The sequence below is a fragment of the Pungitius pungitius genome, chromosome 11 (assembly GCF_949316345.1).
Source record: "Pungitius pungitius chromosome 11, fPunPun2.1, whole genome shotgun sequence".
Taxonomy (NCBI): Eukaryota; Metazoa; Chordata; class Actinopteri; order Perciformes; family Gasterosteidae; genus Pungitius; species Pungitius pungitius.
The window spans coordinates 12,282,160-12,426,338 of record NC_084910.1 but is presented as its reverse complement, the minus strand read 5'-3'; the positions used below and the strand labels follow the sequence as shown (position 1 = coordinate 12,426,338).

Here is a 144,179-nt window from a genome sequence, read left to right as displayed (position 1 = left end):
TCTGTCACTGCACATCCAATCAATGGGTTTCATTTTTGGGATATCAGAAACTTGCCATTCAAACGCCTTTGCATCCATCTCTGAAGAATCAACCTCATTCGTACAACAAGATAAGATCATAAATAAAATAAATAAATAAATAACTAGTTATCAAATTGGCTGTTAAAGCAAAAAAAACCCTAAAATGTCAGACAGTTGCTGGGTAATCATTTCTAAACCCGTCTGGGCCCTTAATAAAATAAAATCTTTTTACAATGAATCTCGGGTGAATTTCAGCACCAACTCTACACTACAACTAACAGGCTAGTGTTTAAATTTAGTTCACAATGAGTGGGAGTGAGAGCAGAGGAACATATTGACGTTAAGTAATATACAGTAAGTTGCAGATAAATATATTCTTTTATCGGGTGAAGATGGACGCTTTCTGTTTTCACTGTTAATTGTATACTCACTAGTTCCTTTATAAAGCTATTCTAGTCTTCTGGTCACTCAAAGCGCTTCCCCACTTACATGTTTGATCACCACACATGGCCCATCAGGACTAACACACAACAATCTGGGGTTAATAGTCTTGCCCAAGGACACAGTGTCATCGACTCGCTGAGCCGGGGGTCCAACAGTCGGCCCTGTGATTGAAGGGCGACCCCTGCGCTCTCCACCGCCCCACAGTCAAGATGTGTCGCCTGGCTGCAAGCAGAGCTTTGTGCATATTATCTTGACGCGAGGACGATTGATACATTCATACGTGCTGAAGGTTGTAAATAGTCGCGGTTAGATTTTGGCAACGTGAAAAACGCTCTGCCCCCTCCCTACCCCCCCCCCCCACATGCGCTGGTGTCATGCGCACTTTGTGTCTCGTGCGATAGAAGATTTCCTGGGTCACTACTCAAGCATCGGTATATCACCTCCTCGAGGGGGTTGGGTCAAAAGCGCAGACGAAAAGCTGGTAAGTGAACCTTTGGTTTAGGATATCTGAACACAAATGTGCTCCTAAAAGGTAAGACTGACACATTCTATCCTTCAGAAAAAAGAAAAAGAAAAAAACTATTCAGTTATCACATTCTGGAAGCTGGAATGTTCTGCATTGTTGTTTGATACATTATGTTTTGCACAAATTATTACCAAATGTATTATTTGCTGTACGATCTATTGATTACATGTTAGTCTTCCTGTATTTGTTACTGTCTTGTATATAAAAACATTTGCCACATATTAAATAAACCACTGGCTGATAGAAATGGTTTTATTTTATGTAAAGCAGTTATCCACAAAAACAGTAATTCTGTAGCTGTCGATACTGCAGATTAATTCAGTTTGTTTACAAATCAATCTGTCAAAATGCACAAGAGGAAGTTGAATTCTTCAAGTACTAATTTTGTGCAATTTTACCATAACACCTCAACAGCAGATCGGGATCATTTCATTTAATCTTTTAAGAACCCTCATACAATCAGATAAGCATTTAACATTTGTGAATAAAGTCAGATAGTAATAAATCAGCCAAGTAAAGCGGAAACCTTTGAGCTAATTACCTTTGAGATACAGATGAAAGGAGCAGCCATGTGCAGATCAGGTGTCAAGAAGCTTAGTAACTAGATAGTGAACTAGAAGTGATTCACTAAAAGATTTGCCAGTCTTAGTTTTCCACATCCTGGTATATTATTAACAAAACCAAATCTAAACAGGCCCTTGATATTGGAATGAAAACCTAGTTGTGTTAAAACTGTATGAAAGATAAGTTAAGCGGTCAAAGACTATGTCCCACTGCTATGTCCCACTATTAATCATCCAGCAGAGTAAAAGGTGTTGCATCATAAGAGTTGGAAAGGAGCAATTTGATGCTTTATCGATCTTTGTAGGGAGGATCTTCGCTGCCACGTTAGAGCTAAGGTCAGTTGAATAAAAACGATGGATGTCAGTAGATTAAAAAAATAAACTAATTAATCTCACATTGTGAATTTCCTTCATCTAGATTAATCGTGAAAAATGTATTTTAGCCAGGATGTTTTCCAAACTGAATGATTGCGCACAAGCATGCGCACACACACACACACACACACACACACACATACACACAGCACAGAACATTGGTTAAGAGGAGGCAGACAGACACAGGACATCTATAATTCACCCATTGCATATTTTGGCCTTGTGTTCCTCCTTCAATGATTCTATTCCACATGTGGAATTATTCACTGAAAACATAAAGCGTTTGACTTGATGTTCTCTATGTAACAGAATGAATAGTTGCACGTTCCCCACAGCAGTGAAATAAAAACTCTAGAAGTAAACATCTTTTGCTTTAGGGCCAGAACTGTGGCTGCAAAAAGATTTTAACTTCAGATAACAATGGAAGTGTTGTAAAGTACTGCTGGTTAAAATGGGTTGAACTGACACACAAACACACGCACACACAGGACCTAGCCACAGGAATATGAAGCTGAAAATGGGATCTTAGCAAACACTATTGTGGTACTATATAAGACATTTCTTTATTTTATAGCACGCAACGTGGCAGTGAAAGACAAAAACAGTTAAGCTAATTTGTCTGTGCACCTCATTGCTCTGTGGTTTAATCTGAATACATCATATTTAATGCCTGAGTGAGAGTGATATTAGCAGGACTTGTAAATCCAGAATCAGTTGTAACATTTTATTGGCAATTACACTTATTTGCAAAAGCACGCTCCAAGCACGCTCAAGCAAGTTCCCTTTGTTTTGGGATGTATGTAGCTATGCTGGTGACATCCTCAGGTGCCTGGACTGTGCAGAGCTACTGTCAGTGCTGAGAAGCCAGACAAATGAGCACTTATACACACATCCTTTATTGTATTTTATCTACTGTACTTTAACCCGTGTGAGTCAGCTGAGGCTCTGAACACCAGCCAAAAATATATGATGTCTAACATGCGGTGCATGAGGCTTTTACATGAATGTGTTTCTCATACAGTGTGTCTCTATCCTCCTCAAAGCCCAAAACCAATCAATCAGTCCTCTGATGACTGAGGCTCATCTTGCTCTTTCCTGATTGGCTCTGGGGGCCTGAAAAGAGCTGGAATTGCACCAGTGGGAGGTTGGAAATTGGAGTTTTGAAGTTCTCTTCCAAAACTCTTTAATGTTTGTATCTAATATGTGTGTGTGTGTGTGTGTGTGTGCAGGCTAATTACACTAAGTGTGTATGAAGTTGAATGAGTAGGATTGTGTAATCAAGCGTGTTTGTATGAAAGCTCGTATGTGTATGGGAGTTTTTAATTAGCTAATGCTGCCACACATTGGGGCAATATGTGCTACACAGAAAACCAGATGTTTATTGTTTTTAATAGCCTGACGACGGTGATCTGAGCCAGTGCTGCGTGGTGGAAAGGGTTGCCTACTGTGTCTGCAGTCAGAGGAAGAGAAAAGTCAAATTACTTAGTTTCAACTTTTGCCAGCGACTGTGGAGATGAAGACACACTGATTCATGTCTTGTTTTCACCTCTATGAGAAGCACTTTAAATATGAAAGAAAAACATATTGTCAGCTGCAGGACACCACAGACAACACCTGCAAACAACCTCCTCCTCATGTTTATTCTTTCAACAAAAAAAAAGATGTATTTTGAGCAGACTTTTCACGCCATCCGAATAGTTAACACTATTTGAATAGTTTACATAACATTACTAAAGGTCCACTCGACGTCTCTTGGGGGACATACACTGACTCAGGTGAGGAGACAAAGTTTGAGGTTGGAGAAAAAGTGAAAAGTAACGAGACTCTGATCGAACGTTTCCTGCAGGTGCTTCATTCCTGTATGGACTGGCAACCATGCAGGACAATAAGTGCACTGACATTTAACGGTTCTTAATATCTCAAAGAGACAGTAAGAGAAAACTGATACAAGTTCAACAAAAAATGAGTAAGTAAACTGGGTCATTGGTCTCCTGCCTGAATCCCTCTCTGTCTTTATAGGATGCATTGGACATTCTGGGGACATACATCAGCATCTAGGAGACTAGATGAGAATAGTGGGCATAGAATAGGAAAGAAAAACACAAAACACACAGAAAGGGATGAGAAAGACCAGCAATGCAAACAAGCAGCAGGTTTGAAAAACTAACAATACAGTTCCTCTCTAGAAGTTTAAATAATTCAAAACGCACAGTTGCCAGCGGAGCAAACAGTTTCCATCAGGCACAAGGACATTAAATATTAAACTGAACACGATTCCACTTTTAATTGTATCAAGGTATGTGTTGACTAAAGTTACCATGGTAACATAAAAAGCATGTTGTTAAAGCTGAGAAACATCCAATCCTGCTCGGCAGGAAGTGAGGATGAGACAGAGGAGGATGAGGGGTTTGATTCCCAGCCCCACTATTAAAACAAAACTATAATCCAACATGACAGTGTTGCACTTCCATAAAGCCTGGGGACTCGCTAAAGAACAGGAGTAATGTTCAAAATAAAAGCAGAGGAAGAGACTGAGATACCCCCACGTTAATATATTATATGGGTCTAAAAATACCGAGTCCTGGAATTCCTACAATGCAACTCGACAAAACATCTTACATCAGACCATTGTTGAAGTCTAACGTCTTACCAGTTAAATCCCAGTTTGCCGCTGAAGGCGTTACACTGTCCAAACCAAAGCTGAGAGAATGAGGGAGTTCCCTCTCATTCCCCAGGAACAAACTATTTGTACAGTGGTATTTGTCACGCAATGTTAGCTGGTACGTGAAACGTAATTTACAGCTTAGGGTAGATTAGTACAAGTGCATATCGTCAAGGTGATGGAGTGTAAATGGATGCACAGTGCAGGCTTCATCTTTGCTCTCGCTCTCTCTGTCCAGTCTCCACATCCTTTGCTTTGGCGTATTCTTCTCTGGTCTCCTTTGTCTCAATCCGTCAGCTCAGATTTTTTTGAGGTAACAAGGTCTGAGCTCTCATTCACAATGGGAGAGATGCGCCACTATACTACAGTGCTCCACAAATCACATATTTATTGTATTCTTTTTAGTTTTACCAGGCAACCATCTCTTTCTCTGTCTCTCACTCTCACACACATTCCTACACACCTTTGGGACAGCAGGAGACTAGGAATCCGCAGGCCCTGGCCAATCAGAATCTAGCGCACGTAAGGAAAATCCCTGTAGTACTTCCCATTAAACGCACACACACACACACACACACACACACAATCTCCTATACGTTGGCCTGCTATAGTGTATGGGGAGCACAACCAGTACGGAGAGGACACTGGGAAGGACTGACTGCACACACACACACAGGCTCTCTGACACACACAGTTGTACAAAGGGGAGCAGGATAAAAATACTGTGCTGACAAGTCAATTAATCAGATGTGAAGGTGCCGAGCAGAACAATCCTTTACAAGGCTGGAGTTCAAAAACACTCTGTGTGTGTGTGTGTGTGTGTGTGTGTGTGTGAGTGAGAGAGACATTTCTCTGCTTAATAACCTGTGTCATAAGTTGTTGATCAGAACATTGGTTTTGTTGTGTTGGGTGAGAGCTAAATTATTTTTGATTCTGTCTTTCTTTATTTGGGTCCCAGTTTACGTTTTGAAGTGAAAAAGTCACTTTAGTTTTCAACACCGTGGCTGTGTAAAAAACATGCATTGAATATAACGCGCACAATAAAGGGTGTGTGGGGACATAAAATGATTAAATGAAAACAAGCTGCACATCTCTATAATATTTACAGACACTATGAATCCATCAGATAGCTGCACAGGCAAGAATTCCTCTAACTGACATTTCTAATTTCATCAAAAGGAAAAATATTTAACTAAAGTTGAAGTAAGCTATTTTTCTGCTCTCAGTTGAGTCTTCAAGATTCAACATATTCTTTGTAATGTGTACAGTGTACAAAGAACTTCTTATTTTGCTCTGCCTTCCTTCCACATAGCAACAGATAACAAAAATTAAAATCTTGCCTGTGTCAGTTTAAATTAACAAATTAAAAATCCCAATGAGGTTCTCTTCTTTAAACAATGTCTGAATGCCTATCAGACATAATGACTTCCATTGTGTGGAAAGGAGGTGTGTAACAAAGACGCATTTGTAGTATGAATAAGATTGTTATGGTCGTTAAAGCATATTTGGTATTGGGCCATTAGTTGTTATTATACTATTCATTATTTGTTAAAAATCAATAACCAAATAGAACTTGAATAGAAAACACTTGATAAATGCTGAAGTAAAGATATTCTATTACATATTTCAGGTTTATTAATGGAGGAAATTCCTTAAATGTAATAATTAGAAAATGTGATGACTTTAAAGTGCAGGATCCAGAAAAACATAAAGGGGATTGAAATAACTACGTTTCGGATGTCAAGACCTCAACGTCACCACGACACCATAGTTCGAAATTCTCATTCTACAGGTAGGCCGATAACTTTCTGGAGTCTAACTGTGGTAATAAAACAGACTTCATAAATCATCGATGGCCAGTCGGTACTGTCAGCACCAGTCAAGTGTGTTGACTTTGGCTTGAAATCAACAGTGTGACGGACTGACGACTCCTGAGTGGTGCTGAAAGCAGTCAATCAGCTGTGGGTACTGCGGTAATGACAGGGATGTGTGCACTCCCCCAGGAAGAGCTGTCAGGTCAATGGATCACTGCCACTCTGACACGCACAGATACACGCACACAGACACACACACAAGTGAAACAATACATCACCCTCTTAAATATGCCGCAATTTGGCCTGTGCACACACGGAGTAAAACTCTCAGACATGCAAACAGCTCAGTGTTGACAGACTCTTGTGCTGCTCATGGATTTCTTCTGAGGTGTGTTGACACGCACGCACAAACACAAACAACATGTAAGTTCTTTCTTTGCGTTCACTGAATTGGATTTACACTGGCATTGTGTTTAAATAACACAAGTTCAATGTTGAGGCTACCTGAGGCTACAGAGTGCCCTGTCTGCGCTACAGCTGCAGAGAATGGACTGGATTCTGCTGGTTGATGGTTGCCTCCTAATTCCGGTTGGTTCCGGGATATTTTCATGTGTTTCAGGATTAGCAACTGCATTCTCTCAGTGTTGGTCCCCACACGACAAGAGCACTAATATGTTTTAAATTGGCTTGAGGTAAGAAAATACATCCCCTCTGTTTGAGTTCCTGTGTGACCAAAGAACGGTTACATCATTGCGGAGCTGGGTCACCGACTTGTTTTCTCATCAGCGGCACGGATCCAACAGTTTATTTTAGTTTTGGTTTTGTTAGTAAAAATTGTGTACACTTTCTACAAATTCAAATCAAGAAATATTCTCTGTTCAGTAACAGCAAAGTTTCATGTTATATTCCAGGCCCTTTTTTGGTTTATTCATCAATTACCTGTTTATTATGTAGAATTCTATTACAATTTCCACATTTAACATCAGGATTAATGTCATTCTTTTTCAACACTGAACTCATAAATATAAAAATGTAAAAGTGAACTTTCTTCTCTTTAGATTATCTATTGCGACTATCAAATTTTCGCTCCAAATTTCTATCTACTTTCTAATCACATTTTGAGCCGGCTGACCAACCTTTGAAAGTCATTTTGACCGCTTCGGTTTCTGTCGCACTATTTGAGGAAAACATTATATCAAACAGTAAATCGGTTTCCATTAATGTGACATGTGTGTAGGATACTTGTTGAATCATTTTCCACATCCCTCAATCCCCGACACCTCCTGCTGTTCTCTGCTGACCTGCTTCTTCCCTGCCACACGACGGCCATTCATCCACCCAGCCCCGATAACGCTCACTTTTGGAATAACTTTTCGACTTTCCGGCCTAGACAGCAGAAATAATTTGTGGCTCCCGTCACATAAGCTCAAAATCCAGCTCCTCGCGACCCCGTCTCTCTGCTAAATCACATCAGCGTCCGCTACTTTGTCCTCTTCTACTTCCTCCAAAAATCCTCCCTCCCTCCCCAAAGCGCTTGTCTCGAAGGTCAAATCACTGCGCTCCGTACGTGACGGAGTTTGTTTCACCGCAAATGACAGGCGGTGTGACTACGGTCCTGTAATTTAAATGTAAATGAAACAACACAGCGGTGCATATGGCGCAGACAGAGAGGTTGACGGCTTGTTTTAATGACCTTTCATATCATGCAGGGACATGGCTGTTTACAAACCAACAGAGAGCGGTCAGACTTGTTTACCAATTAAACACCAGTGACAGATGTGTTTACAATTCACAAACACTGCCAGCCACTGGTGATTTTAATATTCATACCTGGCCTCTCATGGAAACCTCAGTAATGCCAGACGGGAATGCATTTAGAATACTTCAAATGGCTTCAACGCATTTTTAACACTTATTCAGAGTACTTGGAGAAACTGGGAGGACTTTGCTATTAACTTTATCCTGTCCTGAAGTTCCCTCAAATGTAATTAAAGCAACACATTTTCATGAAAAATGTGTGTATTTACTTCAATAGTCTCAATAGATCTCAGTCACTTGACTTCTCACAATTACTTGAAAATGGTGTCTTATTTCACAAATCCTTGATATTACAAGACTGGGAGTTTCGTAATTAAAAAATTTTTGTGTACCAAGTTCCATTATTGAACCAGTCTTGCTGGTTTGCATCAGGCTGTTGAACCTGAGGGATCAGGGTTGTTTCCCCAGAGAGACGGCAATATTTCTACATGTTTTTTGCCTCCGACTTGTGGATTTGTGTTGATTTATTGCTTTGGTTTTAATCACTCTCTGCTGTATAGTTTACTACAGGTGTAGCTGCCTATAGCACTGATTCATCATTTATTGCACGGAACAACAACGTACAGTAGAAAGTCCAATAGACACTAAATAGATGGGATAAGAAAGGCCGAAAGAAGGTTAGACGAGAGCCCAGAGAAAAGTAAAGGGGTAAAGAGAAGAAGAGACTTTAGTAAAGAGATTACTACCTGGATTTATCATTTATATTCCCTCTATACTCTTCTAGAATTTGTGGTGATGTCCCTTAAGTAGTAAATGTCACATTCATTTATGGTCTATCATTTCATATCGCAAGAGAAAAATGCTACTGAACTAAATGCACTCAACCGCAACTTCAATTAAACAGTGCATGCTGCCACACTGTGATAGATATAGTGTAGATGTACTGCAGTAGTAGTCTAGTACTATGTTTAGGAGATTTTTATTTTTAAACTGAACATTAAAAAACAGGGGCAGTGAAGCAGCAGATAGCAGATATCAATGTTACGATCGTTGCAGCTGTAAAATAGCGACACCAAAAGTTTATTTTAGGTTATTGGGAAGCAAACACTGTTGACTAAAACCTGATGTTAAGTGTCTCACTGCTTCATCCCAGAGAAGCAGAACTTATGCAACAAACATATTCACATCGGCAATGTGCATTAGGCCTCTGTTATGGCTTTCATGCACCTCTTCTTTCCAGCAGCTACATTGAAAGAACGGAATGAACTTTGGCCTTCAAATTCCACCATCTGCCTCGGTATGTTTCTTGGGGAAAGAAGGCAAATCCTTGTTACTTCTTAGTAAAAAAAATTTTAAAAAAAGATTAGATTTTACTCTGCTACCATACACAAAATTACACAACACACAGTTGTGATGCATGGCTTCACATGACCTCAGACGCCCTCCTGGACTCTCTCACAGCACCATCTTGAGCAGACAGAAGAACCGTATCTATGGCTACTTCCTCAGACTCGACTTGGATGGAATCGCACAAGAGCAGCTCGCAGACTGCCGCGTGGGAAGAGACCGTCTCTCATCCAGCGCTGCATTGATCGCTACTTTGAATCAACAACTGAGAGACAAAGTCAAGTGACAATACTGCACAGAAGAAGTACATTGAGTACATAAAGTAAACCATATCTTCGATTTAAATGCAAAACGTCAGCCCTCCATCCCGGAGTGTGTGTTCACGCGCTGACTAAAGTATGTTTGTCAGTTGGAGTTGTTATTTTTCTCTGCAGCGTACGCCTCAATGGGCTGTCTGTCTTTTTTTGATGGAGCTGGGCAAGACAAATTGACAGCTTTGCTAAAAACACACGCATGCATATACATACACACAGGCAGAGTGTGCACGCCCCAAATGTGCACACACTACTCCAAAAAACCCTAACGCATGGACACACACCCACCCACATACGGGCAGACATACATCGCCTGATGGACAGAGTGACAGTTTATTTTCAGGACTTAAATGAACAGAGGAATCGACTTTGTGCTCTGAGGCAAAGGAGAGCAGAGTAAGCAGAAGAAAATGAGCCGCACTCTGCTGCTGGAGGGCGGATAGGTTCCAGATAAGATGACACACGCAGCGGCCTTTGTCGCTGTCCTGCAACTGTCCGTCCACGTTGGACTCGATGACCACGACTGACAGAGTTGCCGAGGGAGCGACGGAACAAAAAGAGAATAAATTATGCGTAGAAACCGTCCTTTTTGACTTCGATCCTGCAGCGAAGTGCAACAGATTTTGCGGAGGATTCATCTTGAAAGCCACACTATAATAGAGTACTGTGCGTAATTGGATCCATTGTTATGGAAAAGTCCTTTCTGTCAGACAATTGGATGTCAGACCCTTCCTGGATCAAAATGTGAAGAAAAAAAAAACACTTTACCAATTTCCACTCAGCGTGGATCAACAGCGCAGCAAAAAAGAAAGCACTTTGATCATGGCTTTAGTTTAAAAGGAGATAGTTTGAATAGAATCTGTTGCAGAAATGGGATTAATTAGGATGAGTAGGGTCTGAAGCATTTTCCATTTTGTCTGCAGGAATAACATGACACAATGCTAAAAGAGAGAGAACAGGAAAAGCCTTGAGAAGAGCTGACTTTGGAGATTTTCCCTAACACAGATGGAGGATGGATCATCATCTGCCCTTCACCTCCTTCCCATGTCTGTCTCACCTTGTTTGAAGGTTTCTAACAGCTACATTTACCCCCCACTCTCTCTTTTCTGCATCCTTCCTCCTTTTTTTCTCCTTCTACGACTCCCCTCTTCATTTCATCCCTTTTTCTCTTGTCCTCAGGCTACACCTCACATACATCACGTGTGATTGTTTGTCCTCTATACTCCCTCTCCTCTTCCTCTTTTTATTTCTTCTGACAGAATTCCATTCCCTTTCTCATCTCCCCCCTCACTCTTCCTACTTCTCCCTTCTTCTCTCCCTACATCCTGTGTATCCTTCGCTAACCCCTTTCCTGCTGCCGCTGTCCTCTACTCTACGACTCCCCCTCCTCTCTCCTTTTGTCCCATCCCTCCCCCTCCCCCTCCCCCTTCTTTCCAGGTCCCAGGGCTCGTTAAACAATGTCCACGTTCACCTGACATCATCTGCAGAGAGACGCCTATAGGGGTGACAGTGTGTGTGTGTGTGTGTGTGTGTGTGTGTGTGTGTGTGTGTGTGTGTAAGAGAAAGTATCTCTATGCGTAAAATCTAAATTAAAAGACTGCAAATGCACATTTACTGCTTCGGAGAGGAAAGTACAGGCAAAGTTTGCACAAACACACGCGCACACACACACACACACACACGCTGATGTGTAATAGTTTGAGTTGACACTGTACTGAAAGTGCAAGGTAGACAAAGACAGAGAGAGAGGCAGAGATAAAGAAACATATTTCATTCTGGGTTTTGTAGTAGACCGGAATCAGTCCGGAACAATTGGTATTCAACAGAGTTAAGCACACAAGCTGTTGGTCTAGAGCCGAGCAGCAAACCCTCTCACACACCCAGCCGCCCCCCAACAGCCCCAACAACCACCGCACAAAGATTTCCAATTTCCTCTTCTTTCTCTCATTCTAATTCTTTGTATTGCACACACAATTACCTCGCCTCTGTCTCCTCCCGCGTTTCACATTCTGTCCTTTTCTTTTTTCCACATTATACATTTTTCTCTTGCACCTCCTCAGTCTGCAGTCGTGGATGTCAGCCCATACCTGCTGTCAAATGCCACCTGTTCAGTTCACCAGCAGGGCCGCATTAAACTAAACCACAGGGCGGAGGACGGGACTGATGGAGCCTGGACCCACCTGAGCGAGAACCGATCCAGAAGGCTGAGATTTAAGGGTGTGGGAGATGTGATGGCAAATAGGTAAATACTGTTTCCTTCTCCTTCTCTGAATCCCTGAGGGGATCAAAGATTAAGGTACCTTTATTATTTGTGTTTAAAAGGGATCTTAACTGTGACTTCATCCATCCATGTTAATTGTGTCTTCAGCGTGTCATCTACGCACCTCAAAAGTCTCTGACCTGACTGAAGGTTTGCTTTGTCTTTAAATTTGATTCAGAAGTTTCAAGGCAATTTCTCCAGGGCTTTAAACATTTGCTTGATTTTCTTTTTCACTCCGACTTGGCTCTGATCTTTATCATGCTCATTTCACTTCAATTCCGTGAAACTCTTTTTCTTTTATAATCTGTCCTGTCTGACATTGTTCCGCTTTGCTCTTTTTGTTTCTGGGCTTTTCCTCTCTTCTTTGATCCAAAGCAATAGGTGAGTTGAAGGGGTTAGCTCGTTCTTTGACCATGACTGCTTTAACAAATCCTCAACCGAAACATGAGCACAGCTACAAACCAAAGGAGAAAGGCCAGAACGAGTGCAAATGTGTGTGTGTGTGTGTGTGTGTGTGTGTGTTCTCCCAGGTGACGGAGCATGGACGAGAGAGATACTCGTTTGATCCCTGGAACAAAGAGAGAGGGGAGGGCAAAGGAGGGAGGGAGGGAAAGGAACGGGAATGGAGAGAGATGTGGGAGAGAGACAGGTAACTAAAGGGTGGAAGAGAGACAGGAGGGAGAGTGTGGAGTGTGAGACGGGGGGGGGGGGTGGGAGGGATCAGGCCTCATGAGGAACAGGGCTTCGTTGAAGGGGGTTTGAAGATCACCAGCAGCTTCGTCAGACAGAACGAGGAGGGCAGGAGAGATGTTGTGTCCAAACATTGTTCAGAGCACAAACTGATGATCGGTACCGGCGAGCTGCGCCGTGGACTGATGCCCGACACGCGGAGGGAGCTCTTCATGCAGCGTCTCCGATGTTTGCCTACGTGTATCTCTGAAGCCTGAAGGTGTTTTCCAAAATGTTGTCCTAGCATCAGCAGTAGCACCCAATGCAACGGTAGCAAATAGAACGTTGTGGGTGGTTAACGACAATAAATGTAAATCACATTTAACTATTCGCACATCTATTTTCAGAAATGCTACCTCCCATTAAGCTGGATGATCACAGACCTCACTCGAAAGAGTTCTGTGACATTTTAAACGTGAATCTGTCCTGCTTTGAAATATAAAATGTCTGCATGTGTTTTTGCAACTAGTTTGTTTAAAGAGAAACTTTTTCCTCAACAGAGAAACTAAATGGGGTAATAAATGTTAACTTACAATAATGTTGGGTGATGTTTTTGTGGCGGCATGGGAAATCTGTGAAAATATAACTATTGATATTGTTTTGAACAGTTTAGACAGGGGAACATGTTTTGAAATGTTTTTTAATCACAGTGCTTTTAAAAAGCAGGATTAGCATTTCAAAGTTTGCATTTGCAGATCACAGTGCAGTCGTTTTTCTGCCACTGGACAGTTTCACCATCAGTGTTGCTGTATGCACAGTGCTGTGAATTCTATTTCCTTGCCTATGCAATCGGTCCCAGAAAACAGCCTACGCTACCATCATGGCATTTTACTGATGTTGTAGAAAAAAATGCAAGGGAAATCATTTTACATCCAGTACGGTCATCAACGCTCCTGATCAGCAGGTACTGGAGCGAAAATGTTTCGACGTGCTGAAACGACTAAAAAAAGAGAGGCAGATGGAGGAAAGGAGGAGGTGGGAGAAGAAGAAGGAGAAGAAAACAGAGGTCAAAGCAGCGAACATTTCACACTACAGTTATTATCATGCCGGCTAACATAAACACAGCATCTAAAATGGTTTTGAAATATATTCTTTCATCTCTACACACATAAAAACGTAGTGTGATTAGCATTTTGTTAATGTTCTATTTGTCTCCTGTCCAAGGCCAGTGCTCGCATTACAATATGACTGGATCACCTTCATGCACATATGCACACGCGCTATTATATACACGGTAAACCACCAGCCCCCTCGGACCCTCTCTCCTTCAACCCTGCAGTTCTTTACCTCCAACAAAGACATTTGACTGCACCGTTAACTGCAGTTTATTGAAAGCGTTCATTCATCTTGTGTTTTAGAATGCTGCTGTTCGGGAAGACATTGCTCTAAAACATTTTTTCCTCAGTTAATCTGGGATTTAATAGCAATCAGCACAACATGAAAAGGGGAAACTCTCAACAGCAGCATGTTCAGGGCGTCCTTAAGCGATGCATTTGGCTTCTGGAACGGACCACATTTTGAAAAGCTAAACTTCGCACAGTCAGTCGAGACAACATTAAATGACCGTTTAAACTGTGAACAGTCTATTTATGTGTGAGTGATCACTGAGGCACTTCCCCTGCCTCGCTTCTCCCGATGCACCGTTGTATGTTGTGAACGGCTTTCATCAAAAGAGCCTGCAAACAGCAGGCGAGCGTACTGTACATCTCTTGTGTGCACGTGTCCACTGGGAATTGATCTGAACATGTTTTTATTAAACCAAGTTTTATGGCAGAACAGACGTTCAACAGAGCCCCCCCCCCCCTCCCTCCAAAGCACAGCTACCTTTCAGCGGACTGACTCACTCAGAGAAATAGACTAGTTATTCACTTTAATCGGTATATTAGTTGGACTTAGTCGGTATCGAAATGGTTGGACCTGAACGAACAGCCGGTAAATAACCTTTAAAGAGAAATTCTTGTGTAAGGCGCTGTTAAAAGAAGGAGCCCGTTGGGGTCCTTTACTCGGGGGGCCTCTCTTTTATCTCCCCCTCTGTCGTTGAGACGGAGCGTGTTGAATAGGAGCTGGTGGCCGTTCTCTCTCCCTCTGTCTCTGTCAGACGCGAGCAGCGGAGAGTGCTGACTATGAGCTGGTAGCGTGGTGAGTCAGCCAGCAGCTTTACATTTAACACATGCCAACGCTAGCAGGGCTGAAAAGGAGCGCAGTGGGGGTGCTTTCTCTCCCTCTGTCTTAGTCTCTGTCTGTGGCTCCCTCCCTCCCTCCCCCCCTCTCTTCCTCTTTAGCGTTTCCTCTCCCCTCTCTCCTTCCATCGCATCTTTTTCGATCCCTTTCTCCTTCTCGCCACCCAGTGCCCATTGTCTCCCCAGCACCCCTCCCTCCACCCCCTCTCTATTTTTGCTCTCCCTTCTCGCTCTCAACCCCCCTTCTTCTCCCCCCCCCCTCCCTCTTTCTCTCTCTCTGCAGCCTCCCAGTGGTCTTGCTGAGGGGCATATGCTGTAGGAGGGAGAAGGGGATGTCAGCTTGGATTTCAACACTGTCTCAACAGGGGAACACACACACATAAAGTACATGCCCAAATGCGCACACACACACACACACACACACACACACACACACACACAGGTGTACGGGCACAGGAAGCAAATGGCCACTTGCTAAATATGCAGCATTTCTGTCTCGCAGACACACACGTACTTGCACAGGCGCAGCCATAAATAAAAACATGAATCAAATGGCCACTTGTACAGTGTGTGTGTGTGTGTGTGTGTGTGTGCAGACAGACACATACACTGAAAAGAGTCTCACCAGGGTACAAAAACGTGCTTGTCTGCAAACTGCCTGACAGGCAGAAAATAGCCCCGTCTAAGGAGGTGTGAGAGGAGTGGAGAGGAGAGGAGAGGAGAGAGGAGGAGTTGGACGAGGACAGAAGCCAAGAAGAGAAAGAGTGTGAAAGAAGGAAGTGTAGGGGAAGAGAATCGGGAGAGGATAGGAGTTGAATAGATGAGAAAAAAGAGAGAGAGAATAAAACAGAGGAGTAAAGAGACAAAAAAAGAAAATGTCCGTAATGGATGACACCCAACAGTTGCAGTGTTTTATCTATGAAAACCAGAGAGCACCAGAAACACAACACCTGCTAACTGCCAAATGACAATTTGTTGAAAACAATCCATTCTTTCTGTCTTTTCTGTCAATCATCCTTCCCAGTCGTCCTCTGTGAATTCCTTTGTTTTGCTCTCTCCCCTTAACTTCTCTCTCTCTCTCTCTCTCTCTCTCTCTTTCTGAGCTCCTGATATAGCATCAATGACCTTAGCTCAGTACAAGCATGGTCACACTGGCCTGACCAGAATCCCATTACTGGCATCCTTCATGTGTAACATTACTGCACTGTGTGTGTGTGTGTGTGTGTGTGTGTGTGTGTGTGCCTGTGAACATGCGTGACATTGCCCTTTCCATAGCAACAACAATATTAAGGGTGGCGCGTAGCAGCCACACAAAAACTGACACACACCCTTACACGGGCAGATAGAGACATAGATGAATACCAAACATTTACTATATGCTTTTAGTAAAACATTTGAACACCCACACACACAAATCCTTCAAATTGTATTATTACAGCCTCCTCTATAGTTATTAATCCGCTACACAGATTTCCGTCTGGGAACCAAGATCATTTAAACAGTTCTCAAGGGGGCAAAAAAAGCCCCGCGAAACAACAACGTTGCTTGACACTTAGTTTAAAGCTGCAAAAAAGTTTACACGCAACGTTTATTTTTCATCTCATATCGCAAATGAGGTTTTAACGCTCCACCATGATTTTTATGTTTGAATAACATCATTTTCTGTGGTTAAACACATTTGATGTAGATGAGCAACATCTGCTGTACTGCCTCTGAGGGATGAGGTGGGCGGGCTCTGCTATCATTATGTAAATCAATAGCAAATGTGCCAATACAAACCCTCACACAGAGGGGCAGCTGCACCGGGCCATAAATCAAGGCGGGGAAAAATAGCCTTTATGATGACCTTAAGGATTCAGCATTGATGTAGAACGTAACACTTCTTAAACTGTTTATATCCAACTACCAGCTACAAGTCTGAAGATACCTCACATCAGGTTTTTGAAATAATATAGTTGCGTTAAGATAATAGGTTTTCTTAGTGTTAACAAATGAAGAGAATGTTGCGGAATTGAGAATATTGTCTAACAAGCAGAGCCACCAGCAATATGCATTTCTAAATAAAGTAAAACAGATAAAGGTTCCTGTATGAACAAATACCTGAGGAAGGAAACTAGAGGGTTGGCTAGAATTGCGTTTAATTGGAGAACGGATTTGATTTTAGAAGCTGCTGATAAAATTGCTGCATCAGCCTTTTTGAGGCCATATGGTTTGTTTGATAAGGATGAGAAGAGTTTGGGCTTAGAGAGTACATTTATATATACACCTTGGATAAGATCTAAACACTTTTGGAACATGCAATATAATGTGATTTTCTTCCTAAACAAAGCTTGTGTCAATGCACACCCTGGAAATAGGGCAAACGGTCTTGAAAAAGAGCCAGAAATGCATGGAATTGAAGAAAATAACACTGAAAGATGCGGACAAAATCTCTTAAATGTACAGAACACCTCTAAAAACACACTTTGATGGGTCACACGCATAGTGTCAATCTACCTATGTTCCAAATATACAGATCCAATGGGGTGGATGTCAAACTCAACATGGTTGAGTGATTTTTCTGCGAATTATTCTCAATGATTAATGGCCTTACTTATTTCCTACAGCTGCCCCTCCCTCCTCCTCAAACATGGGCGCGATATACAAGTATATGATTAGAGGAGTAATGCAAAATAATAGAGAGAAACAGAAGATAGAAACACCAAAAGAGAAGACTGTGAGTAGCTGACAATACAGTGAATGTGGGAATCTTTACACTGTTTAAAATCAGATTACTTTATATCAAATGAATGGGAAACACGTTTTTCAGCCAAAATGTTACTTAAAATCAAACAATGAGAAAATTAACTGTTGCCAGGATTTAAAAAAAAATGTAAATAGAGGGTTTGAAAAAAGACAAATTAAACGTGGGGGAAAAAATACATAATCTACATAATGCATTATTATGAAATTAGCAGTGACAACAACAATTGCATACGCATAGTTTAGCCCTCATTCCTTTGTTTTATAAGCTGGCCATAAATAACTCCCACACAAACCACTGACAATAAGAAATAAATATATTAATTAGTAAAAACAAGAACAAGCATGTACTCAGCTGTAGTCATTGCTGAACTATAATTAGATACAAAAGCATGCTTGTTTTTTTGTTGTTGTTTTTGCAAATCTGTATGCTATACGACATGTTGTCGAAAAACACCTGTACTGCAGGAAGAACCTCCGCTCTGTATTCCTGAGTGGAATCATGTGGACGCTGCCTCGAGTCCACAGACTTGTTAGAACACGTATTGCGTTATAAAGGTCAACGCTGTAAGTTACTCTCATTCGAAGCTCCCAAAAGAAGCAGTTTATTTAGGGTAACATAACATCTGTTCCTTCTGCTTGCATGATGTGAGGTGGCATTTGCATGGTTTGCTGAGCACAAACTTCCTTGTAATTGCTTTGCTTTCCTCTTTGCAAATGCAATGACCCCTGTTGGAGGTGATTAAGGGAATAGGTGTGTGGAGGGGGGACGCCGCTATTTGTTAAACAGTTTATCTACATTTGACCAAGACCTGGGAACAATGAAGTGGATGAGTCTCCATAAGACAACAACAAGTCTGAAATGAATATACACACATTCTCAACACACCATCATATTATCATTATACTAACTGCCTGTGCCCATCATCACGCTAACTCTGCAGCAGCATGAACACCTTTGGTAAGATGATCATTCATACCCCTTGTTTCATGTTCACAGCTTATTGTAGCAATTTCTTGTGTGATTAACATTGTTTCCCTATGAAATTCCTTCTGATACAATCTGGGATAATTAGGAATAATTAGGAATCAAAAGCTTACAGCGCCCCTGCAAGTACTTCATGTAACTAGTTGTGAAAGCGAGTGCAGAGTGAAACATTATTCCTGCAGTACTGAACAGATGCTCAGAGGACAGGCATCAGCAAGCCAAGAAGGAGACCCATCAGGACAAGAGAAAGGGGAAGAAAGTGGCCTGACTAATGCTAGATTAGAAATCTAAATAATTAGACTAACTAAACAAAGAGAACAGAAAAGAAAACTTTTCCTGTTTCACTGCGGCAGTGCACAGAGAAGAACTGAAACAAACTCAAATACAATGTGAGTAAACTGTCATGTCTCAGTTCAGTCCTTTATAACCTGCATGTCTTTTAAATGCTCAATCATAGTCCTGTAACACCTCTCTAGAAACAAGTTCTCTATCAAATCTGTTAAGAATGGGACACTCTGACTCAGAAACTATATATTTGGTGGTTCTTCAGACTACCTTCCAATTCTTTTCGGTTATTTGTTCTATGATGACTCATGCAGACTGACAAAGGAAAGCTCTCAAAGGCCAGCCACTACCCAAGAACAGTTTATTTCTGTTTCTCTTTAAACTGAGGAGAGAAAACTACTGCTAATGTGACTTGGGATACATTCTCCAAAAATATCAATCTACATGAATGCAATGTTTAAAAAACACTCTGATACTATTACATCTCTTTAGTGAGTCTTCACTCCAGTAAACATTATAAACTAAACACCATAACTTCTGAATTTCCACGGCAGGACTTTGGTTTAAAACTTATAGCACTGAAATTGAAATTCAAAAACAATTAAGGACCATGAACAGATTGTCAGGCAACAGCATGAGCAACAACATCAGCCCATCAAAACAGCTGGAATATGCACACATCGGTTTGGATTCTATTAATGGGGACACAGCGGTAGGAGGTATCAATTTGGGAAGAATTCAAATGAGACATGATAAAAGGGAAAAGAAGGATAGATGAGAGGGGCAGTATTAGAAAGGGGAGGTAAAGTGTGGTGTAGCCAGTAAGGGATATATAGAGGGTTAGAAGCAAGTGGTAAGAAGAGAGGGGGGGGAGGGGGGGTTGAGGCAGAGGAATGCATGGGAGAGACACGGCTGTGACAAGAAAGGTGTGATGCAAGCGCCAGGATGAGTCTCTAATTAGCTTTTTTAGCTCAAACTTTAATCTCTGACTGTGACCTTAATAAACAGATGATACAAAGACACACACATACATACATACATGCATGGCCTCAAACAGACACACACACACAGACACAAACACTTGCACGAACACATAACACACACACACACAGAGGGTGATGAAAGTGTTACCTCAGCATTTTCCAGCTAAATGTACTCATTAGCCTAGTTGCACATGGCTGCCTGGGAAAACAACAAAGTCAGCTCCAGAAAGCAGAAAGCATTCATCTAAGAGGCTGTCAGAGTGGGAGACGGAGAGCAGAGGTCTCAGCACAAGCAGAAACTCATTGCAGCATTATTTTCTCAAGGACCGACTCCACGTGGATGCAATTACATACGTCTCTACCGGGTGTCTATTGAGGCAGATGTCAGCTTGTCCTCACAAGCAGTCCCAAAATTGAGTCTTCATAATGAACTCGGGCATTTAAATACCTCACCATCTCGTTCCTCGCAACATTTACCAATCAAGGTACAAATCAACTCAATGTACGGTCAGACAAAAGATGAAACAAGATATTATGCAGCTAAGCCCTTGTTCCCTCTTTTTTTAAGCACCTGTTGCTACGGGGATAAAAACGTAATGCAGAGGTTTAAGTGTATCATTTAAACCAGAATCGCATAGAGCACTTAAGCCAGTGACCATAAGTAATGTGTAGGGATGAGAGTCTCCAATCCACTTGACATGCATGTCAGAAATGCCCGGTGGGGGACTTGAGGTGAATGAGGTTAACCTGCCGACCCCCCCCCCCCCCCCCCCACACTGGTAGCAAACATCGTCCAGGGGATGAAGGGTTGTCTGATGATTTGAATAAGTGTAGCATCATTGCATCATTCATTCACCATTCATCAGACTTGCCCGTTAGAATTCTATGGTCTCAATGAATCCATCTCGCTGTCCATGGTGCTGAAGTGGCAGATGGATTTATAAATGCAACTTTTTTCTCTGAGCCTTCTGTCCTTTTCTACTTTCTCGTTGTGAGGCACAAGTGCTTTCCACTGATCCGCCATGTCCTCTATCACATCAATACCAGCCTACATGTGTGACCAACTTGTAAGGCAAATGAACATACTCCAACTAGAAGGAGGGATCAGTTGCTACCAGATTGCAGAGTTAATTGATTTTTAATTTTAGAACTTGGTCTCCTTTCACTGATGGCGCAAAATGTAAAACACCTTTTTGTTGACGAGTCACAGGTTGTTTTTTTTAAGACTAGGGAATATCTGCATTATACATGTTTACTAACTGGTCACCAGATACAATAGTTGAGTGTTTTGCTCCGGGGGAAGGTACTAAGGCGTGGATCTTTTTTGTCAACATGAAAAGGAATCCACACTGTGGGATGGCAGAGCTTCTGGTAGAATCTCCTGGATGAGAAGAGTTCAAGAGTATTTCTGGCTGCTTTTGTGCATCTTACAACCTCCCCCAAAGCTCCAAGCTCATGTTTGGAGTCATGAAACTTGAGTTTGCCAAAGGGACAGTGGCGGACAGGGGTGAAGACACACACACTGAACACTTGGGAGAGAGGCAGGCAGACCGACAGTTTGCAGAGGACTTTAGCTTTGCATTTGTCAACTTTTTAAATTAGGTCCTCTGAGACTTGTTGCCCTGCGATTCCTGAACTAAAGTCTGTTGGTGAGGTGGGGCGGGCAACACGAGTGTTTCTCATCCCGCTAGTGCATTGTTTAGCTTGTTAGAATGACTAAGGGAACTCACAATGTGGAGCGCAGCCTGGTCGAACACAAGTAAGCTGGAAATGAAGCAGCGTTTACTCTTTGCTCCTTCGGCTTCTCTCTCGGCTCCACCCAGGCACAGTGATCGATCCCCACGTGTGCAAGACGCCAACCGACCCCAGCTGGTTCCAGTTCCACTTCCACAATCACATCTTCAGAGGATGTAGCATAGGTGCGCAGGTATTATTTACTATACAATAGCAAACGGTACCAATCTTACACATCTTTGGCAGACTTGTGCTGGATCAGATCAGATCCACCTTGAAGAGCATGTCCAGCTTTTACAATACTTAAGCAGCAACTTGTTGTTGGTTACAGTATTGTCAAGTATAGGAATATTAAGGAAATCTGAGGTTACGGTCATTATTTATATTCACCACCAGGCATTAATGATTTAAAGTGTGTTTTAACACAAATAGCTAAGGACTTCTAGGAATGTAGGAAATGTACGTACCCCTCCCATTGCATTTTTTCTCACAAGATCCATTTGTTTACGTTACCATTGACAAGCCGACAGTAGATTTTGTACTTGTATGAGGATAAACAGAGCACGACTGGTTTTCAGCCTCGGTATGATGTCATATGAAGGGGAATGCTGTTAATCACGAGCGAGCCATATATTCATTTACATTCTAGTTGAGAAATGTAGTGTATTAATTGAGACCCAGTGGCGCCGTGATAATTGAGGAGTTCATTGTATACATATTCATTACTTCATAATGTGCTGTATATATAATCTGTGTGAGCTGAGCTGGAGATGCAAACAAGCTCCCAATGAGATGTTTTAATTGGCCTGTTCCATTTCCATTTCAATAAGGTGTCTCTTCCCCTCCTCTTATCTCCCCCCCCCTCCGCTTCTCTTTTGTCCCCACCACTTCTCTCAAGCTGCCCTGTCTGATATTTGACATGTTGGCTGCCTCTCGTCTTCCTGTTAATGGATCGCTTAACTCTATAATTTGGAGCTGTGTGTGAAGAGATAAAGCTGAGTGTATGTGGATGAGTGAGCCTTTGCGAGATTGGATGCAGCAGGACAAGAGTAACACAGGAAGTTGAAAGAGGAGAAGATGGGAAGATGAAAGGAGAGAGTTGAAAGGAGGAGAGAAAAGTTGAGATTTCACAAACACTACAAGTGGAGCTCTGGCAACTGAAATGCGATTCACTTCTGATCACAAGCCATTAAGCACTGACACCACCAAAACTCTCATCCAAAGTTATCTGGAACGAGGCCATCTTGTCACCACTCGAATTCAAATATCAAGACAGCTTTGAATTCTGAGAGTTTCATAACATTCTTGTAATCTAAATATATTTCAGACTACGTTGATAGAAATATGTGATGGCATGATAAAGGTATCAGATAAGTCCAAAATGATCTAAATTAAAGAGGTTTACAAAGCAGACTCGTACCCCGCACCACACACACACACACAAACACACAATTTAAAGAGACAAATATTTTTTTGAAAGCAGCTAGGCAGGTTTTCAACATTATTATGAAGATAATATTATCCCATTTAAGGATATTTACAATTAACATAACCTAAAACATTTATTTAAAAAAAACTAAAGAGAAGAAGATATCTATAATTCAAAAACACAATATTTTGAAATAATAAAAGGTTAATGAAAACAAAGTGTAATTCTGTTACAAATTCTTACAAAGTTTGTTTAAATGTTCTCTATCTCCCCTCTGTCCTTTGGCTTTCCCCTCTGAGCCCCTTTCTCCTTCCCTCAGTCTCCTCTTTCCTCCCCATGTCTCCTATCTGTCCAGGCCTTCTGCTCTCACCTCCAACCCTCCTTTCTCCCTTCTCCCCCCTGCCTTCGCTCCTCCTCTTTTCCTCCGAATCACACTAGAATCCCCATTTTCTTTTTTACATACGCAGCCTTTCTCGTTCCTACCCTTGCTTGGATATTAACCTTTCTTCATTGCCCCCCTGCCCCCCCCCCCCCCTCCCCCTCCCCCTCCATCTATGTTTTGTCTTTGTGTGCCTTGCCATTCTCCGTGCTGCCCCAGGCTCCGGCATATGGCGCTCTCCTCTCTGCTATTGTCATCCATTAACACAGTTGTCGGTGGGAATTACCGACACATAGCGCAACACGCGAGGCTGTGCTCTAGCTTCTGATGTGGGAGAACAAGACAGGGAAATCTGTTAGTTGTCTCAAAAGGACAAGAAAACCAATGCTGCATTTCAAACCGTACCCCGGAAAAGAAATGCAAATCTCACTAACATGAAAACTCACATCATTTTGATGTCAATACTGTCCACGGAGTGGTGGCTAATGTCTGAACACACAGATACAAACAGGTGCTCTCAGGGTCCTCATCACCTGAGATTCCTAGAAAACAGCAAACTTCAGCCCGTTCCTCCAACCTGTAGCTCCGCGTCGCTGCTTTAGCTTCTGAGAAGCAGCTTTGAGCTGAACTTCATCGGAGTTGTGGAAGTTATCATTTTCATGTACAATAAGCACGGAAGTGCTTCAAAATCAAAAATCCATGGATTCATGAATTAATTGGTGCAGGAAATTAAAAAGGAAACAAGACACAACACTTTTCACTGGTTATGAAACAGTCTCCGTCCCTCACTGTGTCTCCCTCTCTGGCCTCGAGCAACGCTTTGCCTTTCTCCTCCTCCTCGGGTGCCTGCTGGGAGCCAGATGACGGGGACATTTTTTAGCTGAACGGCAGGAGAACCAGAACCTGCACCATGGCTGGCAGACCCTGCTGCAGTACAAGAGGCTTTCATGAAGGTGAATCACCAGTAATTAATTGAGTTTGACACTCCTGACACCAACCCCCTCCTTGCAAAGCACTGCTGTACAAAAACGTTCTCACGCTGGCGTGGAGGCAAGAGACGCGTCACGTCATTGATGTGGAAAGACACGTGGATCGTCCCTGCATTCTTCTGCTGCACCAAACTGCAGCAACAGAAGACGTCGTATAATGCACCGGTCTGAAGATGAATACCGGAAAGAGCGCTCACATGATCCGTCTTTAACCGCGCTTCCCGCTGTGTTGCTGCCTATTAGCGCCCACCAGCTGTTGTTAGCTGTCGTACAATCAGTAAAAATCACGGCCTCGCGTAGCTTGTTGTTGGAATTCCCTCTTGAGTCGTCTAATGTACTGCGTATAACTATGGTATGTTCAATTGTTTGTTTATCTTTAGTTCATAATTAAATGTGTAATTAAAAGTGTAGCACCCACCGTGCGTTTCTCTCTCAGGTAAACTTAGCGCTTGGTCCTCTGCTATTGTTTGCACTGTTATCGCTGTTAGCTGAGAGCTGCTGGCTTAACAATGTTGAGAGCTGAGAGGCAATAAAACATGCTCCAAATCTCTTGTTTAGTAGATTTAAAAAACAAATTATGGGCATTTTGATTTAATGCCACTTTTGAATCCCTTATGTCAGCAACGGACAGCAAGTTTGATTAGTTTGATTAAATAACAGCAGGAACAAATACACGCGCACACGCATACTCCAAAATTCTAATTAAAGTGTTTGTGATGACAGAGCTTGGAGTGTGATGTAGAGTATTACACAGCAGTCCCTATCACATTCACAAAGCGATGTGTGCGCATGTGTTTCTGTGTGTGTGTATGAGACGCAGACGGCGAAGGAAGAAGATAACAGCTCTATAATAATCAGTCCACAGGAAACGGTAGAGCAGAAAGCGGTGACAGCTTGTCCGCCAGCTAAGTGTCTTTTACACAAACACACCTACGTGCATTGATACACACACACACACTGATGCTAATCAAACCAAACAGTTGCTACAGCTGACTTGATGTCAAAGTGCTATTTAAAGATGTTTTACCTTGTGTAATACACAATAGAGATATGTGAAATGCAGTGTTTTCTGGATAATCTGGAGCAGCTGAATTAGAAACAGCTTGTTGATGGTAAGATGACAGCAGATTTCTAATTTGCAACACGAGAGGCTGGAGTTGCTGCAGCAGCAGCGGTGCTGCAGGATGGATGCCACTTTCTAACACGGTAGAGTGAAAGCTACCGGATTGACAGACAGTCAGGTATGGAGGCACACAGACAGGCATGCGGGCAGGCAGAGACAGAGCCCCGAGGTGGTGGGTTTGCATCTCTCCTCTATCGTGTGCAGGTTTTGATTCTGTTTGAAGTTCTCCTTTTCTGTGATGGGTTTTGTTAAGTCTTGTCAGGCTGTCTCTCTCGAGTTGTCAGGACAAGACGTCTTTAATCTTCCTTATCCCCCGTATCAGCAAAGAAAAGACAAATACAGCTTTTTTTCCTTTTCTTGCTCATAATAAGTTGAAACCCACAAGCTGTATCCATGTTCCAATAATTCAAGGCTTACTTTGATATCATAGATGTTCGAGCACATGTCAAATAAATTGCCATTTCAGATCTTTAATAGTGTGAGCATACCAGAGGCAAGTGGACGAGCAGATTCAATGATTACAATTCCTTTCTGATTTTCTGCGACCCTCTCACTCTCATACACCTAGAAATGTCTTTAAATAAACACATTCAACAAAATAGTCTAATCACTCTCCTTAAGATGAAGATTGCACTTAATGACCAATATCAGTGATTAGGGCGATATTTCCCAGAAGTAACATATTACATACTCACATTAAAATGTGGGTGTCAGGTTTGGTTGTTAGGGATCAAAAATGTTAATAAATGATAAATGCTGTATTGCAGCCAGTCTGGACCAAATGAAGTGGTAATTGGGTTTTAGTTTCACATAAATAAGATGGACAAGAGAAGCAACACAACACCCCTGTCCAATCTGCTGGTTAGTGTAGAGTCACGTATGCTGCAGTTAATGCACATGCAGGTGCAGGTGTGATGTACTCCTGTTCTCTGAGACAGGACAAAGAGTTAAATATACAATATTCTTCTATACACAATAGCTTATCTGCCAGCGACAGTTACAAAAGGAGACCTACACAGAGGAGGAGAGAGGAGAATTTAACAGAGCAAACAAAACAGCAGAGGACTGAACTGAACTGAACAGAAAGCCGCACAAGTGCAGAGCAGAGGAAAGCGTCATTGAACGCCCTAATCTTCAGTGACTTTGTTGGAAAGATCTGGAATCCTTGACCGTTAAAGTTAATCTCATCATAATATGGGTCTATTTTCCAGCTCACAGTTTGCTGACAGAGGAAATCATCGTGCTGAGGAGAAACCAAGCGTTCACACTTCAAATTACCATTGACCCCAATGCATGCACACAGACGCACACGCATTGACTTTACAAAGACAACAGCACAATCGCATCACACACACTAACAGAGAGAGTAAATGCAGAGCACATGCTGACATACGCATGCACAAATGGACACACACACACACACGTGTCCTCACCTCTCTACAAAACACTAGCCAACATGCTACTGATGGTAACACTGAATATGTGCCATGTTCCAGGGATCACTGTCACATTTCTGTGGGATTTTGAGTTTGACCGTGTGCACTCGAGGAGTTCAGGATCATCTCATCTCTGGTCAACGTCTCCTTGATGGTTGGCCTTGTTGCATTCCCACTCTCCTCAAATCACTAGCACCGGTCATTCTTTCACCCTCATTTATCTTTACGGCCCAATAAATAAACATTTTTTCATTACAACCTAGATCGAGCACAAGACAACAACAAAATAATTGCAAACAGAAGTTTGTTCTGAGGGCAGCGACTTCTTAGTTGATCAGTCGACTACTGGTAAAGATACTGAAGCGTAGAGAGGCCATGCTTCTGAAGCAAATGCAGTGCAAAGTGAAGGAGCGCTCTAAAACTCACTTACAATTAGGAGAGCTACTTTTCCAAGGTCATTATTACTTAGTCTGCTTATGTGTGTGTTTGGGTATCTGTGTGTGTGTGACTTCCTTTACATTTGCATATCTGAGTGTCTGTCTAGTGAATACAATAATGCAGCTCTTTTCAGCCATACCACAGTGCAGTAAAACCATTACATGTCTGACAGAAGTGCTGACTGAAGATTGGAGTGGCTCTATATCTGATCCAGGCATTAGGAATCCTCTGTGCTCAGCACAAGTACGTGTCCTTTTCCACACCCATCAATGTAGAAATGCATACAATTAGCAACCTGTTGTGTTACTTTATTAATTAATCTGTTTAGTGGGACTCTTTATTATAATATATAGTGGACTTTTTATTATATACTTTGCTTTATTTGATACATATTTATACATTATACTCAATAATTTATTACTAAACTATTACTTTCTTCCCATAACGCCCGATTCTATATAAAGCTATGATAATAATATAATTTGTTTCATGGCATGTCATACTGTATAATCAAGTTGTTGTGGTAATGATTCTTTCCTTTAGAGTAGGCGCTGTGGCTGAAGTGTCTAGCGAGCCTCCACTAGCAGTATAAATCCATCATTTATTGCCAGCTGCAGTGCATGTGCAATAGAGGCAACCATGTCCCAGGTCCCCCGTCGAGGAGACTTAACAGACACAATGTTGCGTGCATTGTCATGGACAAGTCCTTCATCAATTAGTTTAGCTGTGAGCCGTGTGTCTACTGGCATACTGTCTTCGGGTTTATGGCAGTGTGAATTGCAAGCAGTTGCAAGGCCGGGGTTAGCGAGTGTTGGGAGTATCAAGTCAGCAGTAACGTTTAAAGCTGTGAACGTAGCAGTGCAGTGTGTACAGTTTATATGAATAAATGCATCTCCCTTCAGCCAAGCCGGCCACCTGCTGATAAGAGTGAAGGAGGTCAGCCTCAAAGTTAGCAACAGGTCGAGCACAGTGTGTTCCAGCTATTTTGTTTTGGCTTTTTCACGATGTTTCTGTTTCATTGATTGTAATAATCGCTCAAAATGTGTATGGTGGGTTAATGGTTAAGCATTATAAATTAACATCAATTGCCTCTGAGGAAATCGTTTATTAAACCTAAAAATAAAGTTGAAAAACAATTAAAAAATATTCTGTCAAAAATATGTGGTATTATAACAAGGTCTCGCAAGCATCGCTCCCACTAAAAATGTCCTATTTTTTACAAGTAGGAATTTTTACGATTTAAAAATGAACAAACGTAGCAAAGATAAAAAAAATATAAAAAATCACTATGCAGGAAGAGGCGGAAAGCCTGGGCTATAGATAAGCTATGATTACCTCAAATATTTTTACCAGAAATGATGGTTGATAACAAAAACTCTACAAACAACCAAAAATAAAAATAATATTTATATGTTGGAGTTTACATACGTGTGTGTAAGAATAAGCATGACTTGTGTATGAACATCTATGTGAACGAAAGCTATTTTTTCCATAATTGGGTTCCCCTAAATATTTTCCTAAATAGAAATATACATTTGAGAAGCATTGATTCAATAGTGTGAATCTGCGAATTCTGGGTTAATGGAGCAAATGAAAAATAGGGAAAGAATAAGGGGGCAGTTTGTAGAGAGACGGTGTCTCCATAAGCTGTCTATAATAACTCGTGTTACGAAAGCACCTGAGACGGGGATTCCTTGCAACCTGAATAAAGCAGTGGCCCCCGTGCTAACGGTTCAGCTGCACGGCCAGAGCATCCCGGCTGGCGATCTTCTGTCGGCGATCAAATATTTGAGAGATGATTGATCTCAAGTTCACTCCAACAGCTAAGCCGGGAGGAAGGGAGAAACTGCCAGGAAAAAAGATTGAGCGGAAAGAGAGTGAAAGTGAGAATGCGCTTAGTTGGGAGGAAAGAGAGAGAACGAGAGCGATAAGCAGCATGTGTGAGCCTCTAACCACCAGCTGACACTCTTCATCTGTTGTGTTGTGTCTGCGCGCCTGTTTCCCCATCGCAGCACTGTGGGTTTGTCTGAGCACATCAAAAGAGCCACGGAAGCCGAGTGAGAGGAAGACAGACGGAGGAAGAAATAGATATTTCTTAGAAAGACTGTTTCGGCTTTTTCCTCTTTCTTTCATTTCTCTCTGTGTAATATCATTTCCCCACTCTGTCCTGTTTTAATCCAGCACACCCCCTCCCCCTTTTCCCTCTCTGTCTCTCTCTTAGCGTCTCTGCTCAGAAGCAGAGGTGGGAGTTGGGAGCAAAAGGCGGGAGACAGACAAGATAAAAGCGGTTTCCTGATTCTCCAGCTCTCAGCTTCTACGCTGTCAGGCAAGAAGACAGCTCGTCGAGACAGAGAGTTTCCTGCTAGGTGTCTCCCTGCACAGCTGCTGTCACTAACCGGCAGACAGGGGAAAGAGGTGGAGAGAGACAGACAGGGGGACAGATGCAGAGACAGAACGACTGGTCGGCCAAGACACGGAGAGAGGGACAAAACCGAGGAAGACCTGCAGACATTCACCCCGACCACTTTGGTAGGACGCACACAAGTCTGTGTTTCACATAAAACATGTGATGCATGTTGTCAAGTCTCAGGGTGCGAAGGCAAGGAGGGAGGACTCAGTCGCGGAGATGATGAAAAATAAAAGGACTTTAATAGTCAAAGAACTCGAACTCAAAATCACTCCAACCAAAAAAACAGGAAGGAGGCGAAAACAAAAACCAAGAAACACAAACAAGGACCCGGACTTGAAACCACAGACTTGACTTACTTGAACACATGGACATTCGACATGTAATGACGCCACACAAGACAAGAGACTCACAGGGCTTAAATACACAAGGGAGGTGCAGGTGATTGAACACAGGTGGAAACGATCAAGCACGGCAGACAATCACAGGGGAAGACAGGAAGTGAAGTTACCCAGGAACACAAGAGACATGAAGACTACAAAATAAGACAAGAAGCAGACCCAAACCGTGACACATGTGATGGTGAGCGGGTTCTGGACATGCATTAAAGATTCTAATATTAAAGAGAATGGGTACAACGCACACACACAGACACACACACACACACACACACACACACACACACACACACAGACTGATTATTCCTGGATATTATCACAGCTAACAGATAGTAATGCTTCCTGTTATTGATGGGAGAGTCTGCCTTCTTCTCTTTCTGTCTCTGACTGCTTATCATATCGTGTTTACACTCAAAAGCATGTGCGCATAGACTGTCTGTCTCCCCCTCCCTCCCTCCCTCCCTCCCTCCCTTTCGTCTCTCCCTGTGCCCTCAAGCTTGTTGTCTTGTAATATGATTGTTTTGTCTGCGGGGGAAAGAGTCTCAAAAACTCCAAACAGATATTCAGGGGAGGAAATGGAGGGTGGTGGTCTGATGAAGGTCTTGGTCTAATACCACACAAGGTAACTTAATATCAGCAATATCAATATCGTAACAGAGGAAGTAGTGCTTCAATTTCCCCAGGAAAACAATATATTGCTTTACAAAAATATATATATAATAATAAAATATATGTTTTGTAAAAAGCTGGACATCGTTTAAGGAAACAGACTCACCATACTATGGTCCTGCACAGATCTACGTGCACAGGTTTTCTAACCGTATGTGTGAACACACCAGCAGTACATTTCTGCATATGCAGTGGAAAAATCTATGACAACATTCAGCTACTAAAGAGGAGGAGTCAACCGGTATTATTGAATTTAGGATTAGTTTAATGCTCAACACCCTACTTGTCACATGTGATCATAACTCTAGCCACTTGTCAGTTCAACACGTTTTACATTTATATCGTCTTTTTTCCCCTTACAGGAGCATGTATTTTAGCACTCAATGAGAACACACCTGTCAGACTCAAACAAACACGCTCTTGCCACACAAACAGACAGCCTCTCGCTTTTGGTGGCAGAGGCCAAAAGCGTATCAGTCACGCCGTTCAGTTCAATGGTAAATGTTCCACTTTAAGTATCCAGTGACAATTTCTCGGACAGGGACAGGGGTGGCGTTCATAAAGCACTGCCAAAAGCCACATTCTTACTAAGTGATTTATCTTGTATGCTCTGTCATGTGGAGACACTTCACACGCTATTATCACGATACATGTCGGCACATCCTCTACCAGATGTATTCTAAAATGGGGTTGGTCCCACTATGAATGATGCCGCATTGTTAAACTAAACAGTGTGAAACAGGTGTGTGCATGTCAGTTGTGGTGACAAACGTCACTGTTTAATAGAGAGATAACCAGCTTAGGCTGATTGCCAGTACTACTTATGCTTTGACCTTTTAACTGTCTGTCTCCTCACTTCATGAAATTTCAAATGCATTTTGACTTTCAGGTCTGTAACAGCCAGCCGCAGCTCCATAAACACAACCATGATATTTTATCGCTGCCACTGTTGATTTTTCTGCAAATAAGAGGCACGTTATTTTGTCAGTGCTAGGACCTAGACATGTCTTCCCTCAGCTTGTCTTGTCCTAAACTTCCAATCGGACAGGACGGCCAGACGTGTCCCATGAGAGTACAACGTGCCCTTCTTCCACGATATAATTCTGTTGACACCAATGGGGGTTTTTTCTGACACTGTCTGAGCTACAGGAACACGCAGGAAGAGCACTGTCCCATCACTGCTGCCCTCTCTCAAAGGAGCTCGTATCATTCTCTCATTCTTTTTTACCCACATCAACATCATCTTTGTCATCCTGTCTCTCGTGTCTTTCTCTTATATTGTGATACTCTGAATGTGGACGGTCCCTCTCTGGTTTTCCACTCTCTGCCTGCAGGATTTAGACTGAGGTGTGTGTGTGTGTGTGTGTGTGTGTACCCCCTCAAACCCCATAGGGGCTTATATACGCGGTGGGCCCTCTAACCCTGCCATTGTTATGCCAGCTTTGTGCCTTTGAGCAGCTGTGTGTTTATGTCCATGAATAAACGTGTAGGTGCATTATGCATGTACGGTATGTCTGAATGTGTGCGAGCATGGCTGACATATGTGTGTTTTATATACTCTAGGTGTGTACGTGTTAATCGTGTGTGTGTGTGTGTGTTACTCCTTTCTGCCAAGACCCGACTCCTCTCTGCGTCCATCCATTGTGCCCAGTGTTGTGCTTAGTGGCTCTGGGCATTTGGCCGCTATAGAGGACAATGCAGAAACGGTAAAGGTCGGACAATAGATGGAATACTCTGTGGAGCAGTGGGATGAGGCTCCTGTCACGTGCTTACAGCACCAGCAGCAGGGATGACTTCTTCAAACATTTGCCATTATCTATTGTGCAAAAGACATAATATCCTAATCAGGGCATGTAATAACATCTAATTCATTGAGCTGATTATTGCACCAATTTAAAAGCATCAGGTTGAAGTCTGACTGACAGCCAGCGATGTGTGTGTGTGTGTGTGTGTGTTGATTCTATTCAATATTTCTATACCCCCCTACTCCAATGACCTCCTTTGTCCAGCAGAAGCCAAATGGCAGCTTGACATCCTGTATCTAAAATCTATTAGTCATTCCTTCTTCGTTGCTCCATCCATCACTGTCTCAATAAGCCATCAGTGGTTTTGGTTCTGATCCAAATCAATCCAGTTCTGACACTGACCTGAATCATTCATCTCTCCCTGCTGTCTCTCTCTATCTTTCTGCCTCTCTAACAGTAGGAGTGTGTAGCCAGCTGCCAGCTAGCATCAGTCACGTTGTCAGGGTCTGGCCCCGGGGCTGCTTTTGGCTTTAAGGGCCAGGCCCTGCGAGGAGTTTCTCTTTGAGTCCATCCCCAAACAGCCTTGATGCACTAATGGCATTTAATGGTCATCGTCTTGTAGCCAAGATTTGATAGAAAAACCTGAGGACTATTATAAGTAAAGCGTAATTTTAAATAAAGAAGTTTGTGATTTTTAACATTATCTCGCCTTTTTAACTATGGATCATTTGTCCAATGGATCAGGCTCGTAACTTACAACAACGCCAGAGCCTGCCTGAGACCAGCTAAGTATGGACTGCTAACCTAAAGAGCCTGCAAAGCAACCGGAGCAACAAAACCATGAATGCTCGAGGCCAACTGGACTCAGCAAGGACAACAAAAGACTGAAGCGACTGATTCCTTCCATCTGAATCCACACTGCACAACTGAGACTGAATTGGACATGGAAAGCTACAAAGCCCTCTTTCCATGTGCTTATATTTTGTGGCCATGACCGTAGCGCAACAGCTATGCTAAGCACAGGACTGTCTAGCTTGCCATTGCACATGAATCGATTGGATTAATGTGTTCACTGAGCGCCATCGTTGTGCTATAGATGCAGGAGGTTTAGCTAGCTGGCTTTGCCACAGTCAACGTGTTAGTTGTATTGAACACAGGGGACGCTAGCAGCAGGACAGCAGCAAGGTACTCCAGGGTGTGTCAGCACGCCATGATAGCATTTGGTGGTTTGTCGTTATAGGTGCAACAAGAACAAATAACCACCCATTTGGCATTTCTTTTTGTCCTTTTTTTAATCACTGTATATTTCAGTCCATTGGGACTGAAGCTGTTTTTCTGATGTAATCCGTATGTAAATGCTCAGCATGAACAGCTGTTTTGGGTGATAAAGGCAGACATTGAATTCTCACTGAAAAAGTCTCTGCTACATTTTATTGTCTGGTTGGTGTATTATTTCGAGACGTCTGTGGTCTTAACATAATGCTCAACATAATGTAGAATCGCACAAGTTTATCGCCTTGACGTGTCCATCAACACTTTGTGTCTATCAAAAAGTTGGCAAGCTCTATGTATTAAGTGCCAGAGAAAAAAGCTTCTGCTTCAACTTTTGAACACAATGATAAATAGAAAAGTACTAAAACTAACATGTTTCCCACCCTTAAGATCTGAGTTAAACTCACTCAAACGAGTGTAAAAGCAGGTGCTTTGTGTGGTTAGTATGTTCTACGCTCCTTTTTTTGCTGTAGTTAATCTCCATCAAATATGCTGTACCTGATATCAACTTTCTAAGTACTTCAAGAAACTAAATTCTCTGTCTAAAGCCTCACCTTTTGACTTTTTCTCCCCATCCTGTTTCCTACACAATCCTTTTACCCAACATGACAGGCAGTTTACTGCTCTTATAGGCCTTCAAGATTATAAAATACAAAACTAGTCTGCCTTTTTTTAGAAGTATTTGCCACCAAAGTCCACAGAGTCTCCTCCCGATTTAATTGGCCCTATAAATAAATCATTCTGCTGCAAAAGTTGTTTGGAAGGAGAGAAAAAGAGGGGAACACTCAGAGAGACAGAGAATGGGGGATACAGATACAGAAAAAAACAGACAGAAGACTGAGAGTGTGAATTACCACAGCAGATGAAATGAATGTAATTCTCTAAGTCTTGCCTGAGCAGTGCTGAGACAACTGACTCAGGATGCAGACAGAAAGTGATGGCTTCATCAGAGCAGCTGAGAGTAGGAGGGGTGTGTATGCCTGACAAAAAGAGGATCTGTGTGTGCCTGACAAGGAGACTGAGGTGACAGGGAAAAACAGATGCAGAGTGAGGAAAGGACCAACTTGCAGGAAAAGAGAAAAAGCCAGATGGAGAAGAAGCAAGATTTTTTTTTGTCAAAATTTATGATCATTTTTGACACAAACTTGTGATTCTGCTAATGAAAATATTCTCTTGAATTCTTATTCTTATCCCTGATTTAAACATAACTCCTACTCAACTGTGTAAAAGTACTTGTTTCTTTATCCCCCCAAAAATCAAATGTTTCCACTTATTCACCCATTCACTCACGCAAGTGGTCATTGAGCCACAAGGTGCTGACATACACGTCAGAATCAATTAGGGTATTTGGACACTCTTATAGGATCAATCAATCAATTAGTGCGCCTTCCCCAAAATTCCACAGCCAACATGGAAGTAAATCTGATTGTTGGTGTCAAATTCTGCTCCATTAGGAGGTTGTAGTTATTGTCCAAGTCTCCTGAACTGGGAGAATTCCTCAGTGAAGGAGGTACAGTATATGTACAATTCCATGAGGGATTTAAATTAAGTAATTTCCTTTAGATTGGACCTCTACAAAGTAGGCAGGCTTAGCGCATTGTGAACTGTCTCTGCTATGAAGCAACAGAAGACATATGCATACATTAAATACTCTTTTACAGGAAGAAGTGATGATCAGATTTATATATAAAAATATGAGAAAAAATATTTTCGTATAAAAAAATAGTTGGGGGTGTGGGGGTTTATTTCATCCCCATATCAAAAAGGAAGCACTCCCATTATAGTGTCAATCACAGAAGACTCTGTACAGGTAGTGATCAGTACCCTGTGGAGTCGAGCCAATTTGTGTTTTTTTGCTGTTCTGGCTGAAATACCAGCTGAACCCCCAGGTTTGTTAAACAACGACAACAACATCGAAGCGCAAAAAGCAGTATGCATTCAAACTGTATTGCATTAATAATAAGCAATATATCAACGTCATTTCCCAAATTTAATTTTAGTTTAGCCTTCGTAGACAAAATTTTCATTATGTTCAATACCAATTAGTAGTAGGAGTGAGCTTTCATAGCGTTTGAAAGTCCAACATTTTTAAGAGCGGATTTTGAGCAAACAGCAACATGAGGTAAGTTAAAAGAATAAAGCCAAATACTTGCTGCCTGAACTGCTGATACATCGGTCAGTAATTATGCAATGTTGCCAGAGGAGAAGGCAAAAGAATCAGGATGACATATTCTGTACATAAGGGCCGGCCCTTCCTATAGGCGACCCCCTAGGGCGCCAAATTCGTGGGTGGCGCCCTCTAGCATAACACAACTTTCTCCCAACAACTTCGATTAACGAAATAAAACCCAGGTGAAATAAATGTTTTAATGTTATGTTAACTGCAGGAGCCTCCTCCGCCTGCATTTCACTGGCAGACACCTATAGTCCAAACCTCTACCCATAGTCTCTGGCAGTAGACTGCAGGTGCCCCTTCCACCTCGAGTGTGTGGTGGGCAGCTGCAGTTTAGACCGCTACATACAGCCTCTTTTCACAACTAAATCCTCCAGCCGTCAGCCCTCCAAAGCCACCTCCATCCCTGGCCTGCACCTGTCGTCCTGGAAGACAGCTTCTGAAACCTTCTCAACCCTTCTTCTTGTTCCAGCTCCTGGCCTGAGCCTTCACCCGACACTTCCATCCTTCTTCAAGCAGTCTGCAGGCTTCCTGAACCAGTCACTCAGGTTGTTAATGGTCAAGAAGCTACAGCTGTGTATTACTATTCTACCTCTTCCTCGAAAGGCCTATACAGATTAACTCTGGGTTTGTTGTCATACAGTCATCGAATGTTTAGTTTGTTATATCTATAAGATGCTAAAAAATGTTAATGATTATACATATAAGTATATTCAAATGTCTACATTTATTCATTTGACTGACAGATGGATAGCTAGAATTATCTTGGATTGGGAATAATATCTTAATTTCTTTGATTCTTTCAATAAAACCGTTGGTAAACAAAACCACATCGCCCTTATATGGATAAAATCTGTGTGCCTTTAAAATATTCAAAACACTAACTCAAGATCCTAAAGCCTCTATTTCCTGGGGCGCAATTTTCCAGATGGAATTGGGTTAATGTTTATTTCGTTTTGTACATCGTACATGGTATCTGTGGATGACAAATATTTCATTCAGAGAGTAGTAGCTGCTTACTGTTTCCTTTTAGTCCAGTGAAAGCAACACTCTGCATGATCACTCAAAAGAAGACCAGTAGTGGAACAAGCTGAGATCATTTAAGTAGTAATACTACAGTGAAGAAATACTACATGTAGAAATAGTGCCTACAAAATTAAGTAAAAGTCATTTGCATTATGAATAAAATAACTATTAAATACAGTGGAGTAAGAAGTACAACATATTCTTTTGGATTGTAGTAGAGGTATAAAGTAGCAGGAACTATAAGTAACACTGTCTTGAAGGGGATAAAACCCAAAACAAAATAATGTATATCAGAATGATGACATGTGTGCTATGAGTGCAAAAGTGCAATCAACAATGAATATAAACCACACTTATATACAAATAAAAAGTTAAAATAGGTTTTAAAAAAGTAGTAAGAGTGGAATCTAGATTGGTATGATATGGTCCTCTACTGACTAATTCAGGTCCCACTATGCCAGACACGGTTGGCCAGTCAGCAGGACCAATCGGTTCTCCCCTGACGGGCTCATGGACATCAGAACTTGTGGGGGAGAAAGTGTCTGCAGGCTGTAGTGCAGAATCAGGATGGGTTGTGTCTGTTGCTCCTTCACCTGAAGGCAAATACATACAATTGATTAATACAGACACATTATGGCAATAGGCAATACAATGACTGATTGTTTCTCTTGGTCATATGTTGACATTTATTACTGATCTTGTGGGTCATATACGACAGGCAGTAAATGCATCTAAATATTGTTTTTCCATTTTTTTAAATGGAATGGGGTTGAAAGTCGTTTACAATGAATGGAAGTGTGAGGTCATATTTTGAGTGAATTGAACTATTACAGATGATTATAGCTTTATTAATATGTATTTATACACTGCTACTTCTTCTACTAAAACTACCACCACCACTACCACCACCACTAACTATAATAAATAAAAACGTACAAGGTTCAGAGTGAGGTGAACCTGGGGGATCAGCTGAGCTTTCTTGGTGAGGGTCTCTGCCAACATATTGTGAGATGATAAAAAAAAACAATGGTCAGCAAAATCCTTTAGTAATAATATTAATACATTTAATTTAAATAGCGCTTTACATGTTACTCAAAGACACTTTAAAGTAAAACCAGTACAGATATAGCACAAACAGATAAACAATAAAACCAACAAACAAACCATGCATAAAAAAATGCAATTAAAACAATACGTTTTTAATTGCATTTATTATGCGTTATGTTTTTTTGTATATCTGTACTGGTTTTACTATCGGACAAAAAAACCTAATCTGAAGAGAATGGCTCGACATTAATGATTTGAGGCCTTTGACATTTGGACAAGTAACGTTAAGTTTCACTTGTCTATGAACTACAGTCCGGATACAGCTTAATCATTTTCATTTATTTAGGCACCTTTCCCTTTGACAACGAAGATGAGTTGTAATATTGTGCAAATAATATAGGTAACAATTAAGGTGTTTGTAAACATTTTTAAACATTTAGACAATTTCTTATATTTAAGTACCTAACGTTGAATTAAACCGTTATATATTATGCTAATAATAGCTCGCTTGCTAGGAAGCTGCCGACGCTAGCTAACGTGAGCTAACGTCACTTGGGAAAATGTATTCGTTTCAAATCGGTAAAATAAAATCGGCATGATGGAGGTAATGAGTGCCCCGGACAAGTCTTAATGTGGAGCACTGAAGAGGTGTATTTTGATTAGTGATTAAAATGTGTCACCATCACTATGCTAGCTGGAAGGCTCCTTAAGTCTTAAAGCAGTTTGGCTAACAAGGCCAATACCAGCTGTGTAAACGACCACAGTGTTAATCTAAAGCATCCATTGTGTGACATGAAATTACTTGTCTGAGATGGAAATACACAACGTTACCTCATTACGGGGCCTTCTTATCCTCCTGCTGCTTTTCTGCTGCTGGACTGATGTTACGTTAGCTTGATCCGAGTGTGCCCACTGCCTTGCAACGCACGCAACCATAAGCTCCGGTGCGCGTGACCGTCGCGCCCGCCTCCAAAAAAACACATATAACATTTAAACATATGGCGGGGGCGCCATTTTTATTTGTTTTAATCATGGTTTCATTTCACCTGGGTTTTATTTCGTTAATCGAAGTTGTTGGGAGAAAGATGTGTTATGCTAGAGGGCGCCACCCGAGAATTTGGCGCCCTAGGCGGTCGCCTTGGTCGCCTATAGGAAGGCATCATTGAACATTTTCCCACTTGGTCCTTAATGCAATCTATTTAATGATATTTATGGTCTGCTGCAGTGTTAATAATAACTATTTAAGCTGTGTTCACAACATAGCATGATAAACAACTACAATGTTGGCCAGAACGAAAGAACGTGGATAATACCGGAATGAATAAAAATCGCTATATATATTTAATAAAAACGACTGCACGTATAAAAACGCACGCACGCACGCGCGCCGTAAAATGCCATGGCAACCGAACGATGACCCGACCGAGGGTATTTAAGGTCAGCGGACTTTCTGAACGTTCCTTTTGCACTTTGACTTGAACACGAACTTTAAACCTCTTGGGAAATCAAACTGCTGAGAACGAAATATTTGAGTTTTTGACTGCTGGACGGAATCTACTAGATACGAATATTGTTGGAGAAGTGAACCACTACATAACATCTTTTGTGGAGCACAGACGAGGCTGAAACAGGCCCTCAGGAGCGGCGGAGCATCGAGGACGACCACCTGCTGAAGGAAGTTGGCTGATTGGAACCTTCGGTGTTCAAGTAAGACAACGTTTTGATCCACTTACATCCTTAGAAGGGTCCCCAGGTTACAAATGAGTAAGACATATTGAGTTTAAAGGTGAAAGAAATAAGATTTGATGGACAAAGACACTCAGTCGAGGATTTCTCCGTGTAAAATGATTATTGGAGGGGCGGGGTGTGTTTCATCTCGCGGGACATCTCTGGGGTGTGTCAACAATTAGTGTAGATGTTTTAAAACACTGTTATTTTGGTTTGAGGGTAACAAATCGTCGAAGATTAACATTCGAATTTGTGAAAAAAGATGGCGCGGAGAACGCCATGGAACGCTGAAAAAAATGTTTTTATTTGGAAACCACCGGGTCCATAGAGACGGTTGAGGTGTGACGTCACGACGTGCAGGTGTAGTCAACATACGTCAAGGCGGTTGAAACTTACTTATGAATGTATTATTACATGCTCCATACACTATTTCTCTGATATTTAACATCGAAATGCACTCTGCTCGTGGTTGATGCATTTCATAAGAGTGACCAGAGCGATTTGTTAAGTAACCGTATAGGACTGCATGTGCGCGTGCTGCACCTCCTCCTCGCGCTGCAATGTACAACTCATAGAATAAAGAGGTGATAAATTAAAGAAGTTCCTGTGGTCATATTGGATCACTGACGCACTGCAAATAAAACACGTCCACGCTGTTTATTGCAAGTCACTGACGTCCCGTGCAGAATGAACGTGAACAGTGGCTTAGTTGACCCGCTAACCCCCTCCAGTGCCAGACAAATGAGCCTTTTTTAACTGCTAAAATCAGTTTAGATAAAATATGTGAGCAGGCTTCTTGTAAGCAATTACAGTAATCCGCGTGGTGATGTGTCCTTCGGCAAGACACTTAACCCCAGCATTGCTCCTCTGTGACTACAGTGTGTGAATGTTAGTTACTGATGGGCAGGTGCCACTGTGTATGGTAGGTCCTGTTATTGGTGTATGAATGGGTGGATGATGTAATTTAGTGTTAAAGCGCTTTGAGTGGTCAGAAGACTATAAAAGCTCTGTACAAGTCCATTTAGTTTGAATGAAAAACATTCTCTTTCAGCAATGTTTAGAAGCAATTTAAGCTTTTATTAGTTCTTTATTTTTCTCAAATTGATAGAAGCTTCTCCCCCAATTCTGTTTGTTTTGCAATTCTTTCAAGTTCATTTCAGCTTTTCTCATTTCTGTATTATCAGCATATTTTAAATTAATTTCAGCTTCTCCTATTTCGATTCTTTCAGCAATGTTTAGAATTAATTTCAGCTTTAAGTACACCCATGACAATATGTTTATTGCGTATTTCAATGGGGACACAATTCACACGTTTCCTTCATACTTGTGATGTTTGTCATTTATTGGGAGGTTCTTTTACACCAATCCTCGTTACGAAACCTATCACTTTGATGAGCAGCAAAGAACAACAAGCACAACAGGATGTTTGTTATTCACAACGTGCCGACATGTTACCGACCTTTAGTCAATCAGAAAGACTTCAAATGGACCATTTAGTCTAGTCTGAATGTTGGATGTACTCTGTGTAGACTGTAATAAAGCTTCCTGACTGATTCATAATGTACACACATATAAATACCTGCACATATTCATATTTAGAATAAACAACTGATCTTCTCTCACATTTACCCCACCAAATCCTTCATTTGCTCATGAATTAGGGAAAGAAAATCGTGTTGCAATATCAGACCAGGGTAGGGGTCAATTTAATAATATGACTGTATCATTGGTGACATCTACTTTGAATCCACTTTTAATGCAATATGTGATGTGAGAAATGACCACGATGTGCATTGGTGATCTGAGGGTTGTGTTGTGTTGCTGTTTACTCTCAGATGGCCCAACGGTGCAGCTACACCAGCGTCCAGATCCCGGACCCTGATCGGCCCGGGATCCTGCGGACCATCCTCAGGCTCAGAGGTCTGCCTGACTGCTCCTCTGGATCTCCAGGTAAGTCTTTGAAGGTAAGTCCCCCAGAACCACCTCAGGGACCAGGTAAGTCTTTAAAGGTAAGTCCCCCAGAACCACCTCAGGGACCAGGTAAGTCTTTAAAGGTAAGTCCCCCAGAACCACCTCAGGGACCAGGTAAGTCTTTAAAGGTAAGTCCCCCAGAACCACCTCAGGGACCAGGTAAGTCTTTAAGGGTAAGTGTCAATGAACCATTATTGAAAAGGAGCTGTGTTAGAGTAGAGTGGGAAAACAAGTTAAACAGTTGGTGGTGTAACAGAGGTACTGGTACTGGTATTATTTCTTTGCAGGTAAGTCCGCCTACACCTCCTCAGGGACCCGGGGAACCATCGCAGGTAAGTCCCCCTACGCCTCCTCAGGGACCCGGGGAACCATCGCAGGTAAGTCCCCCTACACCTCCTCAGGGACCCGGGGAACCATCGCAGGTAAGTCCCCCTACGCCTCCTCGGGGACCCGGGGAACCATCGCAGGTAAGTCCCCCTACGCTTCCTCAGGGACCCGGGGAACCATCGCAGGTAAGTCCCCCTACGCCTCCTCAGGGACCCGGGGAACCATCGCAGGTAAGTCCCCCTACGCCTCCTCAGGGACCCGGGGAACCATCGCAGGTAAGTCCTGGTGAGTATCGGCCGTTATGGGACCAGCCTGAGCCAGATTGGGCAGTAGACATGAGGGTTTATTTAGGGTGGAGATACCAGTTTGACAGCTGGTGGTGCAATAGACGCACTGAAGCTCCAGGTCGTATTAGGAACCGTAATCCAAATAAGAATGTTTATTCATTTGAAAAGAATTTATCAGAGTTTGAAATTACTTACATGGATACAAAATTATTTACATGTTAATATTTAAGTTTCATCACGCTGTATTTTTTGTATTAAGTTGTATGTTTTTATTTGATAGTATTTCTGTATAAACACACCTTCAGTCCTGGAAGACAGCTCCGGAAACCTGCTCAACCTCCAGCTTGGTCCAGATCCAGGCCTGACACCTCCATCCTTCTTCAAGCAGTCTGCAACCTTCCTGAACCGCCATCTCTGGTCCGTGCCGTTGACCTGGAACTCATCTCCACTTGGCTTAACATCTACAATCCAGGTAAGCTGCAGGTGCCTCCCCCACCTGTATTTTACTTGCAGACGGCTTCAGTCCTAAGGTCCACCTCTAGGTTCTGGCAGTGAACTGCAGGAGCCTCCTCCGCCTGCATTTTACTGGCAGACACCTATAGTCCAAACCTCTACCCATAGTCTCAGGCAGTAGACTGCAGGTGCCCCTTCCACCTCGAGTGTGTGGTGGGCAGCTGCAGTTTAGACCGCTACATACAGCCTCTTTTCACAACTAAATCCTCCAGCCGTCAGCCCTCCAAAGCCACCTCCATCCCTGGCCTGCACCTGTCGTCCTGGAAGACAGCTTCTGAAACCTTCTCAACCCTTCTTCTTGTTCCAGCTCCTGGCCTGAGCCTTCACCCGACACTTCCATCCTTCAGTCTTCAAGCAGTCTGCAGGCTTCCTGAACCGCCATCTCTGGTCCGTTGACCTGAAACCCAAAGCCAAGAGATCATCCCTTCTACGACCGTCGGTCAACCTGCTGGACTTCGCCTCACCACACTTCGGGCCCCGTGACACGCCCGTATCTCTCGCGGGTCAAGGATTCTGTGAAGGGGCCACTCCTGGAACCAAAACGTTGCAAACTACTGGTGTTTTTCCATTATGTTGTTTTTGTTATCCGACTCAACAAAATAAACCTTTTTGTTTCACCCAAACTGATCTGGTCTGCGTCTGGGTCCTGTCCGAGGTAACCGTGACAGTTATGTTTCAGGAAGCTGTGGTGAAGGAGCTCAAATGAGGTTTTTATTAAGTAGAGCCTTAATGTTTGCGCTGGTGCCTTTGGACCAGATAATAAAAAGGCCCCTCATTTTAAAAATTAAATATCAGGTGTGTTTTTGTGAATCACAAATAACTAGTCATTTTATTGGACTATGCAGTGTTCCACCATTCCCTTCTATTCGTCAGCCTCATAAATGGATTGTTTTTCCCATGGACGGGGACCGCTTATGACCAACAGATGTCCCGTCTCTCATGTCCACCCAGTCACTCAGGTTGTTAATGGTCAAGAAGCTACAGCTGTGTATTACTATTCTACCTCTTCCTCGAAAGGCCTATACAGATTAACTCTGGGTTTGTTGTCATACAGTCATCGAATGTTTAGTTTGTTATATCTATAAGATGCTAAAAAAATGTTAATGATTATACATATAAGTATATTCAAATGTCTACATTTATTCATTTGACTGACAGATGGATAGCTAGAATTATCTTGGATTGGGAATTATTTCTTAATTTCTTTGATTCTTTCAATAAAACCGTTGGTAAACAAAACCACATCTCCCTTATATGGATAAAATCTGTGTGTCTTTAAAATATTCAAAACACTAACTCAAGATCCAAAAAGCCTCTATTTCCTGGGGCGCAATTTCCCAGATGGAATTGGGTTAATGTTTATTTCGTTTTGTACATCGTACATGGTATCTGTGGATGACAAATATTTCATTCAGAGAGTAGTAGCTGCTTACTGTTTCCTTTTAGTCCAGTGAAAGCAACACTGCATGATCACTCAAAAGAGGTCCAGTAGTGGAACAAGCTGAGATCATTTAAGTAGTAATACTACAGTGAAGAATCAGGAATCAGGAAACGTTTATTGCCATAATATGTTGGACATACATGGAAATTGTCTTGGCGGTTGGTGCATGACAGAAGACAGTACAAAAGAAGAAAATAAATACTACATGTAGAAATAGTGCCTACAAAATTAGGTAAAAGTCATTTGTATTATTAATTGAATAACTTAAATACGGTGGAGTAAGAAGTACAACATATTCCTTTGGATTGTAGTAGAGGTATAAAGTAGAAGGAACTATCAGTAACACTCGCCCTGCTGTACATAACCCCAGAAATGTTTGCAAGCGCAGAGGAACACTGGTTGAATTGGTTGTAGTCACCGGTCAGGAGGAATAGCTCTCACTTTGAAAGGGAGAGAGCAAGCTTTGAGATGTGTGTGTGTGTGTGTGTGTGTGTGTGTGGGGGGGGGGGGACAGGAACAGAGTGTAATCTTTGCTGTGCAGGGTGTTGACTCTACAGGGATGTGCAGAAACATGCCGTCTAATTAACAGTGTCCTGTTTGTCGGCGAGGCTGGTTCCCACAGCCCCAACAGCAATGATTAAAAGAGAAGCTCTCCAAGGACAGAAAGCTCTTCCAATTCACTCAAAATACTTTCTGGATGGCGTCCACGCACAATCAATCATCTCATCTTGACCAGAACGGACGCTCTTTTAACTCCCCGTCTCACTCTGTGACTCTGTCTCTAGGTCCTTCTCGAGTACCCGAACACTTTTATCCTGCTTTCTCTCTCGTTCCCTTCATCTGTGTGCCACTTCTCTTTTTTTTCTCTCTGCTCTTCTCTTTTCCCACTCAAACACTGGTTCCGTCTCCCCCCCCCCCTCTCGCTTCTCTCACCCTTGCTGTCTGCCAAGGCTTCACATCAAAGCTGATGATTGGTTTCTAACTGTTCAGTAGGCAGTATTTTAGCCCGCTTTGTGTGAAGAGACCAAAATAATCAGCATGAATATGGAAAAACTTGCTTCTGTGGTAGCATCCAGCGCAGTAATATCCATATCAGTCAAACTAACTTGGCTTAATTTGACTTACATACAAACGGATGGCAACACTTTACTCCAAAGTCCCCTTGGCTTAGAATCACATAGTAAACACTGACTTTGACTTATGTGTATAAATACACCAACTTGTCAAGGTTGTTGGCTCAGAGCTGAAATTGAGTCATGTACAGAAAGCAACAATTTACCTTGTTTCTGTTGTTTTTTTTGGCACTATCTCCACGTGCTGCAGGAAGAGGAAGAGGCTCACCTTGAATACTCTGCACACTACAGCTACTCAAGGTTGCTGGCTAAGTGTTGTGAGGCTGTTAAGAAGTTTCTTCAGCAAGGTCTTCAACTTATTTAATAGTGAATATGCATTCATTTAGTCTCTCGTCCTTGGGCTCATGTATTTATTTAAATGTACTTATGTAGGACACAATATCGGACGAGTAAGGGATTACAATGATTTGTATCGTAGTAGTAGTAGTCAGTAGAAACCGACGTTAGATGAGCCGCAAGTCAGATAACTATTTAACATATTCTTCATCAGCGTCTCATAGCTTGCTCAGTATTGGACTTCCTGGCTCTCGGTTCTCTCAAAACCATACTGTCATAACAGTTTTTAATCATTCAACATTGCATTTGAACTTTGTCTCGACGCTAATTCAACATAAGTAAACATATGACATTTACTTAGATGTCTGCTCTAAACTTAATTAAAAAAACAAAAACAACTACAAACCTTTATTCTCTAAGGCTTAGAGTCTATACAAGTTTTCTATACAACGTATTCAGAAAATCGTATGCTCTGACCTTTATGTGCAGCGTCTCCCAAAGCGTCCAGGTGATGATCTCAAAAAAGTTCAGAAAGACGCTGATGTCAGATGGAGCCTTCTAATACTCACAAATTAACACATTTTTTAGTGATTTCTTAAGCGTGAATTCAATCGTAATCATAATTAAAAAGATGACTACAAACACTTTCCCCACATTTAATTACCTTTCAAAAGCCCTAATGAAAGGGGTGAAATATCATAAATGATTATTAAATATAATGAAAGAAGAACCAGTTAAAATATCAAAAGTTTGTCTTAACCACAGACCTTATTTAAGGTATTTAACCAAAACCCCATTCAAAGGAAACTGTACAAATGAGGAGGGAGCCGAAAAGGCAAAGATGCAAACTCATTTCCAGGATTTAGGGACGGATTCCTGCAGCACTATATGATGCTGAAATGAAGAAGTGTCACTGCTGCTGACACTTCAAATCTGCCACCCGCAGTGTGTCAAACAAGCCTTTAGATTAGCAAATGACACATTTCAGTAAATGGTTTCCAGTGGGTTTGGGCTTTAACTTCAATCAGTGTCTTCTTGAAGCCCTCAGTGGTAGGCTATATATTCATCAATTCTGAGGCTGAGACCATGAACTACGAAAGTCTTTTTAACCTCCATTTAACCTCTTCTGGTCCGAGTAAACATATTTTCACACAACTACAATTAAGTTGTGGCATGATCTGAATTCTTAAAATCATTCTCACATTATCCTTTTTCCTGCTACTCAGAGAGATGAATTCAAAAGGACGCTTTCACGAGGCAGAGAAATACAGAAGGACTGTAACAGATTGGTGGGAAGGTGTATGTGTGTGTGGTGGAGAGGCTGCATTTCTCTTTCAAAGGTAGATGAAAGAGGGATATTTCTGTAACTCCAGGCTAATTCAATGAGTAGTGCCAGATCTCGCTCGGGATTTACAGAACTGGCTTCAAAACAATTAGCTGGAGAATGGGAGGCGTTTAAAAGACAAGGAGACGAGGAGATCTTAATACAGCTGTGGGTATTTCCCCATGGAGGAGTCATTTTAACAACCTCCTTACAGAGTCTCACTCTCACTAATACTGCTAGCCAATCTCCTCTCTGTCTCATTTCACAAAGAAGACCATTTTCTGAAAGCTGCTGCGGGGAAAAGAAAGGAGAGAGAAAGAGAAAACTGCATTGCTATCAGACAGTTAGGAGGAGTATAGAACATGTACATATTAGAGTGTGAGGTCTGTTCGAGAGAATGTCATGACTCTACGACGCGGAAGCAGATATGCAAGTGAATACAAAGTTTATTAAGTCAGTGACAGTAACCACAGTGCCGAACTCCCGCGATGATCCTCCAGGTGGTGGGTGGTACGCCGATTGGTGAGGGTGGTGACGACGACCCCCAAGGCAGTGCAGACAAACTCCGTGAACATAGATGTGAACCATATATCAGGCACGATACGGGAACGCTGGTGTGGCAAGCGTGAGGTGGGGTAGGAACTACCCCAATAATCTATGTTTTTAACTAGGGGAAAAAGAAAGAAACTAAAGGAAACCAGCAACGCCACCCTGGGAGAAATCACCCAGGGAAAAGAAAGAAATCTATGAATAAGGTAAATTACTAAATCTAAACAAAAGGACAACACAAGTTCGTTACACTGAGCAGGCGAGAGACGTGTTTCCAAAAGCATATACAAGTTTATTGGGCACAATTCAAATCTAAAAAAAGTTATCCTATTTGTATAAATTATCATGTATTCCAGGGCTGGGGCATTTGTGCTCAAGGTGAGTGAGGGGTGGGAGTATAAACTTAAAATGGGAGCACCACAATCCGAAATTAACACTCCAAACACACAAGGGCAAAGCAAAACAAAGGAGGGGAGTGAATAAGACACTACACACGAAGGGACACCATCACCAAACAGGATCACCAGTGAGGCCCTCAGCACCTGGAATCACAAAGATGGACAGTTAATGGGAGACTGAAAATAAATTCAACAACAATAGAGATCCAATACAAATCAAAAAGAAAGGAAAATATCAAAACAGGTTACAGTTTGAACTCAAAGAACTAAACCATCAAATAATCAAAAATAGCTACAAAAATAATAAAGAAAAATCTCCCTTGCCATCCACCTCCTATTTCAGGCAGCTAAACATGAAAACATAATACAATAGGCATAAAAATGCGGACAACGGGATTTCCACACCCGAACGCAGCAGCAGGCAATGTCCGTAAAAAGTGTGGGTTTTATCCCCACACAAAGCAGCAGCAGTCCAAAACGGGTCAGGGCAGTCGGGACCTCAGCGTGGCATAGCTCCGGGACGAAACGAGCAAACACGCAGTCCGACCTGTCAGCGCCTGCACATAAACGCAAGTTTATTACGGCGCAGACTAGATCGCCGACGCGCAATAGACTACAACATACCTGCACGGTGGAATAATTTGCGCAACACTGCAGAGAGTGCCGAGCGTCTGCGAACCTTCAGCCAGGTAAACCCGGAAGGGGGAGGTGCGTATCAGCTGTCAGAGAGCGAGCAGATCTACAGGTCCCTCCTTATATAATAAATTAAAGGGGGACAATACTGCGAGTGGGCGGAGCCACTGGAAAAGCAGTCATCCTGCTACAATCTACCCCCACTCTTTGTATCGCCGTCCCGACGATAAACTAAATGCGTGCTTAACTCCAGGGTCTAAAGAGTGCAGTGACTAAGTGTGATACGGGGCGTTCGGAAATTGCAGCCCCCGATGCCAAGTCCCCCACTGGCCTTGGAATGCGGTGGACATTAGGATGGTGGCCAGCAGTTGACCGCGTTGACCTCCGGGGTGGCAAGTTGATGGGGTCAGAGGAGCTGGTGAACGGAGCAACTGGGGATGCAGATGGCAGGTCTGGATTCAGAACAGGGGGCACTGATGGACCTGGCACAGTGGGATCCATGTTAGGTCGATGGTGTAGTTGTTGAGGAGCGGTTTCAGTCTCGGCCTGTGCCCGAGTGGCTGGAAAGGTGGGGAGGGGAGCAGTCCTAGGGACCAGGAACAACAAGTCACCATCACAGGAGGACTCAGAGACTGGGCTGTCAGGGGGCGGTGCATGACTGGCCACCGCATGGTCAGGGGGCTCTGCTCCAACCACCGCCTTCAACAAGGTACGGTGAACATGCTTTACTTTAGACAGATCATCCTTTGGGGCTATTGTGTAGACGGCGCCTCCTTCCTTTGGTGCTTTGAGGACTGAATACACTGTCGAGCTCCAGCGGTCTTTCATCTTGTGACGCCCCCTGGTACTCAAGTCGCGCAGGAAGACTGACTGACCTTCTTTCAGTGGTTCACCTCTGAGGTGCTGATCATGCGCCGTCTTTCTGCGCTCTGCTGCAGTCTTCATGCATTCTCTTGCACCATCAAACGCAATCTGCAACCGGGCCTGATGCTCTTGGATCCATTCATGAACACCTCCACTGACAGGGTCCTGGACTCTGGCCAACAGGAAATCGATGGGGAGTCTGGGCTCCTGACCAAACATTAAAAAGAATGGTGATTCGCCAGTGGTTTGATGGGGAGTGGTGTTGTAAGAATAAAGGACTTGTGGGAGGCAAGAGGTCCAGTCTCTTTTTCGGGATGGAGGCAGTGTGCGGAGGAGGTTATGGAGAGTTCGATTAAATCTTTCACACTGACCATTGCCGGCTGGGTGATATGGAGTGGTGCGAGATTTTTGGATGCCATAAAGACTGCAAAGTTGCTGGATTAGTGCACTCTCGAAGTTGCGTCCCTGATCCGAATGTATCCTTGCAGGAACCCCAAACTTTGAAAACCACTCCACCACCAAAACATGGGCTACAGTAGAAGCATGTTGATCACGGGTGGGGATGGCGAGCGTATATTTACTGAAGATGTCTGTCATCACCAAGACATTTTCCATGCCATTTTGAGCGGGCTCCAGCAGGGTGTAATCAATGGCGAGGATCTCATTTGGTCTTGCTGCAAAAAGGTGTCCCATGGGATTCCTGGCAGCAGGCTGACGGTCCTTGGCAACTTGACACCGCTCACAAGCTTGGCACCACTGTGCGACCTTTGTTGACATACCCGGCCAATAACACCTGGATCGTAGAAGAGCGAGGGTCCGTTCCACACCCTGATGGCCATGTTCTTGGTGAACCTGTGTCAACACTTCAGGAACTAAAACTGCAGGCAGGAGCAGCTGGAGGATGAGCTCAGCTCCATCAGGGCGCAAGGTCTGCCGATACAGGATGTCGCCCCGCTTAACCAGCCGGCCCCATTGACGCAGCAGGATCAATGCGGGAGGTGAGAGCTCTTGTCGCTCTGCATAACTGGGACGCCGTCCTTCCTCCCAGTACCTCTGGACTTCCCGAATGACCGAATCAGCCTGCTGCAGGTTGTGGATGTCGTCAGGGGTTCTCTCAGGTAAAACAGTCACAGTTGCTTGTGTCACGACCGTTTTATTCACTTTCAGGACCTGCTGGAGTGGTTCCGGGAGTGGTGTGCCAGGGAGCATGGCCGTCATATCTAATGGGCCAGGCGGATGCTGACGGGACAAAGCATCCGCATTTCGGTTGCTTCTGCCGGAACGGTACTTGATCTCGAAGTCGAAAGAGGCCAACTGAGCTGCCCAGCGCTGTTCCGTGGCGCCAAGCTTAGCAGTCGCCAAATGACTGAGTGGATTATTGTCCGTGTAGACTATGCAGCGGTGGCCCAACAGATACTCTCGGAACTTTTCGGTCATAGCCCACTTTAGGGCTAAAAACTCCAGCTTCATGGAACTATAGTTTGCCATATTACGCTCGGTGGGCTTCAGTCCGCGGCTGGCATAAGCTATGGGCCTCACCTTGCCGTTTTGCTCTTGTGATAACACTGCACCCAACCCACCATAACTGGCGTCAACCTCGAGGATGAAGGGCAGTGAAAAGTCTGCATAAGCAAGCACAGGGGCATTAGTGAGCTTGGTCTTAAGTGTCTCAAAACAGTCTTTAAGCTCCTCTTTCCAGTGCTCAGGGCTCAGCTGTGGGGACCGCTGGACCCGTCTAGACTTTGTGCCTCCAAGCTCAGCAATCAGTCGGTGGAGGGGGGCTGCCAGCGTTGCAAAGCCCTCCACGAAGCGGCGATAGTAGCTTGCGAAACCCAGGAAAGACCGAAGCTCAGAGACCGTCTGGGGAGGCTGCCACTTTGCCACGGCCTCTATTTTGGATGGGTCCGTGGCGACACCGTTGGCCGATATAATGTGGCCGAGATACCGCACCTCTGGCTGGAAAAAGGTGCATTTGGAGAGCTTGGCCTTGAGTCTCTCCTGTTTCAGACGGGCTAGTACCACGTCGAGTCGCTGAAGATGCTGCTCTACAGTAGAAGAGAAAACAACAATGTCATCTAGGTATAAAAGCAGAGACAGACCTTGTTCATCGCCAAAGATCCTCTGCATTAATCTTTGAAAAGTGCCAGGTGCATTACAGAGTCCGAATGGCATGCGGTTCCACTCAAACAGGCCGAATGGTGTACAAAACGCCGTCTTCGGTCGGTCCTTCTCCGTGACCTCAACCTGGTTGTACCCACTGGCCAGGTCCATGGTAGAGAACCAGCGTGCACCCGTCAAGGCATCCAATGATTCTTCAATGCGTGGCAGCGGGAACGCATCTTTCCTGGTCTTGGCATTTAGTTGCCGGTAATCGACACACATACGCAGGCTCCCATCCTTCTTCTTTACAAGCACAATGGGGGAGGCATAGGGGCTACAACTCTCTCTAATTACCTGAGCAGAAAGAAGCTGATTAATGTGGTCTTTGACAGCCTCATAATCAGAAGGGGATACACGCCTGTAGCGTTGCGTGACTGGGGTCTCGTCTAACAGAGGAATGTCGTGAGAGATGAGGTTAGTGCAGCCTAAATCACCGTCATGAGTAGAGAAAATAGGACTGTACTTTCTAAGGAGAGACCTCACCTGACCTTGCTCTTCAGGGGAAAGAGAAGACAGATCTAAACCCTCAATCTGGTCTGGCACGGTAGGTAAGGCGGTGTGAGAAGCTACAATGGCTACAGTGGATGGGACCTCTGCGATTCCTGCAGGGAGGCTGACAACACTCACTTTTTGTAAAGTGCCAAGAACAGTGCGTGGGTACAGCAGTACTTCTATAGAGCCAACGTTTACAATGGGTATGTATGCTGTACCTCTAACTACCCTCACCACAGATGGAGAAGCCAACAAACCTGCAGGTAAACCGGAGTCAAGGGGCTCAAACAACACTGTGCTATCGGTACCCTGCCCTGAGCAAGTAGCTGCGACTATCTGCATCACACCACCTGCAATACGACAGGCACGCCTACCTCTGACCTTTGCCTTCCCAGACAGCTCCTGGGAGGTCTGCGTGGTCACCTGATGGTACTCCTGTAATGCCTGCGTGACAGGTTGTGGGGCCTGCGTGACAGAGGGCAGATTAAACAGGGACAAACCGTGCTGCACAAAGAGCTCTTGATAACATTTCTGGATCACGTTCATTCCCAACACACCAGGGGCCTGAAGAGAAGCATTACCAGGGGGGTCTTTTACCACCAAGATACCACACAGTGAAACTAGTTTACCGCACAACTCAACATCGAGCTCCAAATAACCCAGGTATGGGATGCTCAAACCATTAGCTGCCCTTAGCTGTAACCAGCTACAGGCTTTGAGCCGCTCCTGACCCCAAGGTTCAAAATGTTTTTGAAAGAAGCTTTCTGTAACAGTAGAAACCATAGAGCCGGTGTCAATCAAACATGGCACCTTGACTCCTCCCATGAGAACCTCTAAATAGGGACAGGACGACACCAGTCTGGGGCCTTGAGCTAGCCCACCAGACACAGGGCGTGAGCCATGAGGGGCCCCACCTAAACTGTGGCTCTGCAGTTTGGTGGGTGGTAGTTTTCCGGAGCCGTGCTGGGTTCTGCCTGCCTAGCAGACGGCCTGGAATCTGGTGAAGAAAACTGGGGGCGGGAATTGCGCACACCGTCACAGTCTCTCGCAAAATGGCCTGGTCTCTGACAGCGATGACACACTCTGGGCCCACGATGCGCTGTATGACTACCAGCATGAGGGCGCTGCATATGAGCGAGGGTCTGGGTTAAATGGTTGAGCTGCTCTTGTTGCAGCCTCAACATTTCCTTCAACTCTACCATTTCTGAGGACGGAGGGACACATACAACAGAATGAGCACCCTGAACTCCATACTGAATGCCACTGATGGAAGGGACGGAGTTACTGCGGCCTCTGAAGGTGCTGGGCAGACCTTCACGCTCCCACCTAATGGCTTCCCCTCTGACGTCGAGCAAGGTAGCTGCAGGTTGATGACGAACAAACTGTTTAAGCTCTCGCCTCAGGGTGCTGTCTAAGACCTGCTCAACAAACTGATCCCGCAACAGACTATCTGTATTAAGCATTCCAGGCGGTGCACGCTGCTTCACCCTTTCCATAAGGCTCATGAGAGCGAGCGAAAATTCGAGTAGCGTTTCCCCTTCATGTTGCTTACGAGAGAAGAATGCTTCCTGCAAGGCCACATACGACTCAGAACAGCCATAGAGTTCTTGTAATATAGTGATTAGTCTAGCTGGATCCCCGCGCTCTGTGCTGGGGCGGTATTTAATTTCCTCCCGTGTTTCTCCCTCTAAATGGTCATACAGAAAGTAGGCCTGATCAGCTGGGGCTAAATGACGAGCCCGCATACACGACTGTAGCTCTTCAAGCCACTCGCTCAGAGCTATCCCTGACCTTCCTCTAAACATAGGGCACTTTCTGTCTCGGGGCACGAACACTAACCTCTCGGCTGCAGGGGCACTGGCAGAAGTAAGGGCAGTCGGCAGTACTGAGGAGGTTGAAGGTGTAGCACTAGAGGGCGGCACCAACGAAGCTTGACGCAACCTCTCATTGTCAGCCTTTAACTGCGCAACCAGAGCTCGCAACTCTTGCATTTCTTCCTCCATGGTTGCCAGGGGACTGCTGCTGCTTTGTCTTATTCAGAAAAACAAAAAAAACAAAAAACAAACAACAAAAAACAAAGGAACACACGTCTCTGCCTTTTTTTTTTTTCAGTATAAATCCTGCCAGCAACGCCAAGTTTGTGGCAAGCGTGAGGTGGGGTAGGAACTACCCCAATAATCTATGTTTTTAACTAGGGGAAAAAGAAAGAAACTAAAGGAAACCAGCAACGCCACCCTGGGAGAAATCACCCAGGGAAAAGAAAGAAATCTATGAATAAGGTAAATTACTAAATCTAAACAAAAGGACAACACAAGTTCGTTACACTGAGCAGGCGAGAGACGTGTTTCCAAAAGCATATACAACAGTTTATTGGGCACAATTCAAATCTAAAAAAAGTTATCCTATTTGTATAAATTATCATGTATTCCAGGGCTGGGGCATTTGTGCTCAAGGTGAGTGAGGGGTGGGAGTATAAACTTAAAATGGGAGCACCACAATCCGAAATTAACACTCCAAACACACAAGGGCAAAGCAAAACAAAGGAGGGGAGTGAATAAGACACTACACACGAAGGGACACCATCACCAAACAGGATCACCAGTGAGGCCCTCAGCACCTGGAATCACAAAGATGGACAGTTAATGGGAGACTGAAAATAAATTCAACAACAATAGAGATCCAATACAAATCAAAAAGAAAGGAAAATATCAAAACAGGTTACAGTTTGAACTCAAAGAACTAAACCATCAAATAATCAAAAATAGCTACAAAAATAATAAAGAAAAATCTCCCTTGCCATCCACCTCCTATTTCAGGCAGCTAAACATGAAAACATAATACAATAGGCATAAAAATGCGGACAACGGGATTTCCACACCCGAACGCAGCAGCAGGCAATGTCCGTAAAAAGTGTGGGTTTTATCCCCACACAAAGCAGCAGCAGTCCAAAACGGGTCAGGGCAGTCGGGACCTCAGCGTGGCATAGCTCCGGGACGAAACGAGCAAACACGCAGTCCGACCTGTCAGCGCCTGCACATAAACGCAAGTTTATTACGGCGCAGACTAGATCGCCGACGCGCAATAGACTACAACATACCTGCACGGTGGAATAATTTGCGCAACACTGCAGAGAGTGCCGAGCGTCTGCGAACCTTCAGCCAGGTAAACCCGGAAGGGGGAGGTGCGTATCAGCTGTCAGAGAGCGAGCAGATCTACAGGTCCCTCCTTATATAATAAATTAAAGGGGGACAATACTGCGAGTGGGCGGAGCCACTGGAAAAGCAGTCATCCTGCTACAATCTACCCCCACTCTTTGTATCGCCGTCCCGACGATAAACTAAATGCGTGCTTAACTCCAGGGTCTAAAGAGTGCAGTGACTAAGTGTGATACGGGGCGTTCGGAAATTGCAGCCCCCGATGCCAAGTCCCCCACTGGCCTTGGAATGCGGTGGACATTAGGATGGTGGCCAGCAGTTGACCGCGTTGACCTCCGGGGTGGCAAGTTGATGGGGTCAGAGGAGCTGGTGAACGGAGCAACTGGGGATGCAGATGGCAGGTCTGGATTCAGAACAGGGGGCACTGATGGACCTGGCACAGTGGGATCCATGTTAGGTCGATGGTGTAGTTGTTGAGGAGCGGTTTCAGTCTCGGCCTGTGCCCGAGTGGCTGGAAAGGTGGGGAGGGGAGCAGTCCTAGGGACCAGGAACAACAAGTCACCATCACAGGAGGACTCAGAGACTGGGCTGTCAGGGGGCGGTGCATGACTGGCCACCGCATGGTCAGGGGGCTCTGCTCCAACCACCGCCTTCAACAAGGTACGGTGAACATGCTTTACTTTAGACAGATCATCCTTTGGGGCTATTGTGTAGACGGCGCCTCCTTCCTTTGGTGCTTTGAGGACTGAATACACTGTCGAGCTCCAGCGGTCTTTCATCTTGTGACGCCCCCTGGTACTCAAGTCGCGCAGGAAGACTGACTGACCTTCTTTCAGTGGTTCACCTCTGAGGTGCTGATCATGCGCCGTCTTTCTGCGCTCTGCTGCAGTCTTCATGCATTCTCTTGCACCATCAAACGCAATCTGCAACCGGGCCTGATGCTCTTGGATCCATTCATGAACACCTCCACTGACAGGGTCCTGGACTCTGGCCAACAGGAAATCGATGGGGAGTCTGGGCTCCTGACCAAACATTAAAAAGAATGGTGATTCGCCAGTGGTTTGATGGGGAGTGGTGTTGTAAGAATAAAGGACTTGTGGGAGGCAAGAGGTCCAGTCTCTTTTTCGGGATGGAGGCAGTGTGCGGAGGAGGTTATGGAGAGTTCGATTAAATCTTTCACACTGACCATTGCCGGCTGGGTGATATGGAGTGGTGCGAGATTTTTGGATGCCATAAAGACTGCAAAGTTGCTGGATTAGTGCACTCTCGAAGTTGCGTCCCTGATCCGAATGTATCCTTGCAGGAACCCCAAACTTTGAAAACCACTCCACCACCAAAACATGGGCTACAGTAGAAGCATGTTGATCACGGGTGGGGATGGCGAGCGTATATTTACTGAAGATGTCTGTCATCACCAAGACATTTTCCATGCCATTTTGAGCGGGCTCCAGCAGGGTGTAATCAATGGCGAGGATCTCATTTGGTCTTGCTGCAAAAAGGTGTCCCATGGGATTCCTGGCAGCAGGCTGACGGTCCTTGGCAACTTGACACCGCTCACAAGCTTGGCACCACTGTGCGACCTTTGTTGACATACCCGGCCAATAACACCTGGATCGTAGAAGAGCGAGGGTCCGTTCCACACCCTGATGGCCATGTTCTTGGTGAACCTGTGTCAACACTTCAGGAACTAAAACTGCAGGCAGGAGCAGCTGGAGGATGAGCTCAGCTCCATCAGGGCGCAAGGTCTGCCGATACAGGATGTCGCCCCGCTTAACCAGCCGGCCCCATTGACGCAGCAGGATCAATGCGGGAGGTGAGAGCTCTTGTCGCTCTGCATAACTGGGACGCCGTCCTTCCTCCCAGTACCTCTGGACTTCCCGAATGACCGAATCAGCCTGCTGCAGGTTGTGGATGTCGTCAGGGGTTCTCTCAGGTAAAACAGTCACAGTTGCTTGTGTCACGACCGTTTTATTCACTTTCAGGACCTGCTGGAGTGGTTCCGGGAGTGGTGTGCCAGGGAGCATGGCCGTCATATCTAATGGGCCAGGCGGATGCTGACGGGACAAAGCATCCGCATTTCGGTTGCTTCTGCCGGAACGGTACTTGATCTCGAAGTCGAAAGAGGCCAACTGAGCTGCCCAGCGCTGTTCCGTGGCGCCAAGCTTAGCAGTCGCCAAATGACTGAGTGGATTATTGTCCGTGTAGACTATGCAGCGGTGGCCCAACAGATACTCTCGGAACTTTTCGGTCATAGCCCACTTTAGGGCTAAAAACTCCAGCTTCATGGAACTATAGTTTGCCATATTACGCTCGGTGGGCTTCAGTCCGCGGCTGGCATAAGCTATGGGCCTCACCTTGCCGTTTTGCTCTTGTGATAACACTGCACCCAACCCACCATAACTGGCGTCAACCTCGAGGATGAAGGGCAGTGAAAAGTCTGCATAAGCAAGCACAGGGGCATTAGTGAGCTTGGTCTTAAGTGTCTCAAAACAGTCTTTAAGCTCCTCTTTCCAGTGCTCAGGGCTCAGCTGTGGGGACCGCTGGACCCGTCTAGACTTTGTGCCTCCAAGCTCAGCAATCAGTCGGTGGAGGGGGGCTGCCAGCGTTGCAAAGCCCTCCACGAAGCGGCGATAGTAGCTTGCGAAACCCAGGAAAGACCGAAGCTCAGAGACCGTCTGGGGAGGCTGCCACTTTGCCACGGCCTCTATTTTGGATGGGTCCGTGGCGACACCGTTGGCCGATATAATGTGGCCGAGATACCGCACCTCTGGCTGGAAAAAGGTGCATTTGGAGAGCTTGGCCTTGAGTCTCTCCTGTTTCAGACGGGCTAGTACCACGTCGAGTCGCTGAAGATGCTGCTCTACAGTAGAAGAGAAAACAACAATGTCATCTAGGTATAAAAGCAGAGACAGACCTTGTTCATCGCCAAAGATCCTCTGCATTAATCTTTGAAAAGTGCCAGGTGCATTACAGAGTCCGAATGGCATGCGGTTCCACTCAAACAGGCCGAATGGTGTACAAAACGCCGTCTTCGGTCGGTCCTTCTCCGTGACCTCAACCTGGTTGTACCCACTGGCCAGGTCCATGGTAGAGAACCAGCGTGCACCCGTCAAGGCATCCAATGATTCTTCAATGCGTGGCAGCGGGAACGCATCTTTCCTGGTCTTGGCATTTAGTTGCCGGTAATCGACACACATACGCAGGCTCCCATCCTTCTTCTTTACAAGCACAATGGGGGAGGCATAGGGGCTACAACTCTCTCTAATTACCTGAGCAGAAAGAAGCTGATTAATGTGGTCTTTGACAGCCTCATAATCAGAAGGGGATACACGCCTGTAGCGTTGCGTGACTGGGGTCTCGTCTAACAGAGGAATGTCGTGAGAGATGAGGTTAGTGCAGCCTAAATCACCGTCATGAGTAGAGAAAATAGGACTGTACTTTCTAAGGAGAGACCTCACCTGACCTTGCTCTTCAGGGGAAAGAGAAGACAGATCTAAACCCTCAATCTGGTCTGGCACGGTAGGTAAGGCGGTGTGAGAAGCTACAATGGCTACAGTGGATGGGACCTCTGCGATTCCTGCAGGGAGGCTGACAACACTCACTTTTTGTAAAGTGCCAAGAACAGTGCGTGGGTACAGCAGTACTTCTATAGAGCCAACGTTTACAATGGGTATGTATGCTGTACCTCTAACTACCCTCACCACAGATGGAGAAGCCAACAAACCTGCAGGTAAACCGGAGTCAAGGGGCTCAAACAACACTGTGCTATCGGTACCCTGCCCTGAGCAAGTAGCTGCGACTATCTGCATCACACCACCTGCAATACGACAGGCACGCCTACCTCTGACCTTTGCCTTCCCAGACAGCTCCTGGGAGGTCTGCGTGGTCACCTGATGGTACTCCTGTAATGCCTGCGTGACAGGTTGTGGGGCCTGCGTGACAGAGGGCAGATTAAACAGGGACAAACCGTGCTGCACAAAGAGCTCTTGATAACATTTCTGGATCACGTTCATTCCCAACACACCAGGGGCCTGAAGAGAAGCATTACCAGGGGGGTCTTTTACCACCAAGATACCACACAGTGAAACTAGTTTACCGCACAACTCAACATCGAGCTCCAAATAACCCAGGTATGGGATGCTCAAACCATTAGCTGCCCTTAGCTGTAACCAGCTACAGGCTTTGAGCCGCTCCTGACCCCAAGGTTCAAAATGTTTTTGAAAGAAGCTTTCTGTAACAGTAGAAACCATAGAGCCGGTGTCAATCAAACATGGCACCTTGACTCCTCCCATGAGAACCTCTAAATAGGGACAGGACGACACCAGTCTGGGGCCTTGAGCTAGCCCACCAGACACAGGGCGTGAGCCATGAGGGGCCCCACCTAAACTGTGGCTCTGCAGTTTGGTGGGTGGTAGTTTTCCGGAGCCGTGCTGGGTTCTGCCTGCCTAGCAGACGGCCTGGAATCTGGTGAAGAAAACTGGGGGCGGGAATTGCGCACACCGTCACAGTCTCTCGCAAAATGGCCTGGTCTCTGACAGCGATGACACACTCTGGGCCCACGATGCGCTGTATGACTACCAGCATGAGGGCGCTGCATATGAGCGAGGGTCTGGGTTAAATGGTTGAGCTGCTCTTGTTGCAGCCTCAACATTTCCTTCAACTCTACCATTTCTGAGGACGGAGGGACACATACAACAGAATGAGCACCCTGAACTCCATACTGAATGCCACTGATGGAAGGGACGGAGTTACTGCGGCCTCTGAAGGTGCTGGGCAGACCTTCACGCTCCCACCTAATGGCTTCCCCTCTGACGTCGAGCAAGGTAGCTGCAGGTTGATGACGAACAAACTGTTTAAGCTCTCGCCTCAGGGTGCTGTCTAAGACCTGCTCAACAAACTGATCCCGCAACAGACTATCTGTATTAAGCATTCCAGGCGGTGCACGCTGCTTCACCCTTTCCATAAGGCTCATGAGAGCGAGCGAAAATTCGAGTAGCGTTTCCCCTTCATGTTGCTTACGAGAGAAGAATGCTTCCTGCAAGGCCACATACGACTCAGAACAGCCATAGAGTTCTTGTAATATAGTGATTAGTCTAGCTGGATCCCCGCGCTCTGTGCTGGGGCGGTATTTAATTTCCTCCCGTGTTTCTCCCTCTAAATGGTCATACAGAAAGTAGGCCTGATCAGCTGGGGCTAAATGACGAGCCCGCATACACGACTGTAGCTCTTCAAGCCACTCGCTCAGAGCTATCCCTGACCTTCCTCTAAACATAGGGCACTTTCTGTCTCGGGGCACGAACACTAACCTCTCGGCTGCAGGGGCACTGGCAGAAGTAAGGGCAGTCGGCAGTACTGAGGAGGTTGAAGGTGTAGCACTAGAGGGCGGCACCAACGAAGCTTGACGCAACCTCTCATTGTCAGCCTTTAACTGCGCAACCAGAGCTCGCAACTCTTGCATTTCTTCCTCCATGGTTGCCAGGGGACTGCTGCTGCTTTGTCTTATTCAGAAAAACAAAAAAAACAAAAAACAAACAACAAAAAACAAAGGAACACACGTCTCTGCCTTTTTTTTTTTTCAGTATAAATCCTGCCAGCAACGCCAAGTTTGTGGCAAGCGTGAGGTGGGGTAGGAACTACCCCAATAATCTATGTTTTTAACTAGGGGAAAAAGAAAGAAACTAAAGGAAACCAGCAACGCCACCCTGGGAGAAATCACCCAGGGAAAAGAAAGAAATCTATGAATAAGGTAAATTACTAAATCTAAACAAAAGGACAACACAAGTTCGTTACACTGAGCAGGCGAGAGACGTGTTTCCAAAAGCATATACAACAGTTTATTGGGCACAATTCAAATCTAAAAAAAGTTATCCTATTTGTATAAATTATCATGTATTCCAGGGCTGGGGCATTTGTGCTCAAGGTGAGTGAGGGGTGGGAGTATAAACTTAAAATGGGAGCACCACAATCCGAAATTAACACTCCAAACACACAAGGGCAAAGCAAAACAAAGGAGGGGAGTGAATAAGACACTACACACGAAGGGACACCATCACCAAACAGGATCACCAGTGAGGCCCTCAGCACCTGGAATCACAAAGATGGACAGTTAATGGGAGACTGAAAATAAATTCAACAACAATAGAGATCCAATACAAATCAAAAAGAAAGGAAAATATCAAAACAGGTTACAGTTTGAACTCAAAGAACTAAACCATCAAATAATCAAAAATAGCTACAAAAATAATAAAGAAAAATCTCCCTTGCCATCCACCTCCTATTTCAGGCAGCTAAACATGAAAACATAATACAATAGGCATAAAAATGCGGACAACGGGATTTCCACACCCGAACGCAGCAGCAGGCAATGTCCGTAAAAAGTGTGGGTTTTATCCCCACACAAAGCAGCAGCAGTCCAAAACGGGTCAGGGCAGTCGGGACCTCAGCGTGGCATAGCTCCGGGACGAAACGAGCAAACACGCAGTCCGACCTGTCAGCGCCTGCACATAAACGCAAGTTTATTACGGCGCAGACTAGATCGCCGACGCGCAATAGACTACAACATACCTGCACGGTGGAATAATTTGCGCAACACTGCAGAGAGTGCCGAGCGTCTGCGAACCTGCAGCCAGGTAAACCCGGAAGGGGGAGGTGCGTATCAGCTGTCAGAGAGCGAGCAGATCTACAGGTCCCTCCTTATATAATAAATTAAAGGGGGACAATACTGCGAGTGGGCGGAGCCACTGGAAAAGCAGTCATCCTGCTACACTGGCAGGAACACGACACAACACGGGTGACATCAAACAACGATCTGACAATGAGAGGAAGGACATGGTGAGAATATATAGGGTGGCGAAATGGGCTACAGCTGGCACACAAAGTGTGATCAGCTGTCTTGCTGATTACGCGAGATTGCTGACTCCGCCCACTCCACACACCCACACATGACACACAAGACAAGGGAAGGGCAGTGGATTCATGAACCGTGACAGTACCCCCCCCCCTAAAAACGCCTCCTGGCGTCCCTAGCCTCCCCTACCTGTCGGTTGTAATCCTCGATAAGGGAGTGGTCCAGTATGTCCCTAGCCGGAACCCAACTTCTATCCCCCGGGCCGTAACCCTCCCAGTCCACCAAATACTGGACTCCGCGTCCCCTCCGCCTAGAGTCCAGAACCCGATTAACCGAATAGGTGGTCTCCCCTTGTATGAGACGTGGCGGTGGGGGAACCGGAACAGCCGGATTAATGCGCGAGTGAATTACGGGTTTAATCTTGGACACGTGAAAGACTGGAAGAACCCTCCTGTACACCGGGGGGAGGTTGAGGCGGACTGCCACCGGACTAATGACCTTAGCGACTGTAAATGGGCCAATGAATTTGGAAGCGAGCTTATTAGAGACGGAGCGGAGAGGGATGTTCTTAGTAGAGAGCCACACCTCCTGGCCGGCAACATATACGGGGGGCCTAGACCGGTGGCGATCGGCCTTGGCCTTGGTACGCGCTCTCACTCTGAGTAGAGTCTCTCTGGCCTTGGTCCAGGTGCGGTGACACCTCTGAACAAAGGCGTGGGCCGAGGAAACCGCAACCTCGGACTCCAAGCTGTGAAAAATGGGTGGCTGGTAACCTACGTTACACTCGAACGGTGATAGACCCGTGGCTGACACTGGCAGTGTGTTGTGGGCGTACTCCACCATGGACAGTTGTTGGCTCCAGGAGGAGGGATTCTTGGAGACCAGGCACCGCAACGTTCTCTCCAGATCCTGGTTGGCTCTCTCCGTCTGACCGTTGCTCTGGGGGTGGAACCCTGAGGACAAACTAACAGTCGCTCCCAGTAATTTACAAAATTCTTGCCAAAACTTTGAAACAAATTGGGGTCCCCGGTCGGAAACCACGTCCGACGGGAGGCCATGCAGGCGAAAGACGTGATCCACGACAGCCACCGCTGTCTCCTTGGCCGTGGGTAGTTTGGGCAAGGGAATGAAATGAGTCGCCTTCGAGAACCGATCCACCACAGTTAAGAGTACCGTGTTACCCTGGGAGGGGGGAAGGCCAGTGATAAAGTCTAGGGCGATATGGGACCAGGGTCTCGACGGGACTGGCAGTGGTTGAAGTAACCCATCTGGGGGTCGGTTGGAGGTCTTACCAGTGGCGCAGACCGAGCAAGCCAAAACAAAGCTGTGAATGTCCCTTGCCATGAGTGGCCACCAGAACCGTTGTTTGACTAAAAACTTAGTTCGACTGACCCCCGGATGGCAAGCCACGTTAGAACAATGCCCCCACTGAATAACGTCGGACCGTAATCCCTCCGGCACAAATAACCGATTCGGTGGGCACGCAACCGGGGGCGTTGCCCCTTCTAAGGCAGACAGGACCTTAGATTCAATCTCCCATCTGAGTGTGGCGACAAATAGGGTCCCGGGTAAAATACTCTCTGGGGTAAGTGGGCGTTCGGAGCGGTCAAAAATGCGCGATAAAGAGTCGGGTTTGATGTTCTTGGAACCCGGGCGGTACGACAGCGTGAAATCAAAACGTCCGAAAAAAAGTGCCCATCGAGCCTGCCTGGAGTTCAGTCTCTTGGCGGTCCTAATGTACTCCAGGTTCTTGTGGTCCGTCCAGACAATAAAAGGTACCCCCGACCCTTCTAACCAGTGACGCCACTCCTCCAATGCCAGCTTGACCGCCAACAGTTCTCTGTTACCAATGTCGTAATTGCGTTCGGCAGGGGATAAACGATGTGATAAAAACGCGCATGGATGCATCCTACCGTCCGACGTGGCGCGCTGAGATAACACCGCACCTACCCCCACCTCTGACGCGTCGACCTCCACCACAAACTGACGAGTTGGGTCTGGGGTAACCAGAATGGGGGCTGAAACAAAGCGGGCTTTCAGTCTGGTAAATGCCGCCTCCGCCACCTCAGACCACCTGAACACCGTTCTGGGGGAGGTCAGAGCAGTCAGCGGCGCGGCCAGCTGGCTGAAGTTGCGAATGAACCCTCGGTAGAAGTTGGCGAACCCCAGGAATCTTTGTAGGGCCTTGCGGGAATCTGGACTTGGCCACTCTACCACCGCCTTAACCTTCTCAGGATCCATGCGCATTCCCTCCGTCGACACGATGTACCCTAGGAAGGGAACAGACTGTGCATGAAAAACGCATTTCTCCGCCTTGACGAAAAGCCCATTCTCCAGCAACCTCTGAAGCACCAGACGGACATGCTGCACGTGTTCCTGGAGGGAAGAAGAAAAAATCAATATGTCATCCAGGTAGACATAAATGAACTGATCGACCATATCACGCAGCACATCGTTGACCAGTGCTTGGAAGACCGCTGGGGCGTTGGACAGCCCGAAGGGCATGACCAGGTATTCGAAGTGTCCCCTGGGGGTATTGAAGGCAGTCTTCCATTCATCCCCCCTCCTGATGCGGACCAAGTGATATGCGTTGCGTAAGTCCAACTTAGTGAAGATGGCTGCTCCCTGCAACCTCTCGAAGGCTGAGGACATCAACGGTAACGGGTAGGTATTCTTAACCGTGATGCTGTTCAGCCCCCGGTAATCAATACAGGGTCGCAGGGAGCCGTCCTTCTTTCCCACAAAAAAGAACCCCGCCCCGGCTGGAGAGGAGGAGCGACGGATGAACCCTGCCGCTAGAGAATCAGAAATATATTTCTCTAACGCCTCCCTCTCTGGAACCGAAAGTGAATATAACTTGCCCTTTGGCGGAGATTTATCTGGTAATAACTCTATCGCACAGTCATACGGACGATGCGGGGGCAGAGACGCGGCCCGAGACTTGCTGAACACCTCCCTCAGGCTGAGGTACTCCACAGGCACGTTAGACAAATCCACCGCCTCCTCCTGGAACACAGAGACAGAAACAGGGGGACAGGCAGACACAAGACAGGACTCATGACATTTACTGCTCCACTCAGACACCGACTTCTGCTGCCAGTCTATCTTGGGGTTATGCTTGGTGAGCCAGGGATGTCCAAGAACTACAGGTGCCAGTGGAGAGTCCAGTACATAAAAGGAAAGGGTCTCTGAGTGGTTGCCCGAGGTGATGAGTGTCATGGGCCCGGTGGTGAGCAAAATGTTGGGTAGGTCCTGACCGTTTAATGCGTGAACCGATATCTTGTGGACGAGGGGCAAAAGAGGTATCTTAAAACTGCGTGCGAGGGCATGATCCAGAAAATTACCCTCTGCTCCGGAATCCACCAGGGCACGACAGTCGTGCGTGTGGGTTGACCATCTCAGTCGTACCGGAAGGAACGTAGCATTTGATGAGGTCTTCTCAGCGGAGAGCCCACCCGACCGTAGCCTCAAACTTACTGCCGGGCTTGGCCTTTTCCCGGGCAGTTGTACGCGTAGTGTCCCGCTGCTCCGCAGTACAAGCAAAGGCCTTGGGACCTCCGTCTCTCCTTCTCCTCCCGGGACAGCCGAGCTCTCCCGACCTGCATCGGCTCGTGATCATAGCCAGAACCAGCCGTGTCTCCTCCGCTAGGTCGCCGATCCTCACCTCCCCCAGGAATCCGGCTGGACCAAGAACGCTGCACGACTCTGGTCAGCCGCGCGTCCACTCGAAGTGCCAGTCCAATGAGGTCGTTCAGGGTAGTGGGGAGGTCCAGGGCGTAGATCTCTCTCTGGACGCGGTCAGCCAGCCCATGCAGGAACATGTCCCACTGCGCCTCCTCGTTCCACCGACATTCGGCCGCCAATGTCCGGAACTCAATGGAGTAATCCGATACCGACCTCTCACCTTGTCTTAGCTCCGTGAGCGTGCTGGCCGCCTCTCTTCCTGCGACCGCACGGTCAAATACTCTCCTCATCTCCTCGCCGAGTGTCTGGAACGAGGCACAGCATGGGTCTTGGTTCTCCCACACAGCCGTTCCCCATAGTGCTGCTCTCCCAGTCAGTAGGGTGAGCACAAAGGCGACCTTGGCTCGCTCTGTGGAAAATGTTCTGGGCTGGAGGGAAAAATTCATAGAACATCGTGTCAGAAATGCTCTGCAGAAGGTTGGCTCACCGGCATAAGACTCTGGAACTGGTAGGCGGGGTTCTGACTGGGAGGAGCCGTCCGGTGGTGTGGGGGGAGCGGCTGGTGAGGGGGGCAGAGAGGGCCCCCGCAAGAGTTGGACTTGCTGGGTGAGCTCGGACACCTGCGCCACCAGAGCCTGTACAGCTCGCCCCGTGTCATTCAGGTGTCTCTCTTGGGTCTCCATGCGGTTGAGGCTGCTATTCATGAATGCCTCCATCGAAAACGCGGAGTCACTCGCTGCTTCCCTTGCATGGTCAGATCGTTCTGTCATGACTCTACGACGCGGAAGCAGATATGCAAGTGAATACAAAGTTTATTAAGTCAGTGACAGTAACCACAGTGCCGAACTCCCGCGATGATCCTCCAGGTGGTGGGTGGTACGCCGATTGGTGAGGGTGGTGACGACGACCCCCAAGGCAGTGCAGACAAACTCCGTGAACATAAATGTGAACCATATATCAGGCACGATACGGGAACGCTGGCAGGAACACGACACAACACGGGTGACATCAAACAACGATCTGACAATGAGAGGAAGGACATGGTGAGAATATATAGGGTGGCGAAATGGGCTACAGCTGGCACACAAAGTGTGATCAGCTGTCTTGCTGATTACGCGAGATTGCTGACTCCGCCCACTCCACACACCCACACATGACACACAAGACAAGGGAAGGGCAGTGGATTCATGAACCGTGACAGAGAAAGGGAGACACTTAGAGAGTATTGGGAGGCGGGTCAAGAGGAAACAGTGAGACAAACAGCAGAAAAATACAGGCAAAACCAGAAAGAAGGTTGAAAAAGGTTGTGGTTGTCCGGGGAGCTGGATGATTGAACATCCGACTCTCTTTATAAGCACTCACTGCTCGCTGCCCTGTGCATGTGGAGGGCCAATAAGTGAGTCCATCTGTCCACAGGGGCCAATCAGTCAGAGCACAGAAGAACTACATGTCCTTGTCCACACGGGTGATCAAAGACACTCTAAACACTCCACCACTGTGAACGCTCCTAAACCTCACAGCAGAGGTGGCGTCACGGAAAGGAGGTCTTTTTTCAGGAGGCAGTAGCTAACTTCCCGGCTGAGTCATCGTACTCTGTTGTACACTTTGACTTTAACCTGTTGGGTTCAGGGAAGTTAGCGACATGACCAACTTTTAGCAACAAAAGCTATCATCAACCTACTGTGTGCTGCCTGCCAAGAGCTGCACAGTTGGATATTTACAGTAAGGAGTGGATGGAGGCGTAGGTTTGCCACACCAACTTTGTTAGGTGACACCATGTCTGTTTTGTAAACAACAGATTGTTGTGCTGCACCCCGGTGGCTCAAATAATGCAGATTTACTGTATTTGATGTTGTGCTACATGACCATGCGGCTCCCTGCAATCATGCAACCCTACAAGATGATGTAAATGCTTGAATGTTCAGTTACTTTCCACCCCACATGACATGACCGTGGAATAAAGGCAATAATAACGCACATTTCAAATTCATTATGGGAGCTACATGTATATCAGTGTATGGTTGATATTTTGTCATAAACACTGAAAAATGTAGCCAAGAATGTCTCTGAAACTAATCATGTTGCTGCTTCATAAGTAGCTATTTTAATGCTGTCTGAAAGTGAGACAACAGGGAAGAATGAAAGAGATTTCTCTAATAGCTCACCTGGTCAAAACTCCTGCTAGTGGTACCCATTACAATCTTAAAAAACATCTGATTAAAAAATGAAATGGAAACAACAATTCCTGTGGGGCAATAATGGCACTGTCAGCAGCTGTAATGCAAAAAGGAAGAGTGGGATTGATTACAATTCACGTACTAAGCCGGCCTCCAAGAACCTATGGTCCAATTTGACTCCACTCGCCTGAGCAACTAAAAATAATATTTTCTGGTGCGATGTTTTTTCGTTTCCAATAAAATTAAAATGTCCTTCAACGATTTGTTAAAACATCTTTTGTCTTGTATCTATCTTGGTATTGTTGAATTTTTTTACTTTATTATTAGCAATTTTTTGTGGTAATAAACACACATTTTCTACCTTTTCTGTACCTCCTGTATAAGTTCTCTGTGGCGCATCAGCCCATGTCATCAGACTACTCCCACTCACACCTCCTCCTCTCAGTATGATAAATGGACTCCTCCCTGGCGAGTGAACAACAAAGTCATCCAACCACAACCCCACCCGTCCCTGTCACTTTCAGGGATGGGGAGTCAGAGTGTGCACACAGCTGAAATACAGTTATTAGACATTTGAACAATGTAATGAAAACATATAGCAATGTCTGAACAGAAGTTGAAACTGACAATACATGTAATAATATAATTCTCTGTTAGCATGAAAGAGAATTAAAGTTGTGACAAGATATCCATCTAGTGTCGCTGGCCCTTGTAAACCACTATACATCTTTCCCCACACCTGAATCCTGTTAATGGTCACCCCACCTTAAGCCCTGACCAGTAACCCCCAACCAGTAACTCAAACTCTATTGCCCAATCAAATCTAATATGTTCTACCATTTGATCTGAACATCTTTCAGGCTCTTTCATCATAAAATGAGAGGTATTTTAGTTTTTTTTACGTTTTTTTGTCAAAACTGCTTTAATAAAACAAATTCTATATTTCATGAATAGATGAAAGAACGTTGTCAGATTTCATTTTTTTTCTCCATCTTTAATCCATGCTGTTTTGAATGTATGCACTTTATTGTGACAGTCTGAAAACACGAGTACTGTCCTCTGTTCATTTGCTTTTTACGTCTCCATGCTTTCACTGGTTATCCCGTCGTTGACGTCACATTGCACTGACTTGTGGGTAACTCCCTTGGGCTAAGACTGACTTGTGGATAAGGTTCATAAAGGGGTCAAAATGTCTACCACAAAGCCCTAAAACTCAATGAATTGACACTGGGACAGCCTTAAACCCTGACCCCGGTTGTGTATGCATGTCAAGCCTGCAATATTCTTAGTGCTTTGGAATGCCAGGCTGTTCTTTGTGTTCCTATTTTTATTTTCCAGGCCTTTTTCTTTCCCCCAGCATCTCAAGTCTGCTTGGTGCTGTTTTGGATTTGTTTTGTAAAAAGATTTTGCCAGAAAAGATCTGAACCCTGCAAAGAAAGTCCTGATCGCTCCCATGTGCAAGAGGACCACAGTTGTCAGACAACCAGTTGTGAATTCAATAGCTTTTCTGCTTATGTATTGTGCTTTTAAGTCAAAGTTTCTGTATTATTTGCATTTTGCGGTGTCTTTCTCACTGGGGACCAATTAAATGATAGAGCAGTGCTGTTACAGGTTTATGGAAATTTACCCTGCAAGGTACTTATATTGATAAATGGCGTGGAATTACAGAACAGCAAATAACTGCGGGTGCTGTACATTCTTTTTCCTTTTTTTTAATTGATAAGGTTGCAGAGGAAAATTGTGCGTCTTAGGGGGAGTGGCAAGTATTTCTCGAGGGTTGTTATGTTAAAGAAAAAAGAAAAGGAGACAAATGAAAGAAATGGAGAGGAAAAAAAGAAGGAAGAATGACTCGCTCTAAACTATTGCAATGGCTCAACAGCTCGTTCAGCTCAGGACGCGAGAGAAATGGATCATTAAAACCATATTAAGCAATATTTTCAACATCCACTTTGGATCATATGGCGCCCTGAATTAACAGCCCAGTTTGAAACACTGCTGCCTTCTCTTTCTCTGCAGGACCCAAGCAATGCTGGTTTATATGAAATCAATTGCAGATGCTCTCAGGAACAAGTCGTTTGTACACTAGATGGATGTACATTGGACTAGATAAGAAGGGACCGGGGAGGAATTTTATTATTTAAAAAGTCAAATAAACTGTCTATGAGTTGTAGTACCCAGCTTGCAGGCTCTATTACAATATTATGGTTAATAGAGTCAAGATAATAATTTCAAATGTACACATTGCCCAAGTCGGAAAATGTTAAGTACCTCTTGTTAACTGTTGTCACGACAAATAGGTTTCAAAGATCTGAATAATTAATGTTCGCAGAGCCATTGGAATTTTCTTTTACTTTTATCACCTGTGACAGATTATATTCCTCGACATTTATGAATTTACCATGACATTTAACATTACATCTGAAATAAAAAGAGTTCAAGTGTAATTTAATGCTGCATTCAATTCAGATGGAAATTGTCTCCATTACCACAGTTGTTTACTACTAGAGGTGTTCATTAAGCAAACTAATCTTTCAAAACAAATCTTTAAAATTGACTAATGAATCACCATGATCACTGTCTGAATCGGTAGCTAATCGGGGGGGGGGGTGTGGAGGGGAGGTTCCTCACACTGGCGACTGAGAGCACTGTTAAAAGCCCACTCAAAACACAGCAACAGCCACAAACAATCATGATCTATTAAATCTGTCGTAAATGATCAGCTGCTGAAAGCGCAGAACACAAGTGCTCTTGAGCTTGAGGTCACCAATTGATGGCTGGACTTTCTCCTTCAGGATGTTTTGGTAGAGAGCAGAATTCATGGTTCCATCCATCCCGGTTAATCGCTTGATTGCAGCTGTTGCAGCCAAAGGGGGCACAACCAGTTACAGGGTTGGGAGGCAATTACTTTTTCACATAGGACCAGTTGGGTTTGGATAGGTTTCCCTCAATAAATCAAATAATCTTTTAAAAACTGCATTTTGGATTACTTAATATCAAAATTTGTTTGATGATCTGAAACATTTGAGTCTGACAAACAGGCAAAGAAATAAGAAACCAGGAATAGGGGAAATACTTTTACACAAGACCGCAGCTAAATATGATTGTTGAATTATCAATGGATTATCAATATAAAGACACAAATATGTTAAGCCCCTGTTACTCTCACTTATTTTTAAGAAAACACACTACTGCACTTGTTACTGACTGTTACTAGTCAGTCGTGTATTTCTCCCCCCACATGTTTTCTGTAAAACTAGCTGGGTACAACATTGCAGGTAATGAATCAAACTCGCTTTCAGCCTGTGAAACTGGCAGCTTGGCATAAACACTAAAGAGACCACGGGACTTACAACGGATGGGTGGTTATAAAGAGAACTCTACTAAGCTGCCCATGTTGCCCTGTTTATTACAAAATGGTAAGTAGGTTACCAATTTGGTAATATGCCCCAGGCTGATTATTGTTGGGTTATTTTGGAGACTGGGGGCTATGAGGTTACTAGTACCTACGGGGAAACCCACCCCATTAATGGTCTCACTCGTACATAATAACACTGGGCTAAAAAAAAAATGTACTACCTGGATGCACTTTTCATCGAATGAAACTATGCATTTACACCAGCACTCACAGTTGCAGTATCACAAAGGGACTCTTCCAAAATAACAAGTTGGACTAATATATATATATATATATATATATATATATATATATATATATTAAGCATTTGGAATTTGTATGAAGCCTTTTCCGCTCAAAAGAGACTGACAGCCGCAGACGCAGACGGAAAGACCAAAACATACACACATGCACATAAAAACACACTCAGCCATGAGTCAGAAAGGCCTCTTGATGTTCTCATCAAGCCAGAAGGCACAGCAGGGACTGACGACTCACTGTCAAGAGACAAATCGGCACGCACACACACACACACACACACACACACACACACAGGACAGGAGTAAGGTCTAAACATTTTCTCTTTGAGAAGCGGTGGTTCTTTCATCAAAAAGTGAAGTGTTTTTGATTGTGTCTGTCTGTGCTTAATTCAAAGGACGGGTATACGAAGAGAAGGAATGCATTGGATCATATGTGTTTAAGTGTCTCTGTGTTTGTGATTTTAGATTTAGAATAATATCAGAGCGACAGACTACTTGTAACAGCAGATTTATTGGTTTTACATGAAATATTCCCTGAATGACTTAAATCTTCCTACACTTTGTTTTATGATTCCTCAGCATTTGCACTGACGGCTTTACTAGCTCCTCAGAGGCAAAATAATGTATACGGCTCCAAGGCACATTGGATCTGAGCCCACCCGCCGGACCATGCATCAGTCTAAGTTATCTCTGAAGGTCTTACTTATTGTCATTTTGTCTTTGATGGTATATTTTATGACTTTTGCGTAGCTTAGTTGTGACCTAGAAATATAAAAGCCATCCATTAACCAAGTAGGTTGTAGAGGTATCCATATTTCACCGTTTAATGTTCTTGTGTAACTTTCTCAGTCAAGATCAGACCACAACTCCAAAAATAGCTTTACACTAAGGGGGCTTTATTCAAGCCGTGATGCCAGTAAAGAATGACCACAGAAAGGCAATGCATATTATAAAAGGCCAAACACTTAAATATCCTGTTTTTAGAGAAGATATTTTGACATGTCACAGCAGCAAAGATGGCCAACTAATAATTTGAATGATGCCCAACAACAGTGGAGTCAACGCTGCATATAGCTGCATAGCGCTGTCGCCCCACAGCAAGATGTTGGGTTAGTTGGTGACTCAGAAATCGCCCGTAGGTATGTGAGCGTCAGTGAGTCTCCTATCTCAGCCACGTCATGGACTAATGACCACTCCAGGGTTCCGTCTCTGGCCAATGGTAGTGACTCTAGGACATATTGTAGACCACGGCACAGCCTCCATTTAACAGAAGTTGGACACTAAAATCTGGCTGTGCCACAGTCTGGATTCCAAAATGTTGCCTGAAATACGATGATTCCAATCTCTGTTCATTTTTGGCGCCTGTGAAGCAGCTTCAGTGCATATTCTTGCAAGTGATGAGGCACATTGACCTTTCACACTCCTGATCTTGAGAAATGACTGTAGACTTTATGTCAGACTGCACGGTTATGAAATATTAGTTTAAGTCTGCAGCACTCTTGCAAACGAGCTTCCTCCAGGTGGGTTCTTCTTCACACTCGCCCCGTGAAGCGAGGATGTGATTTCTACATACACCCTTTCAGCCCATCAACTAAAGTGTAGAAGGTGTTTCTATTCCAAGTACTTTTCAAAGCACAAATGAGGGAGATAGTGTACGGCGCGCTGGCGGCTTAAGAGCGCTGTGTTATCTGCTGACTCTAAACTGGCTTAAGATCAATAACAAGACCGTAGCTACAGTAAAGTGGTGCAAAGAACTGACTAACAGGGTTAGACTGTGGTCACACTGACAATGGATGTGGATGAGGTGATCTGCTCCGTGGTTCTGCTCATCCTCGGCGCGTTCTTCTCCGTGAAATTCAGTAATCTTTATCAAGACTGTACGTTAAATCAAGAGGAGGAAATTGCTTTTTTGGATCATATTTTAGAAGCCACGATGAAATAATGTGATCTCAATTGATATTGATCAGCATGTATGAGAACTGCTTACAAAAAACATAGTTATTAAGGTTTATAAGTGGCCTGAATTGACTATAAGATTGGGTTTCTCTTCTTCGTGCAAATCCATGTGGACATGTATAAGTACTATAACCTGCTGCCGCGGTAGTTCCTGCAACAGTCAGTGTGTACAAGACCCCATTTTGACGTGATGACACCGACGTTTGACACAGTTCAAGCGTTGCTTGTATACAAAAATGTCAGCCGGTATAATTTTATTATATTTCTAAACCTACTGACAAACAGCTAGTGGAAAAATCTATATTGCAATACTGTCTTTAGAGTTTTAAACTGGTCAAAATCTTGATGTATATCAATAAAAAGAAGAAAGGGGTATTGTTAAGTATCTTAAAAACCCAATTTCGCCCAGGGTGTCAACACGAGTAAACTTCATGGTAAAGAGAGTTGAGTGAGGAGGATGATGGATTAATCCCTAATCTGTGAGATTTATTTTAAAAAAGTGAGGATGGAGGACAAATAAACACAAATGTCACTGTTTCCGAGTATGGACAAGTTAGTTAACTACCCAATTGTATAAATGTAAATGTCATTTTTACTGTATAACTGTAAAAATGATCTTCGATTCTATTTGACTAAAGGTTGGACAGGAATGACCTGTTACATTTATTCAGCAGGTGTCCTTTAATTCTGTCATCTCAACACCTTTAGTCACTCTCCAGCACAGGCATAAGTGTGTGTGTGTGTGTGTGTCAGCCTCTAGCTAAGGAGGAAACTCAGGGAGACAGTTGCCCCCACCATTTCAGCACCCAACATTAAAGTATTGATTTCCTGTTTCAACAGTGTTCTTTTTCCATTCCTCTCTCATTACTCCTCCAGTTCCTGTCGTTCATCCCTCTCTTGTGAAGAGAGGGGTGAAAAGAGGGGACAAAGAGACATTCACAGTATTTTACACATTTAGTTATAAATATTATAATTATATTAATATATTAAATTAAAAAGTATTTTCTATTCCATATAATGTTGGAATTTATTCTCTAACCAATTCAATCTATCTTTACCTCCTCACATACTTCCAATACTCTCCCATAGTCCACCCTTACCCCCTTGAATCTCTCGCTGCCTGACTCCTACAGATGTTAACCTTGTAGCGCAGTTTCCTCAGGTTGGAGGGGCACACACACAGAGTGGAGGATGCAGAGCTCAATACCTCCACCCTCAGGTTATGATGTGAAGGTTTCTCTTGCAGCTTGGCAGTAATAAAATCAAACCTTGATGATTCATAGATTTTTACAGCAGCGCTGTAGAGGGCTGTAAATCATTTTAAGGAATCGTCCTCATAAACCTTGGCACAGAATCATAGTTGCTATGGAGACAGAGATGCATACTATCTGGAGTCTGCTCTCGTGAGTCTCTATTGTTCACCTGAAGACTTTGAAAGGACATTAAAAAGCTTTTTATTCAGGCTGATGTTTTAATCCAGCTGAAATACAATGTTGTAATTTTTCTAAGACAAACAGAGGACGAGAAAAAAAATCAACATCTGCAAACTTAGCACCGTCTCAATTGAGTTTCATTCTGTTTAGACAATAAATAATTTGTGATTGGCCACATGCGCAAGCAAAATATTAATTAAAGTAATCACACTGAGGCAAAACGCCTTAATCTTATAAAAGCAGAACAAATGAAAGTTATGGATAATTACTATTGTTCTATTAGTTGAGGTGCTCAGCTCTGTATGGTGTCAAACAAGCCATCATGCTGTTGATCTTAAAAAGGATTCTTAACAAGGGTAACTTTCCAGATTACAGAAGTCCTTTAAAACAAGTTAATATAAACTGGTTATTTTAGCCTATACATCACGTACCAAAATAAATTAGACAAAGAATGGAGGTCTTCCCCACGAGTGGAGAAAGGAGAGGAAATAATGGACAGACGAAGGAGGTAAGAGCAAGAAGAAACAAATGGAGTAAAAGAGAGCAAAAGAAGAATCTGGAGAAGATGAATACAGAATGAGAGCGATGGGCAAGTTGAGAGGGGAAAGAAGGACTGCTCGTGGTCAGTGAGTTTGTGGGTGCGTGTGTGTGAGAAAGAGGGAGAGAGTGTTGTCTGTCTCATTGCAGTTTCTACTCCTTCACTGTCAGCCTTCGTCAGCTGAAATTGGCATTTTTCCTGGAAAACACACATGCCCGGATGCACAAAAACACACTAGTGCAGTTAGTTGCAAACGTGCAAAAGATACACCCTTTTTCTGTCTGTTCATACCAAATTCTGGGGTAGAAGTCGTTATCTTTCTGCAATAAAAAAGGACCAATTTAGATAGATAAACAACCACATAGACGTTAAGTGGGATGAGGCTGTTTATTAATGAATCCCCTGCATCGCCCAGGACCCAATTAAATGACTGAGGTCTTATGCAATGTTTAATGGTACTGGAGCAAAGTTTTTCATTGTTATCAGCAAATTTCTGAGTCATCACATTTTAGCAGTTTGTAATTTTCTATAATATGAGTTGAGTTACATGAATCCCAGCTGGTTCCTATTTAATGGGAAATTCAAGTTAAGAAGAAATTAGAGTCCTGTAGATTTGAAGCAGTTAGCATTAACACCTCTACAATCGATTTACCCACAAATAATCCCTGCTCCATGCCCCTGGTAATCTATTTCAAAAGGCGGCCACGCACGCACAAACACCCACACACACACACACAATCAGATACATATTTGAATACAAAGGGATAAACAACCTGCGCGTAAAACCCCCACAAAGACGTTTTTATGCACACACCTGGCAGCAGATGAAGAGAAGCAGGCACATTTGTGTATTGTGTGTGTTGCATCTGTGCTTGTTAGATGTGTAAAACGGAGCGGCTTCTTGGACAAATCCAGTTTAAATAATCTTCATATCCCGGCTGTCCAGATACCAACACTGTGTCCCATGTGGCTTCATTACTGTTGCAGCTAATTAAGCAACTCCAAATAAACACCGTCTTCTGCCTTCATTAACACAAACACAGCAGCATCAACACATGCTTAAACTGGATGTATTTGTTGATACTGACATGAATAAGTGTGGAAATACATTATATGCTGTTGATAGTGTTGAAATCCACATTATATATTTTAAGAAGTTCATATACCAGCTCGTTTACCTCTCATTAATCTACCACACGTAGCCTATTAAAGAGGCCAGGCTTTCGTTTGTTGGATATCAATCAATTTATCATGAAGGAAAACAATTTTAGAAATCAACATTACATTTAGTCTAACAGTACTTTCTGACATACAATTTATAATATTAAAAGGTAACAGTGATTGACTTATAGAGTACCTACAGATTTGAACATGTTTTCTAGGCATAAATCAGACGCCCCTCTTTCTGTCTCCCCACAGCCTCTAATCAACAGGATTCATCTTCTGTGAAGAACCGGGGGGGGGGGGGTCACCATAGCTACCGCGACATCCAAGCAGCTAATCCTTTTTTTCAGATATGTCAATTAAACAGTGAATCATCAACAAATGTATCAATTATTCAAATTGCCGTTGGCTGCAGCCCTCCTTCATGTATTTGTTATCTTTCAAGAGGTATGGCATGTCACTAAAATGATTGAATGAATCAACAAATGGTGACAGATCTATAGCAGCACCATTAACCCCCACAGTTGAAAGTGCTTCAACTGTGCCGACACCATTGAACAATACTGGAAGATAAAGGTGTTCTACAGTCATTTATCAACCTCAAGACCACAAACTCACTGTACGGGGTGAGTAACAATATATCCACCTCCTCGACTGCACCACTGCATGGTGATTTATCGGCAATAAGGCAGACAACAACTGAAGAACTAGTTTAATTGAGCCGGCAGTGAAAGGTGTGTAATTACAGAAGAGCTGAGCTTTAAGTGATTTATATAAAATGTGTTCAAACTAAATGCGTAGAATTCCTATAAGCACAAGAAATAAAAGCTTTAAAAACTACGGCCTGCTACGTTATACTGTACTTGTCCCTCTGCGTTCACGTCCTACATCCACACAGCAGTGTGTGTGTGTGTGATATAATGAGCAACAGATAAAAAATAATTGTATGCTGAAACATCAGCACTTCAACTTAATCCGTTTTCTTTCATCAAAAACAGAATTGATCCCTTATTTATATACAAAAACATTTTTTGCTGCAAAATGCTTGGCATGTGTGTTAGTGGCGTTTGCTTTAGGACTCCAGCGGCGCTCCATTTCTTTTCACAGTTTTGCGTTGCCAAAGTGTGAGGTTGATAATGTCAGAAGAGCTGCAGAGTCGGAAGAAAACTCAAATGAAATGCTTCAAAACCCTCTGACGAAAAGGACACATCGCCTCTATTCTCATAAACCTTCAAATCTCAATCATTCCCCGCCTGCCCCATTCCCAAAAGGTTTTCCCTCCAGTGATTGTTAAGGTAATAAAGTTTCACCAGTATCTTATTTTGAAATTATAAAGCCCAGTGTGTTGGAGATAAAGCGGACATTATATGGTCCTCGACAAAGGTTGAAGTAAATCAGCCACACACTTTAAGCTATAAAGAAGGACTAAACATCAAATTTGATCAAATTTGATAATCTGAGAATAAATACGGGTGTCACTAAGCAACAAATTAGCATCCTGAGTGAGTTTCGCCGTGTTGTTCTGCAGAGTGCTGATTTTTCAGTGACAACTATATGAAGTTGACAAGTTGATTGAAGTGTTGTTTGTTCCCTCACAGAGTTCCAGGGGAAATGCTCAAAAAGTCTTGAACTTCCTCTAAAGGGTTCACGTTTATACTCTAAACTCTATATTCAATTTGAACGGTGTTTAACTGTGTCTATTTATTTGCCACTAAATATAATTATGCTGCCCAAGCACAAACTATGTTATATTCTAAAATATGTTATCATTACAAAACTTTCTAGCCCAAGTAGAAATTGTTTATTAACCTGCAGCTGCCAGAAGCCTTATTTATTCTCTTCATATAGAACCATTGCTGAACCAATCTTTTCTTTATTTATGGAATTGAACAACAGCCACTGGAGAACAGATTTCCCTGTGGTGACTCACTCATGGAGTCATGGGTAGACAGAATTAACATTAACATAATTTGTAAAAACGAAGACTTTGACATATTTATTGTTAAACGCTTTGAAAATTCAAGATTTCACATACTATTTATGCTGATTCTTGGTATCCTGTTCAACGATCAGCATGCTAATATTTATAATATACTCATGTCAATGAGGCTTTACAATGTTTACGGTTGACCTCAATCTGTTATTCACTATGTTGTAAAGTGGCAAAAGGCTATGAAGAAGCGTTTTCAATATTCTGCAAGCCTTATTCAACATATTCTGCATGAACCTTAAGCTCGCACTGCTTGCAGGTTTGAAGCTTTCTCCACTGAAAGCAGATCTGATGAAATTCTTTCAGCCAGTCAGTGCAAACTCACCTATTTCACGGTAGGGAAAACACAGAGGCTAGAAATGAACCAGATAAAATGCTTCTGCTATTTATACCGTACAAAATCATATCCATTTTTCATCACGTTCACATGGCGAGTGGTGAATGACATTTCCCCGGGCCAATAGTTAAGCACGGTCTGCTTCACGCAGATACACGCAGATAAAATGCATGTGTATAAAAATATACTGTCTCGTCCCTCTCAGCTCTGTCCGTCCAACTCCCACTTGTGCCCTTTAATATTCTGGAGCAAGTCAAACTATTTTCAGTGGCATTAATCTCTTGCTGTTGCATGTGAATATCACAACACTGGTAAACTGCTCTGATTGTAACCTTCTACATGATATAATTGTCTTTGAGTTTGAACATTCTACTACATTTATTTTCATGAGAAACAGAATAACAGGCAGAGAGTGAGCAGTTTGGAGCCATTGTGGCATCTGATGGGTTGTGACTTATACTCAACGTGACAGCTTTGTCAGCATGAAGCATGTGTTTACAGTCAATGAGACACAGGTATTTAACATCACTGGGAACCATAAATGACAGTGATGTTTAACACATAATATAGCAGTTTTCCAACAAGTAAATTGTGACTGAGATGACACGCTAACATATTTTTTTAAACTAAGAGCCGTTATTCCTAGTGCTGCAAGTGATATTTTACTAAAACAAGTTTTCAAAATTCAATAAAAACAGAACACTTTTGCAATGTTTTTTAGCCGTATGAGCGCAGTGCAGACCGGCGGCCATGAGCTAGCCACTGGTGCAGGGTCACATACACTACCATACGCTAGAAGGCAAGGTCCTGGCTGTGTAAACACAGAATAGGGAAGCTGAAGTCACAAAACACGCCGGAGTGGGACTTCAACCCATCCTCAGGCGCAAATCATTCCACTGTGTATTTACATTGCAAATTGTTGTTTGCTGCTATGTTAATGCTCTAAATGTCAAAGTTAGCACCTTTAATAACTCATTTTCTACAACAGAAACCTCTCAGATGGCATCTGGAGACCCGTTGAGGGGGAGGGAGACTTTAGGCAGACACTTCTAATCAAGACTGAGACACATCAAAGAACCAATACGCCAACTAAAAGCCCCGGGGTCTGAGCCTCAGTACGCTCCGAGGAGATGCAACAACATTGGAATGTTTGGCAAATAAATCAAGTAAAACAAAAAAAAGGGCGATACACATAGGCTAAGAAAATGTTTATCTTTGTCAGAAAACAGTGCAGTGGGATTCTGCAAGGAAGGACCCCTGCAGGTTCTTTTACAGAATAAGCTTTCAGATATTTCAGAAAAGAGGTAGGAACCCTCGACTTATTTGTATCTTGAGGAGGTCAGTCCACTAAAAGAAAACTAAGAGACGTAAAGCCCCTATGGTTCCATTTCACTCAGGCGCATGGGGATGGATGGACAGCGTCTGCAGGAGTCCTTGGCTGAACTGTAAAAGCGCTGACGCGGCACCGAGCCCTCTCACAGCGCGATGACGCCTCTATCTGTCTCTCCGCGACGCACGCTCCTCTTTCTCAAACATCTATAGACACTCACTCGTATAGATACACAGCTCATTTGCTAATGCAAGGCTCAACCCAAAAAGTGCACACGTTCATGCATTATTTCTTCACACAGATTGATGTGCTCTCACGTGCCAAATTTGCAAATGCACATGAACCTGCACTGGTGCATGCACAATCACACTTGGTCGCACAGGCCGCGCATGCACAGCAGAGCACATGCCTCTCCGTCACTCTCCGTCAATCATGTCACACCTTTATCACTCCGTCCAGTCTTCTATTTAATCAGCATTAGTCTCCATTGTCACACTCCTACCATCAGAAAAGTACATTTACACAAAAACCTATAACACTAATGTGTGCGCACACACACACACACACACACACACACTCTCAGGTCAGTTGAGTGATGTGGGAGTGTGTATTTCTCTTCCGCCCGTGTTAAAGTGAGTCATCTATCCTTCCACAGCTTCATTACAACCTGCAAGGGCAAACACTATCTCTCTCTCCCTCTGCCTCTCCAGATGGAGGGAAAGGGGAGAGTGACTGAGGTATTCAGTAGATGGAAGGTGAGAAACAACCCCCCCCCCCCGTCCCCCGTCCCCCTCCCTCTCTCTTTGTATGCCCCCATCTTGTTCCTTTGTCTCTATATTTATCTTTTGTCTATATCTATTGCCTTAAACCTTGTGTTTTCAATGACACACTTACTCTCTTCCTCTCCCACCTAGCCTCGAGCAAATGACAGTACGGTTTAGCAGCTGTAAACATTTTTACCCACGTAACGATGCAACATGAATGCAACAGTAGATGCACTGACTGAAGGCCAAAATGGCTGGCTCTGTCCAGGTGATTGTTTCTTTAGGGAATACCGTTTAAGGGTTTTGGTTAGGCCCCTTTGTTCCTATAAAGATAGATCTTAATGCAACAGCAAACAATGTCATTTCCTACCATAATGTGCTTAAAAATACTAACTTAAATAATAATGAATATGTAAAATAAAACATGGATGAGGACCAAGTCATGATGAGGACAAACCTGATCTTAGTAGACTTTAAGTCACAAATGTTTTGTATTCAACATGTCACATATGGGTGTTATGTTCCTTTAGACAGATTCATCTGATACATCTAGACATGGAAGGTCAAAAAGAAGGAAGTAGTGAAAATAGGGAAACGATCATGTTTTTGGAGGCACAATGAAAGACGGATGGACATAAAAAGAGACATTTCTTGTGTTCTTACCTGTCGCTCTTGCAGCTCATGCCGAGCTTGTAGAAAGCTTTGGTTTTTGAAGGCCTGCAGAAACATGAATAATGCATAGGTAAAACCTCTTTATTTTCTAAATTTTGAATGCCTAGCTTTTATAAAAAATAACTTTGTCAGTCATGCATTAGCAGGCTTGCACGCAACAAAATGGCTTCTACAGTAAAACTGATTCACATATATATATATATATATATACACACCTTTTTGATTAGCAGAACCATCTTCATTGCCAACAAAATATTCAAAAATTGTCCATAATGATAAAGTTTTCACTAAACTCAGATGTTAGGTTTTTCAATATCGACCCTCAAAAACGACACAACACAATGGAATGACTCACCAAGAAGTTGAAAGAGGATCCAAGCCTTGCAGTCCGTCCACTGGCTCATAGTGCAGGAAAATAAGGAAAATGTTGCAGCGTTATTTCTGAGACGTCACTTTGATGGATATCGTAGTGCTCAGCCTCCCCGAGGAACATTATAACAGATTTAACCCGACCACATGCTGCTTTTGTCCCCCATGACCAACAGCACACTATATTTTTTATCATTGTACAGTCACCGTAAACAAAAGAATATAAGAGAAAAACACTGTAGTTCAGCAAGGAGTTTATTAAGGGTTAAAACAATTAGTCATAAGTTTCCTATTGATTCCTCCCCAAGGTCTCTTATCCCGAAAACTTCAGACAGGCTCATTACTCTAAAAGACAACCTTATAGACAGTAAGGGCTGATAAAGCTAGATCAATTCCACTGATCAGTTTCCACCACAGTATGGATAAGCGCACAGAACAACAATAGACAGAAAGGGCATTCTCATTAAATGAAAGCTTTCAAACTGTCTTTTGGCTACTATACACAAGGGGAAACTTAGAGGGTGTGATGTTATCCTGTTTCTTACAGTCTCAGGGAAGAGTGTTGAAATCCGAATTCTTTATTGGATCCTAGGCCATCCAGTCAAAAGAGATCTGCATTATTAACGAGACTAGCACTTCACGTTCCAATAGTGGACCAGTGAGGCTGGAATCCTCATTATGAACCACAAAGCTATGGATGGGAGAAAAGTACCGTCCCACTTGTGGAATAAAACTTGTCAAGTTTGAACCAGACAAAACGCCAAATTTTTCTCTAAATCATAAAGGATGTACTTATTATTGAGGCCATTGCGTGACGTCGTAGCAAGTTCGTCAGACTGAGCTCAGATTCCATCTGCCTGCAAGATGTTTTTAGCTTAACGTCCATTAATGGGGATCACACATTTGGGTGGTGCAAACTTAAGCCAAATGGTGGCCATACTGTCTTGACCCCCTGACTTGACAAATGTAAATGGTGCGTCCTTTCAGCACGTCTGAATGCAAAGGCCCCTTTTGAATTCTTCTCGGATATTCAAATAGCTAACTGTATAAAAATGTTTCCTTTTCGTTTGCTTTGGCTCAAATCACCAGCTCAGATATACTCTGTGTCAGTAGGTTCACCAGTGAGTCGACCAGCTTCATTAAACTCACACAACCACAGCAACTTTGGAACTGACCTTGAATCATTTTCTTCAAAAATCCATCAGTCTGAGCTGTCTTTGTGTGCTTTGAGAAGGTTAATTCAACAGAAGAGTACATTTAAAGAACCCACTGTTGTGAACTCCTTACCAACTGTTGTACTTTGGATATCCGCTTACTGGAATACGAATATATATATTTGTATATATATATTCAGAGGTGGAAAGTAACGAATTACATTTACTCGCGTTACTGTAATTGAGTAGTTTTTTTGTGTACTTCTACTTTTTAAAGTATTTAAAGTATTTTAAAGTAATTTTACGTTTACTTAAGTATTTTTTTTGTTTGAAGTATTGTACTTCGTTACATTTTAAATCATATCCGTTACTGAGTAAAAAAATTCAAAGGTCCCGAAGTCAGCGAACCGTCGGTCGGACCGATCGTCAGTGGCCTGCGTTCGGTCCAAGTCGGCAGTATCTGGCCCGAACCTGAAATGAATTTGACACCCCTGCTTTACTGAATCCACAGTTCATGCCATATTTAGTGGTTGTAGTAATGTTTAAAATGTTTTATTGGATGATCTGCACTAAAATCAGCTTTTATTTTTATTTTATTATTTTTGCTATTACACTTTAATTTGTAAAGGTCTTCCTTCAATTAAAAACAACTAGATTGAGATTTATTTTCCCTAGTCTTTTTCTAGAATCCCGCACCCCACCCAGCTGTTAAAAAAGTAGTAGATTTTTAATGAGCTACTTTTTACTTTTACTTGAGTACATTTTTAGACTGGTAACTTTACTTTTACTTCAGTAAAATTTTACTTAAGTAACAGTACTTTTACTTGAGTACAAAATGTTGTTACTCTTCCCACCTCTGTATTATATTCGTAGCCTATAGGCTACTGGGCCAGACATGCTAAAGGCAATAGCATTGGAGAATCTACCCTCCAATTAAAAGGAACCTTTGCAAGGCTATTCCAGTTCTTACATCAACATCATGGAAACATGTGCCAAAAACAAGATGTTTTTAACTAAAAACTACAACGTCCATCCTTTGTTAAACCATAGAGGAAGTTCTTGCTCAACACCTAACTGCCTCTGTGGATTTGCACTTTCACCCAATTTGAATCGCAGTTGCAGAGGATATAAACGGCCTGCCGGATCATTATAGTGTGGCTAGTGGTTCATTCGTTGACCCTTTCGTTGAGTCAAAATAGACCTCCCGGTGTTATTGTTTAGCCCCCTCGCGCTTTTTATCCAGCGGGGTTTCGGGGTGAGCCGCCCGCACTGAAGGTGTGACTCACCTGTCGGTTGTAGCGCGCGGCTCGTCAGCCACTTCACGTGACGTCAGCCGTGCTGCGGGGCGGGTTGCTTCGGTGGCCCTGTTCACTTCCCCACTTTTTCTCCCACTTCTCCCACGCTGGTGGAGTAGCAACAGGCATGGCGCGGCCGCGCAGTGGACTTTAGAAGCAGGCTTTGAGGTACATTTCACGACAGGTTTTGGTTTCTGCCTGCGTCGTCTTCATGCGGGAGTCGGAGGCCACCGAGGCCCCGGCGGCTCTCAGGAGGCGGGCGACTTTCGCGGCGGGGTTAGGCGGGAGTCTGCGGCCGACGGACGGGACGCCCGCGGCGGCTCTGCAGAGCTCGCTGGCCGCTGACGTCAGCAGGGGAAACGGCCCGCTGGAAACAGTCCGCTCCAGGTCGAAGGGTGAGAAACGCAAACGCAGGAGTGACATCAGCGATAGGCTGAGGTGAGTTGAGCATGTACGAACATATACGCAAACATTTCGTAGTACTAGTTTGATCGTGAAGCGCCCCCTAAGGAGGCTTGAGGTCGTCTGAGGAAACCCTGCCACCCCGAAGCCCTGGCCACTATGTGTCTGCTGAGCTTTTTCATTCATTCTTTGACATTGACTTTTAAAGTGCTACTTGACGGACCATCACAACTTCACCACTTGCCTCTTAAAGCTACGTTTAGACCTGAATTTGCCCCTTTCCATTGATTAGGGAGATGTTATAAGAGCCCATTATGGGTTAACTCTATTCCCTTAGACCAGTGCTACAATAATAAGTATCCTTGTGTACTGATTAGACCATCGTTAGTCAAATGATTGAATAATATGATAAAATTAGTGGGGTGTTTGGATTCTTCTTTTATTTTTCTGAACTGCTGCTCCTCATAATATTCATCATTTCATGTGACTGATATTCTTGATTGTTTTACCCATTTATCTTTTTTGTTTCCGTAGTTGTCATAAGACACAGGAGTCCCTGCTGAGTTCAACCAGTGGTTACAATAACTACAGAGGAATCCTCAACTGGTGTGTGGTCATGCTGGTAAGAGCAAGTGGAGTAAACAATATGTTTCCAGCTGGTTAGCAGTGTTTGATGACTATATTTCAGTGTGACTCTAATATTAAGAAGAAATAGCAAACTGTCAGTGCAGTATTCATTGTCTGATGTCCGATGCTGATGCCGGAGCGTAAGAGTCCCTGAAAGTCCCTGAAAAAAAAGTCCTGCTTTGAATCAAGCAAAGAATCCAGCAACTTGTTGATCACTTCTCACCAGATGGTGGCAGTAACACACAGCTAGACCAAAAGAACGGTCGACTGGTTCATATGTTGGCATTGTAGTGCGCGTAGCTACTTCCTTTAGAAAGCGTAGACGGAAGGTTTGTGCTCATCATCTCCTTCCCATAAACGTCATTAAAACCGAGAACCAATCCGGTAACCCACTGGCAGTCCTAGCAATATCTAAGATGATTTGAATCAAATAGGTTACAGCGCAGGTCGATCCTTTTTGAGGGTTTGAAGAAGAAACTACGATTCAGGAAATAATCACAACACAGAATTATTGAGTTAACTTGTTTTGAGCGCATGTGCAGTCAAATCATTTAACCTGATTAACAAGTTTATGTCAAGCCCAACACCTTTTGCAGCGCTTCCTCCTCGGTGCTGGAGAAAAGACTAGGCTAGCAAAGACCTTCTGCTAATCCAGGCTTTGAACACAGATCGTCTTCTGCGCAGGAGGTTTTTTCTTCATTCCCACTGAACTTCTGTCCGATCCCCGGGCGTAGAGCCTTTGTGCCGGGTAATGAGATATTACAATCCGTTTAGAAAGTGGAAAGGCGAGGGGGGGGGGAGACGAGACAAAATGTGGGCACAAGAACGATGACGAGGAGGAGAAATAGGTCGAAGGAGAGGAAGGGATGAGATGCAGTGAGAGGGACGAAAGCAACAGCAGGAGAGAGAAACTTGCAGAATCTAAGTAAACCGTCATTGTTGCTTTTCATTACAGGTGTTGAGTAATGCTCGCCTCTTCTTAGAAAACCTGTTACGGTGAGTGAGGTTGGAGTCTTTGGACACTATTTAATTTGTGTCTTTTTCATATACTGATACATTCATTCTTATCATATAAACAGGCATCCTGTGTGCTTGTATCCATTCTCAAATGGATATTCCAATTATGTGATGAAAGATAACAAACAGAATTACCAGGTTCTCAATAATTTCACAATCATCTTCTTGCTTCCACCAGAGGGATTTTACTAATCCGTTATTGTCTCTTAACTAAAATATTTTGACAATAGCTGTTTTTTCCCTGTAGCACACGCACATCCCTCATTGAAAAAGCACAGCTGTAATAAATGACTGTATTCCTCATTTCCGGGTCCTGATATTCTGCATGCCAGTCAGCTGAATTGGTTTACTGGGCCAATGGAACAAAGCCATAGTTAATGCTGTTAGTCTCACCTGTGCATTTCCTGATGTTGTTAAATTAAAATGGCTGTAAAAAAAAAACTATATAAATCTATATATAAATCTTTAATACTAAACATCTGTGCAGTGTGTTGTTATTTCATATTGTAGTGTTCAAAGGGAATGACCCCGTTCATTTACCTCTGTAGATTTGTTTTCTTTAATCTGCCCTTTCCTTTTGTTTGTCAGGTATGGTGTTTTGGTGGATCCTATTCAGGTGATTGCCTTGTTTCTGAATGATCCCTACAGCTGGCCTGCAGCATGCCTGGTTATTGGTAGGTAAACATTTCCTCTGCCTAATAAGTCACCTGCAAGGATCAGTCGCATATTTAAACAGCATAATTCCTGTGTTTTAAATAACAACTTCAATATTTGTTTAATACGGAGGGAAATTAGATCAAGACTCACTTCAAAATTGTTTTATTGAGAGTAATATTCATCCGAAGCATAGATACATACCTTCTGCTAAATCTGAATCTCCCTTAAACCGATTTAAAATGATGTACAAGCAGTCAGGCAATAACACTTCAAAACATCGTTATTAAAATGTTTTATTTCTAAAATTCAATCACAAAATTAGGATAACTCTAAGACTAATCTGATTTATTTCAAGTCACATGCTATATACTAAGTTTTTTTTAAATATTTGATGGTATATCACAGTGGGTTCAGCTGCAGTGGTGCAGCTTACAGTGTCTCTGGAGGGAAATTCACCTGCCCCATATACTGCACACTGACATCGTGCTGCAGTAAGAGGAAGAGAGTGAGAGAAGAGAAAGAAAATATAAGAAAAGGAGGGGAGATTATAGGATTGGGGAAGAAAGAGCGAGGGGTCCGATGCAAAGTGCTGCATTGGCACGGGACAAGAGGAGAGGGGGGGAAGAAGAGCTGGAGGAGTTAAGGCACATGACCACACTGACTACTTGGAGACAGGTGAGAATGAGAATCTTTTTCTGTAACATGGACAGTAAAGCAGCTCATTCCCAGGGGACATAGAGTCCTTCTAGAATCACTGCAGCAACTTCCTCCCACACACAAACCCCCCAACGCAAAGTCAATTACAGGTCTACAATGGATGGTAGAAAGAACAGCCTTCCATCTAGGCAACTGTTCCAGTAATGACTAAAATAAAACCAAAACCCACACTAGTGTAAAGTATCATAGTATCTCACAATGCTACGTGTCTCTTACTGCCGAAGTATCTCTGTAGACACTTGATGAACAGTTCGGTTGAGTTAAATGGTTCTGTTTGTTCCAGTTTGATTCTCATTTGGCCGGAATATTTGCAGATTTTCAGGGGCTCCACTGTCTTCAAGAGATATTTGAAAACACAACATTAGCCGTAGCGTGCCATGAATTTCATGAGGTCTCTGACCTTCATATAGAACTGTGTGTGTATTTTTGTGTCTTCGTTAAAGAACTATAAATGAACACATTCAATTTTATTTCGGTATGATGTCATATGCTGCCTTGTTTAAGAAATAGTGTTACTCAACTTGCTATTTTTAGTGGAGCAAATTAGCTGACTAAATTAGATGAATTGAACGTTGGTAAATCATCCTTTTTAGTAATTTGCATGTTTCAAACACAAGTGGCCTCTGAGAGGAAATTACAGATGTTCTCCTGAATGTCAATCATGCCTAACGAGCATATCTACAGACACCTTAGTGATGATTCTTTATCTTACAGACTGCAAATGATGACATGTTGAATAAAATAGTTATAGCAACAAATCTGGTCATAACCACATGAAATAGAGTTTTGCATGTACCGCTTTGGTTCCCTCTTTTGTCCATTCATGGCATAAGTAAGAATACTATGAAGTCAAAAACAGGCATGTGACATGGCTACACTGTGAAACCCGTCGATTTTGGATGCTGATGACTAGTTGCATTGATGACAGAATGATGAGACACAGTAATCAAAATGTCTGACAGTTGACACATCTGCTCACTCTAGATTAGATTGAGTGGCATGCTAATGCACTGATTAGGGTCTTAAAATGGAACAATTGCTACAATTATGTCCCATCAGTGATGCTCAGCCAGGGAAATGAGCAATCGACATATCAGTGGTTTCCTTAAACTCACTCTGCAGTGAGCTGGCCTGTGGTTTAAACTGAAAATTCCCTGTACAATTCAGGCCAATTTATTCCTCACAGAATCCACTTGTGTGGCAGCAATTCATGCAAAATGAGGAGTGCATTAAATACCACCTTCAGTCCAAAGATCCGAAAATAGCAACAACCCAATATAAAAGGACCTGCGTATATGTGCGTGCACGTGTGCATGTGTGCATGCCCACCCACCCCATCGCCATGCCACTCTAACTTAACCAGCAGTCGGTGTGTGCTGTGCAACGCATATGCTCTGTTAGTGCTGATTCATTTATTTCATCAGGTGTTCATGGTTAATCATGCGTGAAAGTGTGTGCGTGTGTGTGTGTGTGTGTGTGTGTGATACTGTGGTCTATGTATGAAACAGCCGGTGTAGGGCAGGCGTAAAGCTTAATTTAATCAAATACTCAACTCAAGCCCGAACCAGTGCACCCATTTGCCTTGAAACCAACATGTCCCTTACTTATTCATCCTTTTATCCCGCCAGAGGTAAATCTATAAGAAAGTGTGAAAGAGTGTTTCAGAGGAACTGACACAAATCTCTCATTGTGTTTTGACAGTATCCTTTGTGTTCGTTCTGGTTGCTCTCTACACAGAAAGGCAGCTATCGAAGGTGAGTGGAAAAAAACGCATCTGCAAATGTATATCCACATTGTTTTTACAAAACTAAATGAAAAACATTAGTTGCGTGGATGCTGGTTTAAAATAGGCCACAACTTGTCTTTAAATTTTAATGTGAAAACTCCTGCTGTTCCACTTTGCCTCTTTCTGCCCAGGGTTCATTCACTGAAGTTGTGGGATTTCTGGTCCACTGCATTAACATGGCAATCATGCTAACACTGCCCGCTGCAGTGGTCCTATTGGTCCCTTCCGTGACCCCAGGTAAAATGTTTCTCATTGTCATTATTCCGTCTCTGCAGCCTTGCCGCTGTCGGCTGTACAGTCTCGTAGCGTCCACGATGCAGCCGGACCTTTATCCACCCGTTGATAGTTAGCATTGTTGTCACGTGTGTATGAAACAGAAAATAATGTATCTGTGATAAAGATTAGGATGACATTCACGTCCTTGCCCTTCAGAAAAACAGCCGACCAGTTTGATGGTGCAGTTAAAGACATCTCTTCTACGGAGCCATAATTGGTCGGTTAGTGGTAATGGACCAGTTGGTCATGACTGGATTATTTCCAGCTGGCTCTGAGGAGAGGAGAGGAGAGGAGAAGAGCCAAAGTAGGGGCAGTTTGCAGTAAAGGGTCATCCAGGGGTCACCTTCTTCTGTCTTCATCGGTCTGCTTGACAGACACCACAAACGAAGAGATGCACCCACAATACATTAGTAATATCTTGACTTGATGCACTGTGAACAGCATAGCTCAAGTGTTCTTTAAAAGCAAGCCTGCCTGGATGAAAATAATATAGATGGTTATCCAACAAGAAGTAGTGTTTCACACCATTAATATAATATACTTGGCTCATCTTTTTCTTCTTAATTTGGTCTAAGAAAATGATTGCTTTAAGTCGTGTGTGTGTGTGTGTGTGTGTGTGTGTGTGTGTGTGTGTGTGTGTGTGTGTGTGTGTGTGTGTGTGTGTGTGTGTGTGTGTGTGTGTGTGTGTGTGTGTGTGTGTGTGTGTGTGTGTGTGTGTGTGATTTCAAATTGGATTGCATTTCTTCTGAGGGTGGTGCTTAAGGTGAAGTCCAGTATACATGGTACATTAACCATTGGGCTTAATGTACAACTAGAGGTATTGAACTCTTTTGCTGGACTTTATTTATCGAATTCCCCCGTGGTTCCCACAAAACTAAATCGCGCTAAAGTTCCTGATGAAACATTTGACAGAAGGCAACAAGAGCAATATGAGGGGATTTAATCTTAGGACGGGTACATGGACTCTAAAGGAAGACAAACACTATTGTGAGGTTTTTCAGAATGCTGGTAGCATCGGTGTGATGAATGATGAAGGTGGAAATCCACTGTTCCTTTGTGCATGGGTGATGATTGGTTCCACTGGTATGTTTCCAGCCACTTACTTTAAGCTCCGCCTCCTTGTGTTTCTGTGATATACGGTAGCTTTGCAGCCTCATAGAGCCAGAGAGGCAGATGGTTGATGGTTAGGATCTGCTGTGGTTTGATGACAGGTGTGCAGATCTGAACCGTAATCTATTGAAACAACAGTGTGTGTGTGTGTGTGTGTGTGTGTGTGTGTGTGTGTGTGTGTGTGTGTGTGTGTGTGTGTGTGTGTGTGTGTGTGTGTGTGTGTGTGTGTGTGTGTGTGTGTGTGTGTGTGTGTGTGTGTGTGTGTGTGTGTGTGTGTGTGTGTGCAGCATGATCTTTGCTATCAAGCATATGGTGAGCATTGATAGAGCCCTGTAGGCAAACTGCTGCTTACAGTTAGCCAAGGTGTGTGTGTGTGAGCACAATCTATGAAAACTGCTAAATTATTTTTAATCTAACATCAAATGGTTGTTTTATATTGACTCCCAAAAACCTACAGCGACACCAGTTTTATGACCACACACACACTGGTAAACATGGGGACTGAACTGTATAATAATTATGTCCTTGGCATAGTCATGACGGTATGCTCTCATACTTTTAGCTGGGATGATTTATTTTTGTGGGCATGTTTGTTTAAGATCAGATGACAACCTTTCTTCTGCTCTTCCCCTTCACTTGTCCACTGTTTTAATCCGCCTTTCTCTTTTCTCTTCTTTTTATCTCTTCATCCATTGAGTCCGTCTCTCTCCTTCTACCCCCCCCACTGTTATTCCAACTTTGCTGTGCTTTTCTTCACTGTTTTCCACCTTCTGTTGGTTTAACCTCATCCTTGCTTCTCACCCTCCCAGACTTCTTGGCAGTATCTCATTTTGTTACATGTTCTCACATCACGGACTTATGCAAATATCTCCCTCCCTCTGTTTCAGTTGGCGGCGCGTTTGTCCTTGGTACTTACACCATCCTCTCCCTAAAGCTTTACTCCTATAAGGACGTCAACATGTGGTGCAGAGAGCTGAGCATGATCAAAGCCAAGAAGTTAGCCAGGTCTCTCTCTTGTAAGTCACACAAGCATATATATTCATTGGAAAGGGAGGGGCTTGCATATTACAATTAACGAGTAATTCATTCTTTGCTAATTTTAATGTCCGTTTTAAATTTCTTACCGGAACCAATGTCTTAGCCCCTTGATTATGTGGTTACAGGGACATCTAACGGCAGATGCTTTGTACTGCAGCTCTTAGATAGAATGGAAGTGTATCAGAGAAATCTTGATTTTTCTAGCAGAAATCTGTGCACATCAGTGCTTGATTGTCATTATGTAATTACTCTATTTGTTTACCATGCAATGTTAACTTGCGCATTCCTTCCTTCCGCAGGTCCCTCAGCACAGCACTTCAACGAAGCCGAACGTAAAGTGTGTTACCCTGGCAACCTCACCATCAGAGGTATCTTTCTAGAGCTTGTATGAAGCGGACAATGTTTCTTCTGCCTCTTCCTCTTTTTCATGTTTTCACATATTTTGACTAACTGCCACGTTGACCTTTTTCTCCACCTCTGTAGACATGTTCTACTTTGTCCTTGCTCCAACTCTGTGCTATGAGCTCAACTTCCCCCGCTCTCCTAATATTCGCATGAGTTTCCTGCTGAGGAGACTGCTTGAGATGGTGAGGAAATATCTCATGTCGGCCTAAGCCAGCAATCGGCACCTTTTGCAGTGATCCCACCACTTGGGAGTGTTTCTGTGAATACTCGCACATTTTTTAGAAAAACTGCAAAACTTGTCACTAAAGGTCATGATGATGAATATGTTTTAATGTAATTTTGCTTATTTGAAGGTAAAAGACTGGGCGTTAAGTTTCTAGTTTTGGATACTTACACCAAGTTAAATGCTGAGATATGGGGACATGATGAAAGCAAAGTCCAACATAAGCATAAACATGTAAATGTACATGCCTGCTTTAAACATTATGGCATAATCAGTTTTCCGCATTGATGCATAACTCAATTGAGATTTATTCTGATGCAGTCCCCAGATTATCTTATCATGTGACTCACTATTGATATGTGTCTTTGCTCCCAGCTTTTCTTCATCCAGCTGTTGGTTGGTCTCACCCAACAGGTAAAGTTGGGTTCTTTTTGTCTGTCCTTTTGCATTTCAGGTTTTTTTATGGTTATAAGGTGGTGATGTGATCGTATTGCCTTTATTGGTAAAACTATAGTGGGAAAATGACTAAACATGGGGCCAATATGTATAATGTCGAGTTTACGTCAGAAAACAGCATTATAATGTTTTTTTCTCGTTCTATCAGTGGATGGTTCCCATTATTCAAAGTTCCATGAAACCACTAGAGGTGAGGAGGACAGGACAACAGTGAAACGTATATTCCTTCAAATGCAAAGTGCTACTGTGCATCTCCTGTTAAGCTATTACTCTCTCTTCCCATCTGTAGGACATGGATCTGTCCAGGATGACTGAGAGACTTCTACGATTAGCTGTGAGTATGTACCTGTATCTGAACAACCATTTACTAGTGCTGTTTGTCTTAATGCTTCTTATGTGTTAGGGATTGACTTTAACGCCACACTGCACAGACGTATTTATTGTTGTTCTTTTGTGTCCTTCCTTCTTCTCCAGGTCCCGAATCACTTGCTGTGGCTGATGTTTTTCTACGGCTTCTTCCACTCATCCATGAACTTCACCGCTGAGCTGCTGCGCTTTGGAGACCGACAGTTCTACAATGATTGGTGGTAGGTTTTGGTGCGCGTTGCTAAGGAATTTAATGAGATGTAGTGGACGTTGCTGAAGGACTGACTGACTGACTGACTTTTCATTTTCATCCGTATCGATGCAACTGCCTTGGATACATTGTTTAAACCCTGTAATGCTTCAATCCTTTATTTGCTGACTCTTTTAGGAACTCTGAGACGGTGACACATTTCTGGCAGAACTGGAACATCCCGGTACACAAGTGGTGTATTCGGTGAGTTATTTGCACAATGAGAAGGCGCATTGAATTGTATAGACGTGAAGACGGGGGACAGCAGTGGGTTTGATGCAGGGAGAAAGACTTAACAAGGCACACTGATACGTTTGGGAAATTGATTCATCTGGCTGTGAGAGAGTACGTACTAATAATAAATGCGGCGCCGGCAGCCAGTTCCACATAACCGAACACAACAGCAGGAGCAAACGCAGTGTGGTTATATTAAACGAGACGAAGCAAATGAAATGCTATTTAAAGGGTTTAAGGGCTATTTACTTTGAATTCCTGTCAGGCTGGGAGATTTGAAGCAAGTAGGAGAGTTAAGATACTCCCACAGGCGGAGTTTCACATTAGGAAAACGTTTTTTTTGACATTCTGATTTACAATCTATATCCATCCACCACATCATCTGCCCACTCATCCATTTCAACGTCTGTATTTTTGTCTGTCTCGTAGGCACTTTTACAAGCCGCTGCTTAGGAGAGGATTCAGTAAAGTAGTCAGCCAATCGGCAGTCTTCTTTCTGTCTGCTTTTTTCCATGAGGTAAGGGCTGAGACCACTTTCCCCGCTTAAGTTGACTGAACACACAGCCTTAAATCAGACCTTAAATGTCCTCAAAAATCCACTTTATGATAGATGTTTGTATAAACATTTTTAGAGAACGCAATTTGTCAATGTAATGATCCTTGTTTCCTTTGTCTCTTTCTGTCAGTACCTGGTCAGCGTTCCTCTGAGGATGTTCAGACTTTGGGCCTTCATGGGCATGATGGCTCAGGTAAGACCCAACACCTATCACTGATGCTTTGGTTGGCACAAACACGTACTGTTGTATAAATATATATGAAAAGAAACATGTATTTCAATTTGAATCTCCAAAATGTGCCTTTTTATCTATCGACTTTAAAACAAAAAGAAATTCCCTCTTAATGTTTAAAAAGGTAGTTATTCATTGACTTGAATAATAACGTAATTAACGTAACATAATAGCAGGGGCATATTTTCTATATCACAGGGAATATAATGGCACAATAGGCTATTTCCTGAAATTGTTAGTTTGTTATTCATCAGAGTGCTGAGTCATAAAACACAGGCAACAGAAATGATTAGAAAATAAACAATGAACATTTTCAGACCGTTATTATGGAATGCCGTATTATTCACAATTAAATAAATGAATAAATACATAAATACATGAAATATGCATTTGAAATACATCGTGAAATAAATAAATGAGGCAATAAAAACATAAATATTAAATACATTTAATTATTTCATGGTACTTTTATTTCGTCCATATTTATTTATTTCAAGAGACTTTTATTTCATTATGCCACGTTTATTTCATAATGCCACTTTATTTCATATTCTTATATGCAAATCAGGGGGCGTGGCTATCTCTCACATTCAGAACAGACAACAGAGCCGTGTGCAAATAAAGGCTGGAAGTGAAAGGGCTAGAAATAGGCTAGGTTAGTTGTAGCCTACTTATATAGCTACTGTCTATGGTTGTAGTAGCAGATACGGTACTGGTTCATTCATTACAATGTCTGAGAAAAGTATCTCCGATTTATTGAGAGCGGCTGCCAACCGCCTCGATGGGATGGAAACCACCACCTACATAACCTTTTCAGTGTTATTTGTTGCTAATGTTTCTTCTAGATGTGAGGGAATCGACGTTTCTAATTAAGTTTCAAGGTAAATGGAAAATTTGAGGAAAAGTAAATTGAAACTCACTCGAGACCCAGGTGGACAGAAGAGATGGGGCAAATATGATTTAGTGGAATTATTTTACAGTAGCAGATACATGTATGCAAACATTTAACACAGTAAATCTGGAAATGCAAGTGAGATGTGCTTTCAGATAGTGAAAGTGACTTCTGAACCTCAGCATAAGCCTTGTTAAATGTCCAGTCAGGAATGTCCACTAATTTCCATTCCTCCTTAACTTGAATTTGTAATGTAATAATCTACAGTCTACTTTAAGGGATCTGAACTTTGAATATTGTCTTTATGCTAAAAGATTCCATTTCTTGTTCACGCGGTAAATGAGCTTGACCTGTACTAGTAAACGTGTGTCCAGACAACATTCTTGTGTTAGTTTGTCACAGCAATTTTTAACAAATCTTAAATTGCTGAAAATGATGGTTAGTCTGTTCGATCCATCTCGATATGCAGGCTAACTTGCTTAACATCTAACTTAAATAAATAATAATAAACATAATTTTTTACCACTTTTCAATTGGGAATCTCAGCCAGGAGCACAAAGCTGTGTGCGTGCGTGTATGTGATTTTTTTTTTTTCATCCAGAAACTGAACAGGATAGGACTGTGAACCTGTATTTTGTCAGATTGACATTGAATTAAACACTAAGTCTGAGGTGTCTCACAAGGTTTCTGTAGAGGTGTGTGTGTATGTGCTCTGTGAGTGACATCTGGTTTAACAATTGTCTGTGAGGATTAGCGTGTAGATGTGACAGGAGACGTGGCTTTGCAGAAATACCCCATACAATGTAGAGTAAGAAAATGCACAACCTTATTTTCTCCTCTTGGTTTAATTTGAAGGATCAGGATTAATTCATCTCTGACGTGACGGAGTGTTTAAGATGAGGTTTAGTGCACATGTAGGGACTCGCTGTAAACAAAAGGATCACCGCTTATTGTCGAGATTTAGAAACTACTATGCGATAACGAGGAGGTTTTTGTTGCAAAAACCCCAGAAGCAGCATTTGAACGGGCGAGTAGTGGTTCTTCTACGAGGAAGATGTGCAATTATTTACTTTAGCAATCGATTGCTCATATCTGTCATAACCACTACTAAAAAAAAGTTTTTGCTGAAGGCCAGCCGTAATCCTCTATCCTCATCGCTCCTCATTCCTCAAAGTTTGTGAATGTTCCCGCCATAAATAAAGCTTTCCAGTTCCCCCGGTTGGATTGAGTCACACCTTCACGCTGCTTTCTCTGTTTATCCACACGCATTGACATATGTCATATAAAGAGCAGTCATAACACCTTGACATTGCGACAGACGTGCTGTAATCACTCTTTCGTCCAATCTTTGCCTCAATCGAAAGAAAAGTATTTCACACCTCCCCCTTCTCTCGCTCTCTCTATCTTCTCTCCTCTCCGTCCCCATCCCTCACCTTCTCTTTGTGCTCGTCCCCAGTAACGTGTTGATCCATGGCTCTTCTCCTGACATCCGTTATTCCGGATCTTTCTGAGAAAAGCTGAAAAGCTGTGAGTGATGATGATCCTCTCGACAGGAAACCAGGACACACAAACCTGCCTCATCCTGTGAGATGGAGGAGCATCCAGGGACACGTTAGAATGAGACATCTGACATCCTTACATCTTACGGCGTTTTTGTACTGATTGTGGGTGATAAACAAAACATTAGCGGTTCAAATGAGACAAACTTCACACAAGACCTGATTTTTGCAATGATATTTTGCTTATCATACATATTTTTCCATTACAAATACACATTTACCAAAACCCCAGACCTAGGTTGCCGTCCACTTAGAAATCCAAGCTTGACTTTTAAATAAGATTTAGATCTTATTTAAAAGGTTTTTGTTGTGGAGAAAAATTGGAATCAAGTTTGCAGAGAGAGAGAGGAAGTAATTACAGGACTGTATATCACAGTAAATTATGACATATCAGGGCGCTTTTTGACGTTGCTTCATAGTTCGATGCCATATATCACACCCATCGTCATTACAAAGGTTGGGTTTGGCCAAATTCCTAATTTACTTGTTTGTTATTTTATAACAAAAAATGAAGAAGAAATGTGTAGATGCATCAATACATGCAGGTGATTTTTTCTTTACCAATTATACATTATTTATTTTTCAACCACTTCTTTAGCCCTTTGGACACTTGCCTCTTTTTTGGCCTCTGCTCTGAAAATGGCACACGCATGATAAAAAAGTATGGCACTAATGAAGCTATGCGCCGTTCTGCTTATCTTGTGTGCACCAAGACATCTAGAGTGTGTGCACTGTGTGGTGTGTGTGTGTGTGTATGTGCACACTGTATATATGCAGACACGTGAGTGTCCACGCCGAATGTAAACACACACTGAGACTTCCTGTCCAAAGACCAAACTGAGGGAAGATTTAGATTGAGAGGGAGGGAAGTGGAGTTATTGAAGAAGAGAGGGAGAGCGGGTAAGAGAGGGAGAGACTGATAATGATACCTAGAGTGAAAGAAAGCCCAGAGAAGAAGGAAAAAAGACCCATGGAAAGGAGTAAGACGAAGAAACCAATCAATACACTGAGTGACTGCAGACAGGCTGACAGAGTGACAGAAATGACGGGGGTGCACACATCTGAGTGTGTCGTTGACTACAGCCAACCTGCATGAAGGAATCTGAAAGGAGAGACACGACAATAACAAGAACAAGATATGAATTTCTCACTGAACTGCTGAAGCTGTTCCCAGAAATGTGACGAATGTAACTGGATGTCTGGAGACGATTCAAAGGTGCAAAGGTCACTGAGAGCTGAAGGCATCTTTGCTTCGGAGAAGATCCAGCATCACCTGGTTGGACACTAAAGGACATGAGGACACAGAATTGACTTTACTGGAGTTAGTCTACTGGTTTGACTGGTTAGTCTCTCTTTTTTTCTTTTTCTTTTACTTCAAAGGGAAGTTGTCTTTAGGGGTAGATAAACTACTAAAGTATTTTGTAAGTTAATCACATGTTACCGTTCCGTCTCAGTTCAAGCAGACTAATACAAAAGGGAAATCAAAATTGAAACGGTCATGAGTGTCATAATGTACAATTGATGAAGTGAAGTGTTACTTTGAATACACAGAATAAGCAGCAGGATTATACACAAACATGACATTTAAAAATATAAAAAGTTACGATCATACTCCAACTCAGAGAATGTTAGTCACTTTAACAATAAGAGTACATGGAAAGACCCCTGTTAACTTTTATTGCCTGAACACGTACATCCATCGCTAAAATTGGAAGTACAACTTCAACAAAAATGTTGAAGTTTTCCTTGAGGGGCTTTCTGTGAAGCTCTAATTTGACGCAGGACAGCGTGAGATCTGTTTTCTACTACCCCATCCTGCCTCTCTCCCTTTCTTTATGAATCTCTCTTTCACACACATAAACGGGACTCCCACGCTGTTGGAATTTATTTGGACAGTGTTATTTGTGATCTGCCTCTGGGCCCCAATGCTCTCCTCTCAGTATCACTTTACAGTCATTGCATCACCAGGGTCTTTGATGTCGGAAAAGGAAGAGCAACAATGGCACGGCAGCATTGATGCATTAGATTACTATCATATTATTAGTATCTGCTCAAATCAGAGGCCAACAAAAGCTCATGCAGTATTCCATCGATTGTGATGATGACAGTTTAGCAAATCCTACAGCTGGTCTTAACATTTCATTTGCATTTGGGGTTCATCATTTTACCACAAATCAATAATGCTCGCTAGTGTTGAGGCCAAATTATTAACTTTACAATATAGAACAACAATGGGCTTTATTGTTTCTTTTATTCTTATTTTGACTTTACAGCAGGAACGTAGCCAAAGTAGATAAACAGCCTGGCTAGCTTTCTTTTAACGCTCTGAATAGGCAGCCGAGTTTTAGTTTGGCATGTTAACATTATTACACAGGAGGAGAACGTTGGTGTGGCGGTTAGCCATTTAGCCTCATAGCAAGAAGAGTTCAAACCTGCCCAGCACCTTTCTGGGTGGAGTTTGCGTGGTCGCTCCTGTGGTTCTCTCTGAGTACTCCGGGTTTCTCCCACAGTCCAAAAGACAGGATCGGTTAATAGCTGCATGACTGGGAGAGTGAAAGGTTGTCTGTCTCTATGTCTCTATGACTCCAGACCCCCCTCCCACCCTCTATGATAAGAGGTATAGAAGATGGCTGACTCACATTATTACTTTTGCTACTAAACATACACTTTCGTTGACAGGTGTGTAATTACTTAAGCATTTGGCTACATTGCAGAATTTGAGCCGATCAGGGAGGGAAAGTCCACTTTCATATGGACGTCCAACCACTGATGATAGTAAAGTCAGCTGAACTGAGTTTGAATTTTAAGGGGACAAAATCTGCTGCTCTTTCTGCATTCAGCGCTACCATTTGTCGTGACGTAGTTGGATGAAAGGAAGTTAGTGAAAAAACAGATGTTATGGATATTTGACCGTGTTTTGGCTCACTCGGAAATTCAGACGTATTTATTCAATACAGAGTGTACGGCACAAGTAATGCCGCGGATTAAGCCACAGGCCGGGCGCCAGGAGCTTGGTACCCAATGCATCCGTGTGTATTGGCACAGCTTGCCCAATCAATTTAGCACGCACTGAATCATTTATTGTTTCAATTGACTACGCTTCCCATCAACACTGATTGGACAGCCACATAAAGAGCTGGTAAATTTACCTAAAATGTACAGGTGGGCTCCAGGAGACTATGACATCAGAGTCGGGTGTGGGCCCTCTTCTTTAGCTTTGGATGGTTAGGTCATGGTATGTTGGGGCTCCACATTCATCTTTTGAAGCTCATCTTTGACAACTGGATTGTATTTCTTGTGATTGCCATTTGTTTCTGAACAGATAAGTGGTTTAACACAATTCCCACAGAGCAACGCTCATGTTGCTTGTTAGTGCTGCTAACGATGCTGAACTCCAGCTCCCAGTAAGATGAACAATATCAAAGGATGTTACTGTGAAAACACCCATTTATTTCCGTCAATGGTCGTAATGTTCTTAGGCTTGACTGATCTTGTTAATGCAGATAAATCACATCATTCATGCCTCACCCTCAGCTGAGCATGTTATTCCCATTAGCATGGACAGACCACATATTTCATCAGCCTGACGATTATTTTGCTGTGAGAGATTACTTGTGAACCACGAGCAGACACAACACACACCGTACCAGCCTAGAAATTCACATGAGAAATTAAACTACATTTGTCATGGAAGAACAGGGTAGCGTTCCAGCCTGCAGCCTGTTGGAGATGGAAAATCGTTGTTAAGCTCCACAGAAAATATAATGTTCACCTCATTTGACAGTTTCTCATGTTTTAAATGCCTCTGGATTAGTCGTGACTAAAACTTGATCAGTACGTTTTTACAGCTGTGTCATCATCCTGAAATCATACTCTACTGTTGTTAATATGTAATAGTAGTATCATCTCTGTTCTTCCATCCATCCTCACAATAAAGCCCATTAACATACGCAGTCACTGACTGCCCTCTGCTGTCTGTAATATTCACGTCTGGTAAGTTGTGGTTCATATTTGCATATTTTTTCACGTAGTAAACTCAAATGTCTTATCATTATAAAATTTGCATTTTGCTGTTTCACTGCGAGATGTGATCATTACTAAAAGAATAAAATAAAAAACACTTTAAACACTACATTTCTGCATGAACAGATTCTAAATGAGTGGCTTTGTCAGATTGGTCACGGCAGCAGCAACAACCTCACTGAGTAGGGTTGAGAGGACGTTGAGGGCAGGAGGGAGCAAACCTTTGCCGTGTTCTCTATGTTTGCCCATAACTTCGCACAGGGTTTAAACTAACAGCAAGGAATCGTGTGTGGCTGTGTGTCCCTGTGGCTCTAATGTATGCTGCGTTTGCCAGCAACCCCTGAATATTGTCCAAACCTTCCATTATATTGAAAAATGTTAAGCAATTGTTCAGTTTAGCTTAACGTTTTGTTTGACAGTCTCTGCACCAAACTAGGATCATCACCATCACCATCATGATTGACTTCAACAACACCGAGTCCTGGCGTGTTATCAATACTTCACTTCCCACGGTGCCTGTAGTAGCCAGTCCCAGTAACAGCAGTGGCATGGAGGCCTATCTTCAAAGACTGGCTCATTTGGACGAGGGGCTCTACAACGACTTCTACGGCCTTTGGATTGCACTGATGGTCATCAACTCTCTAATATTCCTGGTCAGCACTCCTTACCGTAAAGACATCAATGTTCCCCCACGTCTTTACATGAGTTTAGAAACTCAAATTCACAATGCTTGTCGTGTATACAAACTCCCAAATTCTCCTCTCCCGCAGGTGGGCATGGTGCTAAACACCGTTGCACTCTTTGTTTTCTGTTTCCGCACCAAGCCAAAGACCACCTCTGTGATCTACACCATCAACCTGGCGGTGACCGACCTCTTGGTGAACCTGTCGCTGCCGACTCGCATCCTGCTGTATTACAGCGGGGGAGCTTGTCTCACCTGCTCCTACCTGCACATCTTCAGCTACTTTGTCAACATGTACTGCAGCATCTTGTTCCTGACCTGCATATGTGTGGACCGTTACCTCGCCATCGTGCAGGTGGGTTTGGAATTTAGTTCAATGACAGAATCGGCTGCAGACATGAAAAACCAAAAACAACTGAAAAAACGACGCATTTTCCTGTCGCTGCAGGTTGAAGCGTCCCGTCGGTGGAGGAACTCCAGTGTGGCGAAATGCGTGTGTGTCTCCGTCTGGCTGTTTGCCATCGTGGTCACCTACTCCTTCCTTTCCACCGCTTTCCAGCACCCGGGCTGCTGCCTGTCAAAACTCCTCTTCCTCACCATCACTGAGTTCTTTCTGCCCCTCCTCATCATCATGGCGTTCACGTTGAGAATTATGTGGGCACTGGCCGACCGCCGCCTGATGCAGCAGAGCAGGTACCAGCCACGTTGTGTCATGAATACACAATAGTACAGTTCAGAGTACCACAACATGTCTGTCCTGTCTGTTTTTTTAACTTGAAAATAAAAAATGTATGACGCTTTGGATACTATAATAAAATGTCCCAGTACTGGTGTGTAACTAGTGTGTATTTCTTCAGGGAGCGGAGGAGGAGGGCTGTCCAGCTGCTGACCACAGTGCTGATCATCTTCACTGTCTGCTTCACACCCTTTCACATCAGACAGGTGAGTGAGAGACATGTTGACATTTGTTTTAAAATAAGCCAATAATCCTATACTACACCAGGTGGAAGTATTAGACTTAGATATTACACAAAATGGAGGAACGAGTGAAAATAAGATTAATAACTAAATAAAATAAAATGAGTTACTGGGTTTTTTATCTTCTGTTACCACCGCAGAATTCGAGAGTTTCAATTTTACTCTTTAATAACACTCCTCTAAAGAGTGTCATGCTCATGTTCATGTTCATTAACTCTGAAACTGCATTCTTACTTTGCCTGAAACATATAGACATCTAGAACATATCTTCTAGGATCACCACAGAATGTACTCAGGCCCAAAAATACTTTTTCAAATACAACTTTTTTTAATTTTCAGTCAAGCAAAAAAGTTTGGAACCACCGTGTTATCAAGCTGAGTAGGTTTGGATGAATGTAAAAACTTGGCTTTGTTGTCTTACGATGTTGCAGGTGGTGGTGTACTTCCACCCTGACATGCCTCACCACGTGATAGCATATCACTTGACTGTCACTCTCAGCAGTTTGAATAGCTGTATGGATCCCGTCGTCTACTGTTTTGTGACAAATAATTTTCAGGTCAGACATTACTTCCCTTCCTCTCCTCACTTCATCCCACTCACCCCAACATCCTTCCTCTGTGTCACCTGTCCTTGTATCCATCCATCCATCCTTCCCTCCAGGTGTAACTTGTCCAGCCATCGCTCATTAATTTGGTCATTTACACATCGATTCACTGAATAATTTACAGCTTGTTTTTCCCTCAGGCCACCGTGAGAAATATTTTCCGCCGAGCAGAGCGCGAAAACACTAGCGGCGACATCATCAGCATGCAGCCGAGCTCCAAGGCCTCAGGTGGGACAGCGAATGCCATCGCTAACAATTCGATCATGATGACCAAGATGCCCACTACATTGCAGAGAGGCAATCTGGGGAAGAACTAAACACTGTAAATCCTCTTTCACATGGAGAGAAGAACACTGAGAGTTAGAGTGATGAGTTGCCTGGACAAGGTGGTTGATATTTCTGGAGTCTGTGACATGTGGACCACATGTTGTTTATTTATAATAATAGTATTATTAGTATTATTATGAATAGTAATAATATTAAGCTGATTGATTAATACTGAAAATAATATTTAATGTAATAGTAGCTATAGTATGACTGTGTCTAGATTGTTCTTTTCAATTGTTAATACTTTGCAACACATCATGGACAGTCTTAACTGTTGCACTGTGTTAAAGTATTTTTCATACTGTATGTTATCCCTTAAATAAATCACCTAGAACGAGAGAGTGAGCACAATTGCACCTGCAGAGACAACCGCTGACAATAACATTTAGTCATTGGCTGTTGGCCAGAACAGAAATGCACAACTTCAACAGTGAAAAGCAATGTAAAACAGACCACACTTGTATTTATTTACCACATGGAGATATAGTGAAAGATGTTTTTGCCTGGATAAACTTTGTGACCACCTCAGAATATCCACTGGAGGGAAATTGGCAAGGAGAATCCCCTTTATGCAGCAGAGGGCAACATTGCACTCCAAGACCACCACACCGTAAGAAACCAAACGCTCTCTCTCACTAAACACTTTATGATTTTATTTTATCTTCAACAATTAGAAGCTCTCTTTGCAGGTCAAATGTCTCATTAAATGCCTCATATATAAATGAGAAATATCGGACAGAAATAAAAGGGTTTAATGCTCATTAAATGGTTTAGTTGTCTTGTACTATTCCGTTAAGTTTCTGATACTTCAGAAAAGATTTATTTGACTTGTCCCCTGTTTCATGTTCGGTTCATATTCCAGTGAATGGGTCATCAATGTTATTACGTTATAACAGCCACTTCTGTCTTGTTCTGCAGATAGGTCTGGCGGTATATTCACATTTTAAAACACTCTCATAAGTCCTGCTTTTATATGTGATGGATTAGGTTTGTAAAAATAAAACCGCAAACAATTCATTGATGAACTAAAATATATACATATATGTTAAATATTATTCGTATATTTTATCATTATTGATACTACAGTCTTCCTCGACTTTGGCCATACGAATGATAAACTGATTTTATGGTGTGTGAACTAGTGGTACAGAGGTTAAACAAGTATGTTGAGATCTTACAATCTGACCTTTGAAACGTACAACAGCGACTGAGGAAAGAATGATGATGAAGTAAAACATCATAATTGTTATTCTCCGCCCACAGCAGCCGATGACGTAATGTGCGTCGTCTCATGCCACGCCTCGCTTTGTTACTGTGGAAACCAATGAGATTGATGAGTGTGGTGAAGCAAGTGGTAAACTCAACTAGCCAGATCGCTAATCCAAACCAAGAATTCTAATGTGACGTTATCGAAAAAAATGACGTAACGGGGAACTGCTTATCACTTTACTGAAGTGGAGTGAAATCTTAGGTATGTTGCATCTGTCTGTCTTTGATATCACTGTTTGTTTCCGGGTCTTAACCTGCCAACGTGCCTTTACTAATTTATTAGCCAACCTAGCTCGCTATGGTAACGCTAGCCACTAGCTAAACGTCTGTCAATGCAAAGTTTTACGTTAGTGGTGTAACGTTATCAATTGGTATTGTCCACGTGCACCACCCCGACGCGCAACACGTCGTACAAACTCAACGTTAATCATTCCGGTTATCGATTACGTAGGCTGCAGATAAGGTCGGTAGGTGGCTCAGGTAAATTGTGCACGTGATACTGATAGCAGAGATGTCCGCGAGCTGAACATGGCCGTTTAAGATGGATTTCATACAAGTTAAGGACTTGTTGAGTCCTCACTCCGCGACAGCAACACGTCACTCAAGGAAACAGCAAAACGTTCGACAGCAGACGTGTCACATGAGTGTTTCGCATCCGTGCGACGCGTAACTAACCGTGTTTATTGTGTGTCAACATGAACATGTTCGTGACTTAACGTTAACAGGGGGCAGATTTCCTTTAACGCTGCTTTTCCTCGCGCCTCCAATGAATCAAACCTTTTATAGTAATCTCCGATCACTAAGGTGCGTCACAACTGCTTCGGCCTTTGTTCCTTTTTATTAAACGTCTCATAGAAAGAATGCTAGGACCGCGCACAAACAAGTCAAGTTACACGAGTCTTAATTGGTAGTCTGTGTACCTCAAGCAAACGGGGTTTGTTTTCCATCACGTGATCTAACCAAAACATTTTGACACTCTGAGGGTATTGTCCTTTGATACCCTACCGCACAGAGACCGTTAACACCGAGGCAAGATGCCCCTGTGTAATATTTTATAGCTTTGGCTTACTATATAACCGTTGTCTGTTTTCTGCAGGTTGATGTGTCACTCAGTGGGTCTCTGCCAAAAAGTTTCCACACGCCTTAAAGCCGCCGCTGTGCCAGGAAGTGCGCTTACAGGGAACCAATTCAAACACTGCATGCGCCCAACCTCCAGCACAAACTAGTCAGCCGCAGCAAACGCATTCACAGACCTTTGTTAACCCATCTCAAGGCTACCGGATCCCACAACACAAACATTCCCACCTCCTCTCCCACCACCTCTGCTCTTCTGTGCACATACCTCTGGAGCTACACTGGACTTCTCTGCTCTCCCTGAATTTAGAATCCACACGCGCGCCATTGCTCTGGCAATGTGTTCCTGCGCTGTGCAACCGGTGACATGTCAGCACGATAGCCACATGATCAAATATGTGGAGAAATTAAGCTAATAAACTAAGAATTTTTGCACATAGTGATCTCATTAATTATCTTTCCTTGCTACTCAATTATTTGCCAAATTATTAGATGCTCTCCGATTAATCTTTCTGGATGGCTTCTCTTACACAGGGAATGATCGAGACCCTGGACATTACATGTTGTATCAGCATATAATAACATAGTGGGCAGTTCTGCGTACATATAGGAAATAGTTTGTAAGTATTAAACACTGACATAAACGATTCTCCAAACTAAATAAACCCATTAGCAAACTGTGATGGGAGGAGATGCGGAGAAGAGGGAGGCGTCTGGCCTCCCGGAGAAGATGACCCCAAAGGAAGAAGCAGAACAGAGAGGGAGCGAGACAGAGTCAGAAGGAGAGGGCCGCGGTATGCAGATCCCTCTGTATCGCTGGGTAATGCATGGGGCAGTGATGTTTGGACGCGAGTTCTGCTACGCCATGGAAACCGCCCTGGTGACGCCGGTGCTGCTGCAGATCGGTAAGGTGACATTGCAGTCGCATGCAGACACACACATTGGGCACAGACGAAGGCAGAACAACGTTCTATCTGCCCAGTGTGGCAGAGTTCACCTGGTTAGTGTCAGGAAATTGGAGTGGATGTGAAACTTGACTGTCATCAGGCAGACTGGATCTGTTGGTCTTCACCAATGTGTCATGTAACCTACAGTATGTGCCCAGAAGTAGCCAATCAGGTTACATGGCAGGTTTGCCACCATAGCAGAAATGGAACAAAGGCATTCTCGCCTGGCTAGGTATGACAGGAATGTCTAACATAGCACATTTTAGTCTCTGTGTTTTACTCCCTTTTCACAATATTGAAAGAAAGAAAAATAACTTTCAAGCCAACTCAATTTTGTTGATGTTTTAGAGATCTTTTTTGGGGGTGTCCAGTTTAGCTTGGATACTGCAATGTCAGTTCCATTGCTAGATTGGTCAAACACATTTCAAAGTCATGGCAATGTCCCCTCAAGAACCCTGACTAGCAATAATTATACACCGCAGACAGGAAGTCGTCACAAGGAAGGATCCTTCTTTTGAGAATGGAAACTGAATGTGACAGTCAAATGACATGTCTTGTTTCCCCATTTAGGAGAATAACCCATTAAAATCTACCAATGAAATGCAACTCGTCCAATCTTAACCTCAAGAGGGACTTAGCTGTCAGCCATGCATATGGTTCTGTGGCAAAATTCAAATGCAATCAGGATGTTTTTTTAGCTCTGCTTCTTGTCTTCACACTGCATCGCTGAAAACACAACGACTGTCCAACATTATCCAGCGGTTGTCTCCTTGGCTGCCTCTGACGACGCATTGCTGCACTCTGGCTTATAGACGCCATCTGTCCATCCGTAGAATAATAGGAAACGGCAGTCTGGAATTTGTAACCCACCCCTTGCCTGAGCATGTGCCTTTTCCTTGTGGCTTCACATCCGTGCTTGTATGAGACTGAGAACTACTGATTCAAAGCACTGCTTAATGCTGCTACACTGGGAGAAGAATCCCAGCAGGTGCAAGTCAAGACTTGCCGTGGTGCCCTTAGCAAGAGAGAGCGACAGATAGAGAGTCTGTACCAATCGGAGGGCGGAAATTCAAAATTTTCCATCTGCAATAAGTCATCTGATGTTTTGTTGACTTAAGGGAGAGTGGAGACAGGAGCAAAGCAGGGCACCATGGGTAACATGTTGTTCCTGTGAGAACCAGCCAGCGCACTGAAACCACTTCTTTATAAGGGGTGGAAAATCCCGATTTTGTCGTCCAGCAGAGACATCCATTTTATTATAACCGAAGACGGACAGCCGTGCAGTGCCTTTTAGTAAATGTCACATATATTTATCACAGGTTTATTACAGTTAAAGATTTCAAAGGGAAAAAAGAAGTAAATCAGTGCTTGATTTATTAGAATCAAGAACACAAAAGGCAAACTATAACTAACACTACAGATAAAGGGCTGAACTTTTCATGTAACATGTTTTCCTATTTACATTCCTGTTTAAGTGTCCTCCACTGTCTCTTATTTCCTTGAGCTGTCACTGTAATCCTGTCAAGTCTTCAAAGAGATTGTATTTTGAAAACAGACAATTTATCAAAAAACCCATGTTGCTGCAATAACGTAGCTCATTATTCAACAATGTGGTCCAATTTCATAAAAAGAATGTACCTTTGTGGTAAAGTAATGTTTGTCATCCAGTCTTTCCCCCAAAATAGAAATTAAAACTGATGTCACCTAGTCCAACAGTAACGATAGTAGACTGTTATTTAAGTGTTGAAACATTTTGTGTGCACTTTCTAGGTCTTCCTGAGCAATATTACAGTTTGACATGGTTCCTCAGTCCTATCCTGGGTCTGGTCTTAACACCTGTGATCGGCTCAGCCAGTGACCGCTGTACTCTGCGATGGGGCCGGAGAAGGCCCTTCATTCTGGCCCTGTGCGTAGGTGTGCTGCTCGGTGTGGCGCTGTTCTTAAACGGATCATTGATAGGTGAGTGCAAGGTTTCAGAGGAGATCCCCGCTTTACTGTCACAGTTGAACCCCATCTGTGTATGTTTCATGGTGTTCTCTTAGGCCTCTCTGTTGGTGATAGTCCCAGCAGCCAGCCCATTGGCATCATCCTCACCGTGCTAGGTGTGGTGGTGTTGGACTTCAGTGCTGATGCCTCAGAGGGACCAATCAGAGCTTATCTTCTCGATGTTGCTGACACCGACGAGCAAGATATGGCCTTGAATATTCATGCGTTCTCTGCTGGTAAGACTACATGCATGTACGAACGCGTGCACACACACACACACACAGTCTCAGAGGCTTGTTGTACTTTTCCCCTGACCTGTGCATCTGTGTCTACATCTGTTGCCCCAGGGCTCGGCGGAGCGGTGGGCTACATGCTGGGGGGTCTTGACTGGACCGGCACAGCTCTGGGCCAAGCATTTAAGTCGCAGGAGCAGGTCCTCTTCTTGTTTGCGGGCATCATCTTCATCATCTCCGTCACACTGCACATGCTCAGCATCCCCGAGCAACCTTTCGCTCCTTCCAACCAGCTTAGAGACAGGGAGGCGGGGGGGGAGTCTAGCAGCCAGTTGTCTTTCGGGGCCGTCGGCCACACGGCGCCGTTGCTTGATGTGATTGCCGAGGAGGATGCTTCAGCTCGAGCCCAGTCCGGAGAGGACAACGAATCCGATCCCGAGGAAGGAGAAGTGGACTTTGCTGCCATGGAGCGCGTGCGGAGTAAAAGCGATTCGGTCTTGGCCATGCCAGACGCTACCATTGAGTTGGATTCTGACCTCGACCCGGACTCACAGCGTTTCCTTCCACCGTTGCAACACTTTCTGCCGGAGACAGAGGCGGAGCTGGAAGATGCTTTCAGGCCATCCAACCACAGTGTTGAGTCCTCGTCTCCTTCTGGGGGGCCGGCAGCTCTTTCTGATAGGATGGTGGTTTTAGAGCCGACGGATCCGGAGAGGTCGGAGCTCGACGGTGCAACAAACGACCTCCCTCTCCTTCAGATCGGTGGCTCAGGCGACGCACATCTGAAAACCCGGGTGAAATCAGCTGTTATGATGGCAAGTGCTATTTGTGTTCTTCTTTACTATTTTTCAGATATTTTGTCCCATGTTTTGAGCCTCCCTTTTTGACTTTTAATATGTCCCAGCAGGTCAAGCCTGTCAATGGTGCTCATGCTTATTCGGACCACTGCAATGTGATCAACGGCCAATCCTCGGCTGTGTTGCCATGCCGCCCCTTCCACGCCTCAGTTTTACCACGACCACACCCACACACCTTCTACAGACAGGTGCGATCGGATGCTCCTTGTTTGAAATTACTTTAAAAAAAAAAAAAAAAAGTGTGAAAAAGCTGAAGTTGGTCTTTTTGTCGCTTTAGCCCTCCTTCACTTTCTCCTACTACGGACGAGTTGGATCACAGCGCTATCGACTGCGTAAAACGTCCCAGTGGCGATCTCGGCCAATCACCAGCTCCTGCAGTCTGAATGACCTCAGTGAGCTCCAGGGGCACACACACAGGCGAGAGCTGCACCTGTCAGCCAGCAGCCTGTCGTCTGAGGGCTCCAGCAGTGCGGGCGGATCAGACGACGGTACGACCGTTCGGCTGCTCTGGCTGTCGATGTTGAAGGTAAATTGCAAATGCATTTAATATGTATTTTATCCTATTTAACTATTGCACTGCATCACATTTTCTAAATTTTACGCTCTGTTGTTAGAAGTAATAAACCAAACTAACATAAATAATTGTGATGTTCACTTGGTGGTCTTGATTCCTTGTGTCTTTTCTGTCCTCGGCAGATGCCAAGGCAGCTGTGGACATTGTGTGTGTGTCACCTCCTCACATGGTTCTCCATCATAGCTGAAGCTGTATTTTACACTGATTTCATGGGACAAGTCATCTACCACGGAGACCCCAAGGTAAACACAAATGTGTGGCAAAATAGCAGCTTAAGTTGAATACTGTCATGGTGCTTAGATGTCCTGACCTACATATCATATAGACTTAAGAACACATCATTATTTGATATAAATACCCACAAAGGTAACTTTGTATGCCAAATTTGGACATTCAGTTGCTCAATCTATTGGTCAAGTAAAGTGTACTAGTACATTGAAATATTAAACCTTTTCAGGCAGCAGGCAATTCCACAGAGTTACTCAACTATCACAGAGGGGTACAGATGGGCTGCTGGGGACTGGTGGTTTATGCCGCTACTGCTGCTCTCTGCTCAGGTAAAACACAATGTTCCATTTCATTAGATTTGAATTTAAATTTACATTTACATTGAAAAACAGGTGGTCAGTGATGGGAGTGTCTGTTTTATGTCTCTAATCTGCCTCCCTGCGCTTCCTCCAGTAACAAAAATGTCTCTCTTACCCTCTTTCCATCACTCCACTCAGCAATCCTTCAGAAGTACCTTGATAATTTTGATCTGAGCATTAAGATCGTCTACATTTTTGGAACTCTGGGATTCTCAATAGGTCAGTTGGCACATTAACATAACGAGCAGACAGCAGTGGATTGAAGTATGCTGGATTTAGAAGCAGTTGCACGTTCCCTTTTCCCTCTTAATTTGTCATCTCTCTAACCCTAGGAACTGCTGTCATGGCAATCTTCCCTAATGTTTATGTTGCCATGGTGATGATCAGTAGCATGGGCATCATCTCCATGAGCATCTCCTACTGTCCTTATGCATTACTAGGGCAGTACCATGAAATCAAAGAGGTATGTACACACACACATCCATGCATCCATGCTTTGAGCCTGGCAATGTGCAACAAAACATCAGAATCAGATGGGAGCATGTATGTGGCACGCAGGCAAAACATGTTTTTACATGTTTTATATATTTAGCAATGTAGTGTAATATAGACTTTTGCTTTGCAATCAACCCAACCATCACGTGTGTCAACATTTGAATCTGTTCCATGTGTGATTGATGTGACCGTCTCTTCCCTTCCTCCTCAGTACATTCACCACAGTCCAGAAAACACTAGAAGAGGTTTTGGTATTGACTGCGCTATCTTGACCTGTCAGGTAAGCACTCAATTCCCAAATTTTGCTTTTGAAATAGCAAAACCGGGACACATTCTCATTCCCTTTCAACGGATTCAGACACACGGTCATCTTGGGTGTGAGGAACATGGTGTATTTTTCCGAACGTGTGTAATAATCAAGTGCTTTCTTCCCTACGGTGTTGATACAAATCTATGGAACCCACAAGTGTCATATTATAATATGGAATTGTTTCCAGGTCTATATCAGCCAGATTCTGGTTGCATCTGCGCTCGGAGCGGTGGTGGACGCAGTTGGGAGTGTGCGTGTCATTCCTGCAGTGGCCTCTGGAGGCTCCTTCCTTGGCTTCCTTACTGCCTGCTTCCTGGTCATCTATCCTGATGTGGAGCCCAGCGGCTCGGAGCAGGACCTGGGCCCGGTGGGTATAGCTCGATGTTCAGACCCAAATGTGGACCAGAGTTTGGCTCGTGTGGACCTCGCAGATGGAGATATTTTGAAGAAGAAAGAGAATCACTCTGTTGCCTGAGCGTGTAAAAAAAACTGTGGGTTTCTTCTCACTAAGCGCACACCACAACCTTTATGGATTATACCAAATGTCTTCTTATTGTTGCTACCTCAACTATAAAACAAATAGATGGCTGGATGGATGAAGGTAGGCCATTAAACACCAAGAGCCAAATGGAAGTGACTTTGTGACAAACTAACCTAGCGCACACTACCAATTCAAATGGAAGCCTTTATTGTAGAAACACAGAGAAGCACACCGAGCACTTTGTCTCGCTCCTAAACAGAATGATGTAATATGTGACATTTTACTTCGCCAAGCTGCTCTACAACTACTTGATAAACAATCCTAGTGCTGTGGGAGTGTGTAACTCTCCATTACATGTTGACTTAAAACTGTTCATTTTTTACCATTCGCTTCATGCATATTTTAGATTATATTGTTATAAATGGCATGTTTCAAGGTCTTCTACATTTGTTGCTGATATAGCGATTTCATACACCCTTTTTATTCACATCTACAGTCTGAATCCGCTACATGGAAACGTAGTTACACAGGACTTAATATTTTCCTTTTCTGTTAAAAGAAAAACCGGTTCAGAAAAAAGTTCTGTTCTCCTTTCACAGCATGATACACTAGAAATGTTTTGTCAGAAGCTGTAAAAAAATGCTTTTTTGGCACTGAAGGCAACAATGTGGACAACCAATTCCAATGCAACATTTGTTACAGCGAAGTTTGATTTTTACATTCCTATGATTTAACACTGATCTATGCAAACTCTAAATGCCTCTGGGTGGGGGTGTAATGACCAAGTGAATCTTTAAAAGAAACACCGGACCTAACGGTTCACTTCCCTCTTTAAATGTTTGTCCAACTCAAACAACAAATAACAAAACCAAATTGCTTAACAGATTTTGTGTCAGAGCAAGGAAGGAGTTTACCTTTGAATTTTTACCTTGTTTCCTGCTTGCTACGCATCGTCTTTGCCTGCCGTGAATATAATGATGTCTTGCATCAGATATAAAAGGGAAAATTTTAAATAAAATAATGGAACTAATCACCAATTTCCCTACAAATACTAAAACAGTCAATTGTGTTTGAAGCATTAGGTTTGTGCCATTGAGTTATTTTGATGGACCAGTTTTTTATTTTTTATAAAACACTTGTTGACAAGAAGTTAGGGTACATACAGGTTATTATTTCTTATTTCCATGCAATTGGAGGTATTTGTAAAAGAATAATTTTATCTGTAACAGAAAAGGAATATTCCTTTTTCTGAGGTCTGTCGGCACATTTATTTTTCACTATTTTATCACGAGTACATGCAGGTGGACCAAAGACCTGTTTTTTGTTCCAGCCTCTATTCCTTTCAAGTTGTGTTATATTATTATATACTTTAAATGTTTCTAAAAGAGGTTTTAGGGAGAAACTATGTTTTTACCAACAAAGCCGTATATTTGATATTCTTGGAACAGGCCCCTGCTTAATTATGATTTTTTTAAATGTGAATTCTTTATGATGATTCTCTATTGTTGCTGTGTTTTAAGTGAATATTTGTTTTTTTTTGCTGCACAGTATTTTGTACAATGTGGGGATATTTTTTATTTAAAATTATTTTCCCTTCACTTGTGTCTGTTTTTAAATGCAATTTTCAAATCTGTGCATGAATTGTCTTCATTAATCGCTGTCTTTAATCATTTTTAAATAATTACAAAAATTAAGTTGAATTATTTAAATATAAGCAAATCCTCTCAATTACTTTTCAATCAGCACCACCTTCAGGCTAGTGTGAGTAACTACAACAATAATGACAGACTACGTGTCACTCGGATGGTGCTCCCGACAAGTCGTAAATTCCCAGATAAGACTTTAAAAAAAAAAATTAAACTTGACAGTAATTCCCAGCTGTATTTCCTGTTGCAGTTGTTGTAACCATTGAATTATATTGCTTTTCCAAGGTTTGTTAATGCAATAGCAACAAAGAACCCATGTGTTCCTTGGCAGGTGACAGGAAGTAAACCTCGACCAAAGCCTCCCTGAAAACCGTCATTGTAGCATTTATTACCACAGTGCATGTGACTTACAGGACACATCCAGGAGGGTGAATTTGCCAGATGTTGAACCACAAGTGACTGAAATATATACAATGTTTACTAAATAGAACATTTTCGTGTTGTACCATTAAGGAACAACCAATGGGTGGCCTCAAGGAGTCCTTGCATTAAAACACATGAGTATTAAAGCCCGGCGCAGTGCCACGCAGAGCGGAAATAGGCCTGAAATGAAGAAACAGAGAGATTTTTGCAGTAAGAATAGGATGAAAATTAGGATGAACAAATTTGAGTTTTGTTAAATTGAATTTACACACATTACAGTATTCTAAAACGCCTCTACACTTTTCTATACAACAGTGCCCTCTGGTGGCGTAATAATAAAAAGCCATCACACTTAATTTACTAAATGTGATCAAATATATAAGAAATTAACAATATATTGGAAAATATGAGCTATTGTTATTCGACAAATGAAGGCTGTGTATGATAAGGCATAGTGCTTCACCAAATCATCATGTTATAGTCACTCAAAGAGAAACAGGAAGCAGCGAGAGACAGTCGGTCAAATGGGGACCAGAATAACCTGAGGCTTTTTAGCGTTTGTTCCGCAGCAGTTTGCGGTGCTTTTGGAACGAGTTCATAGCTGCGGATGCTGTCACTGGACGTGAAGGAGGATCGGCGAGGAGCCGGTGAGGAGGTTGGTGACCTGAAAGAAAAGGCTTAACTTTTAAAGACTTCAAAATATCGCCGACAATAGAATGGAAACATCCTCTGACCCGTGCAGCTTGTCACGAGCGTCAGGCGCAATAAAACAGTACTCATTGTACATGTACGGTGGGAGACGTCTGTGCCAAACGTTTATTTTGCATTCACATTTTACACGCCCTAAGAGTTCATTCATCTTACAGCAGGATCAACGGTTTTCTTTTGACATAAAGCATAACATTTACAGTTGGAGACATGATCCAGGGTCAGTTGCTTTGCACACTTCATTTTCCATTTAATGTATTCCAAAGGTCAGACGTAAAAACCTCTTGGATCTTTTATAGCATTGTTTAATGTGTAAGATTGTTGTGTTTGTGTCATATCAGCAGATGTGACGCTATTACTGTGTCGTCATGGTTTGATGTGGAACGTGCCCTGTGTGTCCAGCATCATGCGAATGGACATTAAGTACATTATGATCGTAGCAATAGCAGCAGGCCAGCTGGTCCGCCTTCAGTAATGCTTCAGGGATGATTCAGTAATTCATGTATGCCTGGATTTCTTTGATTAGTTATTATTCACTTGCAATGATAATAAAGATTAAAATTTTTTAATGAAACTTCAACATTAAAATAAGGATAAAAACATACGTATATAAGCATGCTGTATTTCCTATGCACATAGGATGATATCAACATGTTATCCACGCAGCCCATTCATGGTGGCCTCGTTACAAGTCCTTTTCTCTGCCTTTGTGTGTGCATGTTCCATCCTGCTCTGCACACGTGAGTCTAATTTTCCAAGGAAGGACCAAAGCAGGAAAAAGGGAAAATGTGATTTAAAATGATTTGCTTCTCAATGTGGTGACTCAATTGTATTAAGCAGCACGGCATGAAAGGAAAGAGAACAGCAAAGATGGGAATGTTGGATAATGTGTCTGTGTGTTATCACATCATGTGGATGTGCAATTGCATGATGAGTGACATCGTGTTTGATGTTTTTCCCCCACATAGCATGAATCAGTTTAATAATTGAATTGTTTTACTTACATATGAATTCCTAAAACATTTTCACACAAACTGTGAAATTGACAAGCTGATAATCTGCTGGCAACAATATGTTGTTCCAAAGACTGATAGTAATCCAATAACACAGTGTACTAAATTGTTGAAGATAATGGGTTATGATTCAGTTAAAGTATCTGATGTGACCAAATCAAATTCAACTCTGTTTCTTATTCTCATGGTGGTAATAATTACAGAGGGACTGTTTCTTGGAAAAATGGGACATATTGTTTAGAAGTTGTTGTTGATGAGAAGAGCGCCGGTTGTAACGAGTTGGAAAACAAGCACTCATGTGACTTTATTTAGCTGATCGGTGCAGGGTTATTTTCTCGCGCTGATGTTTTCTTCTGCTCCTCTGGCTCACTGTACTCTCCGCTCTTCTTGGTCTCCGTCTGTCGTTGTGATCCAGCAGGTCTGAGTTGTTCCGCTGGTCCAACTGGGTCCTGGACTGGTGTCAGTGATGGCCGACCGGTCGCCTCCCGTTCTCCTGGAAGCATGTGTGGTCCTTGGAGCATCTAGCGACAAACTCCGTGAAGTCTACCAGGTATTCGCCTCCAAATGCAATCATACTGAGTGCTGTTGTATTCATTGGGTGAATCATTTTATTATTTATTAAGTTTTGCTGGTGTTCCATGATTGTTTAGTATGGCGAGTACTGGTAGAACCCATGTTGAATTACTTTTATTTCATTAACCAGAAGTCAATTAAACGGTCCCAGTGGTCTATGAAAACTGCTGTCTGGATTCAAACCTCTCTCTTTCAGGCTTCCTCCCCGTATGTAATAATAAAAAAAATATGCCTCCTAAAAAACGTTTGAAAGTAAAAGCAAAATTCTCTCCAGATTTTAATTGACCAAGTATGTTATTTTAGACTCAAAGAAAACCCAAAGAAGACCATCTTTGGCGTCGAGTAATTATGCAATGAGCAAGGGAGAGAACACACATATTGACAATGGAATAAGCCACATTGTTGTGTTGTAGATTAAAAGCTAATTATGATAAGAACATTGCCGTCTCTCTCTCTTAGGCCATTGACATAAATGGATCTCCAGAGCACCTCCTGCTGGAGCCGGAGGTGCTGCATGTCCTGGCGCCTCCCTTCGTTAGCAGATCACCAGCTGAGAGTGAAGCCGTGAGGTCACATGGGAGGAGGCGGCGCTCTCTTCTCCGGAGGAAAAAGGAACAACCTCCATCAGCTGTAGCAACTTCCATCCAAGGTGTGATGTCTGTTTGTTCTGGACTTTCTATTCACGCATTTATAAGCAATCGGCCTCCAAACTTCTGTTGCGCCTCAAACATGTTCCTCCCCATGGAGGTGTGTGATTTGACCTCGGCCTAATTTCACCCATATTATCATTAGGATTAGATATTTGCGTAACTTAGTTTTGTATTATTTCAGCAGGAAATGAATACCTGAGTGTTCCTAAAGACATTGACCTCATGGCTCTACCTCATCTCTGCTTCCCGGGTATTTCCTCCACACACATTTGGATTAACAATTGAGATATATATATATTTTTAAACTTGGCAACGTTGTTCAGCAGATGTAATATTATATGTGTAACTGTACTATATCATGTCTTATGTTTGTGTGTTTTATTGGTTTCTAGGTGGGCTTCAAGTAACCAACGAACAGAAAGATGAACAATTCCACTTCCTGGTTTTCACCGATGTCTTTGGCAACAAGACCCATGGAGTAGTTATGCAATGTTACCGACCAATACTGGTACTCAGTACTACATGTTATCCTTCACAGCACTATGTGTTACTGCTAAAATCAATCTCTGACATAATGCAAATACAAAGGTATTTAAGACCCGGAAAGATTGGCGTTTTGCTGGTTTCAACAATTCCCACATCCAAACAAATCAATTCACTGTCTTTCCTGTGTTTATACAGGAAGGGACGTCTGTCTTGAAGTACAGAGCTGGGTCTTTAAAGTTTCCTAGACTTTTCTCTGCCTACAGTTTCTGTGTCATATCCAGATATCCTTACTTCACTGCACTCAAAGACTGTCTGTCATGGTGAGAAACGGTGTAAAAAAACACCACGGTTCAGCTTCACTGGATGAAACAAATCAGGATCTTCCTCTCTGTGTCTGTTTGTCCTTTGTCAGTCTGTCAATCCAGCTACGAACCTGCCTTTTATCTGACATGGAGGAGAGAGTGAAGGAGTTTGCAACCAAACTGGCGCTGGTGCCTATCCCCCCACCTGGACAGCTACATTTGGTGTGTGTGTGTGTGTGTGTGTGTGTGTATGTTAATGTTCATCATATCATGGGCCAGGAGTAATCAGGTTCATATTGGTGGTGAGTGTGTACATACACTGTGGACCAACCACAGATGAAAACTCACTGTAGCCCTGTGTTGTTGTTTTTTTGCAGATGTTTACCTTGTGTCCTTTGACCATTGTGTTACCATCCAGAGAAGACAAGGACCATCCTACTATAGATTTAGACCTGCATCTGCCTTTCTTCTGTTTCAGTCCACTGCAGCTACTTCAGGTACTACAACCTCAACACGTGTTGAATTGATGCCAGTGAAACCGCGAGGAAGCTCCGATTAACTGTTTTTGTCTGTATTTCTCTTTAGGGGCTTTCTTGTCTCCTGCAGGAGGAGCGGGTGGTGTTGTTCTCTGCTGATTGGGCCAGACTCACCCTGGTGGCGGAGAGCCTCTTGCTTTTTCTGCAGGTCTGTTGAAAAAATTGGTGTCTGCATATCAGTGAAGGCCACATGGTGCTATGTACAGCATTCATAGCATTGACACAGCATCCAACAACTATTAGCTACGCAAAGACATTGAGAAGTAGAGTCTACCTTGCTCTCCCTAGATTTTCTATTGAATTCAATTATATTCCAAACTCATCTATGATTTCATAACTACTTCATCAAATAAAATTGAGTTTTGAAGAAGCACTTTGTGGCTCGTGGGTGAACAGTAGGGCTGTTGTTGGTAGCCATAATAGAACAAAGACCTCCTGCTGAGATTCAGGAATTTAAAAAACCCTTTTTGCATGAATGTATCCTTGGGTGCTGAAGCTAAATCCCAATTATGAAAAAGAATACTTTGAATATTTTTAATAGTGATTCTGATGTTTCAGCCTTTGTCGTGGCAGCAGCCATACGTTCCTGTCCTGGCCAGAAGCATGCTGGACTTTGTCATGGCCCCTACGGCCTTTCTCATGGGATGCCATCTCAGCCATTTCGAACAGGTTGCTACCGTGAGTACACAACTTTTAGCAACTTTTAGTCACGGTTTTAGGTTAAAACTTTGTATTCCATTTGAGTCTTTTTTTTCCCACAAAGTCAACTAAATTGTGAAGGAGATTTATTTTATTCTTGATCTTCCTCCTTCCAGGAAACAGATGATCTAGTCCTGATCAACATTGATAACGGAAGTGTCTCCACTTCTTGTTCTGAGACGCTGGACCTACCACAGATCCCTGCGGCTGCTGCAGACTGCTTCACACAGAGGTGCTCACAGTAACGCCCAGAATGATGCAACTCAAGCACTAAAACCATTACTCGTCAGACATGCAAACAAATAGGATTCAGACATGGACGACCGACGTGCAGCTATACTCATCCGTTTCTCAAACTTGTATATGAATATGTACATTTTTTAATGTATATATGTATTTTTTACTTTATGTACGGCATGATTGTGTTTTTGCAGGTGTCGGACACTGCAGATTCATTTTGACCTGTATCAATGCCCAAATGCGAGCTGCACTGACGTCAGTGAGCAGAGGGCAAAAAGGAGAGCGTGGCAACACAATCTCAACCTCGACATCCAGAGGATCACACTGGAACTGATGGTCAACATATTCAGGTTCAGCGTGTGTTCTTTCTGAGATCCACCCCCCCTCCCCCCTTTCCACTAAAAAATAAATTTGTCAATTTATTCACGTACATGTATACACCAGGGACGTTAGCAGTCACCTAAACTACGAACATCGAGTGTTTAACAGTGAAGAGTTCCTGAAAAGCAGAGAGCCATCCGAACAGCTGTTTTACAAACAGGTACACACCCACTATATGTATATTTAAATATATATATATATATATATATATATATATCTTCCATAATAATGTACATGTAACTTGAATGGTGAGGTGCTCATCTTTGAATGGACATGGCTGTGTTGCAGGTGTTGGAAACACATATCTTCCATTTCTTCCTCAAGGATCGTCTCAACAAGAAAATTGACGATTTTGCTCGACTGGAACAAAGCACTCGCTCTGAGATGCAGCGGTAAGTCATTAAACACAAGTCAATATACTGAAAATACATGACAATCCAGTTGTTGAGGCCAGATTCAATCCAGTAGTCAGGCAAACGTTCAGTGTGAACACAAGCATACCTCATGGCACTGAACTGAGTTCCCTGGGCCAGTCAAACGGGGTTGCGTTGTGTTTACCATGTGTTGTTTAGGATGAAAGCTACGGCTGAGGTCCCACGCAGACCGACCATGCAGGAGATCCTAGCACGGAGAAAGAGCTCCACCACGGTGAGCAAGGTGAGCGCGAGACAGGGGATGAGCCTCCCGAACCTCGGAGACGATCACACTATCGGCTTCAAGAGAAATCCAACGCCGACGAGGACCATTGCGTCTGACCACGGTGGGACATGGACACAAACATTCACGATATAGATATAGAATGTCTGGACAAGATCACAACGTTTCTCTGCTCTTCTCCTTACATGTTCTCTCCTAGCGCCAAGAAATCCTCCTAAAGCGGCAACAGTGTTCAAGCTCCCCGATTTCCCAGCCTCCCTGTCCTTCCACTCTGTCCAAAGTTGGTACAGTGAGCTGCTCCGGCTGCTCGGCAAAGCCATCCTCTCTGTCCAAAACGAGAACCTCGCGCTGCTCGCCAGGTATTGTGCTTTTGTTGTTTCTGAGGCGCGTGTTGTTATCTTTTCTCTTTCAATTTTTTTCTCCTTCCTTTTTTTATTTGCATTGTTTTCTCTGCAGATTCTACTACCTGCGTGGATTCATTAGCACATTGTGTTGGCGGCGGCTGGACGCTCTGGGCGATTTCCAGAACCTTTACAGGACCGACATCGCCATCTTCCCCACGCAGCTGGTCACATGGCTCGTGGACTCTCTGCACCGGGAGGAGAGGCAGCAGGCCGACAGGCAACCGGAACTCAAGAGATTTATACTCAAAGTCAGTATTGACAACCCATCTTGTGGTGGACGGATGCAAACTCAACAAAATGATCTGCTGATCTGGCAATGATGTAGTGACGATGCATGTGATTTTTTTTTCTTTTTATCCTCACCTGTTAGGTGAGGACAGAGAATGAGAAGGTGTCTGTGCAGCCTGATGACCATGTCAAGAAATTTAAGCTTCCCCAAAAGCATCTGGATCAGGAAGAGTTTGTGCGTTGCGTTCAGGAGTGCGGCATTGTTAAGGACGTAGCAACCATACATCGTTTATTTGATGCTCTAAGAGATGGTAAGTGAGGCAGGCAGGACGGTATGTGTGTGTGTGTGTGTGTGTCGTTTAGGTAACGCTTTTGGTATCGGATATCTTTGTGTTTCATAGCTCAAAGGTAAAAATGCTGTATTTTGTAACCAGCAGTTAAGTCAAAGCACTAAAAAGTCAATCCCATCACTGGTGCTGATTCAAGATCCAAATCCATAGTGAATGATTGGATACATCTTGAAGGTATTGTGTTGTTTTGACAATCCTTGATGGTGGACTTTAAAGTGACGCTCACAGTAATTCTTTATTTCAAGCGGAACATGAAATCCTTTTGAATCGATTACATCACTTGTTGCCGACATGGTGTCGTCAGGCAGCTGTTGATCTGTTGGCCTCATTTAATTCTCTGTAGGCTTGATGTACGTCTGTACAGCACGCTCTCTAGGGCTCACACACACACACACACACACACACAAAATCTTTTCACAATTAAATGCAAAAATATGTCCAACTGAAGTCAACAGATGCACTATATTCCTACATGTGTTGTACTTGAACTTATTTATCACAGAAGTTATTTTTTAGAACAGTTTTCAGATTGTATGGACTGGTTATGGAATAGATTACATAAAACTCCATTAAAGCAGCAATATTGAATACTTTTATATTAATATTGTAATTGACATGTAGGATTCTGTGTTGAATCCAGATGGCCATTTAGTAACACATGAAGAACAATAAAATGCTCTATTCTGACAGATCTGAGGTAAAATGTGTAACTGACTTAATCAGTTTGAGTGGTTTAATGCGTGTGTTTGCAGATGTTGCTTTCCCCATCAATGCCTCTTTGTTTTAAAATTGTTTGAACGTGTGCTTGCATCTGGTTAGATACCTCCATCTCCGTCCCAGCACAGCCAAAGCAGGTCGTCTCCGATCTGTTTCGAGTCTTCTACACCTTGTGGAAAGAGACGGAGGCCGCGGCGCAGGACCTCAACTTGCCCTCTGAGGTCATGGACCGTCTTGACAATAGCGAGTGTGTGTACAAGGTGTCGTCGTGTGTCAAGACCTCCCTTGGCGTTGGCAAAATTGCCATGACTCAGAAACGTCTCATCTTACTTACTGTTGGACCACAGGGCTTCCTGGAAATCACAAAGTTCAGAGACATACAGGTCAACTTCCTCTAAAATCATGACTAATTCATAACCCTGCTCCCCTATTTCAATAAACAACTTCTCGATATTTGTGCAGGAGGTGAAGATTGCCTCAGCTTCCTTACTACTTCTTCGTATTCCTTCACTTCACATCAAGACCTCTGGTAGGGTTGAGGTGTTTGAGGCCAATCTGAAGACAGAGACTGAACTCTGGAACCTCGTCGTGAGAGAGATGTGGGCTGGACGCAAGATGGCCGACCAGCACAAGGTACCTCTGGAATAATAAACTCCCTATTTTTAAACACTACGCCGGGATCCATGAAGACACCGTTGAATCATTTACTGTTGCCTACTAATATATGTGATGACAATTATTGTTAGGACACAGTTATTTTTTGACAAAGTAGGTTAGAATTGTGTTTAATATTTTTTATGTACATTACTTGTGTTGATGATAGTGTACTCTACTAACGTTTCGTCATAATTAACCGCCTCTTCAGGACCCTCAGTACATGACTGAGGCTCTAACCAACGTCCTGTTAATGGATGCTGTCACAGGTTGCCTACAGACACAGAGGTCCATCGCTGCCGCCTCAAAGTTGGCCTACTTTGATCAAATCAAACATGAAGGTCTGAGCTCATTCTTGTCTTGCTTTCAATAGCATTGCTTTGCTCAGATATATTCTGATTCAAATCTTGATTGCCATTATCCTACAGAGAATTGATTGGATTGATCATTTGGTCATTAAAATGGAAGACAATAGTGTATAGTTAAATAATACATTTTCTCTGTGACCAGTGCCCATGATGGTGCCTAAAACTACCTCAGAGACTCTAAAACACAAGATCAACCCATCACTGGACCTGGCTGAACCTCAGACTGTGCATGTGCTGCTATACACACCAGGTACTTATGAAGCCCGACTATCTGCACATATTTTCTGCTCCATACTTTCACACATTGTCTTGTTAGATAGTTTAGAGCGACAAATATGTTTTTTGTAATGAATGACTGAAGAAACAGAGATTCTTTGTAAATGTTTGTATGGCAGCAGATGCTCCAGTGAAACCTATCCACATAACCCCATTATTTTGGTTGTGCAGTGTATTAGCTCTCACCACTGTGAGAGAGAACGAAAGCCACTGGAGGCCACTGGCGTCCGTGGTTTGAAGAAATAACTCTGAACTGAACCATGCACTCATATAGTGAACAGAATTGGTATTTCTACCAAAGTCAATTACAACTCATTAGTATTCTATTATATGTAAATCTATTAACTGCCACTCAAGATGAAATATAAATACGGCGGTCCACTGTAAAATACTTTACCAATATTTTACCCTTTAATGGTAGTGGTGTGCATGCAGTCAGCTATCTCACCTTTGTCTCTTTCTGGCTCACTCCAGGTCAGCTGACTAGCAATGACTCAAAGAGCGAGATGAACCCAAAGCTGTGGGTGGCTCTCACTGGGGGCAAAGTGGTGGTGTTTGATGCAGCGAGCTGGTCCATGCAGCAGGACTGCATCCAGGTGGGAGCGTCAGAGCTGGTGAGAGCAGTAATGCTGTACTCACTGGTAGCAATATTCACTTCAAAAGGAACTCTGTCGACTTTACACATCCGAGTCTGTTTGAACTTGTCGGGGAATAAAACTGCAATGAAAAAGAAATCTGGATTCATGAGCAAGAGACTCAAAGTTTAAGAACACAATTAAATGTATACCGCATGCAACAGGACATACTTTGTGTGGACAGCTGCATAATGGTCTCAAAGTAAAAAACGATTTGAGCGCAGAAACCATGTCACATCTCCTCCCAGTAGAACTGCATGCTGGGATTGGTAAATGAGCAAGTGTGGATTGGCTCTCAGGACTCAGTAATCTACATCATTGACACTCAAAGCATGTCGTGCAACAAACAGCTGACTGAGCACAGACACGAAGTGACTGGACTCACATTGGACCCCAGAGATCAACACAACAAGTAGGGATGTGATGATCTCTCGTTAAGACATCAATTTAATTCAGTGAAATATTAATATAAAGCTTTTTTTAAATGGATTTGTTGTGTAAAAAACGAAAGTGAAAGACCCACCCAAACTCCTTCCCAGTCAGCGGGCATACTCCTGCAGCTGCGATGGGGCGATTCTGCAGTGGGACACGGCCAGTCTCAAAGTGAAGCGACAGCTCCACCTCAGCTGTGACCGTCTGTCCTCCGTTCAGATCTACGATGGGACCCTGTGGTGCCGTAAGTGAAGCCAGTTCTTTCATTTCCTGCATCGCTAACGTATTAACTAACAAATAACTTAAATAACAAACTCCTGGAGCATCTTTTATTCTCCACTGAAAGCCTCTTTGCTGCTCACAGGCTGAATGCACCCAATTCTCTCTGTCTGTCAGGGAGGCTTTTCATTTTCTTCTCAGCCAATGTAGTTACCCTCATTTCACAGTCTATAAGACCTACATCCCAATCCAAACATGCCTGCACTCGGCCGATAGCGTCTACACATCACTTCTCGAAATGCATCTTACCGGGCGGAAGAGCTTTCTGAAAGGTTTCTGTGTGTTTCTATGTGCAGGCTGTGGGGACTGCATTGTGGAACTGAAAAAGAGTGGGACTCCACAAAGAAGAATCTCACTTCCCAAGGACGTACAGAGTATGTCCAGCAGCTTCAGCAGCTTCATCATCATCCCAGAGGTGAATTTGCAACTCTCAGCAATTCTTACATTTCATTTGTTTGCATTGAAACACTTTTGGTTCTTTGCATCGTTCTGAGCAGCGAGGTCAATTGTGGACGGGCTGTGCAGACTCAGGGGAGTTGTGTCTGTGGCACACCGACAACCACAGACTCCCATCTGAGAGAATCCTCCTGCCTGGCAGTTCCGGAGTCACCTGTATGATTCGAGTCAAGGATCAGGTGAGATTCTGTAACATCCAAGTACTCACTTGTTTATATACGTAATGGGTGTTGAACACTTGCTACGGTAATAGTTGGTTTAGTTGTGATTAGGATTGCAAACATGCATCTTTCTAACACACAACTTTGGCTTTTACTCATCATTTTTTAAGTGGTTATGAATTTGTGTAACTCGAACACCATTTGTCTGTTTGTGCATATACTGTATATTCACCCACCTTTCTTTACCCTGCTGCTTTTCCATTATCACCTAAACCCTGCTACCATCCCTCGGTGCCCCTCTCCTACCCTCAGATCTGGATGGGCTGTCGGGGCCGAAGCGGTTCGGAAGGTCAGAGTGCCGGCCAGCTGAGAGGTCAGGTGCTGGTGATGGACGCAGAAAGCCACACTGTGGTCAAGGAGCTGCAGGCCCATTCAGACACCATCCAGACACTTTGCTCTGCTGAGGACCGATACGTCCTCAGTGGCTCTGCAAGCAGAGATGGCAAGATCGCCATCTGGAAAGTCGAGTAGAGGTGGAGGAAGCAATTGTGAAGAAAGGGAAGGAGTAGAAAAAAGGTAGTTGTGGGTTTCTATACAAGACATGTTGAATAATAGTGTTTTGAGTATTTGACTGTGACAACAAGATGATGCTGTGGGAGGTTCCGAAGAGACAGGAAAATGATTCTCTCTCACTTGGTGGATTATCATTTGTGGCCATATGATAACCGTTTGTCTACTGGTGGTTAAATACGCAGAATAGTAACCGGAACTCGTGGTATCGTGAGAACCCTTAAACCAAAACAATACAGTGCGGTATGTGTAAGAGATTTGGTTTAGTCCTCATTTAGGAAGGTCTTTTTATTTCTTCTTGAAAACAACACAAAAGGTCAAGTCCGTGCCTTAAGTATGTTGTTTAAAAAACTGGATTTTGTCAAGATGTCAACAGCAGTACAATATTTAAACTCTATACTAATTGTCATTCACGCTTTTTCATCAATCTTTGGTAATAAATTCCATTTTCAGGTCTCATCATATACTGGTGTTTTGTGAGTTGCTTACTTTTTGTCTCCCCCAAACAGAGGCAGCCTCCTCTTTAAAGTTGTATTTCAGAAAGAGATGAGCACAGCTATGGCTGAATGATTGTGACATGATTCAATTGATAGATTATGACTTTTCACAATAATCCAGCACTAACTTTGACTTGAGTGAACATGGACTAATGCATCATTAAAAAAACAAAGGCGCACCACTTTTGTTATCAATTTGAGATCAACACCAGTCTGAAAATGTTTTATTAAAACAAATACAGTGCAACCATAGTCAAAGAGCTGCAACATCCGTGTAAATTATCAACCACTTTCATTCATTATTATTCATATGTTACTTATTTAGGCAGACCCCTCAAATTTCAATGTAATGGTAATATTATAAGATAATTTAATCCATAAATAGATCAATGCCCTGTATGGTGAATAAGGGAAGGTCTTCTGGGTTTTCAGTATTCTGTTGAGAGACGCTTTCATGCAGATGGCTGGATGAAATCTCCATGGTCTCAGTAGTATAATTCCTGATCCCACCAACCTGAAAGAAGACAATCCATGAATTAATAGTAAATATATGTAGAGATATAAATGTGTGAATGGATGTTTTAAAATGTTAGGTAAATACAAAAATCTGTGCTTACTTCCTGGATATCTTCTGACTCCTAATTTCCTGATCTCATCATAAACAAAGATCAATATACCATATGGAACAGGAATAAACCACCACTGGACTCTGTGAAGAAACGACATATGGATCATTAGACCACATGCCACAGCTCTCGTTATGCTGAATGACCTTCCACCGGCTCCATGTTCATGGTTCCATTAAAGTTTGTACCCTCAGAATTCACAACATACAGATCACTTTTTCTTCTGATCCATTCTGAGCTTGGATTTCAGATGGTGCCCTCCGTGTGCCTTTACCTGATTGGCATGAAATTGAAGATATTGGGCATTCCAGGGCAGTAACAAAGCAGATTACCCAGAAGGATTTGGAAGACTATGGCAGAAACCAGGACACGGTTCCTGCACAGAAACAAAGTAATCCACACACTGAGTTAGGATCAATCAAGTGTTTTTTTGACATTTGTTACAAAGTTTCCCTCCACAGACTGCATGCGTTAAACTTGTGTTTGTGTTTTACAAACAGTTTAAGATGCTTAACACAAAAAAAAGTCAGTTCATTTAAATGATGTGACTGTGAGACAACGAGGGGTAACCATGTTGGAAAAATGGCGAGTTTTCCTGTTCTTCCCATTGTGTCAATAACTGAATGCAGAATAAGCCTTGTCCCCATCACACAGGCACATAATTAGCCATGTAAAAGGTTTATGCTTCAACTATTTGAATAAGTAGAACTGAGGTTAGGGATGGCTCTTCTTCACTGACCTGAAGAGGCCTTGCTGGAACACCGAGAGACGTCGAGTTTTCCTGATCAGCACGTCTGAGATCTGACAGATTTCTATGCTGACAAAAAACACAGTGTAGCACGTATACTCCTGGTACAACCTCTGACTGAAGGTCTGTAAGCAGGGGTCAGAAGGGAGGAGATATCACTGTTAAAAATTACAATATTCTCTTGAACTAACAAGTACTTCAGGATCAACACATGAGACAGAAAAAAAGGATCTGAAGGGTATACGAACCCATTCTTGTCCATAGCTGTCCTGTACGTCTTGAAGATGAACGTTCTCCCACTTTGAGCGCAGGCCGACACACAAGAGTGGAAACCAGCCCTCCTGGGCCATGGCTGCGAAGTAATCTGTAAAACCCGCAAAAGACTGGATGGCTCCTGAAAACAAGAAAGGAAAAAGGTGTCCATACGATCTCAACGGTGTTTAAGTCTAGCTCCTCCAGAGGGATTCACCAGCACAGACTCCCACGGTCTCACCTATCTGAAAGTAGGAGTACACAGCCAGGGCTTCATTCACCAGACGATGACAACGAGGGTTCCTGGGCTTCAGGTGCATGATGTCACTCTCTGCTTTCTCGTAAGCCAGAGAGACGGAGGGGAACTGTGAAGAAGATACAGGAGGGGCTTTATCAAATCAATTGTTATAAAAAGAATCGGTGAGTGGCGATCCAAAAATCCTCTATTAGACAATGCAATCAAATATTAGACGATGGTTATCTTTGGGAAAAAAAGTAGTGGCCCGAAGTAATTTACTTTCTCGCGAATCTTATCCCAATTACTCACAATGTCAGTTGCCAGTTCGATGAAGAGAATAGTGATGCAGCCCAGAGGAAGAGGCACACTGACGGTGATGTAGATCAGATATGGAGTCAGCTCAGGAATGTTCTTGGTTAGTGTGTAGGCAATAGACTTCTTCAAGTTGTCAAAGATGAGACGGCCTACACACACACACACACACACACATATATACAAACGTCAACTCAATCAACTCAACGTAAATAAACAACTCACTGTTGACTATATTTTTTACAACTTTTTATGTGTAGTTAAATTGCATATAGTAACCACCAGAATAATGTAAACCTTTCATAATACAAGTACTCTTTTGAGTTTTAGGGCCTTGTAGTAAATGGCACTCTATTCAGATTGAGATTTATTAATATCTAAAAATACCGAAACCTCTGTGAACAGACCGTGAACCTTGAGTTGAGATGGTTTTGTCAAAGCACACAGTCTCACCCTGCTCAACTCCAGTGACAATAGAAGCAAAGTTGTCGTCCAACAGGATCATGTCTGCAGCGTTCTTGGCAGCGTCAGATCCCGCGATCCCCATGGCGACACCAATATCAGCCTTCTTAAGAGCCGGGGAGTCGTTGACGCCATCACCTGTCACTGCAACAATAGAGCCCTGTTGGGGGGCGGATACACACTCTTCTGAGATGAATTTACATTCACATCATTCGATTAAGAGGATACAGGTAGTAAAATGAGTGTGTGTGTATGTGTGCGCATGTTTTTGTGTGTATTTACCAGACGTTGACAACTCTCCACAATAATCAGTTTCTGCTGAGGAGATGTTCTAGCAAATACCATCTCAGGATGGTTTCGCAATGCGTCATCCAGGTCCTCGCTGCTCATGTCTTTCAGCTGACCGCCACTGATCACGCAAGCTCGGGCGTCCCTGCAAAACAGCACAGCGACAGACACAGTCACACAAGACACAATACACAAAGGAACATGCACGCGCTCAGACACCGCAGTGCACGGAAATTATTGTGATGAGACAATGGAGGATTCTGTAGATTTGGTATGTAATCACATGGTAATGGTTATATATACGGTATGTGCAGCGGATACCTCTTGTTTACTTGTTCAACAGGAATACGCTTCCTCTCCGCAATGTCTTCCACAGTTTCACTGCCTTCTGAGATGATACCAACGTTAGCTGCTATTGCCCTTGCCGTAATCGGATGGTCCCCGGTTACCATGATGACCTGAAGAGAGATTGTACATGTATGTGCATACACGCAGCCACACACATGCGTTTACACACAGAGGGAAATACACATACAAGGACAGTGAAATAGCAGTCTCTCACTCATTCAGAAAAAAATAGAAAATAACCTAAAGTAGCCCAATTAAGTCATATGTAAAATCTATGTGTGGCAATGTGAACACACCCTGATGCCGGCAGTACGACATTTCATCACTGCATCTGGTACAGTGGCTCTTGGTGGGTCAATCATAGAGATGAGGCCAGCAAAACACAGTCCTGACGTGGGGAAATTCATCTCATCAGGGTCAAATTGAGAGCCACGTGGATACTCCTTCTCACTTAGATGGAGATGACAGAAACCTGGCAGGGGGAAAAGGAAAAAACACAGCTAATTATATTGCATTTCATATTGTATATTTTTTATAAATAAGTGACTTTTTTCAAGCAACACAAAATAATTTGCTTTACAAAAAAGGGAGAGTTTTGACACAGCAAGTCACATATCTAAGTCCATTATGGGTCATCAGAAGCACTCCCTCACCCAGCACTCTCTCTCCCAGTCCTCCCAGGTCCATATAAGCCGTCTGAAAGGCTTCACTCCACTGTTCATCAAGAGGAAGCTCCTGGCCTTTTATCAAGATGGTGGAGCAGCGCTCCAAGATACGTTCTGGTGCCCCCTTCATCACCAACAGGTAGCGCAGGTCCAGAGGATCCTCCAGTTCATGAATAGATAGCTGGAGAGAGAGAAATGGTTGAAAAGAGCAACATTTAAATTGATCAGAGCACCTAGATACACCATGAATCAAAGGATTATAGAACACCAGTATCGCATTGTCAAAGGCGGAAATTACAATGATAGCATATATGAAAAGCTTTAGCCCACTAATCATCTGGTTTATTATTATTTAAGTATGACAAGGAGTCCCGCACTCACCTGGAACTTGTTGGTGGAGTTGAAGGGCAGCTCCACCGCTTTCTTGAAGCGATCGCGGTAGTCCATGACGTTCCCCACGGTGAGCTCGGTGAACTTCAGCAGAGCCGTCTCTGACGCATCTCCCACCACGAGCCTCTGTGTGAAATCAAACACACGTTTTCTTGGAATGAATCGGAGGGAGGAAGAGGTATATTGTCAGCTCACGTGGATGTTGACAACAAAAGAAAACTATGCTGGTACCTTAGGAATAGGTACATCTTCCTGGTCAGGTCTGAACGTAGCTCTGTTGCACAGCGTAGCCACCCTCGCCAGTGAACGCCAGGTTTCTGATGACTGGTCAAAACTCTGACCTGGAAAACACACCATCAACCCAAAACATTACTCCGAAGAAAAATACCATTCATCCCCCATATTATATTGACATTATACCCTTGTTTACCTGATTGATCTTCAGTGGTGTCAGCAGCGTGGATGTGGTTGTCGAACCAAAGGTGAGCTACAGTCATCCTGTTCTGGGTCAGCGTGCCCGTCTTATCAGAACAGATCACCGAAGTTGAGCCTAAAGACACAATTTTAAGGGTCACACGTGTGCACTGTACATACAGTACAAGTCCAAAGTTTGGACACACCTTCTCATTGAATTGAATGAGACTAAATACTGTACATGCATGTTGTAAATCGGTACACCACATTGTCCTTGAACTCATCAAAAACTGTTAGAAACACAACAGACCCAATGTCTCCACAGCCTCCAGGTTCTTCACTACGCAGTTCTTCCTGGCAAGCCGTTTAGCAGTCAGAGACAGACAAACCTGTTAACAAGGCGTCAGGTGAGTACAGAACATGCAGCATATGTGATTCACTACATAAACAACATCCCATCCTGGCACGTATTCACTAATACGGGCCATCACTCAGAAATGAGCCTTCATAGATTAAGGATGATGGAAATAATGGAATCAAGACAACATTTGTTGAGGTGACTCACAGTAACTGTAGCAAGCAGCCCCTCCGGCACATAAGCCACCACGATAGCCATGAAGAAGATCATGGCTTCTAGGAACTGATATCCGATGAACATGGCAACCACAAAGAAGGTGAACCCGAAAAAGATCGCAAGACCGGCGATGATGTCGACAAAATGTTCGATCTCTATGGCGATGGGGGTCTTTTCGTTGCCGACGCCACTCGCCAAGCTGGCAATTCGGCCAATGATTGTACGATCACCAGTGCTGATGATCATGCCAGTAGCTATACCTGCAAAGGAGAAGGTATTCTTGAGTTATAAAAGTGGGCTTATTAGATCATATGTAGTCCAAGGTTTGTAAATTCAAATAGAGTATGCACTGCGTTCTGTACCTTCCAGACAAGTTGTAGAAAAGAAAGCAACGTTTCTAGTCTCCAGTGGATTCTCGTGTGTACATTCTGGACTTCTGGTTTGTGGCTCGGACTCGCCTGTCAAAGACGAGTTGTCCACCTGGAACACAACGTGTATATTCACAAATAGATAATTACATGTCTACATGGTTAAATGGGGTAAGAAAGGCATGATTTACAAGAGTGATTTGATCTCCATCTGCGTTGTGCTCATACACAACAATACCATAATTGGCCTTGTATCAGTAAATTATCTTTATAAAAGGTTACTTGATTACACTGGCCAGCTTACTCAGATGCTGTCATTAAAGGGTGGACATTAGTATTTGAAATATTAGCAAACAAACTTTGGCCAAGTATAGTCCAAAGTATAGTATATATAGTATAGTCATTCATGTGAACTAAAGTCATAGATAGCTTAAATACACGTATCATTAATGCTTGAATGTTATGAATGTTATGAAATGCATGTAATCTACCTTGCAGGCCTGACTAGTGATGATGCGAATGTCAGCAGGGACTCTGTCTCCTCCTTTGATCTCCACCACGTCCCCCACCACCAACTGCCGGGCGTTGATCTGGTTTTTCTGGCCATCACGGATGACAATGGCTTGCTATTTTGGGATATTGGGAGAGGAAAACAATAACAAAAAAACAAAAAAAGTGATATGACAAACAAGCCATTGATTTATTGATATTTAAATAAAATAATGTGCAGACATGCTGCTGCATTTTTTTTTATTGGTTGTATGCAACTCACCTGAGGCACCAGATTCTTGAAGCTGGCAATGATGTTGGTACTCTTGAATTCTTGGTAGTAACCAAAGCAACCAGTTACCACAACGACGGCAATGAGAGTGATAGCCAAGTAAAGCTGAAGTGGGAAAGAAGCTATTACCATATTACCACAGAAACAGGTCGTTAGCAAAAGACTGTTAATGACCCCCATTCGTTTCTTTCCTTTCAGTTTCCATTCCTCCAGTTCAAGCCAAAAGGGCTTTTTTTTCCCCACCGAAGCATAAAAACGTCAAATAGATATACAACATACATTGTCAAAGGAGGTGACGTTCCCTCTCGCAAATTCAATTCCAAAGGCGATGAAGCAGATGACAGCTGCGACCCACATCAGACACTGCAGCCCTCCAGCCAGCTGCCTGGCGAACTTCACATACTCTGGCGTTCCTTTAGGAGGCTTCAGCTCATTCGGACCGTCTCTCTCTAACACTTGTGCGGCAAAGGTAGAGGTCAAACCCTGTAAATGGAAAACAGAAAACTGATTAAAAAATGATGCGCTAGATCGGTTAAAGAAAGTACAAAATCATTATCCTTATAACTTTTAACTGAGGCATCTTGAATAAGGGATTAAAGAAAAAAAAGACATGTCCATAAAAGGAAGGAGAATGAAGTGAAAAAATGACAAAACACAAAAGAAAGGCACCCATTAAAGAAAAATTGTCATGAAATGTCTTACCTTTGTAACATTTGTGTTGTACCTCGATTCTAGTTCTTCAATTGTTATCTCATGGTCGTCCTGCAAAATGAGACGGATTGAACAATCATTCAGAGAAGCCCAAATGTTTAGAGGGTAAATAAGAGTTAATCAAGGTCATTGCTTCAGCAGGTTGCTTGTAAATGAACAGCTGGTCAATACTAAATATCCCCACTGCTGTGTTTTTACTTACAATATCAATTTCTTTTTTCATTCCCTCCATTTTTTCCTTCTTTTTCATCTTTTTCTTCTTCTTGTCCGTATCTCCATTCATCTCAAACATGTCATACGTGTCCTGAAGGCAGATGGTGATCAGCAAAGTGTTTACATGCATACACATGTATGACTGGATTCATCGATTGATTCACCAACATTCACTGAATGACCGTTGTGATCGAAAGAACAACTTCAACAAAACTATACGTCTCAAGGAATCCCCTAACCAATAATTAGGCTTACCTTTTTAGTCATGGTTGCAGGTCTGTTAGGGGACTGCTCTCCTAAATCAATGGAGGTCCAGACCACTCGATCCTTCTTCTTGGCCCCCGGAATTTTGTCAGCTAGGGTCCAATCCCAAACACACACCCTGGTTCTCTCTCTCTGTCGCACACATACAACAACGATCAGAAACAGAACTGAATATCTGGGAAAACCTTTTATGCACAACAACTTCCCTTTTTTAGAGACATGCGCACAAATACCTTTGGACACATACACACACAGTGACGATTAAACACGCATTTCAAGACGTCTACATGCGTAATATGGTACTTCAGGTAGCAACAATGTCACCCCTAGGGAGGTCACACACACCACGCTCTACATGAATACACTCATATCAAGCAATGCTGGTATCTCTTATCTACTCTGCACGTTTCTTATTCTGATAAACTGATTGGTCTGAAGAGGAAAGGAACAGTGAAGGTTAACATGGAACAATGTCATTCCTTCCTGTGAAGCTAACATGAAACTGCATCAATCAACAATTAATGTTACACTAATCACCTCCCGTCTAGTATAGTCTAGTATATATATTGAGTCCTTCTGTAAGTTAAATGTGTCCTTATGTATTAAGCATTTAACTTACTGCGAGTCACTGGCATTACTGGAGGGAAAATAGGCTGTGTTTCAGGATGCCACATACGTGGCTATGCGCTAAGACAAGTGCTCGACACCTGGGCCACAACCACAACTGACAGTCAGTGGTGCCCTGGAACGCCACAAAACCAAATACCAAGGGAGAAGACATCCGGCAGGAAATAGCCAGTCGATTTCGTAAATCTGCAGTCACAAAGCCAATTCTAGCTCGTCAGCAGTGTTAAATAGGTAGCATCCACCACAGAGGCAAGTGAAAGGCAGGAGCATGTCAATGGTGTGAGCATGTGGCAAAGTGCTACAGTAACTGGCTATGTGTTTACTCTGATGATCACGTGCTACTTCTGTCCACTACATTTCATTATTAGACTACTCTCTACAGGTGTGTGCACGTCATTTATCATTTTCTCTACAGATTGGAATTTAGAGTGAAATATGGTTGGAAAAAAAATTTCTGAGTTGTTCTGTCATTGACATTTTAGTCAATTTAAGCACTAACCTGTGCCTGGCTGAGGGTCATGATATCACATATGCGTCAGCAGACCTCTTGCATCTTCTCTAAATATCAAGAACTTCTTCCAAAGTATCATTGTACACGTGAAGGTTAAAACAGGCTATTGTGGACAAATACAGATAGAGCAAGATGTTGCGTACAAACACACACAGCAAAGTTTAGAATACTAGATATTAAGGTGAATCATTCCATGAAACGGGAACACAACTCTTTTTAATAATCCATCACTTTGAATCCTGGTGCAATCCTGCAATGAAGAGAGGTGAGTAAAATGGAGGTGACCCTGTCCCTTAACTGTTCCTGCCTAGAACATACTTCATGCTGGGTAAATAAGAGCCAGGTTAGATAAGCTGTGTTTAAAAGAGTCAACATTGTTAGTACTGTAGAGTGACAGTGGATATCTAATCGAAGCAATGATATCTGTTTAATTAATCACTTCTAATTGAACATTATTGGGGCTAAAGGTGGTGAGAGAGAGAGATGCCTAAGAAGGGTTGAGGGGGGGTTCAAATTGGAAGACAGGTAAGGCACACATACACACGCCTTGCCCTGGAGATACGTCAAAGGGTCGGCTCACTAAGACTACATTGCTAAATGTGTTCTAGTTTAAAATGTGAGCTCTCATTTGGCAATGCATCACTGAAACCTCATGAAAGAAGTTCTTGAGTTGCAATAAAGGAAATGCAGGACGGCAGTATTTTTTGAGCTAGAACTGAATTCTAAAAGTAAACGGCTAAAATTGCTATCCAATAAAATATATATTTTCTAACACTTGCTGACGTTGCATCACCAAGGTACGATTTCGTTCGAGCGCGCAGTGCACTTCATTCTCAAGGAGTTGTAGTCTGAGGCGCGGAAGTGTTGACGTATTTGGTTTGTGGCCAATTACAGTTGTGTCACGTGATGCATCTCCGCGACGTCATCTCCGCGCGACATCATCTGACAGATAGCTCCATGTGAACAGCTTTCTGTAATCGTTAATTACAGGTAAGTAATTCTTCAACATGAAAACTGACGGCCTTACGAGGCTCTGTCTTATTTTCCTCTTGTCCTAATAATGCTCAGTTTCACAATGAGGCCGGAATGAAGCGCTGCCGACCAGCGTTGTCTCAGAGCGTCTCTTCGTTTTAGCGACAAGGTCAGGATTCAACGGTAATGTTACATGACAGACGAAACATTCACTCCTAGACTGCCACTTCCGCTAACACCACACCACCTTAACGTGGTGGATGTCCTAATCAAAGTCATTGAAACAGACATAACTAATCTCAACCTAGCTACATTAATGCCATTGTGAAACGTAACACTACCCAAGTGCTTAAGATCTGGCCAATTAACGATGCTTTGGTCAACATATAGGTCGGTATTTTACAGTATGTATTTGTGGCTTTATTAAATTTAAGAAATCAAAAATATGCTCATTCTTGAGATAACCCTTAAACCCGGTAGCTTGTCCCTATGACTACACTCGTTTCTTAATTTTCCTCTGCCCCGTAGGTTTGGCGATGGATGATGACGTCCGCCGCTGAATTGTAAGAATCCATCGCACTCCTTTCCTCCCGTGGCCACTCTCTTTTCTCTCAGACCCAATGGCCTGCCGCCTTTTGGGCAGATATGGCCGTCTGCTCTCCGGGGTCGCCTCGAAGACGTCTGCTGCTGCTGCTGCTGCCGCCCGCCTGCCTCCGCCTGTAGCTGGGTCTGCAGGCATGAGGAGGGCTCAGGGCTGGCCACGGTTCACAGAAAGGTTAATGTGCGAGGGAAGGACAATTAACAAAGAAGACCATTTTCCAACAATGCCTACACAGACCGAGCTGGACGACCTGTTGGACAAGGCAGTAGTGCCAGAGGACGTCCTGTTGGCCTGGGAAAAGCATGGAAAGAATGGAAATCAAGCTGCCAATGCCCTGATGAAGTGGACTGTGGTGGTGCTAAGGACAAAGGGCAAGTTTAAGGAACAAAAGGCAGAACTGATTAGCGATTCAAGGATATTGCATATGATGAATATGATATCTCGCCAGGTAAGGAAGTCACATGCAGAGCTGGACTGACGACTTATCCAAGCCCTTGTCTTTGCTTGTGAAAATTGCTTACTCATTTCTGTGTGTGGTTTTCTTCCAGGTGTCTGCGGTGTGGAATGGCAATCTAGTGGCCCTCTTGCGAGCTTTGTGGATTATGGGTTTGCCCCCCACTGATTCCGTACTCAATTCTGTCCAGACTGAGGTTCTGTGGCGAGTCCGCAGGCTAACCTACAAGCAGTTGGGGTATCTGGCAGATTGGGGAGCAAGCAGGAAAGCGCAGCAGGATGTGGCAATAGTGAATGCTGCATTAAAACAGCTGGAACTGCGTTGGACTGAAATTGCTGATGCTAAAACTGTCAGTGCATTGATTTCAAATGGACAGCGAATGTCACCAACCTTGATAGAGAAACTCGAAGACAAGGTATCAAAGTTAAAATGCATCCATTTGCATGTTAATTGTTCGGTTAAACAAGTGAACCATGCTTAACACAGTACCACACCAGTTTTTTACAAACCAGAAAATTGATTGCTGTCTCTAAAAGCTTGCAAGTTTTTTTCTTTAAGAAGGAACTGGAAAATATTGTTATACAGTTATGAAAACATGTATCACATGCGTTTTAGCAGTATAAGTATATATAGTATAAAGCGTAGGCATATTGATTAAAAAAAAACATTTACATGGTTACTGATGAGTATGCACCGGCTGTAAGTCTAGAGCGTCCAGTTTGTGAAAATAGTGATCACTTTCTTGGGCAATTAGCATATTTGTACACCTATGAACAACATGAGTCTGCTCCAAACCTATGGGGTCATGCAAATGAAGGTCACCAGCCCTAAATACTATCTGTCTCTATTACAGGCTTTGGAGCTTGCAGAGGGCTTTTCAGCAGAGGAGATCCGCAAAACCTGTGTATCTTTGGCAGCTCAGGGCCGCAGATCGGTCCCGCTGCTCAGAGCTTTGTCCTACCACCTTCTCCAAAAGTCATCGTCTGAGTTCACCACTCCTCTCATACTGGACATGGCTTTTGCTTACGGTAATAACGCTGATTGTTACATATTAATACAGAAGGAAGGCATCAACCCAAATGACTACAGTGTACATTTCTGCCTTTATTGCCCCATCAGTCATTTTTTTGGTTTGCTTTAGTCTTTATTTACCTGATTTAAAGATGTTTTATAGCAAAAGTCTGACTTCAGACCGCAGATAAGTGCAGTGCAGAGAAATGAAAGCTAGTTGAGAGATAGCTACAGCCTGGTAAGTTCATGGCTGAAAGCATTCAAGACCATTGAGTATGGAATCAGGAATCGTTTATTGCCATAATATGTCAGACGTACATGGAATTTGACTTGGCGGTTAAGGCATGAAAGCAGACAGTACGACAATGGACAACAGACAACGTAGTGCAGGAATAAGATAAAAATATAATATGGTGAAATATACGCTATGGGTTAGTTAAGTTAAGAAATAAAGATACAATTAAAAATAAAAATAAAGATAAAGTGCACCAGCCAACAGAAAGTTACAAGTGAAAGTGACAAAGTGTATGTACATGTAGAGAGTGAGAGTCAGTCAGGGGGGGACCGGGCTCTGTTGATGAGCCCGACTGCCGAAGGGAAGAAACTGTTAGTGTGGCGGGAGGTCTTAGTCCTGATGGACCTCAGCCTCCTGCCCGGATGGAAGGGGCACAAACAGTTCATATTAATATTAAATAAATATGAAAACAACTAGTCTATCAGTTATAAAGCCTTAATATTCCAATACGGATGCTGGAATACTGGGCCAATTAATTAATCAATCATTAATAAACCGCTTAATGTCAAGTGCAAATCAGAAGGGATTAAAGCGATGTCTACACAGTAACAAATTGTATAATTCTAACCGTACCAATTTTGTCATTGTGCTTTCCATAGGGAAGTTAAATTTTCACCATTCTCAGGTATTTCAGCGAATGGCCTCAGAGTTGTTACCCAGAGTCCCTGAGGTCAGCTCTGCCGATGTCACACGCTGTGCTAAATCACTCGGCTTCCTTAAATGGGTCCACGTCCCGCTCTTTGAGGCCTTTGCTGAGGTCAGTCATTATTTGTGTCATTGCTAACTCTAATTTAGCGCTCAATCCCTCAAAGTATTTGAATACAAATTGTGTCGCTCACTGTGTAATACTCTACGTACATTCTTTCACCAGCACTTCACTGTGAACTGTCAGAAGTACAGTACCCTTCAGCTTTGTAATCTGCTCATGACTTTTGCCAGACTGAACTTCCAGCCCAGCAAAGGAGAAGAGTTCTTCAGCATGGTAATAATGAATATCAGATAGGCTTTGTGTTGACTGCACATGGTGGCTTCTACTTCCCGCCTTTTTAATTGTTTTCTCAATATGTGCCATTTTGTGTGAAGGTTCACTCTGTGCTGGGGGGCTCTCTCTCGGGGCTGGAGCCCTTCTTACAGACGGATGTGGTTTGGGCTTTGTGTGTGCTGCAGCAGGCCAAGCCCCATTACCTCAGCCCCCTCCTACAACAGAGTCACGTTACCAAACTGTCCGGTAAGACACACAACTGTGGACGTTAATTTGTCTTAATTTGTAGCATAAATTGGGTCAGCAGTTTAAAATGACCCGCTTTTCTACTCTGGTGGAGGCTGGTCAAAGTGTTTCAGGCAGAGATTGCCCTCTCAGTGCTTCTCTCACCAAGCCATAAGGCCCACGAGGATTACATTATTTTCTTTTTTACATCCTGGAATTTCTGGTTATTTGTGATTAGACAGGGACATTGTTCCCAAGGTCTCACAGATCCAAAGCATTGCATTGATTACTAAAACAGTAAAAACATACATACTTTACGTTCTGGCAGCACTGGTTCTATTTCTGTTGTCTTTTCTGTCCATTAGTGGCCAGTCCAGGTCGGGTGGAGAATTATCAGCTGAAGCTCCTCCACGTTGCTGCTACACTCCACTTTGAGCACCAGTGTTCCTTAGAGACTCCATCCTCCCTGGAGGCCCTGTCTGATCCAGTCAAAAGCTCCCACCTCTCTCCCCTGCAGAGCAGTCTCAGAGGGAGTTTGCATAGTTTGGTGGGGGGGAGGACAGAGGCCCTTCGCACTGGCGTTGGCACTGTTTACGGGTGGACTATCGGTGAGTGGCCCACATAGGAAACCCGTTGAGATCACAAACACGTTTAGATTAAAGTTCTCTGTAAAAATGAAGGATGAACATTCAGAGATATTAAACAACTGACATGGCTTTCTCCAATCAGACGGTGAGATGGTGGTGGATTGTGACAACAAACCAATTGACATGTTGATGCTGAGAGCCCCTCACCTTCCCAGTGGAGGAGGAGACCAGGCTTTACCCGCAGGGGCACATCGGTGAGTCAAAGACGAAAATCCTGAGGGCCTTGGTAGTTGTAAAAGATTTATTTATGCTTTTCTGAAGTTACATCTTTTGCTCTAGCTGTCTGAAGTTATTTTCTTTCGCCCTTGCCTTTATTGTTCTCCATCTGTTTTTAGGCTTGCTTTCTTAGCTTGGGATTTTCCAAACTTTGGCTCAAGGAGTAAAGACCTTCTGGGACGGTTTGCCATGATGAAACGACATCTCCAGTTGGCTGGTTTCATCACAGTGGAGGTGGGGAGAGGCAGGAGATTGGGACATCTCATCTCTGTGGAAGTGTTTTGTGGCCTTGCTTTAGTTTCTTCAAAGTAGGTTTTATTTAACGGTGGACATGTTATTTAGTGTATTTCCTTGGATAGGGTGTGCTGAGCTACAATTTGTAGTGTGAAACTATAAATACGCTTTGCAATAACAGCTATACAGTCACTGACAATATATAAAATACTTTATTTCAGTACTCGAGGATTCTTGTTTTAGCCCCCGCTGAAAGACTAATAAGGGATTATTTGATCTTATCTTTGCTGTGGTACTAAGACATATTGCAAAAAGAATGGAGGCAAACAAGCACACTATCTGACAGTCTAATGCGATGCACAATGCCCCGGTACCTTGGTAGAACAAGTAGTAGAGTGGGCTGCGGTATAAATAGAGCTGCTGCTGCTGCACTGCTCTGTTTTATCAAGGCCAATGCAAACGCTCTCTCTCATCCAGGACAAACTCCTTCACCAATACACCAAGACAACCGCATGCTTCTCAGACTAAAAACCAAAATTGTCTCTTCAATGTTTCTGTTAAATGTGTTGGTGTGTTTTCTTAAGCACGTATTGATAATGAGAAGGTGCTTCTCTCTGAAAAGGAATGTTTTCAAATCTTTCCGTTTGTTCCTCTTTCAGGTGCCTTATCATGAGTGGCTTGAGCTGAAGACAGAATGGCACAAGTTGGCGTACCTGAAGGACAAAATGGGGAAGGCCGTGGCCGAGGATATGGCCAAGTGATCCAATCGGTGTTGCAGACACAGCTAAATCAGAGCTTTCCCCATCAAATGGGACCACGGGGGAATACACTCGCACGCACCCACATTCACACTCAGAGAGAAGCAGCATTGCAGAAAAAGCTCTCTCATACTTGTCTGGAAAAAAATATTTACACTCTGGTTTCCTTGGCAACGTGTGGGGCTTTCCTTGTTTCCATGGTTATGGCGAGCAAGGCTTTAGGAGCCAGAGAGAGACAGAAATGAACGCAAAAGCGCGTCCTTCTGTAGAAAGGATATGAGTCTTTGCTTCTGCGTGTGACATGTGTAACGGATGCACCAAGGTCATTTGTATCATTTTGGCCAAAACATCAGGCTTGTTATCGACATGTGAATAGATTGGAATCATATAATAATCTGTGTGGGATCTTGTAATGGAATAAATTGTTTTATTGCCATTTTACTTATTTTGTCTGGTCGTTATTGTCAGTCGACTATTTGATATTCAGAAAGCCTAATCTCATATGTGACAGCTGATAGCACACATGTCTGGCCACTGGTGCTGTGATCAGTATTTTTAGCTAATGTTTATTAAATCATCAAAGAAAATGTTCACAGTTTGCTAGCACAATATAAATTAAGGTTACAGTAGATATATTTATACAAGGCTAATTTCTTTGATTGCTCTGTTGAATTTGGATTGTGGAATTCAGGTATGATACCAATCATGGATATTAATGGGTTTGTTAATTCAACAGTGTTATTTAGAATCTGAACTATAAGGCTAAAACTAAAAGCTAAACACTGCTGACCCCTCAAACTGTTACACAACATGAAGGGCAGCAGCAGCACTGACATCAGAGGCTGTTAAATGGCGGAAGGAAGAAGACTGACATGAAAGTCAGTGAAGAGGAGAAAGAAAGAGTTGAAAGGGAGCCTAATAGTAGTATGAAGACAGAGAAGAATAAAACATTTTAGAGAAAAAACTAATGGTTTGTATGATAAACCATCACATAATCAGATCAAATTAATCTCAATCTTTAGGGTTTAATACTGGGATTATTCTGATGCAAAAGGGTTCCGAAGATACTTCCACTCCAGCCCGTGTCTCCTTATCAAAGCAATGACGCTTAATTGTTACTCAACTCATCACTTGAATGGTACTTTTAAATGAAATTATCTTTTGTTTGCAAGGAGGCAAATAAACATGATGCAGTATGCAGCAGTTCTGCTGAGCTGGGTTCTTTTAAATTGCCATGGAAACTGTGATTATTTGGCGAAGTGCTGCGCCCCCTCCTCTCTCTCAATCTATATTTCTTTCCCTTTTTTCTATAAGAGTAGAGGTAAAATAAAGGAGAACAAGTAAGAGTGCAGGAGAGGTGGCTGAGATGGAGAGCAGGCATTTTCTATAGCTTGCCATCGGGGTAAAATCTAATCTTTAGCTAATAAATGCAATCAGAAAAGAAGCCACATGGCATAATTAGCAGTATACTTTTAGGTTTAACTTAATTTCTTGTGTTTGTTGTGTTTTGTGTTTCTCTTTTCAATGTTTTCTTTTATTTCCTTGAATT

General features: G+C 43.2%; 5 protein-coding genes across 12 annotated transcripts; 4 read left to right on the top strand and 1 right to left on the bottom strand.

Moving 5' to 3' along the window:
- The first annotated feature begins 84,712 nt into the window (after nt 1-84,712).
- LOC119197148 (diacylglycerol O-acyltransferase 1) lies at nt 84,713-105,020 on the top strand. Its single transcript, XM_062565271.1, has 22 exons — nt 84,713-85,309; nt 85,808-85,895; nt 86,856-86,896; nt 87,506-87,591; nt 89,993-90,045; nt 90,209-90,314; nt 92,351-92,479; nt 92,801-92,869; nt 92,985-93,088; nt 93,505-93,543; nt 93,734-93,775; nt 93,875-93,919; nt 94,060-94,172; nt 94,340-94,405; nt 94,865-94,952; nt 95,122-95,184; nt 102,117-102,350; nt 102,468-102,734; nt 102,828-103,072; nt 103,237-103,321; nt 103,789-103,914; nt 104,103-105,020. The coding sequence occupies exons 1-22, from the start codon at nt 85,083-85,085 to the stop codon at nt 104,277-104,279; spliced, it is 2,493 nt and encodes an 830-aa protein (XP_062421255.1). The 5' UTR covers nt 84,713-85,082; the 3' UTR covers nt 104,280-105,020.
- A 2,286-nt stretch (nt 105,021-107,306) lies between these two features.
- LOC119197979 (solute carrier family 45 member 4-like) lies at nt 107,307-114,743 on the top strand. Its single transcript, XM_062565275.1, has 12 exons — nt 107,307-107,537; nt 109,350-109,538; nt 109,622-109,801; nt 109,913-110,592; nt 110,703-110,843; nt 110,933-111,181; nt 111,352-111,471; nt 111,687-111,786; nt 111,955-112,035; nt 112,149-112,279; nt 112,523-112,591; nt 112,809-114,743. The coding sequence occupies exons 1-12, from the start codon at nt 107,315-107,317 to the stop codon at nt 113,094-113,096; spliced, it is 2,451 nt and encodes an 816-aa protein (XP_062421259.1). The 5' UTR covers nt 107,307-107,314; the 3' UTR covers nt 113,097-114,743.
- A 970-nt stretch (nt 114,744-115,713) lies between these two features.
- Nucleotides 115,714-127,327, top strand: LOC119197523 (DENN domain-containing protein 3-like). Of its 4 annotated transcripts, XM_037453898.2 has the most exons (28): nt 115,714-115,826; nt 117,308-117,442; nt 117,925-118,114; nt 118,297-118,365; nt 118,508-118,623; nt 118,797-118,921; nt 119,014-119,125; nt 119,281-119,400; nt 119,489-119,587; nt 119,998-120,117; nt 120,255-120,370; nt 120,573-120,728; nt 120,823-120,919; nt 121,048-121,151; nt 121,332-121,519; nt 121,616-121,775; nt 121,873-122,068; nt 122,191-122,359; nt 123,218-123,498; nt 123,578-123,748; nt 123,981-124,110; nt 124,280-124,387; nt 124,888-125,027; nt 125,300-125,460; nt 125,588-125,724; nt 126,056-126,174; nt 126,257-126,394; nt 126,689-127,327. In XM_037453898.2, exons 2-28 carry the CDS (start codon nt 117,359-117,361, stop codon nt 126,905-126,907), a joined length of 3,825 nt encoding a protein of 1,274 aa, XP_037309795.2. In that variant the 5' UTR covers nt 115,714-115,826; nt 117,308-117,358; the 3' UTR covers nt 126,908-127,327. The 4 variants fall into 4 exon arrangements, 3 of the variants coding, with proteins under 3 accessions (XP_037309795.2, XP_062421257.1, XP_037309796.2); XR_009957041.1 differs by lacking the exon at nt 115,714-115,826 and having other exon boundaries at nt 117,269-117,442; nt 126,056-126,133; nt 126,689-126,814; XM_062565273.1 differs by lacking the exon at nt 115,714-115,826 and having other exon boundaries at nt 117,269-117,442; nt 118,300-118,365.
- Nucleotides 127,328-127,648: 321 nt separating this feature from the next.
- LOC119197524 (potassium-transporting ATPase alpha chain 1) lies at nt 127,649-137,082 on the bottom strand. 2 transcript variants are annotated; one of them, XM_037453902.2, is made up of 25 exons: nt 137,029-137,082; nt 135,089-135,229; nt 134,823-134,924; nt 134,612-134,671; nt 134,189-134,392; nt 133,901-134,014; nt 133,620-133,754; nt 133,123-133,240; nt 132,752-133,020; nt 132,497-132,575; nt 132,203-132,322; nt 132,004-132,113; nt 131,764-131,898; nt 131,371-131,563; nt 131,014-131,189; nt 130,691-130,827; nt 130,364-130,514; nt 130,073-130,241; nt 129,617-129,771; nt 129,311-129,434; nt 129,066-129,211; nt 128,809-128,942; nt 128,344-128,445; nt 128,061-128,152; nt 127,649-127,957 (listed from the first exon to the last, which is right to left on the bottom strand). In XM_037453902.2, exons 2-25 carry the CDS (start codon nt 135,098-135,100, stop codon nt 127,929-127,931), a joined length of 3,066 nt encoding a protein of 1,021 aa, XP_037309799.1. In that variant the 5' UTR covers nt 135,101-135,229; nt 137,029-137,082; the 3' UTR covers nt 127,649-127,928. The 2 variants fall into 2 exon arrangements, with proteins under 2 accessions (XP_037309799.1, XP_037309798.1); XM_037453901.2 differs by lacking the exon at nt 137,029-137,082 and adding an exon at nt 135,717-136,001.
- A 1-nt stretch (nt 137,083) lies between these two features.
- On the top strand, nt 137,084-143,071 carry tbrg4 (transforming growth factor beta regulator 4). Of its 4 annotated transcripts, none has more exons than XM_037453905.2 (12): nt 137,153-137,225; nt 137,304-137,376; nt 137,736-138,256; nt 138,357-138,677; nt 139,116-139,290; nt 140,168-140,325; nt 140,440-140,550; nt 140,652-140,796; nt 141,141-141,383; nt 141,505-141,616; nt 141,758-141,872; nt 142,532-143,071. In XM_037453905.2, the coding sequence occupies exons 3-12, from the start codon at nt 137,828-137,830 to the stop codon at nt 142,631-142,633; spliced, it is 1,911 nt and encodes a 636-aa protein (XP_037309802.2). In that variant the 5' UTR covers nt 137,153-137,225; nt 137,304-137,376; nt 137,736-137,827; the 3' UTR covers nt 142,634-143,071. The 4 variants fall into 4 exon arrangements, with proteins under 4 accessions (XP_062421258.1, XP_037309800.2, XP_037309802.2 ...); XM_037453904.2 differs by having other exon boundaries at nt 137,304-137,390; XM_062565274.1 differs by lacking the exon at nt 137,304-137,376 and having other exon boundaries at nt 137,084-137,225; nt 141,758-141,946.
- Nucleotides 143,072-144,179: the final 1,108 nt, after the last annotated feature.

Excerpts from the sequence above, each read along its gene's own strand:
- LOC119197523 (XM_037453898.2), top strand. The coding sequence starts at position 117,359 with ATGGCCGACCGGTCGCCTCCCGTTCTCCTGGAAGCATGTGTGGTCCTT. Across the intron at positions 118,624-118,796 it reads AATGTTACCGACCAATACTG|GAAGGGACGTCTGTCTTGAA; the intron begins GTACTCAGTACT and ends GTGTTTATACAG. Across the intron at positions 120,118-120,254 it reads ATTTCGAACAGGTTGCTACC|GAAACAGATGATCTAGTCCT; the intron begins GTGAGTACACAA and ends TCCTCCTTCCAG.
- LOC119197148 (XM_062565271.1), top strand. The coding sequence starts at position 85,083 with ATGCGGGAGTCGGAGGCCACCGAGGCCCCGGCGGCTCTCAGGAGGCGG. Across the intron at positions 93,776-93,874 it reads GTTCCATGAAACCACTAGAG|GACATGGATCTGTCCAGGAT; the intron begins GTGAGGAGGACA and ends TCCCATCTGTAG. Across the intron at positions 102,735-102,827 it reads GTTACCTCGCCATCGTGCAG|GTTGAAGCGTCCCGTCGGTG; the intron begins GTGGGTTTGGAA and ends CTGTCGCTGCAG.
- LOC119197979 (XM_062565275.1), top strand. The coding sequence starts at position 107,315 with ATGGGAGGAGATGCGGAGAAGAGGGAGGCGTCTGGCCTCCCGGAGAAG. Across the intron at positions 112,036-112,148 it reads AACTCTGGGATTCTCAATAG|GAACTGCTGTCATGGCAATC; the intron begins GTCAGTTGGCAC and ends CTCTAACCCTAG. Across the intron at positions 112,280-112,522 it reads AGTACCATGAAATCAAAGAG|TACATTCACCACAGTCCAGA; the intron begins GTATGTACACAC and ends CTTCCTCCTCAG.
- tbrg4 (XM_062565274.1), top strand. The coding sequence starts at position 137,828 with ATGGCCTGCCGCCTTTTGGGCAGATATGGCCGTCTGCTCTCCGGGGTC. Across the intron at positions 138,257-138,356 it reads TGAATATGATATCTCGCCAG|GTGTCTGCGGTGTGGAATGG; the intron begins GTAAGGAAGTCA and ends GTTTTCTTCCAG. Across the intron at positions 140,326-140,439 it reads TCTTTGAGGCCTTTGCTGAG|CACTTCACTGTGAACTGTCA; the intron begins GTCAGTCATTAT and ends TTCTTTCACCAG.
- LOC119197524 (XM_037453902.2), bottom strand. Across the intron at positions 132,576-132,751 it reads GGCTGCTTGCTACAGTTACT|GTTTGTCTGTCTCTGACTGC; the intron begins GTGAGTCACCTC and ends CCTTGTTAACAG. Across the intron at positions 132,323-132,496 it reads GGAGGCTGTGGAGACATTGG|GCTCAACTTCGGTGATCTGT; the intron begins GTCTGTTGTGTT and ends TTGTGTCTTTAG.